This window comes from Lampetra planeri, chromosome 21, assembly GCF_965212315.1.
Source record: "Lampetra planeri chromosome 21, kcLamPlan1.2.h2, whole genome shotgun sequence".
Taxonomy (NCBI): Eukaryota; Metazoa; Chordata; class Hyperoartia; order Petromyzontiformes; family Petromyzontidae; genus Lampetra; species Lampetra planeri.
This window is the reverse complement of record NC_136127.1, coordinates 10,661,117-10,774,596: the sequence shown is the minus strand read 5'-3', so window position 1 is coordinate 10,774,596 and position 113,480 is coordinate 10,661,117. Positions and strand designations below refer to the sequence as shown.

The 113,480-nt window shown below is 52.1% G+C and overlaps 3 protein-coding genes across 3 annotated transcripts; 1 reads left to right on the top strand and 2 right to left on the bottom strand.

Moving 5' to 3' along the window:
• Window positions 1-6,400: 6,400 nt before the first annotated feature.
• Window positions 6,401-19,288, bottom strand: LOC144724665 (solute carrier family 49 member 4 homolog). Its single transcript, XM_078603963.1, has 9 exons — window positions 17,961-19,288; window positions 17,139-17,232; window positions 14,783-15,036; window positions 14,101-14,230; window positions 13,326-13,434; window positions 11,388-11,455; window positions 10,558-10,685; window positions 9,507-9,689; window positions 6,401-8,155 (listed from the first exon to the last, which is right to left on the bottom strand). The coding sequence occupies exons 1-9, from the start codon at window positions 18,490-18,492 to the stop codon at window positions 8,040-8,042; spliced, it is 1,614 nt and encodes a 537-aa protein (XP_078460089.1). The 5' UTR covers window positions 18,493-19,288; the 3' UTR covers window positions 6,401-8,039.
• Window positions 19,289-50,845: 31,557 nt separating this feature from the next.
• On the top strand, window positions 50,846-56,686 carry LOC144724768 (proto-oncogene Wnt-3). Its single transcript, XM_078604155.1, has 3 exons — window positions 50,846-51,080; window positions 53,301-53,566; window positions 56,207-56,686. The coding sequence occupies exons 1-3, from the start codon at window positions 50,954-50,956 to the stop codon at window positions 56,684-56,686; spliced, it is 873 nt and encodes a 290-aa protein (XP_078460281.1). The 5' UTR covers window positions 50,846-50,953.
• Window positions 56,687-62,595: 5,909 nt separating this feature from the next.
• Window positions 62,596-111,584, bottom strand: NSF (N-ethylmaleimide sensitive factor, vesicle fusing ATPase). Its single transcript, XM_078603962.1, has 21 exons — window positions 111,514-111,584; window positions 109,681-109,763; window positions 107,972-108,071; window positions 107,140-107,179; window positions 105,398-105,564; window positions 104,375-104,482; window positions 102,891-102,966; window positions 101,594-101,749; window positions 95,904-96,103; window positions 94,774-94,939; window positions 91,987-92,061; window positions 91,304-91,491; window positions 90,368-90,463; window positions 88,671-88,827; window positions 83,154-83,287; window positions 81,263-81,329; window positions 79,730-79,809; window positions 70,299-70,433; window positions 69,776-69,889; window positions 67,662-67,717; window positions 62,596-66,323 (listed from the first exon to the last, which is right to left on the bottom strand). Exons 1-21 carry the CDS (start codon window positions 111,523-111,525, stop codon window positions 66,308-66,310), a joined length of 2,226 nt encoding a protein of 741 aa, XP_078460088.1. The 5' UTR covers window positions 111,526-111,584; the 3' UTR covers window positions 62,596-66,307.
• Between the last annotated feature and the right edge of the window lie 1,896 nt (window positions 111,585-113,480).

Sequence of the window (113,480 nt, the reverse complement as noted above, 5' to 3'; positions counted from 1 at the left end):
ACGTTCCTACCAGCTCCCTCCGCAGGAATGTGTTTAAATCGCACCGAATCGGGAAAGCAGCGGTTATTGATCCGTGGGGGCACACCAGCGGCACGCTTAAAGCGACGCACTAATGCATAACGTGAAGGGGGGAAAAACACGTAAACCAACTTGCTCGCTCTCTCAACAAAAAATACAAACGCTATATATTTCGAGCAACTTGGGATTTTTTTTTTGCAATCAATGTTTTCGCCCCCTCAAATAAAAAGAGACGACTTGCCAAAAAAGATTTGGTCACACCAGGAGATGACACGACACAGTCGGGGAGATTCGAGCAGGGTATTAAAGACCCCCAAAAAGACAAAAGATCCCCCGTGTAGCCTTCACAGACTGTTGCGGAAAGTTCTGTTAGCGAGCACCTATTAAGGCCGGCACGGCACACGAGGTGGGTGGGTGGGTGGGTGGCCAGCACCACGCCAGACCGCCTTTGCCTTCCTACACACTGCACCAGGTACTCATTTGAGGCCGAGTCGACCTAGGGGAGGCCCACGACCGGTTCATATAATCATCACTCCTGCCTGCCGCGAGCGGGAATCGAACCTGGGTGGCCAGGTTCGTAGTGCAGCTTAGCGCTCAACGGGACATTAAAGACCCCACACCAATCAATCGGGAAGGTTTAAGATGACAAGCCCACTCGGCTCAGGAAGTCTTTCGCAAACCCGAAAAACATTCACACGACGTTCAAGGAAAACTGCAATCGGTAGGGCGCCAGGTGAACCATTGCGGTCACCCTCAATGAGGCACTGCAACCACCACCACTAAATGTCCCAGATCAAAACTAAACCACCTGGACATCGAGAGAGAATTTTTTTCAAGTGCAGTCAACACGGGCCGTAGCCAAAAAAAAGAATTTGGCCGGTAACGTGAGACACAAGCGTCGCATTAAAAAAAAGAATCGGGTGGACGAGGATGTGCGGGGAGATAAAAATCGGAAATGGCACCACGGGATTCAAAAACTGGCGGGGCGAGCAGCACCACGTGGGAAGGAGCCGCCCTCGGTACTCGTGGTGGTGCCAGATGTCTTGTGACCCACAAATTAATTGACCCTTGACATTTTTTTTAAACACACTTTGCATATTCATTTCTGTTTTTAAATAAAGCTTACAAAAAATCTTCAAGTTTTTTTAGCATTAAATGGGGGGGGGGGGGGGGGGTAGGGGGGAATCACAAGACATCTGGATCACTCATCCTGTACACAAGTGCCTGAGTAGCCGCATGCCAGTTTGGGCATCAAAGCCAGTCGCAACAAACAAATTGGAGACTGAAACACGGCAAAATTGAGTCTTCTGCTGTTGCCGATCATTGCTACAACGTTGTGGGCTCTCATGATATTGTTTTTTTCCGAGACCAAGGTGCTCTGCAAACCCTCTGGCTACCATCAAAGGTTTGTACACGAAGCCATCCAGATTTACAAACACAGACATAATTTCAACCGTGATGATGGGTACAAACTGAGTAATCATTGGAAAGATGTTATTAACCATGCAAAAAAGATGTAACTACACATTTTTGGACCATCTTATTTGACAGGCACTATTTTACTTTACCGAGTGTTAACATCCCCAACGTTTAACAGTACTCTCCTTTTCGTATTTGATTGTCAACCAACACTGGGTAAAACAACATGGGCATTTTCCTTCTCTTCTAGCATGTGCACCAACAGGTCCAACAGTTCCACATTCACTCTCTTTTAGCCCCAACCCCTCCCAATACGTTCCATTCATTGGCTACCACATTCAGATAAGCTCCTCCCTCCCTCCTCCTCCCTTAACTTGTATTCAAGAACGGTTTAGGTCGAGGTACACCGATTGTTCTCTTGCACACATTGACGACGTTGGCCAATTTCTCTTGTAGCCCCGCCCACCACCCCCACGTTCCGATCCCTGGTTACCACATTCAGATACGCCCCTCCCCCCTTAACTTGTATTTAAGGGCTTGTCTCTTGGAATTTTGCCTCACTTGATGCAGTAAATCTAGCTGTGACGGTCCCACCTGATGACGGAGACTTGTGTTGCCTCCGAAACGTCGTGATTTATTATGTTCTTTTATTTATATTATTACTTTTAGTATTTTTTAATTTAATTTTTTTACCTACGTGACTTTACCGAAAAAAACCTAAGAGTATCCATCACATGGCCCACACACACTTTAAAACCCGGACGTGTTAATTAACACAAACACGGTTTACTGACACCTTGCCATTCGGCTGGTCCAGTGTTGTTTACTGCAAGGCACCGCGGGCCACTGACCTTTAGTGCGGGCCTCTGACCTTTAGTGTGGGCCACTGACCTTTAGTGTGGGCCTCTGACCTTTAGTGTGGGCCACTGACCTTTAGTGTGGGCCACTGACCTTTAGTGCGGGCCACTGACCTTTAGTGTGGGCCACTGACCTTTAGTGTGGGCCTCTGACCTTTAGTGTGGGCCACTGACCTTTAGTGCGGGCCACTGACCTTTAGTGTGGGCCTCTGACCTTTAGTGCGGGCCCCTGACCTTTAGTGTGGGCCTCTGACCTTTAGTGCGGGCCCCTGACCTTTAGTGTGGGCCACTGACCTTTAGTGCGGGCCCCTGACCTTTAGTGCGGGCCCACCGGACAATACACAGCACGTGAACTCCCCCCCCCCCCCCTGTCAAATACGTGGTGACCCCTCTCGCACTGATGATGTCCCCACGGCGAAAGTGGGGGGCAAAACCCTCCTCTGAAGTTGAGTGAATAACAACCGAGAGAGAAAAAATTTACCCGTAAAAACAAAGTTTTTCACTATAAATCCTTTATATGCGTGGCGGCTAGAGTCCTCTCGTCCTCTGGCTTGAGATGGCTGCCACCTATGGGTCAGATGATTGCCTGCCACCATTAAGCAATTGGTAATTACTGTAAATATTAAAAAAAAAATCCTAAAAAGTGTAAAATTTTGGAAAAAATTTTTCACGAAAATAAATTGTCACGCACAACGAGTCTGTGTGCAAAATGTCAGCTCGATTGGATCACGGGAAGTGGGTTAAAAACGACCGAAAGATTTGCATGGTCGTAAGCGCGCAAGCAAGCAAGTGAACTTAATATAAAGGATTTAAAAAGGGCTCTGGGTGTGATTCGGTCGTGTTGGAGAGACAATTGCGTGGGTCAGAAGGTGGCAAGTGGTGCAAGTGGAAGGAAAGAGATCAAGAGGAAGGCAGACTAGGTGGAGGTGGTGGTGGTGGGGGGGGGATTTGGTTGCGATCGTAAATGGTGGCCCAAGGAGCGGACAGAGAGAGAGAGATGGCGCAGGGCCGGGCAGCGTGGGGAAGGTTGGCAATGGGAGCGGAACACGCCAGGCATGAGTGGGACAAACGCGTGGTGGGAGAAGATCCGAGCTTAAAAGTCACGCAGCTTCACTCGTTACTGTGGTACAGCCCGTCACGGCATCTGCTCAAGCAGCCAGCCCCATTCGTATATTTAACACGCAGAAAAACCCCCCAAGCTTAACCCTCCACACACACACATCCCCATCCAGACTCGGGTACAGTTGTCACAGCTTGCAGCACACGCACTGCCTATGGATGCAGCATTAACCATGCAAGCCCATGGGCTTGGGGGACGTCCATAAATGACGTCACGCAATTTTGAACGATTTTTGACGATTTTTGACCCCCCCCCCCCTTCGTCATACGGCGTCACAAAAAATCAGACCCCCACCCCTCAAATATGACGTCACAAAGCTCTGCCCCCCCCCCCCCCAAAAAAAAAATCAAACATGCTTCAAATCGTTGATTTAAAGCGTTCGTGACTGCAGGGATTCATATTCTTGGTTCTTTCGGTAAAGTCACGTAGAAGGGAAATAACAAAACGATACAAATATAAAAGAATACAAATTATCACGACGTTTCGACTGCAACACAAGCAATCATCATCAGGTGTGAAATCCACAGCAACATTTTTATTTTTTTTCCCTTCTACGTGGCTTTACCGAAAAAAACAAGAATATGCTTCAAATCGCTTTAAACTATTGTCATTGTAGTGCATATTTAATGTGGCGCTGCACTCTGGTGTTGTATGAGAAAACATTTATTAGAAAGTCCATTTAATAAAGTAGAACGTGTTGTCTATATTAATTTAAAGTTGCGCATTTTGATGTGACGTCACATTTCTCAAACACCCCCCCCCACCCTCGTCAAACATCGTCACCAATGTCTGACCGTCCCCCCCCCCTAGGTGCGTGACGTCATTTATGGACGACCCATTAAACAACAGTTCAGCCGGGAGGCCAGTATGGTCCTCTCGAGGGCGCAGGGCTGGCGGTCACGGCGAGAGTTGAGAGGACACGGCACGGATCCCAGCTCTTGCCCAGCTCCCTCGTATGCAAGATTAAGAGTCTGCATGGACGTTGAACTTCTTTCGCACCGCACGTAGCCAACCGTGCTACGCCACTCTTAAAGAGTGGGCCATCTCGGTCCCCCCCCCCCTGTTGCTAGCCTCGCCCAGATTACCACACACACCGGTGAGACTCAGTGCTGAATTACCCTCGGGGCACAAGTAGCTACACGTGCTACGGGCCCCCGCACTTTCAAGGGCCCCGCGCTAAATGCTTTCAAACTATCAATTCCGGTTCAGTGATTCTGCACTTGCTCTATTACTATAGTACTATACCGCCTTCAACTTTTATGAATGATCGGGTGTTTAATGTTAGCAATTTGTCTTATCTGTCCGTATAGCGAATGAAAAAATACAATTACTTTACTGTGCAAGCTAAAATTGTGTGTTTTAAGATGTATGTGTTGTTTTATTTAGGGCCCCTTTATGCTACAGGCCCCGCACTAGCTTAATCCGGCACCGGAGAGACTCTACACCCACCCTAACGCACTGAAAATCCACGCGCAGAAAACATTCACCGCACTTTTCAACACTGCATCTCAACATAGCGAGGTGAACGAACGGCAGGTAAACTCCACTTAGCTGTTGTTGGGTTGGTGTTGGGCGAGCTGGAAGAAACTCGCCGCTTCTCTTGCTTGGCCTCGGCACACGTGGAACTCACTAGCTCCAGGACGTGTGGACCACCGAGCCCTGTGGCAATTCCTCCCCCCCCTCCTCCAGACTGCTGCTGCTGAAACTCGCTCAGTCGGTCATCCAAACCGGTCGAGCAAGAATCATCTCTTTCGCTCTCTCTCTTCAGTGTCAGCCAGGGAACTAACTCCATCCATTCCCTCCCCCCACCAACGCACACAGGGAGAGCGTTTACTGCGCCCACTTCAAGTTCAAGTTCATGTATTAGGTATAGCCCTGTGAGCCATTCGGCTCTTGAATCGGGTGCAACCGCAACAAACAAAAAACACAAACATGAACAAAAAACATCTTAAAGTGAATATGTGACTAAGTGCAAACAGAAAATCCAAGAAAAGACAGCAAAATATTGCAGAAAAAAACACCGTACACCAACGCTGTGTGCAAAAATCCCAGTGGGATGCAAGTCAAACAACAACACCAACAACCATAAGACAACTTAGATTAAGGCCATCAGTCTAACTCTGTACTACAACAAACATGGCTAAACCAATACACTTTTCGAAATCACCAAAGTAAAGCCATGAAAGCAATGAAAAAGCAATCATAGGAACTGTGACGGAATTTTCACAATAAATGGCATAAACATGTACTACCAAAACCTTGCAGCCATAGCTGGCTGCATGAGCCACTCCACCACAGCAGGAGCATCAATAGGAGTATTATAATTTTTCAATGCACCTTTAAGATCAGCACACTAAATCAAACACAGGTCGTACTGCACGTGAGTTTATCACAACTCTGAGGTTGTCTACCCATACGGTTTACCCCGTATTCTTGGCCAGGGAAATTGAGTTATGGGGTCCATAGGGCGTACAGCCGTTTCAATACGGGCACAAAACATGTTTTGGTTTATTTGTGTTTCTCCCTTGTGATGGGACTTTGAAGGATGCACGTTGAGATTCATCAGGGCACGGGGTGACCAATAATGTCTGAATCGGTCTGTACTAAGGTAAGGGGTTGCCAGGTATGCACGCAAACTAGGACCACGTGACAAGACAAAAACACACACAGGAACACACACACATCCTCAGTGACACAAAACGCACAATAAAAACAAGCGTCACGTGATATCTGTCTTGTGACCAGCGGCAACCTCTTTGTGTGTTTTTTCTTTGGAGCAGCAGGGGCCTGGGGCGTGCTGTGGTGTCTCTGATTGAGGGGGCCGGATTTCCCAACTCCGCTTGCGTTTGCTAAGTCCGACCATTCACGCCACTCGCCCCCACTTGATCTGCACTTCATCCAAATCAATCGGCCTTCTCTATCCACCCCATCAGGGGCAGTCCACAAACATGAGCCCGTAGGAAAATAGGCAAGGCAACCACATCGCTCGGCAGAACAAACGTGTTTATTTGTTTTGGCCGTCACGTGAGAAATGTGTATATATATATGCACAGTATTTAAAAACGATCAGCAACAACAAGATTTTCAGTGTGGTCATTGGATCCAAAGTACACTTTTACGGCCAAAACTTTGCCATCTGGAAACATAATTCCCGGAAAAAATGATGAAACCTCTTCCGGAGGTCAGTGCAACCGGTTATGTCGGCTAAAGTGGCACGTACCGCACACGTGTGCGGTGCTTAAAAGAATAAAACAATGGGCTCTCACCCGAAATGTATCATTGTTACACATTACACGTTTAAGGCAGTGTTTGAGAAAATACTGGTCAAATATTTCCCAGTCTGTGGTAAATCACTGGCAAACAAAGTCCTTTAAAGTTGTATACACATTTAAAAATCACGACAACACGATGCGAAAGAAGTTCAACATACGTAAACGTAAACTCGTCACGAGATCGGGTGATGGTTCCGAATTCCTGCATCTCCCCCCCCACCCACAACCCGTAATGGTATCACCCGAGTGTGCACGCTGGCGTCTTGGGTGAGACCAAGTGCACGTGGCTGAGGAGGAGGTTAGTTGAATCCCCCCCATTACAGCTGCAAGGTTCGTCACCAGTAAAACAACAACCGTCACGGGGGTCAAACGCCAGGAATGAAGTGAGCACGGTGGGAACACGAATCAGCCCGCTACGGAAACGCAGAGGTCCTTTTAAAACCACCCGGATGAAAACAAAACATGCATTTTCTCAATATATATTTTGGAAAAATAAAAAGGCATCTCTTAAAATTATTGCACGTGTTTCGTTAGTCGGGGAAACGAACGCTGCGAACGTGGCAGCAGCAGCAGCGCTTCCCAGCTACAGTGGTTGACGCCGCCCCTTCAATCGGCGAGTCGCATCAGGAAGATTTCTGTGCCGTTTTTGCGCGTCGTTTTCTCCGCGACACGCGGTTATAAACTCGTTAAAAAGAGACGGGGCCACGAGATCCCGGTTCCTGCGTGGCCGTTTGCGTGAATTTGAGTGCGCGCGCGTGCCTCCTCGTGCGTTCACCCGTAGTGTCGTTCGACAACGTTGGAAGTTCCTTATCGCCGGGATAAGGGCCCGCTGAAGGTCTTGATGCACGTGGGCAACATCCGGGCAACATCCAGGCAAATCGTCGCCAAAAATCATCACCGACGTGTTTTTATCATGAGCAGCTTTGGCAACTTGATGCGGCACTGTCGTAGAGTTATGGGGGTTACGTCCGTCCAATTAAAGCAACGTTTGTTGTTGAAAACTTGTGCTTTCTAACCAACAATGCTGGGCGCACAACTTAGGGTAGTCACGTGACCTCCAACTGCGATCGGATTGGAAATTGCCATCTCAGTTGCCCACGACGGATAGCAGCAGTAATTAGATTGGTCCAGATTTTGGAAAACCGCATTATTATTTTTTTTAACCATAAGATTTCGTGCCAACTATTTCTAGCGTCGATCGCCGGCAACTATTGCTCTGAATCTGCCTGAGTGCATCGGGGTTTTAGCGGTGGTTAGCGGTGGTGAGCTGTGGTGAGCTGTGGTGAGCTGTGGTGAGCGGTGGTGGTGGTGGTGGTGGTGGTGGTGGTGCGACCGGAGCCAACTTGTCCCGGCTCACGAGCTCGCGACAGCTTCGAGCTGCAGGCGGTTGTATCCCTCGCGGTAGAGCAGCACGAGGAACACGGTGAGGACACACGAGGACACGAGCGCCCAGTTCAACCACAGCACGTCTGGAACGAGCAGAGATCACACTCAGAATTATAACACAGCACAACAGCGCGGTGGCGAGATGTTAACTGCCTCGTCTGGTATACAGGATGTTGTGGGTTCGATCCTGACCCCGACGCCTGAATATTTTGAGTTTGCCTGTTCTCCCCGTGATCGCGTGGATTTTTCTCCAGGTCTTCTGGTTTTTCCCTCCACATTTATAATCAACACGCGTTCAGAGTATTTGTCTGCTATTAATTTCCACGTGGTAAGCCACTTCGTTGAGCTATCATTTCTGGCCAGGTCACTTCTGAAAAACTGCTGTATAAGCTCAGTGGGCCTTACCTGGTCAAATAATAACACTGGTCAACACACTTTTTCTGGCATAAGGTATTTCAACGGTTATTAGGTAATTTTGCGGTGCTGATTCCAAATCTGGCATCAGTTTTTGTCTATCACATCAGGTTTTTGAGATATAAAATATTGCATTTTCAATAAAAACTGCAGAAGAAAAATATTAAATAAATGTGGATATCTACATAAAATTATATTATAAACACACTATCCTAAAAATACAGCGCCATATTTTAACACTAAAGCAGTCACTGACTCGCAACAACTTGCAATCATATGTGACAGAGTTAATTTCGGGTAAAATCAATGAAAATGGGGTATGCCGATAGCATAAAAATGAGATGTGATAGAGCAAATCTGAGATCAGATTTGGAATCAGCACCCTGACATTAGTCTAAAACAGCTGCAAAAGTCCAGGCCAGAAAAACATGTTTTTTTGTTGTTGACCAGTGTAATAGTTTAGCTTTAGTTGTGTAATAAAGCTCGTTGAGACGACTTCTGGAATCTGTCTTTTATTCAACTTATGTTACAGTTACTTCACGCTGCTGATAGGCAGCGTGAGAGGGACAGATAGAGAGAGAGACGCACTGCCATGTGGCAACTCGGAGCCCCGCTCCCGCGTGGCCCCCTTCCTCCGTTCGTTGCCGTTCTGACCCCGTGTCGTTCGTCTCCACCCCTATTTAATACCCGGGTCACGTGGTACGTTTCCGCCAATCCTCGTTAGCCTGCATGGAATCTTCCAGGCTCCCTCGTCAGCTCCCGGGACCACGCCCCTGACTCATCTCTCCATTGGCTGTGGCCAAAGCCAGCAGAACCAATCCTTATAGCTGTCACCTTTCCATCACGTCAGGGCCATGCCCCCAGGCTTCCCCCCATTGGCTCTAAACCAGGACCGGCAGAGCCAATCACCATGACGAGTTGTGATACGTCAGTGAGCCGGATATATCCTCACATCACAGTAGTAACACTGGCGACCCACACTAGGGGCGTGCGGGGCGTGCGGAGAGCGAGGGAACCTGCCTTGGGGGTAAACCATGAGGAAGACCAGCAGGAGCCCCGCAAAGAGGTTGCTGAGGAAGGTGACGATGCCGCAAGTGATGCCCTCGGGCACGGGGTAGGTGGTCTCCACGAAGAGCTCGAAGAACAGCGGGATGCTGCTGTTGGTGCTCACGCCCAGGAGCAGCGTGCACGCGTACAGGCTGCCTGCGGGCCAAAGAGAGTTTTTGGCGTCATCGTGAGGCTGCGCCACCCCTACCTGCGCTGTCACACACCTCGGATTAACACGCTTGTGGCTAGGTATGGTGCGAAAAAAGTTCAAGATACGTCCCCCCCACTCACCACGAGCTATTTATTGCCACGCGTGCTCACTCCCCTCCACCGTCCGCAACCCCCGCCACTACTCAGACCCGCCCATGGTTGTGTCCGGGGGGGGGGAAGGGGTTGGAGCCTAAAGAGAAAGAGGCGGGGCCTAGAGATGAAGGGGCGTGGCATAAAAAGGAAAGGTGCGGAGCCCAAACAGGAAAATATGGGGTCTCAAAATCAGGATGGGATAGGGCCCAACGACTAAGGGGGTGGGGAATGCAGAGGAGGGAGTGAGGAATGCAGAGGAAGAGGTGGGGCCTCCAGAGATTAAACTTTCCTGTTGATTTAAGGTGAAAGAATTTAACCAAATGCTGGAGATGCAGCCACAGGCCAACTAACCCCATTGATTACCCTTTATCAATACTAGGTGGGGCACCTGGTCACTCGCCCCTCTATCAGAGAACATCGCATGGAAGCGGATAAAAGAGGGCGCTTTAAGGCATCGTGAAATTAGTTCTGTGCTATCTGAACCACTCCGGTGCCAACCCCGAGGCTGGCTTAGCCTAAAATTAGTACCTTGTTTGGTATGTAAAACATCGGCACTGGGGAAACATAGGCAGCAGGGGAGTGGTGCTGGACTCGCCACTCCCTCGCATGTATGTACGTTGAACCTCTTTCGCACCGTACGTAGCCAGCCACGCTAATTGGAGGTGCGCCCTCAATAGGCGCTCGCAAACGGCACTCGCCCCGGCGGTCCGCGCGCTCGTACCTGTGTCAAACGGCAAGAAGGGAATGTTGCCGTAGGACATGAGCGTGAACCAGACGGCGGCGAGGGTGGCGGCCGTGTAGATCACCAGCAGCATCGCCTTCAGCTGCCCCGCAAAGTAGTCGGCGAACCTGCCGCACGGACGCACGCACGCGACGCTAACACCACGCCACCACCGCTCAAATGTGGGCCGCCACCAGACGTTGAAAAAAATAAAATCGCCAAGGGGGTTCTGGGAAATTTGCCGTTAGTACCGCAAGGATTCGGCAGATCGGCATGCGATGAACCATCCAAATGTCATCGCAGAGACAAAGAGAGTTCTACAAAGTGGCTGGAGCATGTGACATTACAGTTGGCATTATCATCATCAGCCATTGCCCATTCACTGCTTGATGACGATTTCCCCACCCCATTGCTAATATCACATAAAATACATTCTGATGTCCACAATGCACTGCTATTTGCCGAGTAGTTTCTGCACAGGGCCGTACATCAGGTGGCGGGGAGTAGGTCTGTTCAGAATCAGAACAGAATATGTATCTACCTTGGCGGAATCCGATGAGCTATAAAGCTCTCTTTCAAAGTGGGGAAGGAACAGCGAGTTACAACAACGAAGAATACAAAAAAAACTGTAAAAGTGCCAAGTATAGAAAAGGTAAGCAAGTCACTAAAAATAAAAAGTTTATAAGCACAAATTGCAGTCCATAAATTCCTGCCGATTTTGCAATCTTGGGTAAGGCAGCAACACAACAACAAGAACAATCCCAGACCACACCAAGACGACACACAGTGCCCTCGATAAAATTGCAAGTTAAAATGTAACTCTCGTTCACCTGGATATGATGATGCCGGCGAAACTTCCAACCGTGGTGCAAGAAAAACCAACCCAGCCGGCCTTCGCCTGCCGTAAGACACAACACGACAGATCACGGAAACTCAGCTTGACGTTTACAGAGTTACCGTTATCTCTGGATTGTGATGCACTTTTTTTTGTACCCTGTATTTTAAAGAAAAAGTTGGGGGAATGTCTCCTAATCATGTGTGTGCATGTGTGTGTTAGTCAGAAGGTAGTGTAGCGGTTAGCGCGCTGCGGTATGAAACTGGCGACCCGGGTTCGATTCCCGCTCACGACCAACAGCAGTGACGATTATCTGAATCGGTCCCGGGCCTCCCCTAGGTCGACTCAGCCTCAAATGAGTCCCTGGTGCGATGTGTAAACACCGCCACTAAGGAGACAAAGACGGCTGGGCGTGGTGTTGGCCACCCACCCCCTCGTGTGCCGTGCCGGCCTTCATAGGTGCTCGCTAATAGCACTTGCCCCAACAGTCTGTTAAGGCTATACGGGGGATCTTTGTCTTTTTTAGTCAGAAGCAGGTGCTCTCCAGCTACAGCGGAGGGCAGAGCGGAGCGTCGGGTGACTCGTACACAGCGAGGTGGCACAGGTGGTGCCATCTGCCAGTCATCTCAGTCAGTAAACCCATAACACCCTGGGTCTGTCCCAATGAACTCCTGCCAACAGTGAGCCTTCAAAACTTGGCATATGCACCATGGTCATGCCACCGCCACCTAGTTGCGAATGGCGGTTGGTGTCATTGTCGTGTGTTGCGTAACTTTATTGACATTGGCCACAAATTTGGGGTGCGCCTTACATTCCAGGACGTCAAATAATCCACAGAATATATGGTTTATAACTCTGGAATGTTTGTGTGCGGATTGTTATCCAGATTGTGAGAAAGACAGAGAATGTGGCATTCCACGCTCAATCGCCAATTGAACAGCTGCTCCTCAATCGAAAGTCTTCCTACTTTTCTTGAATATATAGCATATGGAGCTCTACATGGAATGGAGGAATGTACTTTTCATAGAAAGTGTATTGCTTTTATAGATATGTTCAGGTGTATATTTAAATATATTTAAGGTTAGCATGTCGGTTTTTTTATTCATACTCTTTGGTTCTTTGGGTAAAGTCACGTAGGTAGAAATAATATTTTTAATTCATGCGGAGCCCTACATGGAATGGAGGAATTGACTTTTTATCGAAAAATAAACTTCCGACAACGGTGAGCGTGTCGCTTATTTTTGGGGTGTAAACAACCGTGCAGAGATCATGCCGTGGGTGGCAAAGGGCAGCGAGGCAAAACCCTCTGTCTTGCCGCACTCACAACATCCTCGTGCCTGCTGCTGCTGCCTTCACTAACCAGCCCGCACTGACGAGCGTGCTGAAGAAGTAACGGTCAAGTAAATTTCGATTTAAAGCTTTCGTGACTGCAGGGATTCATCTTCTTGGTTCTTTCGGTAAAGTCACGTAGAAGGGAAGTAATAAAATCATAAAAATAAAACATAATAAAATAATTCTCACGACGTTTCGGCCACAACGCAAGCAGCCGTCCTCAGGTGAAGACGCTGTCTTTCCGACAGACCTGTTCTTCACCTGAGGACGGCTGCTTGCGTTGTGGCCGAAACGTCGTGAGAATTATTTTATTATGTTTTATTTTTATTATTGTATTACTTCCCTTCTACGTGATGACTTTATCGAAAGAACCAAGAAGATAACGGTCAAGTAGCCTACGACCCGCACAGGCACGGGTGGGGAGGCCCTCATCCGGCAAGGGGCTTTGAGCGAGGGCTCTACGTGTACGGGCGAAGATATATCGCAACCGTGCCGTCGCCTTCGCGTGACGGCACAAAGGCGTCCGCTCGGGGAAAACTCTCGAAAGCAGAACGGTAACGGTCCCCCACGCCCGACAACGTGTCCCGGCGTGCGCCGTCACCTGCGAGACGCCGTTGGGGCTCAGGATGACGTCGAGGACTCCGCTCCAGCCGCCCACGACGCCCGAAGCGGCGCCGTAGGCCAGGGCGATGAGCCAGAAGCGCCGGCTTCTGCAGTGGCGCGACGCACGCACATCTCTCGGTCAGCCAGCTACGAGGTCTATCAAAACCGTGCAGTGTGCGTACTGCGATGAAGTTCAACACAATAGCCCAGTCTCCACACCGCCTGCAAGGGGTGTTTCCACTCTTTGTGTATTGTCGGGGGCCACACGTCAGTGGGCGCACGGAAGGCCACCAGGGGCTGGCAGTGGCCCGCGGCCACCCAAACACAGCTGCCACTTCTCGGATTGTCCAGGTTAAACCTGTTTATTAAAAACCTGGACATGTGGCAACCCTACAGGTTGCCGTGTTAGTCAGCCCTGTCGTGTCATATGTGGGCTGCAGAGGGCTGAGACCCCCTCCCCCACCGCCCCATCCCCCACAGCTGAAAGCTCAGCCAACCCTTCGAAATTCTTAGCGTAAAGTCAAAAAAAAAATCTTGATACAACATTTAACGCCAGTGGTGGGTTTCATTCAGTGTTATCCACTTCGGCGAAGTTCGAGAGACGGAACAGAGTAAGCGCGAGAGGCAATGTCAGATTATGTTGTTAATCAGTCCGTTTAGCGGTTAACTTTTGCTTAAAGTTTGTCTCAACTGTGCCCCACACCCCATTTAAAGGTCAATTGGCAGGGTTGATGTGGAAGGGGGGGGAGGAGGGGAGCGCGTTGATTTCCGACCCGGCGAGCTTGCGCAAGGCGACGCGGTACGGCAGGCGCGTGGCAGCGGCGGAGAGGCTGGGCGGGCGCGGGGGCAGCGCCGGCAGGAAGAGCAGGACGACCACCAGCAGCAGTCCGGCGTAGGCCGCCTCTGTGTGTGTACGTGCGTGTGCGGAGGGGAGGTGCCGGGGGGTCGCGACTGTTATCGTCCAAAAGCAACAAGGCGCAACCCAAAGAAAAGACAAAGCGCTCTCGCCGTCGCGTGTGTGCCCAGTAGGCGCGAGTTGTCTAGAGCCGGAGCCGTGAGTCGCCTACAGGTGTCTGCTCTCTCGCGCATCGTTTCCGCCGTCTCATTTGTGTCGTGTCTCGCCCACGACACGTGCAGCATGTACCGTGGGCGTAACAATTGATTTTCATCGATGATCACTGCACTGTTACGTGTCCGCCACCGTCAATATCATCGCCACCACCGAGAACACTACAACAAGACACCACCACTGCCACACCACAATTACCATAAATCACTACAACTACAAACTCTATCACTACACCACCAGCACCACCGCTGTAATCACTATCACCACCATGACACTACTTTTCACTGCTGCCACCACCACTATTGTCAGCACCACCACCACTGCCATCACCACCTTCATCATCATCACCATCACCCTCATCGCCACCACCACCACCGGCCACGTACGCGCGTAGAGCATGATGTCAATGCGTTTGGAGATGAGCTGCAGTTCCGCGGGCCCCGGCGTGGGCCCTGGCGCCGGCACGACGGCGGGGCCCAGCAGGAAGGCGGAGGCGGCGCCCAGGTATCCGATGAGCGAGGCGATGGCCGTGGCCGTGGTTCGCTGCTTAGCCGGGAACCACGCGGCCGAGAGGTACGGCGGCGCCGCCATGGTCGTCGTCCCGGCCACGCCGTTCAGCAGCTGCCCCGCGTGGATAAGCCTGCGGTGGCGTTCGGAGGTTAGCCGCAAGAGGACGAGCGATGAGAGGTCAACGGCAGAGTTAGTTCATTCAATAAAATGTAAAAAAAAATATGACCGCATTCACGCGTTGTCCAGCGTTAATGTAGCCAGTATGTAATGACAAAGTGAAATTCAGACTTGAGACTGGACTAAACTTACACAGGTTGTCGGCGACGAGCCGAGGACTATAAAGACTAACGTGCTGACGAAATTAACGCCGGTCAGCGGTCGGAGATGATTGGTAGGCCATGGGTGAGAGGTCAATGGTGAGGTCAGAGGACAGAGGTCAGTGGCGAGATTTCAGGGGCGAGGTTAAGACACCAGACACACCCTCGCCAGTAAAGCTGCCAAGGATGACAGGCAAACTGGCCATCATGTAATGACGGACTATGAGATAATTATCCCACGGTGACTCATCTTTCTCACAAGACTGAGCATTGGCTGGGTTTCTGTGGCTGTTTATGGAGCCGCCGCACGAGAGTGGCTTGGTTACAGTATAAGCCAAGGATCGTTAAAAAAAGCAGAATTTCCATACTTCACAGAAATGATATCATCCCATTGACTGAGCTACAGATTTGAATTCTAAGAAATCGGATAGCGGTAGTTGGTGCCTTAAAGGATACAAATTGATGACAACACAGAATGTTATCGTCAAAGTAACGCGTGGGCAGTGATGATGCTCTGCAAAAGAGGAACTAGGGACTGGACAGGTTATGGCAGTGCAGACGTCACTGTGCATGCATTAGCGACACTCAATACCGCGTACCCATCTGTGGGCAAAGACACAGGAAAGAAAAAACAGGCATGTGCATGGGTTTTTGACGCTTTCCAGCATAAGTTTTTCCTTGGAAGTGTATATCTTTGTTAACTCATTCGCCGCGAACAGATAGCTATTAATATGCCAATTAAAAAAATTGTTCATGTGGAAAAAAAAGCTAACATTTAATGCTAATCAGGCCCCAGTCTCCAATCTATATCTCTGGCCTCTCTATTTGTATCGCTTTGAAGAAGGGCCATTATCCGAAACCTCGTCTGCGATTTATGTTATACTTTGAAGGTGTTTTTAACGAATGTGTCCGAGTTGTTTTGTTACGTGCGCTTGTGCACCACTGCCAACGCAGCAGCACCAACTAATTTGTTCATCATCTAGAAAAAAAACTCAAGTAGGGCTATTCATAGCCGCCATGGCGGCGAGATGTTAACTATCTCGCCTGGTATACAGGAGGTCATGGGCTCGAGCCCAACCCTGACGCCTGCTGTATATTTGGAGTTTACATGTTCTCCCCGGTAGTCGCGTGGAATTTTCTCCGGGTCCTGCGGTTTTTCCCTCCACATTTAGAAACATGCGTTTAAGAGTATTTGGCTGCTATCAATTTCCACATCATAAACCATTTCGTTGAGCTATCATTTGTTCTCCCCGTGGTCGCGTGGAATTTTCATTTGCAGCCAGTTCGCTTATGAAAATAGTATATAGCTCAGTGGGCCTTACCTGCTAAAATAAATAGTTTAGTTATACTCTTAGGTTTTTTCGGTAAAGTCACGTAGGTAAAAAAATAATAATAAATGAAAATTAATCAATTAAATCACGACGTTTCGGAGGCAACACAAGTCTCCGTCTTCAGGTGGGACCATCACAGCTAGATTTACTGTATCAAGTGAGGAGAAATCCAAGAGACAAGATCTCCCCTTAAATTTAGCTGTGACGGTCCCACCTGAAGACGGAGACTTGTGTTGCCTCCGAAACGTCGTGATTTAATTGATTTATTTTCATTCATTACTATTTTATTATTTTTTACCTACGTGACTTTACCGAAAAAACCTAAGAGTATGAATCCTTGCAGTCACGAAAGCTTCAAATCTAGAATAGTTTAGTTAGTAAAAAAAAAAGTTTGATTTCATGGATTACCACAATATCCCATAATGCCATCTCTTGACCACCTCACAACAACCCAGTGAGTTTGCCATTCTCAACATTGCCGGACCACTGGCCACGGTTACAACCGCCATCACGCCTGGCTCGGATTAACTTTGTTATTGCGCTTAGCGTCGGAGGAGGGATTACAGAGCCCGTTAAGTAATTACCATTTCCTGGTGGCGTTGTCGGCCGTGGGGATCGCTCGGAGCGAGCAACCCAGCACCACCACCAGCGACGTGGCCAGCAGGGAGCTGCGCAGGCCTGTAGCAGTGGTGAGGAATGGGGCAGGGGGAGACATTGGGGGGCACAAAGAGGATCAGACCACAAAGCCAGCAAGTGCCTCGTTAGCCCTGATCTTACCAGGCGAGAGAGTTCAGTGAAACAAGCGGAACAGTGAAGGAGACTTGTGGCAGTTAAAAATAATGATGCCCTCTATTAAACCAGGGACGCCTCATCGAGTCTCAACCGTTTTATCAGGATGGTCGGAATACATTAGGATGTTTGTCAAAAATTTTTACATTTTTAAATCCTTTATATTAAGTTCACTTGCTTGCTTGCGCGCTTACGACCGTGCAAATCTTTCGGTCGTTTTTTAACCCACTTCCCGTGATCCAATCGAGCTGACATTTTGCACAGACTCGTTGTGCGTGACAATTTATTTTCGTGAAATTTTTTTCCCATAACTTTACACTTTTTAGGGAATTTTTTTTATATTTAATTACCAATTGCTTAATGGTGGCAGGCAATCATCTGACCCATAGGTGGCAGCCATCTCAAGCCAGAGGACGAGAGGACTCTAGCCGCCACGCATATAAAGGATTTATAGTGAAAAACGTTGTTTTTACGGGTACATTTTTTATGGAGCGTTTTCAAAGCTAGGAGATTCACGAATTTGCGTGTGATCCAACAACTCTCGCCGCCACAGAGCTGGTTTACAGACACAAGACAGTCCACCCCACCCACGCCACGACAGTCAACCTCCTAGTCACCTCGCTTGTCCAGGAGCAGCACAGACAGCGGGCAGAGGATGAACCCCACGGGGCCCCACACCACCAGCAGGGCCACGTCGCTCGGGCCCCAGCCGAACACGAGCCGTGCCGACTCGGCCACGGGCCCCCAGCTGTTCCACACCTGTCCCTGCAGGAACGAGATGCAACAGAAGGCGGCCAACACGGCCCAGCGGCGCCGATACGCGCGTCCTGGAGTGGCCGCCTTGTCCGCCTCGCCGTTTACGCCACTGTCGGCGTCGTTGACCAACCCCACGGCCCGAAGGCCCGGAGTGACCGAGTCCCAGATGGGATCTCGATCCAGGTCACCTGGGTTCGCACCCTCACCCTGTCCTCCATGACCAGGTCTGCGTGACAAGTCTCCGTGGCTCCAATTGTGACCCTGGCAGTGGCTCCAACTGTGACCCTGCTCCCGATTCGAACCCAGAGCCCACGGCTTGCCGATTTCCACCTCCTGCTGCCAGGGCTGCGCCTTGAGTAGAGGCGTCACCTCGTCCGCTCTAGCCACGTGCATCCTTGACCGGTACCACCATCAGCTTCGGCACGGAATCGAGGGGGTGGGGTGGGTTACTGCTGGGGGGTCTATCGCTGTCCGCATGGGTCTCGCCCACCTTGAGTGGGGTGGGGGGGGGGTCTCCGTGATTCCAATTCGCCAAATTTGGCCCCGGTACTAGTTAAGGACTTAATGAGGTGGGGCACTGCTCGTTAATTGCTACCGCTGCATGTTGATGATGTTGTTGTCGTTGTTGCTGCTGCATCCAGTTGCTGTTGTTCACGTTGCTGGAGCTCTCGTGGCCATATGAACGTGGGACTTCTTTCGCGCCGTACGTGGTAGTAGCCAACCGTGCAGATGCAGTTGCTGCTGACGATGTTGTCACCGTACCCAGTTGGTTGTTGTTGTTGCTGAAGATGATGGAACTTCAAAAAATCCAGTTGCCGATGTTTAAGCGACCGCCGCTGTTGTCCGTATCGTCAGTCGGCGTCGCCGCCGCTGCCGTTGTTGTTTTGAACACAGTTGTCGCTATTGACACAAAATAGTTTGTTTATTTATCAACGTGGGGCACAGCACCGTCATCACCACACAATAAAAACATCAACATCGCCTGCGCCGATTGTTGCTGTCAGTGGTTGTCGCTGCCCCTGCCTATAGCCATCCTTATCCTTCACGGCTGTGGTGAGTATTGTGATGATGATGATGAGTGTAGTAGTATTATTAGTATTAGCACCGCTGTGGTTGATGTCACTTTGACGGCCACCACTACCACCACCACCGCCGCTGTCTCTCCGCGAGGCCGGAACCGGCGCGCGCTGCGGCGGCGAATCACGTGGGGCGCGCGGGGCGGGGCTAAGTCGCGTCGGGGGGGGGGGGATCCCCCACCCCCCGCCCCCTGAAGAGGAATCACGTGACTGCATTACCCCCCCCCCCCCGGAGGGATCACGTGACTCCATTACCCCCCCGCCCTCTGAAGAGGAATCACGTGACTCCATTACCCCTTCGGAGGGATCACGTGACTCCATTACCCCCCCGCCCCCTGAAGAGGAATCACGTGACTCCATTACCCTCTCGGAGGGATCACGTGACTCCATTACCCCCCGCCCCCTGAAGAGGAATCACGTGACTCCATTACCCTCTCGGAGGGATCACGTGACTCCATTACCCCCCCGCTCCCTGAAGAGGAATCACGTGACTCCATTACCCCCTCGGAGGGATCACGTGACTCCATTACCCCCCCCCCCTGAAGAGGAATCACGTGACTCCATTACCCCCCCCCGCCCTGAAAAATCACGTGACACCATTACCTCCCCTGAGGGATCACGTGACACCATTACCCCCCCCACCCTGAGGAATCACGTGACATCATTACCCCCCTGAGGGATCACGTGACGCCATTACCCCCCTAAGGAACCACGTGACACCATTAACCCCCGGAGGGATCACGTGACTCCATTACCCCCCTAAGGAACCACGTGACACCATTAACCCCCGGAGGGATCACGTGACTCCATTACCCCCCTAAGGAACCACGTGACACCATTAACCCCCGGAGGGATCACGTGACTCTATTACCCCCCCCCCACCCTGAAAAAACACGTGACACCATTACCCCCCCTAAGGTACCACGTGACACCATTACCCCCCTGAAGAATCACGTAACTCTATCACGTGACCCCCCCTTACCTTGTGGAGGGGTGGGGGGGAGTCACGTGATTTCCCCTGACCGGGGAGGGGTGATCGTGATCGTCTGGCCACGTGCAGAGTGATTCGACGCCACCGACTGATTTGGGTATTTCACCAAATCACGTCGCCTGTCCATGAGCGTGATTTCTCGGAATGGATGTCCTTTATTTAACCACAACAGTCCTGTATCCACAACTGTGGGGTAAGGGGCCGTCCATAAATGACGTCACGCACCTAGGGGGGGGGGTCAGACATTTGTGACGATGTCTGACGAAGGGGGAGGGGGGTTTAAGAAATGTGAACTTTAAATATAGACAACACGTTCTACTTAATTAAATAGACTTTAATAAATGTTTTCTCCTGCAACATCAGAGTGCAGCGCCACATTAAATACGCACTACAATGACAATAGTTTAAAGCGATTTGAAGCATGTTTTATTTTTTTGGGGGGGGGCAGAGCTTTGTGACGCCATATTTGAGGGGGGGTCTGACTTTTTGTGACGCCGTGTGACTAGGGGGGGGGGGGGGTCAAAAATCGTCCAAAATCGCGTGACGTCATTTATGGACGGCCCCTAAAATGTTGGTACCCCCATGTTCTTCCAAGACGTCTGGCCCAGGGTGGAAGAGTAAACCAAAATACCCTCTTCCAGATTTCTCCCTCCATATGTTGTCTTTTAAATGAGGAATTGTCATCGTAAATACTCATTTATAGCTCAGCTTTCTATCTCCAAGACAAAGATCCACCGTGTAGCCTTAACAGACTGTTGGGACAAGTGCTGTTAGCGAGCACCTATGAAGGCCGGCACGGCACACGACGAGAAGGTTGGGTGGTCAACACCACGCCCTAAGCGATGTTTACACACCGCACCGCGACACTCATTTGAGGCTGAATCGACCGAGCGAAGGCCGAGGACCGGTTCAGATCATCGTCACGGGAGAATCGAACCGGATTCAGTAGAGCAACGCGCTCACCGCTACCCGCTACACTACCGCCTTCCCCACATGCAATCACGCTTATGAACATAGAACCGCAGAGCTTGCGGTCGGTTCATCGCCGCGTGGTTGCTGCTGCTGCTGCCTTGCCACTCGTCTGTGGATTCCTCCTCTTCGCGCCTCTTGTGCGGCGTGTTTCACGGGTTTACACCATGACGTGTGCGCGAAAACTCTGCTCCCCGATTGCTTCACCGCCTTTGTCTCTCCGCCAGAGGTCGCGTTTGCTCCGTGAGAGAGGCACAAAGTATCTGAATGAGTACAACTGTCAGCCACGCCACAGGGCAGGTTAAACCAATGTCGTTCTACTCTTAGGTATTTTGTGGTAAAGTCACGTAGGTAAAAAATAATAAAATTAAATAAAAATAAATGAAAATCAATCAATTAAATCACGACGTTTCGGAGGCAACACAAGTCTCCGTCTTCAGGTGTATCACTTGATACAGTAAATTTTGCTGTGATGGTCCCACCTGAAGAAGGAGACTTGTGTTGCCTCCGAAACGTCGTGATTTAATTGATTTATTTTCATTTATTATTATTTTATTTTATTATTATTTATCTACGTGACTTTAGCGACAACACCTAAGAGTATGAATCATTGCAGTCACGAAAGCTTCAAATCTAGAATCAATGTCGTTCTTTTTCCCAGCAGGGGGAACCAAGCGAACTGGGGCTCAGTTGCAGCCGTACATATTTCGAGCTAAAACATTTTTTATTTTATTTTATCAGGTAATGCTCCCTGAGCTATGCAGCTCTTTCTCAGAAGCGACCTGGCCACAAGTTATAGCTCAACGAAGTGGCTCATCGCGTGAAAATGTATCATTTATAGCACTCTAAGCGCATGTTTCTAAATTGTGGAGGGGAAAACCGGAGGACCCGGAGAAAAATCCACGCGACCACAAAGTCCAAATATACATCAGGCGTCAGGATCGGGATCGACCCCACGACCTCCTGCATATCAGGCGAGGTAGCTAACATCTCCTAGCCACCGTAACACCCGGTCAGGGCTGAACTCCGGAAAATAGTTCATGAGAAATAAATGTAATTTTAAAACGGTACATGTACTTAATTTATTGACACCTCAGAAGCTCTGTGCCGCAAGATTATCAGAATCAGAATTGTTTTTTTACTGGAGGAATCCGATGAGCTATGAAGCTCTCCCCCCCCCCCCCACACACACACGTCCAGTAGGGCCACCTGGGGTCAGAAGGTTACAACAACAAACAAATAAAAAACACGACGGGAGTGCATAGTCGAGGAAAGGCAAAAATAAATCACTTCGAAAGGTAAACAAGATGAAGATGAGGACGGCGTGCGTGGCCATTGCCGTCGATGCCACGACGCCTTTGTCTGCACGGCTGCTACACTCGCGACTCAGGCCCCATGCCACTTGCTGTGGTGCCAATGCTGATGACGAGTTGTAACGCTGTGCGGCCGCCGCCGTCACGTGCGCATGCATGTAGAACTTCTTTAGCACCGTCCGTGGCCAACCGTGATCATCGGAGGTGCGGCAGAAGAAGGACCACAGACTAAACACAAATAAGAAGTATTCAAAAATACTCTTTAAAAAACACGCTTTAATGAAATGTACCGTACTCGTAATGGCAAAACTCCACGACTCCAGAAAGTGGCCCCGAAGCTTGCCATAACGTAAGGGACCGTGGTGATTTACAGCCAACGTCAGTTGAGCGTGGACAATTAGACCCAAGCCGAAACATAACATATAAAAAAGATGGTTTAATATATATATTTTGAATGATAGAATATAGTATTGTCATCAGTATGACATAAGTATACCAAGTGTGCAGTCGATCACACTTTGCAAGTGGGTTAAAATTGAGTTACAAGATTTGAGGATACGACAACAACAACAGACAGAGTGAGTTAAATAAAAGCATGTAACAATAAAAAGGCAGTTTTAAAGAACGGAGTTTCCAATTTAGAGTTCATTTAAAAGTGCATAGCTCCCAGGGGCTTCCTTTTATGGGAAGGAAGAGCGTTCCAGACGGCCCCAGAAGCGCATCCGAAAGGGCGCGATACGGTGGCCACTGTCTTTGTTTGATGGCTCGCAGCCAAACGCCGCTGCTGAAGCGAGGATAACCGAGTACATTCGCTCGCTCTCGTCGAGTGAGAGAGAGGAGAGAAAGGATGACTCAGAGGCGCGTGGAGGAACTGCAGACGAGTGGGAAACGGCAAGCAGCAGCCACGCGCCAAATTATCCTCCCCCAAGCTCTGCCTTCCTCTATATACTAAGATGTTATCGGCCAATTCATGGTTATGTTTTCCATGCGGGAGGAAACAGGGGAAATGCGTTATACCATGCAGATGGAACAGGTGGAGTTCACATTTCGCTGTACTGCCTTCTCCTGGCAAGCTACGGTATGAGCTCTTCCTCGACGCTCACTGGGAAGACGGGAGTTCCACAGCCCACCTGCGTGTGTGTGTGACCCACCAACCCTCGCTGCTGCCCCCGCAGTGCTGGCTTACATGGGTACACAACGGCGCTACGCATACTGCGGTACAATAATTGAGTATTTAATAGAATCGTGACTAAGTGCAGCATCCATCGATCCTCATAGTAATTGCCCGTGGCCGGAACGATTCTCTCCGCCCATCACCCGGCGAATTCGAGTAATTGTCGCGATTCATGCAAGTGCAGTGACATAGAATCGGTCACGTAGCAGCATAGCGCTCACTGCTGGCAGGGAAGGGGATCTGCAGCTTACAACAGCCCTGGCTGACAGCATGTCACATGATAGACCAGAGAGGGATCTAGGGGAGGGGTCACGGAAGGGGCACATCGAGAACCCACTAGTAGGTTCCAGAAGGGGGGCGTGGCCGGGGGCGGAGCCAGCAGGCCACGCTGACGGTATAAGAGGGGCCCCGGGAGGGGAGCTCGGGGCTGTCGTGTGCAGTGGGGGGGGGGGGGAGGGTTCCCCGTCGTGCTGCCGGAGTTGTCACCGTCTCGGCGTCGCCAGTCAGGCAGTCTACCAGCCGTCCTGACTGGGAGCCGTAGTTACCAAGTGTTAACTGTTAAGGCCGAATTCTTGGTTCTTTCGGTAAAGTCACGTAGAAGGGAAATAATAAAATAATAAAAACATTAAAATCTTATTTTATTATTTCCCTTCTACGTGACTTTACCGAAAGAACCAAGAATATGAATCCCTGCAGTCACGAAAGCTTCAAATCAAAATGTTAAGGCCGTGTTAATTAACAAAAGTGTCACCTGCTCTTCGTGTCTCTGAGTCAGTCACTACGTAAGCATCGATTGTTTGGAAACTGCGGTGACTGTAGCGGCCTCCGGTGGCTGGAGTAATCACGAGGACGCGTTACGTGTGACGCGTGCTACGTGGTGGAGAAGCGTCGATTCTTACACACGCGATGCTTGTATCGAGAGGTTAATACTCCAAGTGAATTCGACAATGAATCTATTCGCGGCCGGGACCGTACGCGTTTGTAAGGAGTGCAACGGCTAATGTCCTGCACGTTATCGGTAAAAACTCCACATTACTATGCCAGGGTCAGCCCTCCCATAACACAACCACAAGGCGGCACAGGACTTGTTTTAGTGGACCCCAGCAGGGCTGATAGAATGAGTCGAACCGTGATATCAAGCAGTGGGAGGGGCAGTGTTGTTGCAATGGTTTCAGGATATTCGTGCTGAGTTATCCAGCGGTAATGACGCTTTGAGTGTCAGGTTTGTGCCGGTAACGGCGGCGCGTGTTTAATCAATAATCAAATTTAATCGACTTGACATCCCTATGTGCTGAGGTGTCCCCTACACGGCAGGTACAGCAAGTAGGACCGGCATTCCCTCCAGTGTCCTTGCCCCTTTAATTAATTAACGGTGTCAGCTGGTATGATGCAGGGATAACACTGGTCATAAGTGACAGAGTTAATTTCGGGTAAAATCAATGAAAATGGGGTATGCAGATAGCATAAAAATCAGATGTGATAGAGCAAATCTGAGATCAGCTTTGGAATCAGCACCCTGAAATTAGTCTAAAACAGCTGCAAAAGTCCAGGCCAGAATTATTATTTTTTGTTGACCAGTGTAATGACCAACGCGTCATTGTGTCCGTAGTGAAGAAAGTTTTCAACCAGTGCGTAATCACGTGGTTCATAAACACGGATCACAGACAGAGAGAGAGAGCGAGAGACGGAGCGTGGAACCGAAGCTGAAGAGTGGCACGCAAAGCGGCGTGGCGAGGAACAACGCAGAGAGGAACAACGCAGAGAGGAGCCCGTGGATTCAGAGAACGTGCGCCAGTGGTACGTTGGTTGGAGTTAAATTCAGTCGTGAAAAAAGCAATCTTAAACCATCTTCTTGGTTCTTTCGGTAGTAAATTCACGTACAAGGGAAGTAATAAAATAACACAAATAAAACATAATAAAATAATTCTCACGACGTTTCGGCCACAACGCAAGCAGCCGTCCTCAGGTGAAGACCAGGTCTGTCGGAGAGACAGCGTCTGAATGAAACAACACCACGCTTGGAGCGTATATTTAACGTCGTGAGAATTATTTTATTATGTTTTATTTTTATTATTTTATTACTTCCCTTCTACGTGACTTTACCGAAAGAACCAAGAAGATGAATCCCTGCAGTTACGAATGCTTTAAATCGAAATCTTAAACCACCTGATGAGGATGAGCGGCAGCTTTTCCGGTCGCAGTTTAATCATCAATATATTGGCCACGTGTTAATGATGATGATAATAATAATGTCTTTATGAACGTGACAATCTTGTCGGATGGTGGAGTGGTTAATGACAATCATTTGGACGCAAGACTTAACACCGCGTGGCCTCGCCCGACAAAAAAGACACGTGGATGATTAAGAGACATCGTCTTGATCGTTGAGAGAGGTTACGTGGGCTTGGGCACAACACGTGGCGGTTATAAGGGAGCCAATGGTCGAGACGAATCACGGAATGGCAGCCAAAGAAGTGAGCGCGCCAAAGAGAGAGGGAGAGAGAGAGAGAGAGGCAGCACGTCCATCGCGGAGATGGAGCGATGCAAATCTGCTCGCGTGCAGCAGGTGAAGTGACCTTGTCCGCAACTTCGCGTGGCCGCAAAGAGACGGCGGTGGCTTTGGGGGAGGCCTTCATCCAGCGGTGGATAGACCCATGGCTGCTGCTGCTGATGATGCTGCTGATGATGAACGCAGGCAGTCTGCTCGTATAATGCAGGGAGTCAATTACCATGCAGAGTTGTCAGACGCTGTCAATCACGGTGCCATGTTATGCAAGTCATTGAATCTGATAGTATAATGGAGGGTGGTAAGTGTTATAGTGCAGGGTGTTTGGTGATATGTATGCATGTTGAACTTGCCAACCGTGCTAATCGGAGGTGCGGGAAATGCTGGGTGTCAAATGCTAATACGCAAAGCGCGTGATAGCAGAATGCACGGTGTTAAAGTTCTACAATGCAGGGAAGTCAAACGATTGCAATGCACGGTCTCATCTTTAACGACACACACACACGGCATCAGGTGGTGTAATTCCACAAATCTGGCTCTTTAGACAATCACCGTCATCACCACCACCACCACGACTGTCATCTCACTGTGGGTCTCATTGCAGGGGCTGGCAGCTGGATTAATGAAGGGCGTCAATGAGGCCGGGCGTCAGTGCACGCCCTACTCTGGCCGTGCAAATGCGCCCGGCGCCACTGAACCCGGCTCTGATGTCAAAGTGTCCTTTGTTGCCAGTAAATGCGACCACATCAGCCTCTTGTCTTTTCCATTGAGGGTGTGCACCCCCCCCTTACCCCCCCCCCACTCCCTCCCCTCCATCCATCCATCCCTCTCTCCCCCCTCCAGGGAAGTCAAATCTACCCCCCCTCAACCCCCTCCACCTCCATCCCACCTCCCCCCCCCTCCACCTCCTCCCCCTCAATCCCGCCCCCCCCCCCCGCCGCCGCCACTGACGCCTCCACGTATCCACTGCAGCCCCCACCCCTCCTCTCGCTTTGTGGCAGAGCGCCTGAGAAGTGACGCAGACTTCGTTATGGCCCTGCTTGAAGAATCCATGGAGACCGAATCAGCGGGGAGTCTATGACAATTTTATAAAAAAAGAAAGAAAGAATCTCCTCCTCCTCCTACTACTTATCCTCCTCCTCCTCCTCTTCTATCTCCTCCTCCTTTCCCTGCCCATTCAAGAATCCTGGCTGTGTGTGTTGTTTTTGGGAGTGGGGGGGGGGGTATAATTTGCTTAGGACAGCCCCACCGATCATCGGCGAGTTTACAATTGAGCTGCGCAATTGCCTCCCAGCGGTGTCTGAGTGAGAGTGCGAGAGTAAGTGAGAGTGCGCGCGTGTGTGTGTGTGCGCGCGCGTTGTGTATGCATGTGTGTGTAGTGGTCTCGCTAGCAGCACTTGCCCCAAAAAGTCCGTTAAGGCTAAACGGGGGATCTTTGTCTTTGTAGTGGTCTCAGTCGAAATCTACCCCCGTCTTCTCCCTCCGCCTCCTCGTCTCTCTCTCTCTTTCTCTCCTCGGGCAAAATCGTGCAGATTGTCAGAGTCGCGCCCCCCGTCTGCAAAGCACGAAAGAGACACGGAGAGAGACATTGGGAGAGACGGACAGACAGATAGGAAGAGATACACAGAGAGACAGAGACACACTGAGAGAGAGAGACAGGAACATACACACAGAGAGACAGAGACACAGAGAGGGAGAGGGAACAGACAGAGACAGAGAGAGATACAGGACGAGAGACACAGAGAGAAAAACAGAGACACTAGCATAGAGGACAGCCGTCTTTGACAAATCACGATCAGCGCCACTGCATCGCCACCTGTACCATCGTCTGTAGCAACACCTGCGCTATCACCTGGACTGTTATTCAGGTCACCATCGGCACCATCGATCGCTACATCGTCAGCACGCGCCGTGATCGGTGTGATAACTCGAATCGGGCCTCCGTTAATCATCAGCGTCGTGTCGTCGTCATCAGTAGCAGGGACAGCAGCAGCAGCAGGAGCGTCCTTCGAGTAAATAACTTTCGGTAACATTCTCAGCAGCGCCATCGAATCTTCATCAGCTCTATCGTATCATAATCAGCAGCAGTAGCAGCAAAAGCATCATCATCGCTTGCGCAATAACTCGCATCATAATCATCATCAGCACACGGGCATATCAGAACCAGCAAACATAAATCGAGTCGGCATCATCATCATCATCAGCAGCAGCATCATCATCATCATCAGCAGCAGCATCGTAACTTGTGTAATCACCATCGTCTTCATCACCAGCAGCATCATCATCACTCCCAACATCACCAGCACCATCATCGCCATCAGCAGCAGCAGCGGCATTAACTCTATTCATAATCATCATCATCAACACCATCAGCAGCAGCATCAGCAGCAGCAGCAGCATCACCTACCTCTCCATCCCCTTCCCATCACCCGGCTACTCACCACGTTTGAGACTCCTGGCGATTCCCATCACCTGACTCGGCTCGTTGACATCGGGCGCCAGTCAAACTCCCGGACCACGGAGATAAAGTTCATCATGGCCAGCAAGTCATCCCCATCTTCTTCCTCCTCCTCTTCGTCATCGTCGTCGTCTTCGTCTCCGCGTGGTTGTCGCCTGCCCTTGGCGCTGCTCGTGTTGATGTTGGTGCAAGTGGTGAACCGGGGCTTGTGCGCCTACCCACACTGGTGGTGAGTGAGTGAGTAGGTGAGTGTGTAGTTGGGTGCGTGGGTGGGTGAGTGAGTGCGTTGGTGAATGCGTGGGTGGGTGAGTGGATCGTTTAGTGAGTAAGTGGGTGAGTGCGTGGGTGAGTGTGTAGTTGGTTGCGTGGGTAGGTGAGTGAGTGCGTTGGTGATTGCGTGGGTGGGTGAGTGGATCGTTTAGTGGGTGAGTGCATGGGTGAATGAGTGCGTGGGTGAGTGTGTAGTTGGTTGCGTGGGTAGGTGAGTGAGTGCGTTGGTGAATGCGTGGGTGAGTGAGTGCTTGGATGAGTGAGTATGTAAGTGAGTGTGTAGGCGAGTGCGTGAGCGGGTGAGTAGGTGGGCTCGTGAGCTATTGTGGAGATGAGCGGGCACGCTGTGGTGAGCGTGGAAGTGTGGAAACGGATGATTCGATTGCTAGGTGAAAGAGTGAGCACGTGAGCGAGCGACTGAGTGAGTTGACGAGTGTAAGGTGAGTCTTAGCAACTGCAATGGGTGAGTCGTTGAGTGAGCGAGTCCAACATTTTAACGAGGGAGTGGTTTAGCGATTCAATGAGTGAATGCGGGACTGGGTGATTAAGTGCGTGAGCGAGAAGACATTTACTGAAAGATTTAGCGAGCGTGATTTGTAGGTATGTATTTACGTTGAACTTCTGTCGCGCCGTACGTAGCTAACCGTGCTGAACAGTTCTAAAGAAATTAGTTTGTCAATATCGATAGAAATAGCGTTCCAGACGGCCGCAGTGATTTAGTGAGTGTGATTTATTTGCGGAGCGATTGAGTAATTTAGCGAGTGATTTCGCGAATGGTTGAGTGATTTAACGAGTGATTTAGTGAATGCTTTAGTGATCGGGTGAGTGGCTATGTGGGCCAGTGAGTGGTTTGATAGGCGAGCGATTCACTGGGCCAGTGAGTGATTTAGTGAGTTGAGTGGGCGATTTTAGTGAGCGTTGTAGCCAATAGTTCGGTGATTGAGTGAAAAAGCGAGCGAGTAACTTAGCGAATGACTTAGTGGGTGGGTGATTTGGTGAGTGAATGAGTGAGTGAGCGAATGATCTACTGAGCAAAAAACCATGGTGAGCGGAGTGAGTGAATGAGTGAACGGTGAATGAATTGGTGATCGATTTCGTTAGTGGGGAAACAACTTGTTACGTTATGAAATTGCAGCAATCATTGTAATGTCAACGACACACAAACATACACCAAGACAAAGATCCCCCGTATAGCCTGAACAGACTGTTGGGGCAAGTGCCGTTATCGAGTAGCCGGCACGGCACACGAGGGAGTGGGTGGCCAGCACAACACCCGGCCGTCTTTGTCTTCCGAGTGGCGATGTTCACACAACGTACTAGGTACTCATTTGAGGCTGAGTCGACCTAGGAGAGGCCCAGAACCAGTTCAGATAATCGTCACCGGTGTTAGCCATGAGCGGGAATAGAACTTGGGTCGCCGGGTTCGTAGCGCAGCGTGCTAACCGCTGCACCACCGCTCTCCACATACACGTAGACACACATATACATAAAACCTACCACAAACAACACACACCACGATATATAAACACGCATAGTATACACGTACAATACACACACCGCGATACACACAGACACACGAACACACAAACTCGATATTTTATCCCGATTATCATTTACGTTGTAACCGACATCATCACAAAACAGACAAAGATCCCCCGTGTAGCCTTAACAGACTGTTGGGGCAAGTGCCGTTAGCGAGTAGCCGGCACGGCACACGAGGGGGTGGGTAGCCAGCACCCACGCCCCACCGCATTTGTCTTCCCGGTGCTGATGTCGAAAAAAAACGCACCGCACCAAGTGACTCATATTAAGGCTGAGTCGACCTAGGGGAGGCCCGGGACTGGTTCAAACAATCACGCCAGCTGTTATTGCTCGTGGACGGGAATCGAACTCGGGTGGTTCCGAGTTCGTAGCGGGGTTGGGTGCGCTAACCGCTGCACCACCGCTCCCCCGTAACAGCCCCGACAAGCAAAGCCAGCGGTGTTGTTGTTTTTGTTGTTGTTTTTGTTGTTGTTTCTGTTGTTGTGGCCGGATACACCGGCGCGTGCGGGAGATGATCAAGCGGCACGGTGAGACGAGTCCATCCGTGTGGGTCGCGACTGTTGCGTTCCGTGCGTAATTGTTGGTTCGATAATTATAAAACCACGTGGTCTTCTCGTTACTGTTTCAATTGTCGCCGAGATTGCATGCGCGCGTGCATGTTGAACCACCCGCTCTCTCAATCGGAAGGTTGACACGCGATGACGGGGACCTTTTCACGCGACATCGACGTCGCTGGCGCGTGTCTCTGAACGACTTTCGTTCGTCGTTCAGAGTTGATCGCCGCAGACCACGGCGTGAAGACGCCGCCGCCGCTGTGGTCTCGCGCCGCAACGCGATGTCGACGCTTCTTTCGCTCAACATTCGCTGCGACTCGTGGCGCGTGCGCGTTCGATCGACTCAGTCCCTCGGATGAGCAAAGCTGCTTCGCGGTGTGTAAACATCGCCGCGAGGAGAGACAAAGGCGGCCGGGCGAGGTTCTGGCCACCAATTCCCCCCCCCCCCCCGCTGGTGCTCCTCGCTAGCAGCACTTGCCCCACCAAGTGTGTTAAGGTTATACTGGGGAATGGATCTTTGTCTTGTATAATGTCTTCACCATCGATGCGTGCTGCGTAGTTTTGAGCAGCGTTGGGTGCAGCGCTGCGCTACGAACCCGGCGACCCGAGTTCGATTCCCGCTCACGGCCAACGCCCGGTGACGATTATCTGAACCGCTCCTGGGCCTCTCCTAGGTCGACTCAGCCTCGAATGGGTACCCGGCCCGGTGTGTAAATATCAGGACCGGGGAAACAAAGGCGGCCTGGCGTGGAGTTGGCTACACCACCCTCCTCGTGCATCCGTGCCGAAACTTAATAGGTGCTCGCTAACAGCACTTGCCCCAACGGTCTGTGGGAGCTACACGGGGCATGTGTGTGAGCGTGTCTTTGTATATCGGATGTCGTAGTTGCGTCTGTAAATGGTGCTCGATTCTTATGTGTGTGTGTGTACAGCCCCGTTATATATCATAGCGCACCGCCTAACAGCGAAACAAACTTAAATGAATGATCACTGTGCATGCGAACAGCTCCTGTGCGCGAGTACGTACGGTCGTTATGAATCTCCGTGCTTATAAGTGTCAACGTTGGGACATGAATTCAGCCCCGCGCAAGACGCATAGTCACAGCCCAGCAGCACCCACGGCTCACAAACCTCCTCGGTCTCACGATGCACGGACCAAAGTTCGTCCCAGGCAATGCGATACGCCGTCGCGTAATCCTTGCCGTGTAACCACAAAGTAGACCCGTGGAGACACGCAGAGACTCGTAGAGATTGCGTAGAGATCCCAAAGAGACCCATGGAGATACATTGACTCATAGAGACTCGTAGAGATGACATAGAGACCCATAGAGATACATAGATACATAGAGACACGTCGAGATTACATAGAGACCCATAGAGATACATAGAGACACGTTGAGATTACATAGAGACCCATAGAGATACATAGATACATAGAGACTCGTAGAGATTGCATAGAGACCCATAGAGATACATAGATACATAGAGACTCGTAGAAATGACATAGAGACCCATAGAGATACATAGACACATAGAGACTCGTAAAGATTACATAGAGATACATAATAGATACATAGAGACACATAGAGATACACAGAGACCAATAGAGATGCATAGAGACCAATAAGAGACATAGAGATACACAGAGACCACATAAATAAATAGAGGCCCATGCATGCTAATTAGTAACTATAGTTACTATATTTACACGATCTAACCCAACCCCCCACCCCCCCGACTCTATTATGGATAATATTGGTAGCGAAAGCCTACGTGTTAGACGTACTCAATATAATCACGGTGAAGGTTCGGGCATGGTACGATTCATATCTCAGCCCTCTGTCAATCCACTGCTGCGTGTGAATATCGCTCTGTCGGTAGTCGGCGTTTCATCTTGTTGTTGTTGTTGACCATACTTCACCACTCTGGTCAACGCGGGTTGTTGAATAAAGGGGAGTGCGGGCCTAGCGACGCAGGACCGCTTCAGTGGTCGTCACGCGCCAGGCGGCGTTTAAACCCGCGACCAGGAGTCGAACCGAGACCCTGGCCCTCCCGGGTGCGTAGCGCGGTGCGTTAACCACTGCGCCACCGCTCCCCTAACCCCCCCCCCCCTCCTCCCCCTTAAAAAGATAATGACTATCTACAATTACTAATTAAAATGTTTTTAATGAATGTTTAAATTATTAACCAATTTGTCGATTTAGTTTTTTGCATTATCAAATCCGGTGTTTAAATTGAGCAGCTTAGAATTCCTCAACCCTCACCCGTTCAATAATTTCCATCCATTGTCAATACACTGCCAGATGAAGTCCTCCCCACGCCGTGCCGGCCATGCGGCTTATGCGCCATACTTCACCACGCTGGTCAGGTCAGAAATGTTGGGCGACGCAGGGCGTAGGGGCACGAGCAGGCTCGAGTTGATTTTGTGTGAGCAGGGTGAGATACACAAGAGACCCAGGGTAGGAGTCTCGTTCGCCGTGGCCAGCAATCGATCTCGGTTATCGCGAGTACACCACCCCGCAGTGCCCTAACCGCAGTGCCACCGCTCCTGTGCCTGCGATCCATAACGGCTGTGCCCATGAGTGCGTGACTCAGCCCCCTTATCAGCCGATCATTACACAGGGAGGTCGATAAAAACAAAATTGTACTGGAGAGAAAATCAGTCGTAAAGATGAGTGGAAGTTTTATCCGTGGGTTTGCAGCACTAATGTACTGCCCTCGGCCATACGAACGTGGAATTTATAGTTCGCTTATCAGCCGAGCATCACACAGGGAGGTCGATAAAAACAAAATTGTACTAGAGAGAAAATCAGTCGTAAAGATGAGTGGAAGTTTTATCCGTGGGTTTGCAGTACTAATGTACTGCCCTCGGCCATACGAACGTGGAATTCATAGTGCTCGCGAACCACCACGCCTTTGGCCGTTTACGATTCTCCGTCAACACGCAAAATGACTGCGTTACACGCTGCACGAGTCCGATGATTGGTGAACCCGTCTCGCGTCGTGGCCAGAGTTCGCAACCGGGTACCCGATACCCGTACCCTACCCGATACCCGGCTACCCGTACCCGGCCGGGTACGGGTACCCATTTGCGACCCTGGTGCGGCCGGGTACGGGTACGGGTAAGGAATCAAAACCCGTTTGCGACCTCTGGTCGTGGCGCAGAGAGAGAGAGTGAGCGCCTAATCGGGACACGGATCTTGCACATGAAGTCGCGAGTCGTAGCCGCGTCTGCAGCCTTGGGTACCTGGTGCGGTGGTAAACATCAGCAGTGGGAGATACAAAGACGGCCGGGTGTCGTGCCTATCCACCCCCTTAGCCCCCAACCCACTCGTGCGCCGTGCCAGCTTCAATAGGTTCTCACTACCAGCACTTGCCCCGACAGTCTACGCAGGCTACACGGGGCAGCTTTGCCTTTACCTTTGAACTCACAAGAAGCAGCGCGCGTCGCCTGCGGCGGTTGAGTCTCAGTAATGAGCTACGGGTCCTGTCACGTGACGAGTGACACACACACCCGTTACACACACACACATACACACACACACATACACACACACACATACACACACACACATACACACACACCCGTTACACACACACACATACACACACACACATACACACACACACATACACACACACACATACACACACACCCGTTACACACACACACATACACACACACCCGTTACATACACACACACATACACACACACCCGTTACATACACACACACACATACACCCGTTACACACACACCCGTTACACACACACACCCGTTACACACACACACGTTACACACACACACACACCCGTTACACACACACCCGTTACACACACACACTCGTTACACACACACACATACACACACACACATACACACACACCCGTTACACACACACACATACACACACACACATACACCCGTTACATACACACCCGTTACACACACACCCGTTACACACACACACACTTACACACACACCCGTTACACACACACACACACTCGTTACACACACACACATACACACACACACATACACACACACCCGTTACACACACACACATACACACACACACATACACCCGTTACACACACACCCGTTACACACACACCCGTCACACACACACACACCCGTTACACACACACACCCGTCACACACACACGTTACACACACATACACACACACACACACCCGTTACACACACACATACACACACACCCGTTACACACACACACATACACACACACACATACACACACACCCGTTACACACACACACATACACACACACACACATACACACACACACATACACACACACCCGTTACACACACATACACCCGTTACACACACACATACACACACACCCGTTACACACACACACACACTCGTTACACACACACACATACACACACACACACACCCGTTACACACACACACCCGTCACACACACACACCCGTTACACACACACACGTTACACACACACACACACCCGTTACACACACACCCGTCACACACACACACCCGTTACACACACACACCCGTCACACACACACCCGTCACACACACACCCGTCACACACACCCGTCACACACACACCCGTCACACACACACCCGTCACACACACACCTGTTACACACACACCCGTCACACACACACCCGTCACACACACACCCGTCACACACACACCCGTCACACACACACCTGTTACACACACACCCGTCACACACACACCCGTTACACACACACCTGTTACACACACACCCGTCACACACACACCTGTTACACACACACCCGTCACACACACACCTGTTACACACACACCCGTCACACACACACCCGTCACACACACACCCGTCACACACACACCCGTCACACACACACCTGTTACACACACACCCGTCACACACACACCCGTCACACACACACCCGTCACACACACACCCGTCACACACACACCTGTTACACACACACCCGTCACACACACACCCGTTACACACACACCTGTTACACACACACCCGTCACACACACACCTGTTACACACACACCCGTCACACACACACCCGTTACACACACACCCGTCACACACACACCCGTCACACACACCCGTCACACACACACCCGTCACACACACACCCGTCACACACACACCCGTCACACACACCCGTCACACACACACCCGTCACACACACACCCGTCACACACACACCTGTTACACACACACACCCGTCACACACACACCCGTTACACACACACCCGTTACACACACACCCGTTACACACACACCCGTCACACACACCCGTCACACACACACCCGTCACACACACACCCGTCACACACACACCTGTTACACACACACACCCGTCACACACACACCTGTTACACACACACACCCGTCACACACACCCGTCACACACACACCCGTCACACACACACCCGTCACACACACACCCGTCACACACACACCTGTTACACACACACCCGTCACACACACACCCGTTACACACACACCCGTTACACACACACCCGTCACACACACACCCGTCACACACACACCCGTCACACACACACCTGTTACACACACACACCCGTCACACACACACCCGTTACACACACACCCGTCACACACACACCCGTTACACACACACCCGTCACACACACACCTGTTACACACACACACCCGTCACACACACACCCGTTACACACACACCCGTCACACACACACCCGTTACACACACACCCGTCACACACACACCCGTCACACACACACACCCGTCACACACACACCCGTTACACACACACCCGTCACACACACACCCGTTACACACACACCCGTTACACACACACCCGTCACACACACACCCGTCACACACACACCTGTTACACACACACACCCGTCACACACACACCCGTCACACACACACCCGTTACACACACACCCGTCACACACACACCTGTTACACACACACACCCGTCACACACACACCCGTTACACACACACCCGTCACACACACACCCGTTACACACACACCCGTCACACACACACCCGTCACACACACACCCGTCACACACACACCCGTCACACACACACCCGTCACACACACACCTGTTACACACACACCCGTCACACACACACCCGTTACACACACACCCGTCACACACACACCCGTTACACACACACCCGTCACACACACACCTGTTACACACACACACCCGTCACACACACACCCGTCACACACACACACCCGTCACACACACACCCGTTACACACACACCCGTCACACACACACCCGTTACACACACACCCGTCACACACACACCCGTTACACACACACCCGTTACACACACACCCGTCACACACACACCCGTTACACACACACCCGTCACACACACACCCGTCACACACACACACCCGTCACACACACACCCGTTACACACACACCCGTCACACACACACCCGTTACACACACACCCGTCACACACACACCCGTTACACACACACCCGTTACACACACACCCGTCACACACACACCCGTCACACACACACCTGTTACACACACACACCCGTCACACACACACCCGTTACACACACACCCGTCACACACACACCCGTTACACACACACCCGTCACACACACACCTGTTACACACACACACCCGTCACACACACACCCGTTACACACACACCCGTCACACACACACCCGTTACACACACACCCGTCACACACACACCCGTCACACACACACCCGTCACACACACACCCGTCACACACACACCCGTTACACACACACCCGTTACACACACACCCGTCACACACACACCCGTCACACACACACCCGTCACACACACACCTGTTACACACACACACCCGTCACACACACACCCGTTACACACACACCCGTCACACACACACCCGTTACACACACACCCGTCACACACACACCTGTTACACACACACACCCGTCACACACACACCCGTTACACACACACCCGTCACACACACACCCGTTACACACACACCTGTTACACACACACCCGTCACACACACACCCGTCACACACACACCCGTTACACACACACCCGTCACACACACACCCGTCACACACACACACCCGTCACACACACACCCGTTACACACACACCCGTCACACACACACCCGTTACACACACACCCGTCACACACACACCCGTTACACACACACCCGTTACACACACACCCGTCACACACACACCCGTCACACACACACCTGTTACACACACACACCCGTCACACACACACCCGTCACACACACACCCGTTACACACACACCCGTCACACACACACCTGTTACACACACACACCCGTCACACACACACCCGTTACACACACACCCGTCACACACACACCCGTTACACACACACCCGTTACACACACACCCGTCACACACACACCCGTCACACACACACCCGTCACACACACACCTGTTACACACACACCCGTTACACACACACCCGTCACACACACACCCGTCACACACACACCTGTTACACACACACACCCGTCACACACACACCTGTTACACACACACACCCGTCACACACACCCGTCACACACACACCCGTCACACACACACCCGTCACACACACACCTGTTACACACACACACCCGTCACACACACACCTGTTACACACACACACCCGTCACACACACACCTGTTACACACACACACACATACACACACACCCGTCACACACACACCCGTCACACACACCCGTTACACACACACCCGTTACACACACACCCGTCACACACACACCCGTTACACACACACCCGTCACACACACACCCGTTACACACACACCCGTCACACACACACCCGTCACACACACACCCGTCACACACACACCTGTTACACACACACACCCGTCACACACACACCCGTCACACACACACCCGTTACACACACACCCGTCACACACACACCCGTCACACACACACCTGTTACACACACACACCCGTCACACACACACCCGTTACACACACACCCGTTACACACACACCCGTCACACACACACCTGTTACACACACACACCCGTCACACACACACCCGTCACACACACACCCGTCACACACACACCCGTCACACACACACCCGTCACACACACACCTGTTACACACACACACCCGTCACACACACACCCGTTACACACACACCCGTTACACACACACCCGTCACACACACACCCGTCACACACACACCTGTTACACACACACACCCGTCACACACACACCCGTCACACACACACCCGTCACACACACACCCGTCACACACACACCTGTTACACACACACACCCGTCACACACACACCCGTTACACACACACCCGTCACACACACACCCGTTACACACACACCCGTTACACACACACCCGTCACACACACACCCGTCACACACACACCCGTCACACACACACCTGTTACACACACACCCGTTACACACACACCCGTCACACACACACCCGTCACACACACACCTGTTACACACACACACCCGTCACACACACACCCGTTACACACACACCCGTCACACACACACCCGTTACACACACACCCGTTACACACACACCCGTTACACACACACCCGTCACACACACACCCGTTACACACACACCCGTCACACACACACCCGTCACACACACACCCGTCACACACACACCCGTCACACACACACCCGTCACACACACACCCGTCACACACACACCTGTTACACACACACCCGTTACACACACACCCGTCACACACACACCCGTCACACACACACCTGTTACACACACACACCCGTCACACACACCCGTCACACACACACCCGTCACACACACACCCGTCACACACACACCTGTTACACACACACACCCGTCACACACACACCTGTTACACACACACACCCGTCACACACACACCTGTTACACACACACACACATACACACACACCCGTCACACACACACCCGTCACACACACCCGTTACACACACACCCGTTACACACACACCCGTCACACACACACCCGTTACACACACACCCGTCACACACACACCCGTCACACACACACCCGTTACACACACACATCCGTCACACACACACACCCGTTACACACACACCCGTCACACACACACCCGTCACACACACACCCGTCACACACACACCTGTTACACACACACACCCGTTACACACACACATCCGTCACACACACACATCCGTCACACACACACACCCGTTACACACACACCCGTCACACACACACCCGTCACACACACACCCGTCACACACACACCTGTCACACACACACCCGTCACACACACACCCGTCACACACACACCCGTCACACACACACCTGTCACACACACACCCGTCACACACACACCCGTCACACACACACCCGTCACACACACACCTGTTACACACACACATCCGTCACACACACACCCGTCACACACACACCCGTCACACACACACCTGTTACACACACACACCCGTCACACACACACACCCGTTACACACACACATCCGTCACACACACACCCGTCACACACACACCCGTCACACACACACCAGTTACACACACACCAGTTACACACACACCCGTCACACACACACCCGTCACACACACACCCGTCACACACACACACCCGTTACACACACACATCCGTCACACACACACACCCGTTACACACACACCCGTCACACACACACCCGTCACACACACACCTGTCACACACACACCCGTCACACACACACCTGTCACACACACACCCGTCACACACACACCCGTTACACACACACCCGTCACACACACACATACACACGTCACACACACACATACACACGTTACACACACACATACACACGTTACACACACACACACATACACACGTTACACACACACCCCCCCACTGGCCTGTGTATCAAATCCACTGCTGGATGAGGGCCTCCCTGAGCCAGTAGCGCGGACGTCGTGACGGTGATTTGACGGTGCCGTCCCAACGCTGGGTTCGGTGAGACGTAGGTGCAATAGTTAGAGTACCGTACAACAATGGGATGCTGCTGTACTGCAACTCTGCGGTCCACCACGTAGCCAATAGCGGTAACCCCTCCCCGCCTCCACGTAGTAAATACATGCAGACCTCGCTTAGCGCGACCCCGCGCAACGCTGATTCGACGGGCGCTCACTGTCCCCGTGAACGAGCTTCTTGCTCGCTAAGCGAGGTCTGCCTTGCCGCAAGACTCCTCACCGCATCCCATCAGCCGCAGCTGGGGCTTGTTTCTTGGAGCGAGCGATTCCCAGCGGCGTTGGTTCTGAGCGCGAGCAAAGTCAGGACCGGTTCGCTCGACCACGAGGATGTTTTTGTAAACAAACTCGAGCAACCTGCCCTTGAAGCAAGTTAGCGGTAAATGCTAATCCAGTAGCCTAACATCAGTCGTAACTCTTGACGCGTGATCTAGCCCCGAACCCGAGCTCGAACCGTGACACTAACAGGTCTGGAGTCTCCGCTACACACAGAGCCCCGCAGCGCTAAGCCCACTCAGCCGCATTCCGATGTGTCTGTGCGTAAATACATATCTGTGTATGTGTGTGTGTGTGCATTAAAGTGGGGGAGCGGTGGTGTAGCGGTTAGCGCTCGGCTGCGCTACGAACCCGGCGACCCGAGTTCGATTCCCGCTCACGGCGAACACCGGTGGCGATTATCTGAACCGGTTCGGGGGCCTCTCCTAGGTCCACTCAGCCTCAAATGAGTACCTGGCGCGGTGTGTAGACATTGCGCTAGGGAGACAAAGGCGACCGGGCGTGTGCCGTGCCGGCCTTCGTACAATAGGTGTTCGCTAACAGGACTTGCCCCAACAGTCTATTACAGACTATTACAGGCTATACGGGGGATCTTTGTCTTTGTTTTGCATACAAATGTGTCCGTGTGTGTGCATACATTCATGTGTGGGGAGGGGTAGCGCAGCGGTTAGTGCGCTCAGCTAAGAAACCGACCACCACGAGTTCGATTCCCGCTCACGGCCAACATCAGTGGCGAATATTTTAACCGGTCCCAGGCCTCTCCTAGGTCGACTCAGCCTGAAACGAGTAGCCGGTGCGATGTGTGAGCAATGGAACGGCCGGGCGTGGTGTTGGCAACCCAACCACCTCCTCGTGCGCCGTGCCGCCCTTCATAGGCGCTCGCTAACAGCACTTACCCCAAATAGCCTGTGGAGGCTATACGGGCGATGTTTTGTCTTTGTCTTACAACGTATTGCAAATCACGTGGCTCTCAGTCGTACATCGCGGACCCGAGGGAGACGGATGGTGGTGGGGGGTTGCCTTCATCCAGCAGTGGACTGCGCATGGCCGATGATACATTTATTAAAATACCGTAGAGACGCCGACCCGTTTGTTACAATGTGGGGGGGGGGAGCGGTGGCGCAGTGGTCAGCAGCGTGTGGACTAGGAATGGGACTCGGTTCGGAAGAGGGGGTTGGTTTGGTTATCGGATTGCGCTAACCGCTGCGCCCACGTTCCCCGATCCTCCGGCGCTCCCACCACCGATCCCTCCATCGCTCATCGCACAATGCACGCCGCGCTATTTTTCGGCGAATTGTCCGCGTTACGTTTGTGGCGACGACGAGAGGCTCGCGATGGCCAACTCCTGCCGAAGAGTTCACAAAGCGTCTGTTGCTGCTGCTGCCGCTGAAAGCGTGGCAGCGCCACGGAGGATGATGTCGGCCCACGAGATGACACTTAATGATAGGGTGCGCTTTGATTAGCAGGCGCCCGTGGCTAGAGCTGAACTGGTGCGGCCTTACTCGGCGGCGAGGTAGTCGGGTTGTTAAAATCTTTACCGGTAACCGCAAGAATGAAACCGGTTAAAACCGTTTTTTTCCCGTATTGTCTGTAAGAGCAAACATCACGTAACATGTTTCGCTATGGATAACTGATGTAATGGTTACCGCACTGCACTGTGTGAGCCACACACACAGACACACACACAGACACACAGGCACACACACACACACAGACACACAGACACACACGTGGGGAGGGGCCGCTCAACAACAACAAAATCCACGTGAATCGGTTACAGGTTCATGACGTACTATTGTGGAATGCGGTAACCGGTTACCTGATTAACAATCCTGGCTCTCCGTATATCCATGCAGTCCTACACGACTGGTACGTTGCCTACATACAGTATACATGTATTAATGTATACTGTATATATGTAAAATGTGATATTTTTTGCAAACGAATTATATTACATAATACACTGCTCTTCTTTATTCGTACGAGCATCATCATCATCATCAGCAGCAAGTCACGATCCGTCCACTTCTGGACGATGGCCATCCATCTCGCACGCACCGCTCTCGCGATGTAGCGATCCGTGAAATGCGTCGCTCCGTCTCCCCCGATCGGCGTTCGCCGTGTTGGGGTCTTCCTCTCTCTCTCTCTTGCTCGCTCGCTCGCTCCCTCCTTTGACTGCCATTCCGTAGTTCGACTCGTGCACATCCTGGCGACCGCGACGCCGTCCGGGCCCGAACCGCGCATCGCGAATACATCTCAACAGTTGCTGTGATGATGGTTTTTTTTGTGTTGTCGTTGCGTCCTAGAGAACCACAAATTCCTCCCTTTCCTGGCTCCCCCCCCCCCCTCTCTCCCTATCTCTCTGTAAATATGTAGATGGGAGACAATGTTCCCGTCGTTCATCATACTTCCAGCATCGTGCAATGTATAGTGGAAGGAATAAATACGTACGTACACACATATATATACAAACAAAAGCTACTCGCACAGTTTAAATAGTTGCCCATAGCAATTGTGTAATTGAACGACTTCATTCGATTCATGAAAATAGTAACGAGCAACGCGCACGCGCTTTGCACGTCACCGTCCGACCGTCGCTCCCGCCAGCCAGCCAGCCAGCAAAACTTAAAAAACCCATATAAAGTATCATTATTATTCGAGAACACACGCAGCAGGCTGACTACATCATGCAAACTCTCCGGGCGAGTCGCCTTCGGGCACGAGGGGTGTAGCGCAGAGGTCGACGAACCTGCGGCTTAGGAGTCGATCACGAAGCCGGAACGCGGCTCTTCGGCGAGGAGGAACGGCCGCATGAGGCTCACGGAGCCGCATGGGGCTCTTCGAAGGCGACCTGCTGCGCGACTTTAGTGACTATGGAACCACCACCACCACCAACCACCACCAACCAACCACCACCCACCACCACCAACCAACCACCACCACCACCAACCACCACCACCAACCAACCACCACCCACCACCACCAACCACCGTCGTCTCGTATTCACATCTCATTGCGTGCTCTTGAAATATCGATGACTTTGTTGTTGTTGTAGTTTAGCGAATTCGACGAGACGACGTCTCCTGTTCGTGCTGTCGGGTTGCGAAGTGGGATCGGTCGGCTTTCTATCGGCTTGAGCGTCGCTCTTAAATTGAGCGTGAGGAGGATGATCACCCCCCTCCCCTCCCCTCCCCCCTGCGTTATCACACTCGGCTGGGTCTTCATTTGTGGGTTCCAGGATTGGTAAATACGTAAACGTGTGAATGCTCGGCGTGTGCTGCTGAGAAGCGTCGACTTACATCGAGTGTCGCTGTGCTCAAACTCAGCCTCCGAGCCAGTTCGACAGTCTGGCGGTTACCGGTAATGCAACAAGAACGACATCAACAACGACGACGATTGTATCGACTTTACTACTTAGCCCCCGAGTAAGGCTCTCACCGGTTCAACTCTAGCCACGGGCGCCCGGTAATCAAAGCGCAACCTATCATTAAGTTAGTTTAACACGTAGGCTTTCGCGACCAATATTATTCATAATCAACGTTTTTTGGGGGTTTAGATCGCGTTATTTGAGTTAATGATGACGTCACCCTGCTGCTGCTCTATATAAGACTGGGAGCCAGAGCAGAGCCTCGCCATTCTGGCGAATTGCCCGATGATGCTGGATGCAATTACCAGCGAAACGTCGTACAACTCAAAAATTGTAAATGTTGTGGTTTCACGCTTCAACACACCGGTGGGCTAAATCAGTGAACTATTTGTCTTTTGTCAACGTGACACTTTATTTTTTTACTGATTGGCCGTGTCGGGTGGTGGAGGGTTACGACACATTTATAAATAACGCGATCTAAACCCAAAAAAACGTTGACTATCATTAAGTGTCATCTCGTGGTCCGACATCACCCTCCGTGGCGCTGCCACGCGCTCAGCAGCAGCAGCAGCAGCGGCGGCAACAGACGCTTTGTGAACTCATCGGCAGGAATTCATACTCTTGGTTCTTTGGGTAAAGTCACGTATAGATAGGAAATACAATAAAAAATAAAATATAATTCAATTAAATTGGAGTTGGCCACTGTGAGTCGTTCGTCGTCGCCACAAAAGTAACACGAACGAAAAAAAACGGGGGGTGACGATTCAGCGAAAATGACCGCCGTATGCATTGTGCACGACTCGAGATAAACGTGAGATAATCTAGTGTAATCTAAGGACAGTATATATATGTGTGTGTGTGTACACAATAAGAAGCCATGCGGGATAACATTGCAGATGGATACCCAAATTAAACAGGCATTGTTGTTGCAGTGCTGTATAATACAAAACCCGATTTAAGTGTTGCCGCTGCAGCAGAAATGTTACAGAATACGTGACGACATTCATCATAATTGACAGTCTACGTGGGTGCTGTGGGTGGCGACTGTGTGGAGGAATTCGCCCAGCAGTAGATGGAACATGGCTGTTGCTGACGATTTTGATACTTTCCTTTATTGATTGCCAGTAAGAAGAAACTGTATATTTTGACGTTTCATCCAAGGGGCCTTGATAAGGACGGTTGCTGGCTACGAGTGAATGAAAGCGTGTGAATGGATTTCACGGTGATGGTATTGCATTATACGGGATCATTATGCGGTCAAAAAATATATGTGGTCAAAACGTTTTGAGAAATGCAATTAACTCCCGATTAGCAGCAAAAAAACCCAACCTAATGCATCGTAAAGTTAGTTTTCTACTAATTTTTTTGAAGTGTAAACATTTGTAGCCATGGTCTATCCACTGCTGGAGAATATCCACGATCTATCTCACTTCTGCGTATGATGTTATCGTATTGCTCAGTCGCACGAATATAGACACAGCACAAGACAAAGCTCTCCCGTATAGCCTGAGACGGGCTGTTGGGGCAAGTGCTGTTTGGGAACACCCGTGCACACATTCCGTATGCGTACGTATACACACACACACTACACACGCGTAGTCATATATGTATATACGTTCGTTATCATCATCAATCGTCCATCGGTATCGTCAGCCATGGTCTCTTCACTGCTGGATGGACGCGTTCACTCGCCCTTACCGAAAGCCATCTCCTGCGCGATGACACTGCTCCATCTCACAAGCAAAGGCAAAGTTCCCCCGTATAGCCTTGACAAACTACGTGCTAAGGGTGGCCAGTACCACGGCCGGCCGGCTATGCATCCCAAGTGGCTGATGTTCACACATCGCACGATACAGTATACGCATTTGTGGCTGAGCCGATCTAGGGGAGGCCCAGGAACCGTTCTGATAATCGTCACTGGGTGTTGGTGGCCGTGAGCGGGAATCGAACTCGGGTCGCCGGGTTCGTAGCGCAGCGTAGCGCTAACCGCAACAATAACCGCTCCCCGCTACAAAGACAAAGATCTCCCGTGTAGCCTTAACAGACTGTTGGGGCAAGTGCTGTTAGCGAGCACCTATGAAGGCCGGCACAGCGCACGGGGGGGTAGGTGGCCAGTACCACGCCCGGCCGCCTTTGTCTCCCCAGTGGCGATGTTTTTACGCACCGCACCAGGTACTCATTCGAGGCTGAATCGACCTAGGGGAGGCCCGGGACCAGTTCAGATAATCGTTACTGGCATTGGCCGTGATCGGGAATCGAACTCGGGTCGCCGGACGCGTAGCACAGCGCGCTAACCACAACACTGACCGCTCCCCAATACAATATACACACACAGCACGCACATGTACTGCTGTCACACACGTATACACACATATATATAATAACACACCAATGCACGTATATTTTCATCCATACATATACAAGACAAAGATTCCCCGTATAGCCTTAACATTTTTGGGGGGGCAAGTGCTGTCAGCGAGGAGCACATATGGAAGCCGGCATGGCACGCATTGATGGCCAGCACCACGCCCGGCCGCCTTTGTCTCTCCTCGTGGCGATGTTTACACGCCGCGGCAGGTACGCTCGTTTGAGGCCGAGTCACGTTCTCTCCACTGCTGAATGAAGGCGCTCCCACGCGTTCGTCATCCATCGCGGCTCCCGCGATGTCGCGATCCACACCACTCCCGCACATTCGCTCATTCCATTGCTCCATCTCTGCGGTGGTCCGCACTCTATTGCGCGCTGAGTCACTCCGTCACGAGTCTCGAACACCGGCCCGTCATCATCATCACCATCATCATGATCAACATCATCATTAACGTAATCAACATCACCATCGTCATCACCATCTTCAACATCATCACCATCATCAACATTATCAATACCAGCACCATCAACAACGTCATCAACATCACCATCATCATCAACATCATCACCATCATCGTCACCATCATCATCACCATCGTCATCATCACCATCATCGTCACCATCATCATCACCATCGTCATCATCACCATCACGACCATCACCATCATTACCGCCATCGCCGTCCCTTCCAGCGCTGATGCGTCCTGCCAAGACCGCTAACTTTTCTTAACTCAACTAAACTTGTTATTTTACCAGGTCAGGCCTGCTGAGCCATACGGCTGTTTTTCAGAAGCGACCTGGCCACAAGTGATAGCTCAACGAAGTGGCTTATCACGTGGACATTTGTAGCAGCCAAATACTCTAAACGCGTGACGTTGATTCTAATTGCGGAGGGAAAAACCGGAGGACCCGGAGAAAAATCCACGCGACTACAGAGAGAGAGACACGCAAACTCCAAATATACAGCAACAGGCGTCAGGGTCGGGATCGAACCTACGACCTCCTGCATGTCAGGCGAGGTAGTTAACATATCTTAGCCACCGTGGCGTCTCTTCTTCGTATCGTTGTTCCATTTTCCCTGTCAGTGTACCACTTTCTTTTTACACCCTGAACATTATCCATATCCGCAGTCAACTCCGAACGTAGGTTGATTCGAAAGCCAATGCCACAGTGTCAACTTCTCAGCCGGGAGATGCAATCGAACCGCCGCGCCTTCTGGACTGCAATTTCGGCCAGTGGTTGACCACCATCATGCCAGGGGGGGGGGGGGGGGCAGCCACCCCACGTGGTCAACGCGTCTGACGTACGAGTCACCCTCCGCGTTCACATGCCGAGGACCGAGAAGCTGCCACATCCAGTGTCCAGATCACGGGGAGCGCGTCTCATCCCGGCAGATCTCGGAAGCTCCACAGACTCCCAGCCTGGACAGCACTTGCATGGGATACTACTTTTACCATGGAGTAACAGGTGTTATAGGCTGCTGCGGTTCTTCGTTGTCGGCAGTGGGAGGGGGGGCGTGGGGGGGTAGCACGTGTGCTGACTCGCTGCGTCACTGTTCCAAGCGATGTTAATACGCGCTCTGTGTGAAGTGCGTGATTATTGTGTGTGTGTGTCTGTGTGTGGGGAGCGGTGGTGCAGCGGTTAGCGCGCTGCGCTATGAACCTGGCGACCCGGGTTCGATTCCCGCTCACGGCTAACACCAGTGACGATTATCTGAACCGGTCCTGGGCCTCCCCTAGGTCGACTCAGCCTTAAATGAGTACCTGCTGCGGTGTGTAAACATCGCCACTGGGGAGACAAAGGCGGTCGGGCGTGGTGCTGGCCACCCACCCCCTCGTGTACCGTTCTGGCCTTCATAGGTGCTCGCTAACAGCACTTGCCCCTACAGTCTGTTAAGGCTATACGGGGGATCTTTATCTTTGTATTTGTGTCTGTGGAGAGCGGTGGTGCAGCGGTTAGCCGGCTGCACTGTGAACCCGGCGATCTGGGTTCGATTCCCGCTCACGGTCAATACCAGTGTCGATTTTCTGAACCGTTTCTGGGCCTCCCTTAGGTCGACTCAGCCTCAAATGAGTACCTGCTGCGGTGTGTAAACATCGCCACTGGGGAGACAAAGGCGGTCGGCCGTGGTGCTGGCCACCCACCCCCTCGTGTGCCGTGCCGGCCTTCATAGGTGCCCGCTAGCAGCACTTGTCCCGACAGTCTGTCAAAGCTATACGGGGGATCTTTGTTTTTTGTGTCTTTGTGCATATACATACCGTGTGTGTGTGTGGGTAGCGGTAACGCAGTGTCTAGAACGCTGCGCTACGAACCCGGCGACTCGAGTTCGATTCCCACTCACGGTCGACATCAGTGGCGATTATCTGAACGGATGATGCTCAACAGTGACGCCGATGACACGGACCTCATGATGATGATGCTGATAATGATCACTTATTCTACTGCCGACGCTGGTAATGTTACTGCTGCTGCTGATGATGCCACTGCGATTAGTTCTGCTGCTGCTGATGGCTATTGTACAACGCGAGGCACTTTTGATGATAACATTGTTAATTTTGAACTTTCGTGACTGCAGGAATTACTCTTTGGTTCTTTCGGTAAAGTCACGTATAAAGATAAAATTATAAATTAAATACTAGCATACGACGTTTCTATTGCAACACAAGCAATCATCATCAGGTATAAATGAAATAGAAACACAAATCTAGTATACTTAGAAATGTAATGTAATACAACAGAGAGTCGGATAACATAACAGTCAACACCCTACCTGGTTGATTACGTTCTTCCTGAGAATGCTAAATTTGAGAGAGAGATAAAACACAGAACCAGAGACATATACACAGTCGTATGCTAGTATTTAATTTATAATTTTATCTTTATACAGAGGGATAACATTGTTGTTACGGCTACTGCTGATTCTGATCTGACTGATGAGTCTTACCACCTCGCTGTCATTCACGTGTCTCATTCATCGTGTTCCACGTGTCTCTCTCTCTCATTCTGCTCCGATAGTTTTTTTTTCGTTCTTACGTACATCTACTCCGCGCGTATCTCGTTCATTAAATTCACGCGTTTGGTTCCATGTAGCTCTCTCTCGTTCAGTTATTCCTTCATTCTACTCCAAGTATCTCATTAATTCTGGTCCACGTTTTTCTCACTAATTAATTATGCTGCACGTTATTTCTCATTAAATAAATTACTCCATAATTCATTCTGCTCATTCAGTGTTTCATTCATTGAGTCTGCTTCATGTGCCTCTCTCATTCATTCATGAGTTCTGCTCCACGTTTTTCTCACTCAATCATTCATTCTGCTCCACGTGTCTCCACTAATCTTTCGCTCGCTTTGACCCACGTGTCTCTTATTCGTTCACTCATTCATTCTCGCACTCACTCGCTCGATCACTGAGCGTCTTATCCCTACTCCCCTCTCTGTCCGCCTGTCCGTGATTGGTGGTGATGGTGGCTATGGTGGACTATGGGGAGCGGTGGCGCAGCGGTTAGCGCTGCGCTCCGAACCCTGCGACCCGAGTTCGATTCCAGCTCGCGGCCAACACCGGTGACGATTATCCGAACCGGTCCTGGGCCTCTTCTAGGTCGACTCAGCCTCAAATGTGTACCTGGTGCGGCGTGTAAACATCGCCACTGGGGAGACAAAGGCGGTCGGGCGTGGCTGCTGGCCACCCACCCCCACCCCCTCCTTCGTGTGCCGTGCCGGCCTTAGCACAGGTGGAACTCGCTAACAGTACTTGCCCCATCAGTCCGCCAAGGCTATTACGGGGAGTGTGGAATCTTTGTCTTTGTCCTTGACCGTGACTCCACAGGTCCCTGGCCGTGGGGAACCAGTACGCGGCTCTGGGCTCCCAGCCCGTGCTGTGCGCCTCCATCCCGGGCCTCGTGCCCAAGCAGCTGCGCTTCTGCCGCAACTACCTGGAGCTGATGCCCAGCGTGGCGGAGGGCCTCAAGCTGGGCATCCAGGAGTGCCAGCACCAGTTCCGCGGGCGGCGCTGGAACTGCACCACGCTCAGCGACAGCCTCGCCATCTTCGGGCCGGTGCTCGACAAAGGTGGGCGGCGGTGCTGGGGGTGGGGGAGGGGGGAGGGAGGGGAAAAAGGGGGGAGGTGGGGGGGGAGGGAGGTGGGAGGGAGGGAGAAGGTGGGGGAGGGGGGAGGGGGGTCGGTGGGGGAGGGGGGAGAGGTGGGGAAGTCAAGGAGGGGGGGAGGTGAAGGAGGGGGGGAGGTGGGGGAGAGAGAGGGGGAAGGGGGGAGGTGAGGGAGGGGAGGTGGCGGAGGAGGGGGAGGAGGGGGGTGGTGGGGGGTGGTGGGGGAGTGAGGGGGGGAGGTGAGGGAGGGGGGAGGTGAGGGAGGGGGGGAGGTGAGGGAGGGGGGGAGGTGAGGGAGGGGGGAGGTGAGGGAGGGGGGGAGGTGAGGGAGGAAGGGGGAGGTGGGGGAGGGAGTAGGTGAGGGAGGGAGGGGTGAGGAGGTGGGGAGGTGCGGGAGGAGGGGGAGGGGACACACACACCTGGGCCAGGGACTAGTACCAGGGTTGTCCAGACTTAGAGGGGGCTCCCCACCCCCCCCCGCCAGCCTCACACAAAGAGGACCCCAAAACGGACCTGGTTGTTTTTGGTCGCGCATGAATCACAACAACGACAACAACAACGACTGATTTACCCCGTGAAGGCCGCACTGCGTCTGAAGACTCCTGTACCAGCAGGGTGCTGATAGGCCAAGGCGTTCATGGCCATCGCCAGTCAGTTTCCTTGTCTCTGCGTTGTTTTTTTAAGCTCTCCGATGAGCACGGTTGGCTAAGTATGGTGCGAAAGAAGTTCAATATACAGAGATATATACATAGCTCTGCATCTATTCACCTTTTTTGGTTTGGCCATGTTTGTTTGTTGTAGTACGGACTTAGAATGATGGCTTTAATCTAAGTTGTCTTGTGGCTGTTGTTGTTTGACCTGCATCCCACTGGGATTTTTGCACAGCGTTGGTGTACGGTGCTTTTTTTTCTGGAAGACTTTGCAGTTTTTTCCTGGATTTTTCTGTTTGCGCATCGTCACTTTAAGATGTTTTCTTGTTCATATTTTAGATTTTTTGTTTGTTGCGGTTGCACCCGATTCAAGAGCCGAATGGCTCACAGGGCTATACCAAATAAATGAAACTGAAACTGAAAACCGCGGGAAGGGGGCAGGGTACGGCAAATCTGGGCGACTGCCCCGAGCCCCGCACTTTGGGGGGGGGGGGCGGGGGGTTGTGGCCCACGATTCGACGTCACGATGTCGGATGTAAGACTTGCCCCCTATGGACGACCCTGGGAAAGAGAGGAAGGCATGGGAAATGGAAGCGAGAAGGGAGAGAATGGGAAATAATTATAATAAGATGATGAAGACGATGATTTTAAAATCAACGGAAAGGCAGGACAGATCGGGAGGGCGTGGAGAAGGAATGACCGGGTCACGATGTCGGGGATGATGAGAGGGTGATGATGATGATGAGAGGGTGATGATGATAAGAGGGTGATGGTGGTGATGATGATGATGAGAGGGTGATGATGATAAGAGGGTGATGGTGATGATGATGAGAGGGTGATGGTGGTGATGATGATGATGAGAGGGTGATGATGATGATGATGAGAGGTGAGGGATTCCGCTGTTGCCCATGGCGAGAGGGCTTCAGCAAAGATTGAGTTCCTGTCGTGTCGCTGTTCCGCATTCTATCTTTAGTCTATCTTTATGAATATCTATGTGTGTCTCTGTATGTCTCCGTGAGGCTCTATGTAGCTCTATGTATGGATGGATTGAAGGATGGACGGGTGAACGGATGGATGGACGGACGGTGGATTTTATGAATAAATGGACCGATGAATGGAATTAGGAAAGACCGATGGAATGTAAAGACGAACGGACGGACACGGAAACAGACACGCGACCACTGGACATCCCCTTGAAAGAAAGAGCTTCATAGCTCGTCGGATTCCTCCGCCATAAAATAAACACGCCGATCCCGATTGCGGCAAAACACGCGCGCACGTGCGACATCTCTGTTCAAGTTCAAGTTCATGTATTAGGTATAGCCCTGTGAGCCATTCGGCTCTTGAATCGGGTGCAACCGCAACAAACAAAAAACAAAAACACGAACAAAAAAAACATCTTAAAGTGACTATGTGACTGAGTGCAAACAGAAAATCCAAGAAAAGACAGCAAAATATTGCAGAAAAAGCACCGTACACCAACGCTGTGTTCCTTCCCCTACCCCCTCCCCCTAACAACCCCAATTCGCCGCAGCGACACGCGAGTCGGCCTTCGTGCACGCCATCGCCTCGGCCGGCGTGGGCTACGCGGTGACTCGGGCGTGCGCCGAGGGTGCCTCCGCCATCTGCGGCTGCGACACGAAGCACCGCGGGCCCCCCGGGGAGGGCTGGAAGTGGGGGGGCTGCAGCGAGGACGCCGACTTCGGGGTGATGGTGTCGCGAGAGTTCGCGGACGCGCGCGAGAACCGGCCCGACGCGCGCTCCGCCATGAACCGGCACAACAACGAGGCCGGCCGCCTGGTGCGCTACCGCCGCACTGATCGATATTGATCACGAGCACCACACGAACACCGACCACTACCGCCGCACTGATCGATATTGATCGCGAGCACCACACGAACGCCGACCACTACTGCCGCACTGATCGATATTGATCATGAGCACCACACAAACACCGACCACTACTGCCGCACTGATCGATATTGATCGCGAGCACCACACAAACGCCGACCACTACCGCCGCACTGATCGATATTGATCGCGAGCACCACACAAACGCCGACCACTTCCGCCGCACTGATCGATATTGATCGTGAGCACCACACAAACACCGACCACTACTGCCGCACTGATCGATATTGATCGTGAGCACCACACAAACACCGACCACTACTGCCGCACTGATCGATATTGATCGCGAGCACCACACAAACGCCGACCACTACCGCCGCACTGATCGATATTGATCGCGAGCACCACACAAACGCCGACCACTTCCGCCGCACTGATCGATATTGATCGTGAGCACCACACAAACACCGACCACTACTGCCGCACTGATCGATATTGATCGCGAGCACCACACGAACGCCGACCACTACTGCCGCACTGATCGATATTGATCGCGAGCACCACACGAACGCCGACCACTACTGCCGCACTGATCGATATTGATCGCGAGCACCACACGAACGCCGACCACTACCGCCGCACTGATCAATATTGATCCCGAGCACCACACGAACACCGACCACTACTGCCGCACTGATCGATATTGATCGCGAGCACCACACGAACGCCGACCACTATCGCCGCACTGATCAATATTGATCCCGAGCACCACACGAACACCGACCACTACTGCCGCACTGATCGATATTGATCCCGAGCACCACACGAACACCGACCACTACTGCCGCACTGATCGATATTGATCGCGAGCACCACACGAACGCCGACCACTACCGCCGCACTGATCGATATTGATCACGAGCACCACACGAACACCGACCACTACCGCCGCACTGATCAATGTTGATCGCGAGCACCACACGAACGCCGACCACTACCGCCGCACTGATCGATATTGATCGCGAGCACCACACCCACCACCACCGCCCTTGTTTTCCGTCGTCAATATTGATCACACGCCCCACACATCCACCCGCCACTACCCCCGCACGTGATCAATATTACACACAAGACTCACCACTACCACCGCCACTACCGCACGTGATCAAAATTGATCACAATCCCCACACATCCACTTCCGCCACCACTGTCACTCCCGCAGCACCTGATCAATATTGATCACAAGCTCCACACACACACCCCACCACTGCACCACCCCACCACCACCATTGCACTATTGAGACCCCTAGATTCATATTGATCACCTAATCATACCTACTGATCACGTATTGATATAAGTGCCCTACATCTGTCTATTGATCCCCTATTGAGTGAGCATTAATTTCCTCTCCGTAAATATTAATCACTAATTGGCTCCAAGTTTCATAGAGTTGTCGCTATTGATTCCTATTTACCAGCGTTTTATATACAAATCGATATTGATCACATATTGATCCTTAGTTTACCCCACACACCACCTCCAGTGACCACATGTTACATCTCTCCATTCCTTCCCAGTAGCGTAACGAGCGTGGCCAAATCTACGAGTTGGGGGGCCCCTCCCCTTGACAGCCAACCATGAGATTTGTTTTCAACAGCAGTGGAAATTAACAACAAACTCGCGTCACGATGCGATTAGCCAAGAAGCCCCGCGATTTAGAATCGCCTCTAGGGTGCGACCGTGCGAAACAAATCAAATATTTGTGGGGAGGCCCATCAAATATTGGGGGGGGGGCCCATGGGGAGGGGCCATGGGGGGGGGGGGGGCCACCCGGACAAATTGCCGCACCGCCGCTGAGCCGATAATGGAGTCACTACAGAGACAGAGATCCCCCGTATAGTCTTCACAGACTGCCGGGGCAAGTGCTGTTAGCGAGTAGCAACCTGTGAAGGCCGCCACCCGCACACGAGGGGGTGGTGGGTTGGCCAGCACCACGCCCGGCCGCCTTTGTCTCCCCCAGTGTTGATGTTTGCTACACACCGCTACACCCGCTACTCATTTGCGGCTGAGTCGACCTAGGCGATGCCCACGGCCGGTTCCGATAGCCGTCACTGGCGTTGGCCGCGAGCGTGAATCGAACTCGTGGTGGCTCAGCGCGGGTCGCCAGGATCATAGCAGCAGCAACAGCAGAGGTAGTGGCTCACCACAACTATTCATACTCTTAGGTTTTTTTCGGTAAAGTCACGTAGGTAAAAAATGAAATAAAAATTAATAAAAGTAAGATAGTTATTTTTTATTAATAAAAATTAAAAATTACTAAAAGTAAAATAAATATTTTTTATTAATTTTATTTTTATTTTTTACCTACGTGACTTCACCGAAAAAACCTAAGAAAATGAATCCTTGCAGTCACGAAAAGCTTCAAATCTAGAATTAACCACAACTACACCATGACTACACCACGACTACACCACGACCACACCACAACTACAACACGACTACACCACGACTACACCACGACCGCACCGCGCGCTCGCCAGGTGACTTACACGCCGCTGGTTCCCTTCCACCCCCCCCTCCACCCCCAGTCCATCCTGGAGCACATGCAGCTCAAGTGCAAGTGCCACGGCCTGTCGGGCAGCTGCGAGGTGAAGACTTGCTGGGGCGCGCAGCCCGACTTCCGCGCGCTCGGCGACCACCTCAAGGACAAGTACGACAGCGCCTCCGAGATGCTGGTGGAGCGCCACCGCGAGTCGCGCGGCTGGGTCGAGACGCTGCGGCCAAAGTACCCCCTCTTCAAGCCGCCCACCGACGGCGACCTGGTCTACTACGAGACGTCGCCCAACTTCTGCGAGCCCGACCCGGAGACGGGCTCGTTCGGCACGCGCGACCGCGCCTGCAACCTCACCTCGCACGGCATCGACGGCTGCGACCTCCTGTGCTGCGGCCGCGGGCACAACACGCGCACGGAGAGGCGCAGGGACAAGTGCCGATGCGCTTTCCACTGGTGCTGCTACGTGAGCTGCCAGGAGTGCACGCGCGTCTTCGACGTGCACACGTGCAAGTAGATGGCGGGTGGGTAGGGGGGGTGGGGTAGGGGGCCCAAAGGTAGCGGTGTTCACGGCGTGTTGCGGAGGTGCACGGTTCGGATTCAACGGGCCAACCCGGTTAATACTGCTCGGTGCATACGTGTGTGTGTGTGTGTGTGGTCGTGCGTTAACCGTACCTGGTGCGGTGTGTAAAATCAGCTGCCACTGGGGGAGACAAAGGCGGCCGCGCGCGGTGTTGGCCGCCCACCCCCTCGTGCGCCGTGCCGTGCCGGCCTTCATAGGTGCCACTCGCTAACAGCACTTGCCCCGACAGTCTGTTAAGGCTATACGGGGGGTGGGGGGATTTGTGTCTTTGTGTTAACCGCGTGAGTGCAACGGCGCCCACTGCGTCGCAGTTGGAGGTGAAGAGACGCCGCGGAGTCGTCGTTCTAAAACGAGGAGGGAGCGTGAGGAGGCCACCGCGTGCCGGGCCGAGTGCGCGGTCCACACATTTGGGCAGAGAGAAGGGAGGAAAGGAAAAATGAATATTGATAAAAAAAAGAAAATGTACAAAATTAAACTTTTCGATGTTTGGGAATTCCCCCCCCCGCCCCCCCCTAATAAATACGGAGCGACGTCGCTGTCTCGGTGGGCACACTCGGGACTACGTCCGTCTCGTCTGCAACGCAGCAGCACCCCCCCCCCCCGCGTCTTGCAGCCTTCCCTCTACCCCCTTGCCGCCCCACGAGAATAGCGCGGAGACCAACCTGTGCCCCGAGCGGTCTTTCCTCATTGCAGCTCCCCCCCCGCCCGCGCGGGCCCGCCGGAGACCCCTTGGGTGGCCTTTAATGCGGCCCCTTCGTCAATACACAAATGGTGAAATCAGCCCTCCACCACCACCACCATCATCATCGTCATCGTGCTGCTGTCAAACCCTCAGCGGTTTCAAATGTGCGGTGCGGCCCCTTCGCCCCCTCCCCAACCCCTCCTGAGAATGAGTGAAGATCTCTGCGCTAAAGTAATTCTTGGCGACGGTGACCCACGATGGCAGCGGCGTTGGTGGAGCGGCGCTTGAGGTTTGGAGGCGGCGAGGTGAGCGCCAAGGAGGTTTCGTCACGCGAAGGGTTGCCCGCTGTTGCTGGTTGGGACGGCCGATCGTGGCGTGATGGATACCGAAGCTGTCGTCACCATTATCACCACCGCCGCCGCCTCCGCCATCGTCATCATCGTCGTCGTCGCCGCAATTGTGACTGAAACGATGTATGTTGAACTTCTTTCACGCCGTACGTAGCCGACCGCGATGTGTGACGATCATCGGTATTATCATTACCGCTGTCATTAACACCAATACAGATGTCACAATCTCTACCGCCATTCATTCCACCGTTGTCATCAGCATCATCGTCATCACCACTGCCATTATCATCACCACCACTGCCATCGTCATCATTACCACTGCCATCATCATCATTACTACTGCCACCATCATCATTACTACTGCCACCATCATCATCACAACCACCATCACCGTCTTCATCACCACTGCCATCATCATTAGAACCATCATCACCATCTTCATCATCACTGCCATCATCATCATCACCACCACCATCATCACTACCACTGCCACCATCATCATTACAACCACCATCACCGTCTTCAGCACCACTGCCATCATCACCATCATTACCGCTGCCACCATAAGTACTCTCACCTTCATTCTAACAATCATGAGAATCATCATCCTCATCATCCTCATCATCATCGTTGTCGTCATCAACGGCCACTGCCACTGTTGTGCCAGGCGCTGGTTCTCCAGAGACCTCCAGTTCCTTCATAGAGATCTGTCCAATAAAGTTCCTGGATCGATTTTTACAGAAATCCCTTCAGCAAACCGTGGATTTACTTTCATCGAAGATCGCTTCGCCTTTGCAGAGATGTTCTCGTGGCTGTCCATCCTTCGTGGAGACCTACATCTTTTATTTCGCGATACTTTGTCCAGAATTCTGAGGACGTCAACTTCCCATTCGCTGCCTTAATAAGACACCGGTTCATTCGAGCGCCTGCAGTTAACACATTCATCGTTCTCTATATATATACATAGCTTGCAGTGAGCGTCGTTTATTTTCAAATGTCTCTTATTTAAAGTAACCTCCTGTCCACTTGCATAGAGATCTATGAAGTGACCCCCATTGGACTCTTATTGAGATTTGTTAAAGTGAACCCAATTGATATCTCTTAAGCGATCTCCTATTCACTGGCATTGGAATCGACCTCCTGTTCACTTCCACTGAGATGTCATTCGACCTCCTGTTCACTCTCATAGACATCTGGTGACTCCCGTTCACCGTCACATTGAGAATGCCCCGGAGTTTCACTCGAAGAGACCTCGACGAACGACGCTTTATTCCCAACTTCCTCCCGAAACTCTTCATGCCGGGTTTGGCCGGCGGCTCCATTTGACGGTCGAACCAGCGGAGGACATTCCACGTTAGTGTGGCGTGAAGGGAAAGGGGGTGGGTGGGTGGGTGGGAGGTCGAACTCGCCCGTGAGACATCTTCTAAAGCGCTGCCACGGAGGGTTGTGATCGATCCGCACCCTGCCGCCCGCCCTCCTCGGTCAGGATGTGAACTCGTGACCTTTCACCCTCGCGGGGCCTCGCACTCTGACCCCCCCCCCCTCACCTTCCACCCCCCCCCCCCAACCGGCCTGAGAGAGAGAACAGCAAAACTCCACTGCTAAATGTGTCTAGTTGGTAGCGTTTACTTAATTGTTAATGTGTTATGTCCTAAAACCTCTATAATAAAAGCACGTATTTATTGAACATAATGTATATATGCGTTTAAAAAAAGGGGTGGGGGGAGAGGGGGGGCCACGCAAAACAAGAAAGGGCCAAGGGCTCTGTCGAGACGAGATGCGCGCGTGTGGGGTCGCGAGGTGGTCAACGTCGCCGTCTCCGCGAGCTGGCGGAACATCGACGCAGAGAGAGAGAGGGGAGAGAGAGCCGCTTTCTATTAACACGAGTGCAGAAATAAATAATTGCACGGTTTTTTTTTTTATAAAAAAATAAAAGGTTAGACGATAACGACGTTAACGATAAAAGTGAACGTGTTGTACCCACCGTTTGAATTGTGTTTTTGTCGTCGGACGTCGGACGTTGGCGGCACGTTCGTTCGCGATGTGCAGATGACCATAAACACTGCGGGTCGTCGCGTTCTGAGAAGGCGCCACGGCAATTAAACAGCGTGGTGGAGTTTGGTCAAATAACACCACCACCACCACCACCCACCCACCCACACCAAATAACACCACCACCACCACCCACCCACACCAAATAACACCACCACCACCACCCACCCACACCAAATAACACCACCACCACCACCACCACCCACCCACACCAAATAACACCACCACCACCACCACCACCCACCCACACCAAATAACACCACCACCACTACCACCACCGACCCACACCACCACCACCACAACCCACCCACACCAAATAACACCACCACCACCACTACCACCACTCACCCACACCACCACCACCCACCCACACCAAATAACACCACCACCACCCACACCACAACGCAGGCAGCACGGCGTGGATGGGCATGTGCCCCTCATCCGAGAGCGGAATTACAAAAAAGGGCAACTCTGTGATAGCACTGTGGAAGAAAAAAAAGTGAATTTTGTCCCTGGGTGGTCAGTGTTATTTCCTAATTTCTTATGCCTCAACAGTACAGAACATGGATATTATTATTCCCCACAAACTTTGCTTTTGTGACCAGGAAAGTGATATTTTGAAATGTAGCTATTTTCAATGAGAAAACTTGTGCATTTGTGTTATTCCTTCACGTAAAGTCGTGGTCACAAAAGCAAAGTTTGTGGGGGAATAATAGCCATGTTCTATACTTTTGAGGCATAAGCAATAAAAAAAATAACAATTACTACCCAGGGACAAAAATCGTGTTACACCGTGTAATGCACTCAGTACCGCATACATTGAACATACAGTATCACATTTGCAGACCTCTGGTCAATCCACTGCTGGATGAAGAGCCTCCTGCCACATACCAAGAGATGGGCTCGGGACGCTCCATCTCCGAGGGGGTGACCCCACCGATTCTCTCTCTCTCTCTCTCTCCAAGACGAATCCCAATTTCGACTTCCATCCCCATCACCAACATCGCCACCCACCCCAGGGCATCAACCCCCGCCGAACGACGCGTCCAACCCAAGCCCGTGCCATTTTCTGAAAACCAAACATTCTTTGGCGATGCTGCAGCTTGCATTTGACACGGTTAATAATGGAAAAAAATAACAAACACAAAGCGAGTGGCACCTATGAAAGCCGGCACATTGGCACACGATGGGTGTGGGTGGCCAGCACCACGTGGCGATGTTTACACACCGCACCAGGTACTCATGTGAGGCTGAGTCGACGTAGGGGAGGCACAGGACCGGTTCAGACAATCGTCACCACTGGTGTTGGCCCTGAGCGGGAATCGAACTCGGGCCGCCAGGTTCGTAGCGCAGCGGCACTAACCGCAACACTACCGCTCCCCAAATAAGATAAACCCAACTCTCCTACACACACACATTCTTTAAAAACACTGCGGGGCTTGAACGAAAAAATATATACAATATGCAACGTTTCAGGCAACGGGCCTTCTTCACAGCGCATACATTATCTCACTTTTCCCAACGGTCAACGTGATGTCTCCAGTTTCGCAACTGCATCGTGACCCTTCTATCGAAGTTATTCCAAGGACGCATCTCTCCATTACGTTGCTCTGCTGGTGCCTAAGCTATTGTTCAATACCCTGCGTGCACTGCGAGGTGTGACACCTGGCACCGCGACGACGCGCGATCTCCGATCAATCAATGCAAGGTTTGTAGCCGTCTTCAGCAACAAGCTGAGAAGCAAGCGCGGAGGGCCCACAGGAACTGTTCGTGGCTTCGTTTCTCAGTCCGCTGGTCCCTGGTGAGGGTCGCGGCAGCAGCGTGTTGAGTAGGGGCGGTCCACACCTCCCTTTCCCTGGTGACATACTCGAGCACTACTACAATACACTATACACTACTGTGCACTACAGGAAACACGGCTATACACTATACACTACTATACGCAGACTCTAGCTCTCCCTGGGGAATTCCCAGGCGTTCCCAGGCCAGATGAGCGACATAGCCACCCCCCCCCCCCCCCCAGCGTGTACTGAGCCGGAAGATACATCTCTTTTTTATTTTGGTGCAATTGAGTACATCTAATCGTCATAACCATTGCTCTACTGCAGCTCAGCGACTCGGTAGTCCTACAAGGCGCGTGGTGACGCTAGGAGATGTCCATGTTGCGAGCTCGGTATTTGAAGGCCTGAAGACTCAAAATCGGTGATTTCGCCTTCAATTTGTAATCAAGGGAGGCAGATCCGTATCCGGACAGCAGAGTGACGGACGGCGCTTCTGTTCATTGATCATGTTCTGACAATTGGTGGGGGGCGGGGGGTGATTTAGTCCGGTTTTAAATTCACCGATTGTCACGGGCTGAGTGGACTTCAGTCGGCAGAGACCGTTCCAGACCACCGCGAGGACTTAAGATGAGAAGCTTCGTTCCGCTGTCCGAAGCCGCGTGGATTTCACACAGCAGCAGCAGCTCCATACCAGATGAGCGTATGTTTGGTGATGGGACCTATGGGTGGATGGCATCACCCAGGTATGGTAGTTGACCGTCCGTACCAGATGTAAGGTGTCGTGATGGGACCTATGGGTGGATGGCATCACCCAGGTATGGTAGTTGACCATCCGTACCAGATGAAAGGTGTCGTGATAGGACCTATGGGTGTATGGCATCACCCAGGTATGGTAGTTGACCGTCCATACCAGATGAGTGGAGGTGAAGTGATGGTTCCTTATGGGTGGATGGCATTGCTCATCTTTGCACTGCAAGATACTTTTTTTTACTTTTATTTCTGCATCACAAAATCAATAGCACGTCACAGAAGACAACGCCGAACGACAGCAGTGCTACAATCGACAACTCGGAGCCATATTTTTGTTTCTACACGTAATATATATCCGTAAAGCAAATCGCCTTGTTCAACAAATCGGATCACAGCCAAGACGGGACCGTAAGGAGCAGCGCACGATTCGTCACCCGATAAAAGCAACTGGAAGCGACGATCATAGCACATGCCGGACTCACAAAACAGAAGCGCCACCACCACCACAACACTCACACCACTGTCTGTACACGTGGGGGACACATGGGTATTAAATTAAGCCTAAAAACTTACTCGGTGCCACCTGCAGCGGTGCGCACACACGCGCGCGTACGGGTGGGATGTACACTCAGGAATGACACTGTGGGGGTGGGGTTGAAAAAATGAAATAAAAATACATCACAAGCCAAACAAGGCCTAAACTCGACAATCTATCACACCGTCAACAGCGCCGATTGTCGCTGGTCGCTTGGCTCCATGGGCTGTTGGGCGCCGTCACTCGGCACGGCACGTGGCCTGGGAGCGAGGGGAGCCAGTTGGCCACGTGACCCGGGAGAGAGTGGGGAGAGTTGGACACGTGACCCGGGAGCGAGGGGGGAGAGTTGGACACGTGACCCGGGAGCGAGGGGGGAGAGTTGGACACGTGACCCGGGAGCGAGGGGGGAGAGTTGGACACGTGACCCGGGAGAGAGTGGGGAGAGTTGGACACGTGACCCGGGAGCGAGGGGGGAGAGTTGGACACGTGACTCTGGAGCGAGGGGGGAGAGTTGGACACGTGACTCGGGAGCGAGGGGGACGAGTTGGTCACGTGACCCGGGAGCGAGTTGGCCACGTGACTTGGGAGCGAGTTTGTCACGTGACCCGGGAGCGAGGGGGGAGAGTTGGGCACGTGACCCGGCAAAACCCGTGGAGGTTGGGGGGGTTAAAGTCTCGAGAAATGTAGAGGGATGGACTAAGCAGCAAGCAATTTGTTCACCAACTGATTTAATGGCCAAAATGACATGCTTCATCTCTCTATATATATGTATTTATATATACTTATTTATTATAATCGAGTCTATTAAAGCCGCTCGTTTTGGTAGAATATTCGTCGGTATAGGTCAACAACAAAAAAATCAACACCTAATCGGAGATGGTGATTTGTGAGAGTTGGAGTTTATGGTCTGCTGTTGAATAACCACCCACACAGCTTGTCGCCTCGAGCTGCCCTGTCCTATACAGAACGCTCGTCACATCCAGCACACAGACTCTTCCATTTCATACAAATAAAGAACCCTGGTCACATTCAATACAGAAGCCACAACCAAATCCGATAAGATAACTTTAACCCCACCCCCCTATCCAATACAGAACCCTCTACGCTTTGTGAAGACTTGAACGGTTATGCGTGTTTGTGTAATGTTAATTTTGGCTGATATTGTTGCCGACCAATCTGAAACGGGAGCCCTCAAATCTCACCAACCCTCGTCAAATCCCATGCAGAAGAACCCTCACCTCGTCACTTGGGCCTAACACAAGAGATCTGCGCTGACTTGTGGCGACGGCTTCTCGGACGTCACGTCTGGTTAAAAGACCGTGAGATATGTACACACTGTTGTGCTGCCTTGCCATCGACAACCAACGCAGTCAACTAAACAACCGAGCTTTGGCCAATTGAGTCATCAGTCGCAGCGGATGTACGCTTGCCATGGAGGTACACGCTACCGCCTTGTGGGGCAGTCCGGCGAACGTATACAACTCACCGAAATGCTTCAAGGTGACCAGGTGAGATGCTACATATTGCACATATATATAAGCGCACGCACACACACACACGTAGTTTTAAAAGTGGCTGGGAGTTGACATCGGCCCGTTGCTGCCGGGATCCCCCGAAAACCGCAAAGACCAATTGCACGTCGCTCCCGTCAGGTTTGGAGCAGAGTCTGTAACCGGGCCCCGGCGTTTCGCGCCCACTTTAAAAGGGCGCGAGAGGGCGAGCGGCATCGGACCCGCGAGGAAAAGGAATGTTAAGAACATTCGCCGGCCGGTTTGCGAGAGCCCGACGGTACAGCGAATAGGGCCGAGCGATCAGCCGGGGGGGGGGGGGGGGGTTTCGAAACGACGACCCACGGGGGCTGCGCGGGTGCCCGGCTGAAGACGCGAGTGGCGCTAGGGGGTACTCCCAGGGGGGAGGGCCGCCTCAATACCGGAAGGAAAACAAATCGGGGCGAGCGATCTGGAGCCCGTGTTGTTGTTTCGAGCGATCCCGGGGGATGCGGCGTGCGTCCAGGGGCCCAGGGGGGGTGCGAGCGGCAAGATCACGGAGAAACGAGGACGTCGCCGAAGCCGGGCGGCGAAACGGGACAGCGGGCGACCCGGGTGGCGAACTTGGGTCCCGCGGGACGCGGCGGAGCGACTTCGTTGCACGCGGACGAGAGCTGTGAAAAACTCAAACGACGGCCCGCACTTTCAGAGACGAATCGCCCACGCGCAGCGACGCGCGGGGGTGAGACGACGCCACCTCCCATCCGGCCAATGGGGTCGCGCGCGCGTGTTTGTGTTGCAAACACGCAAGAGTGGACACTCAAAAACTATTCAGAACGGAGCGACGCGGACAACCGCATTGCGTCGAGCGACGACACCGCCGCGCAAACCTCGCGCCGTTTACTCGCAGCCGTAACGGTCGTACACGCGCACGCGCCTTGCTGTGGCGAGGATACGAGCCGTACACGTTTGTGCGCGTGTGCGTTTGAGGAGAGCGTGCATGATGACGTGAGCTGTGACTGGGGCGCAGGCCGAGGTACCAATGCACATCCGATTAGCGCGGCTGGCTATGTACGGTGCGAAAGAAGTTCAACACACACACACATACGATGCGGTGTTGGCGTGCGGGAGTGTCGGAGAGATGCGCACCCAGTAAACTAATTACGCGCGTGGGTTCTGTTGCTGCCAAGGATGTACGTGGGCACGCGACAGCCACTGCACCACCCAGTGTGTCGGCAGCTACGCTACCGCTCCCCACGCATGACAGAAAGATCCCCCCCCCCTCCCACCTATAGCCTTTAAAGTGCTGCTAGCGAGCACCCGATAATGCCCGGCATGGCACACCAAGGTGAGTGGACCAGCAGCATGCCCGACAGCCTTCGTCTTCCTACGGGCAATGTTTATACACCACAGCTGCTCCTCATTTGAGTCTGAAACGACCTGGGGAAGGCCCAGGGCCGGTTCAGATAAATGTCACCGATGTTGGCTCTCAGCGGGAATCTAACCTGGGTGGCCGCGTTCGTAGCGCAACAACCACTGTGCCACCGCTCCCCATAAATTAAAAACACAAGTAGATACATACGCACAGTCACGCAACTACCCCTATTACCCCACCCCTGGGTGTGCCTATGGCTGGGACAGCGTATGGGGGGGGGGAGTGGTGAATGGGTGATTGGGATGGGTGAGTGGGGTGGGTGAGTGGGGTAGGGAGTGAGTGGGGTGGGTGAGTGAGTCTGGTGGGAGTGAGAGGAGTGGCTGAGAGTGGTGGGTGAGTGGGGTGCGGGTGAGTGGGGTGGGAATGAGTGGGGTGGGTGAGTGGGGTGGGTGAGTGGGGTGGGTGAGTGGGGTGGGTGAGTGGGGTGGGTGAGTGGGGTGGGTGGGCGATCGTCACGCTCGTTCCCGCGCCGTGCCTCCCATCTCACGATTCCTGCAACCTGTGGCAACAACAACAGTAGAAATGACGAGAGTGATTATTATTACTATGGTAATAGTAATAATTGTGATCACGAGTCACAATCGATGTTTCTGTGTTGGGCCACGTGACGCACGGGGGCTCTGCCACGTTACGGCGCTACGGAATTTGCCGTTATTATTATTGTTGTCCTAAATACATTCCTGCGGAGGGAGCTGGTAGGAACGTTGGGTTGCTCGGTCAATGGCCAGGGTCAACGGCGGCGTGGTGTATTCCGCAAATATGCCCGACTGTGAGGGCGGGCACAAGCCGGCGTGAGTTGGTTAAACGTTGAGTTTTATAAGGGCACCACGGGGTGACCAGCCCCTCCCCACCCAGCCCCACCCCTCCCAACCCAGCCCCTCCCCACCCAGCCCCTCCCTGCACGACAGACACAATAATCCCATGTGGGCTGGTGTAACCAGGAGGTTCCTACCAGTATAATGATTAATGAGCTGACCAATTGTGCATGTGTTTAGTCCCTCCACCACCCGAAACAGTCAAATAAATTTAACTTTGGCGTGTAGAAGCATTCATAGCGCTAATTATTACTGTTGCGGCTTGCTCCGCTGGGCAAGTCGCTCGACAATTCTGACAACCAGATTCATCGATCAATTCCACCACCAATTCCACCACCCCCCGCCTCCAGCACCTCACGCCGTGGTGTTTCGTGGGAGTCGTTTGACCATACTTCACCACACCACTAATTTTCATTTCACAAGGTAAGGTCCACTGAGCTACGTAGCTCTTTTTCAGAAACGACCTGGCCACAAATGATAGCCTCAGCTAAGTCGCTTAACATGTGGGCATTCATAGCAGCAGCCAAACGCTCTGAACGCACGTTGTTTCTAAATGTGGAGGGGGAAAACCGGAGGTTGCAGAGAAAAAAATCCATGCAACCACAGGGAGAACAAACTCCAAACAAACAGGCGTCAGGGTCAGGATCAAACTCCACGACCTCCCGCATACCAGGCGAGGGAATTAACATCCCTCCACCGGCAGAGCTGGGAGGCTACCCAGGATCGGTTCAGACGCCACTCTCCGCTGCCAACATTGGCCGCAGCTGAGAGTCGCATCGCTCGGGTGGCTGCGTTCGTAGCACAGCCCATGAACATGCCACCGCTCCACTGATATGTATCGTTGTATCTCACTTCTATGCTTCCGCATCTGTGCTCCCCTCCTGACTGCAACAACCCAAGCGGACCGGGCATGGGCAAGGGCTCCTCATCCAGCAGTGGATTGACAACAAAAGGGCCCCTCTGTACAAAGCGCATTGAGAGTTGAAGCAACACTCATTGTTGTTAGGTGTTAACATACGCACCCTCCGTCCTCCTCCATTAGGCACAGGAACTTGCTGACGCGGAGGTGTGGCTCAGTCTGCAAGGGTACACAGAGGGAGACACAGAGAGAGACACAGAGAGACAAAGACACAGAGGGAGACACAGAGAGACAAAGACACGAGGCCGGAGCAATGTCAATATCAATGGGGCGGTGACGCGGCACGGCGGAAGTGCGTTCGCCGATTGTTGATTCGCGTTTAGAATGTGCCAGGCCGCCCTGGTTAACACCGGAGTGTGTTATATTAACCAAACATCTCTTGGTAAGTTTTTCAAGAGAGCAGAGAGGAGACATGAGCCCCAAAGGGAATTAGCATCTACAACTGCAGAACATGAAGAACCGGTGGCATCTACATCTGCAGAACGTGAAGAACCGGTGGCATCTACATCTGCAGAACATGAAGAACCGGTGGCATCTACATCTGCAGAACATGAAGAAGTCGTGGCATCTACATCTGCAGAACATGAAGAACCGGTGGCATCTACATCTGCAGAACGTGAAGAACCGGTGGCATCTACATCTGCAGAACATGAAGAACTCGTGGCATCTACATCTGCAGAACATGAAGAACCGGTGGCATCTACATCTGCAGAACGTGAAGAACCGGTGGCATCTACATCTGCAGAACGTGAAGAACTAGTGGCATCTACATCTGCAGAACATGAAGAACCGGTGGCATCTACATCTGCAGAACGTGAAGAACTAGTGGCATCTACATCTGCAGAACATGAAGAACCGGTGGCATCTACATCTGCAGAACGTGAAGAACTAGTGGCATCTACATCTGCAGAACATGAAGAACTAGTGGCATCTATATCTGCAGAACATGAAGAACTAGTGGCATCTACATCTGCAGAACGTGAAGAACTGGTGGCATCTACATCTGCAGAACGTGAAGAACCGGTGGCATCTACATCTGCAGAACGTGAAGAACTAGTGGCATCTACATCTGCAGAACATGAAGAACCGGTGGCATCTACATCTGCAGAACGTGAAGAACTAGTGGCATCTACATCTGCAGAACATGAAGAACCGGTGGCATCTACATCTGCAGAACATGAAGAACTCGTGGCATCTACATCTGCAGAACATGAAGAACCAGTGGCATCTACATCTGCAGAACATGAAGAACTAGCGACATCTACATCTGCAGAACATGAAGAACTAGCGGCATCTACATCTGCAGAACATAAAGACCAAGCGGCATCTACATCTGCAGAACATGAAGATCCGGTGGCATCTACATCTGCAGAACATGAAGAACTCGTGGCATCTACATCTGCAGAACATGAAGATCCGGTGGCATCTAGATCTGCAGAACGTGAAGAACCAGTGGCATCTACATCTGCAGAACGTGAAGAACTAGTGGCATCTACATCTGCAGAACATGAAGAACTAGTGGCATCTATATCTGCAGAACATGAAGAACTAGTGGCATCTACATCTGCAGAACGTGAAGAACCGGTGGCATCTACATCTGCAGAACGTGAAGAACCGGTGGCATCTACATCTGCAGAACGTGAAGAACCGGTGGCATCTACATCTGCAGAACATGAAGAACCGGTGGCATCTACATCTGCAGAACATGAAGAACCGGTGGCATCTACATCTGCAGAACATGAAGAACTCGTGGCATCTACATCTGCAGAACATGAAGAACCAGTGCCATCTACATCTGCAGAACATGAAGATCCGGTGGCATCTAGATCTGCAGAACGTGAAGAACCAGTGGCATCTACATGTACAGCAGATTATACATCTTTTAAATCCGTTGTGTTTAGTGCACACGCCGTACCACAGGTTTGGATTCGACGGGAGTCAAGTTGGACTTATGAACAAATCGACTTGTGAACAGACCTCTGGAACGTAACTCGTTTGTAAGTAGAGGAGTCCCTGTACTACGCGCCGTCTGCTTCACAGTGGACGTTAATTGAAAAGAGCAGGTGATTGCGTGCCACCGTAACTACTCAATTGGGTGCCTACGACAAAGCTGACCATGACGCAAACACGGAAATGACAATGGCAATGCGGCGGAAATGCTGCCAGAGTAGAGGTGATGATGATAACAAGGGGGGGGGGGTCGGGGGTCACACGAACCTGCATGGCCATCTCGATGAGCGTGAGAAGCTTCTTGATACCGATCCACACCTTCTTGCCCTTCACGTACTGAGAGATCTTGGCCCTCTCCTTGTCCTCAAAGCTGCTCAGTTGCTGCAGAAATTTGGTGGTGGCGGGGTGGGGGTGGTGGGGGCAGGGTGGTGCAGTGGTGACATTTGTGCCTCAAAGCAAGAAAAGCATGTGTTTAATTCCCGACTTGGGCAACCTCTGTTTGTGGAGCTTGCACGTCTCTCTCTTTCTCCCCCCGTGGTCGCGTGGATTTTTCTCTGGGTCCTCCGGTTTCTCCCCTCCACATTTAGAATCGACGTGCGTTGTACATTATTCGGCTGCTATAAATTTCCATGCGTTAAGCCACCTCGTTGAGCTATCACTTGTGATAGCCAGGTCGCTTCTGAAAAAGGACTACAAAGCCCAGTGGGGGCCTCACCTGGTAAAACAAAAAAATTGTTTCAAGTTATAGTCCCATAGTCTGCAGGGCTATGCAATCCTGTGGTGTCCTTACTTCGAGCGCGTCCATCAGCTGCTCGCCCTTGGAGATGTTGGAGACGTGGATGGTGGTGCTGAAGGCGTCCAGCATCTCCATCTCCTGCAGCACCTCCCTGCGGCTCGACGTGCCGATGATGAGAAGCTTCCGGCCCTGCAGCAATGCACAGACACCGACGAAGATAAAGATCCCCCCCCCAACGTAATAGCCTTCACGGACTGTTGGGGCAAGTGCTGCTCGCGGAGTAGACTTTTGAAAGCCGGGACTGTGGCACACGAGCGTGGTGGTGGGATGGGGTCAGGACCAGACCCAGCTCCCTTCGTCTCCCCAGTGGCGATGTTTACATGTTTACACGTCACACCAGGTACACATTTGAGGCCGAGTCGACCTAGGGGAGGCCCAGGACCGATCTCGATATTCGACACTGTTAGCCATGAGCGAGAATCGAACAACTACGCCTCTACTCCACTCAATACCTGCAGACAACGAGACACTCATGCAAGACACTCACACAAAGACAAAGGTTACCTGTGTAGCCTTAAACAGTGTTGTCAGCGAGTACTTATGAGGACAGGCACGGCACACACGGGGGTGATGAGGCCGGCACCACGTCTCGCCGAATTTGCACCCCCTCCCGCCAACGCTGATGCTTAAGCCACCGCACCACACCAGGTACCCAATTGAAGCTGGGATCGGTTCAGCCATTCACCGCTGACGTTGGCTGGGAATCGAACCTGGGTTTTGCCACCTTCGTAGCAAAGTGCGCTCGCCCCACTTTAGACACCGCTCCGCAGACGCTCGTCAGCGCGCGTGCACACACGTGGGACTGTGGGTGCGAATACAAAACCAAAGTCTTCGTGGCTACGTTTTTACACACGGACACGCGCCCAATATTCCACACGCACACAAGGTGCGAGGAACACCCGCTCGCGGCTGCACCTCGCACCTGACATCGGCAAGGGCGATCGACGGATCATCCCTGCCCGAAGCTCGGACACTTTCTCGACGAATCTCTGCAGCAAACGCCAGAGTTGGGGCGCGTCTCAAGATCCGGATGTGCGTCCGGGCGGTCGATTCGCTGCTCTCATCCTGCCCAGCAAGCAGCGCGATGCCGCTGGGAGGTCCGGCAGGAGACGCAGGGTTAATTTTAACCAAGCTTTCAATTCGGGGTTATTTATTTATTTCCCCCCAGCTATTCGCTTTAATTTTTTTTTACTCCTTTTCCCAATGTCCCCCCCCCCGTCCTGCTCCCCCCCCCCCCTCCCCCGAGCGTTCGGTCCGCGGCGCCACGAGCACAATGCCGAGCGCGGCCGAGAAATGTCCCTCGTATTTTCCAACCCCGGAGTTTAATTGATACGAAGTTTGACCCCGTCCCTAATCTGATTAAAAATAAGAGTCTTATGCGCCGCCTTTGTCTCCGGGAAGTGACCCCACCTCCCACGCAGACGCGCCCGAGCGGTCACGCTCACGCTCTTCCCAACGTCCGCACGGGGGCCGCAGCGACGACGGACAGCCAGACATCGCCGGCGCAGCGCCGCCGTTACGGGGACCAATGGAGGAGGCTCCCAGACCCGCGGTGCCCAGCACACGGAGCCCCCCGCGGCACACGGCATCCGGAGAACCCCGCGTCGTGCGAGCTATGGTAGCGCCACCGAGTAGCCCCCCCCCCCCCCCCCATCGTTGTGCAAGAGCGCAGAAGGGTGGTCAACACATCTACGCCACTTTATAAGGAACGAAACAGGTGGACTTCTCCACAAATCTGGCTGTCGCCTGATGAAGCTGGTTGTAATTACTGGCGAAACGTCGGACTCTCCAACACACCGGTGTGCTGTACTAGTGACGAATTAACCACGTTATGTTTACGTGACAACCCTTACTAGTTGGCTGTGTTGGGTGGTGGCGGGTTTAACGACACATTTATATATTTACGCGATCTAACCCAAAAACCTCTATTATGGATAGCCCAATGGGGTAGCTCCACGGAGTAGCCCCACTGAGTGACCCTACTGGGTGACCCTTCCAGGTAGCCCAACGCGGTAGCCCCACCAGGTAGCTGTGAAGCTGAGCGAGCCAAGCGAGAGTGACGTCGTTCTGTGGGAACGCAAAGCAAATGTTGTGGGGTGGGGGGGGGGAGACCCGGAGAACGGTCGGGACACGATGGGTTCACCGAAGATTTAGTTAAAACGCTCCGGCTACTGCCGCTGTGCATTGCAGTTAGCCGCTGTGCGTTACGCGCCGCTTTATTTTAAACGAAACGCAGCGCTGATGTTTGGGGGATTTTCTAGCGAAGTAGCCGTGAAGTTTTTGAGCACCGCTGCAGTTAAAAAAAGTTACATGCCGCTGCCGTTTAAAATTAACGGTGGCTTTGGGGAAGAAAAAAAAAACCTTGCTTCGTCACATTTAACACCACTGAAACGTTGTAAACAATACAAAAACACAAATGGTTTCCGTTTTGCAAACGCAGACGCGATTAAAGAATAAACGTTTGGCGGTTCCAGCAGCGACATATTTTGGTGCGCGACAAAAACACAAACCTAACCACGCCGCCGCCGAATAACGCTGAGCTACGCGTCCTTGTTTTCCGACAGGCTGCGGGAAAAACAAGCTTCTAAGCAGTGGACAAAACCCAAGCGCTGTGTTTGGAGTGTGCGTGCGCGAGCGCATGGATGGCGTCTAACTGAGCAGCGGGTCTGAGCAGCTGTGGGATACCCGCAGTGGTGGCTGAAAGGGCCCACAGAGAGGCCTGGCCCAGGCCACCGCTGGGTTCTCGCACTTCCACAGCTCCGGCACACACCGCCACCACCGCCACCAACGCCACCACACCGCACGCACCGCACGCTCCGCACACCCCGTCTGTGTCCTGATCCATCGCGCGCACCGTGCCCGCAGGACGTTTGCTACGACCGCCCGCCCGCCCGCCCTCTCGGGCGAGAGGGGGGCTCTCTCCCCGCACCAGCCTGGGACCGGCGAAATATTTTCGCAGGAAAAATTTCATATTTGCTGCCAAGAAAAGAGAAGGAGTTACGGGGGCACTTGGCAGTGTCTAGAGTTTTCCCATTGTGCCAAAATCACAACAGGAGCATTGAAGAGTGAAAACTAATTCCGGCTTTGCATAAATCCCCCAGCGCTGGTAAAATGGTGCTTAGCACAGCAGGTACTGCGGCTCATTCAGCCGCTATTTAAAGAAATTTATTGGATATGGTGTCAATCACCAACCACACCGGCTGAAAGCAGCGGCCATCTATTCCCCCCCCACCCCCCCCCCCCACTTTTTTGGCGTTTATGCACCCGTCGGATTACGTTGGGAAATTTTTCAAAAAAAATAAAACGTCACTCTTACAACGATGACAACAGAGAGAAGAAGCAGCGGCGTGGAATGCCCAGACCGATACGCCGTCATTGCAGTGTTGGGCTTAACCGCGTTTTCGGTCTGGGCGGTGGAATTCCCACAGCGGCAAGACTTGCGCCAATTCTTTATGAACGTTATTGCGACCGTCAACCAGCGCACGACGCCCGCAGCAGCAACGGCCCACCGCGTGACTGCATTTTAACTCGCAGGTAAAAAAACGATAACGATGATAATGGGACGTTGTCGTTCGTCAGTTCACTGCTGGATGAACACCTCCCGATGCCGTGTTGGTCGTGGGAGTTATGTTGACCATACTTCCCCCTCTACCAAGCCCGACACTGGTTCAGTGATTGGGCTGGTAGAGGGGGGGGGGCACAGTGGGGGGGGCCAGGAGCGGTTCAGATATCAAGGGCGACTGACGTTAGTCGTGGTCGGGTATCGAACTCAGGTCACTGGGTTCATGGCGTAGGAGTACAGTCACCAACGATTCCCCCACTGCTTCTCCCGATTAGAAAGCGACTTGGAATGAAATTATTCGAAGCTGGACTCCCCAAGCCACAGTAATGCAAGATGCGGGTAAAGAAAGTAAAGGATAAGCGGAAGCAAAGTCTGCGGTCGTGAATGTCAGGTGCCCACTTACAACAGGAAAAATAACTCTCGACACAGATTAGGGCGCTGAAACGTCACATTTGGTCAACTTTGAACACGGGACGGTTAGCTCAGGGGTGGAATAGAAGCTGGATTGTTCAGAGAAATATCGATTCTAAGGAGACAGCTGTAACTCCTCTGGGTTGAATGTATGTTGAACGTCTTTTGAAACCTATTTACCCAACCGTGCTAATCGGAGGTGTGGGGAAAGGACAATCCAAAAAACATGAATGGCAAACGGGGAAGAATTACACGAAGCAAATTGAACTTGGCATCAGGTGATATTATTTTTATTTTTGTATTGTTTGCTGTTGTAACTTGCTGACCCGCCCCATACCGGACAACTGTGAAAAAGAACTTCACAGCTCATAGGATTCCTCCTCCAGTCTAAATAAAGATTCTAATTCCGATTCTGAAATTTGATGATACGGCGACAGAGAGAGGGAGGCTGACGTTACCGGGACAAAGCGACGAGATGGGTGTCGTGCACGTTGACTGGCGGCGGGAGATGGGGCCACGTCCAGAAGGGGGGAGACGGAGCAATCGAGTAGATGGCAGAGGTCGCAAACGGGGTTTGATTCCTTACCCGTACCCGGCCGCACCAGGGTCGCAAATGGGTACCCGTACCCGGCCGGGTACGGGTATCCGTTCCCTACCCGTACCCTACCCGAAATGAGTGACAAACGGCTACTCACCAGTGACTCACGGCCTACCCGTACCCGACCGCACCAGGGTCGCAAACGGCTACCCGTACCCGTACCCGGCCGGGTACGGGTAGCCGGGTATCGGGTAGTGTACGGGTATCGGGTACCCGGTTGCGACCTCTGGTAGATGGACAACACGGGAGCTAGACGGATTGCTGCGTGACGCGACCACGGGGATGGGCAGTGGGCTTGGAGAGGCCCTCGTCCAGGGGTGCAGCGGCCATGGCTGATGACGATGATGTCGCCCGCCCCGCCAGCTAGGAGCAGGCCTACCAAAACCCCTCCTTCCTTAACACGCGCGCCTGGTCTTTTGTCACTAGAATTATGCCACCATTTTTAATAATCGCATTCACCATCTGAAAACAACGATCGTCTTATGTACAATTTTATAATCGCTGTCAAGCGCCTCTAAGATACCATGCTCTGCTGGTGGGACTCACAGAAGACAACGTTCAAGGTTGTTGCTGCTTAAACCAAAGTGGTGGCTGTAATCATTGTTCCAGTGGGCAAATGAGGCTGATGGACTCAACTTATATTTTATTTGTAAGTGGTGAAAGGGACTCCTTCCCGTCTGCGTTCATTATATTGGTCATAAATGCATTTCAAGACAAGTTCAAGGATGATGATCTTGAAACTAAAAACTGTCAGCATACATTTTACGCGACAACAAATGGTGCCACAAATGTTTTTTTTCTTCCTGTAATTGTGATGGAAATATTAAATCATCATCATCATCATCATCCGCCATGGTTAATATAATGTTGGATAAGCCACTGCCACCTCTCACGATGAGAAATATTTAAAACATTTGATTGAATTGACAATCAAAATCATCAGCCAACCAACCGGTCGCCAAAACACCACCACCACAACAACGACACTCAAAGAGTTCCGAGACGACCGACAACTACCGGGCAGCCGAGGCCGCAAGGCCAGGTGTCACCGCCCGATAGCGAGCGCCGCACCGGCGGGCGCACGGTTCCCGGGCGGTGCGCCGCCGCCGCCGCCGCCGCCCTCGGTCGCGCCGGGGGCCCCGCCAATGGAAACGGAGCAATAAAACCCCACGACAAGCGGAGCAGAAAAGCCGCCGGCCTCTTTGTTGCGCACAATGAGCCGTGCGCTCGCGGGAATTATTGGGCAATCAATAACAGCGTTTTGTCCGGAGACGGCAGGAAAGGAAGGGCCGAGAGGACGCCGCGTACGCGCCGGCGGTGCCGAGGAGGAGCGGATGCTCGGCTCGCTCTAATTGGCTGTCGCCGTGCGGACGGCCGGTGCAATTAGGGGTGGCCACACACACACGCGAGCGCGCGCGCACGAGCGCGCCGCACAGAGATGAAGTGTGAGCGTCGCACGGGTCGTCCCTGCTCCTGCTGTAGCCCCCCACCCGCCCCCCCCACTTCTCCCTGAACCCTCACGATGGCCCCCCCCCCCAACCCATCCCCCCACAAACCTCCATCTCTGACTCCCCCTTCTCGGCTTTCACCCAATCCGGGAAGGTTCCCTCGCAGATCCGAAATGGCCCCCGCGCGTCGAAACGTGGCACCATTTGCTCCAAGAAACAACGCAACGTAACGTCCCGATGCTGAAAGATTACGCGGCAAATTACTCAATTGCGTTCGCGCGCAGCAGAAGCATCAACATCGGCCCCCGTACGGTGGAACGACAGCAGGCTGCATCCGTGAGACACAGCGGTGGCGGTGCCCTCCTTCGCGATCGCCAGCGCTGCGATGACAGATCTGGTTATTTTGCTCCGACTCGCTCCCCCATCCCCTGAAAAATCACCTGCGGAATTCCTCAACTGGGATCAGACTACAGCAGCAGCAGTAGCAGCAGCAACATCGCCCACAAAATGAGAAATTTGGCACGACCCTCTTGAAGAAGAGACTCGGCGAGGCTTTGCTGGGTAAACAAGCGTGGCAGCAATAACGAACGTGGGTTTGATGTGTTTTGCGGTGTGAGCATAGATGCCTTGTCGGCGTGTGTGTGAGGACATCAGATGTCAGGCTACGTTGTAATTCCGTATTCCCCGCATTATAAGACGCTCCGTAAACAAACTCCAAATCTTTGCCTGGTGTCTAATACAACTATTCTACAAAATCTGGTCACACACACCTAGCGGATTATAAGCCCCACCTAAAACTTTTGCGATATAATACGGCAAATCTTCTATAAGCTTTTGCAATGGATGGCACATGTGCGTTATAATATCGTGACTGACAGCATGTGTGTTATCGTAGACCGTGTGTCTGACACCACGTGCGTTATAAGCGCTACAGGCTGTGATTGACAGTGTGTGCGGCAATTATAAGAATTACATTTATAAGAATTACAGATTTTGTCACTGATAGCACGCGCATCACAGGTTGTGCATAATCCCGAGAATAAGCCATCGCTGAAGAACTGTGAAGTGTACCCAACTTCACAGAGCATGTCAAAGTGTCCATCTGGCCGTATGTAATCTACTGGGATTAGAGTCAACGGTGTCGTAGAACTGGGCCTATGGGTTGTTAAATTAGAGAGGACAATTACTTTTTGCCGAAAGCACTTACCAAGTGTCCCAGTGCTTCTCAGCAACACTGTGGTTTTAAGAACACAGGGAAACGCTGCAATTTATCCATGCCGACGCTTTGCACTCGTCCCTCCGTTTGATGTTTTACCAAACGTGTTGACAACAGGTGTAAAGTTGCTACTTCTGTAAACGTACGCATACAAGGTCGGGTGAATAAACAACAAAAAACGATGACAAATCAACAATGCTTTCCGTTACCGTCACTCGAAGCGCTTTTGGAAAACTGACCTTGACAATGGAAAGCCACATCCCAGTGGGGCTAATGAAGAAAGTAATCAATCAGCGACTATCGGCTGTTGCGGCAAGCGGATGAGGAACGCGGACGTGATTGGAGAATACATGCAGGTTTGAGACATCGTCTTGACCGTTGAAAACTTCTGTTGCGCCGTACGTAGCCAACCGTGCTAATCGGAGGTGCCGAGTGACGACATCAGCTCCGGTGTGCCGGATGAATCTCGAGTCGACCGCGAGAGATGGCAATGGGTTGAGGAGGCCTTCGCTAAAGCGTGCTAAACCAGCATCGCATCTATTTTTATGAAAGCCCAGCATTCCGTTTGTCCGTCAAATAAATTATGAGAGCCTTTCAGAAGGCCTGAATCGAAAAGTTACAGAAAGTGGACCCTTCCCCTCAGATTTGGGGGTAAAATGTTGATCCCACAGGTTTCCAAAAATTGTCCCCAAACCCCCCAAAAAACCCATTATCTTGTCGGCACACCCTACATACAAGTCAGATTTATCTGCACACATTTGGGGGGGGGGGGGGAAGAAGAGGACATCGGTGGGGGTGACGAGCGAGGCGCAAAGCGCTGAGAAGCCCTCCGCAGAAGCCAAGATAAGATGGCCGCAGGCCGCCGAAATTCTAGCAACTAAAAGTATGAACCAGACTCAACCTTGCTCGGGAGGGTGCGTCGGAGCGGGGATTAATTCCAGTTCGGCAACCTGAAAACTATCTCCGCACCCGGCTCACTTCACAAGGTATCCAAGTACAACCTCTGGCGATGGCTGTGGCTGCTGCTGCTAGTCACGCGCCACCTACTCCAGGCCACTGGCCACCCGGACGAGATTTTTTGAGAAATTAAGCCCTACGGTGGTCGTAGAGAATAGCGGAGAGTAGAGTGCAGCGAAGAGCAAGGGGAAGGGTAGGGGGGCACAGGAGGAGGGAGGGGGGTGGCTGGTGTCGGTCACAGAGGATCGCAGAGTGGGCAACAGCAGGGGGGCAGCGGGGGGGGGGGGACAGGGGCAGCGAGCGTGAGCGCGAGCGAGCGAGCGAGCCACCAGCTCGGGCGGCACCACGGTACGTCGTCACGACCGCCACGTCGCCGCCACCTTTTTCATTTTTCCCAGCGCTGCGGGCGTGGGGGGATCGGGGGGGGGGGGGCCAGGCCGAGGCAGCCAGCTGAACATTTACATAATCCGGCCGCCGCCGCCACACAAACGGCACACAAGCAAGCAGGGAAGTGACGCCCGGCAGGAGATGGGATCGCCGGCGCGCCGGAATGCCGCGCACAACAAAAAACCCCTCACAGCCCCCCGGCGCATTCACTCGCACGGTGCCTTTATTTTACCGCACAGGGGTGGCGCGCGGAGACACCTAAATGAGGCCTGCCCCTTTCACTCCGCAGCGGCGAGCTGAGAACCGACCGTGCGTGCGTGCCCGCCGAGCTGTCAAGGCCGAGAACGTTTTCAGTCGTCCGCCCCCACCCCCCCTGCCCCCGGAGGACTATGCGCGCAAAAAAACATTGGGCGCCACGGCGATTTGTTTTGCTTTAGTACGCGACACGCGGAACGGCCGGGCAGAGTGCAAGCGGCGGCCAGAGTTAGCGGTCAGCACGAGGCTTGAGCGCTCCGCGCAGTCGAGGAAGTCTGGCGAGCCAGGCGCGCGGACGTGGTCGGGGAGACCCTTCGAGCAAGAAGACCTCCCCGACGCCCCCCCCCCAACGAATGGCTAAATGACGGCGATGGTTTTTTTTTACTTTACACGGACGGGCGGTGGGGGGGGGGTGTGGAAGAAAAATTAGCGCGGCAAAAGCGTGCCAAGCGAAGCTGGCGCAACGTCTCTGCCGCGGTGCTCTGCCAACTTCAACCCCCGCGCTCCACCACCTCTCTCTCCGCCAAACAGCATCCCAATGTCGACAAAGAGATTTCTCACCCCGCGCGATCCCCACAACGCTGTACTCACGTTGGGCGGAGTTTTCTTGAGAAGGACGAGCAGCGCCTGCAGCACCAGGTTGGAGAAGCGAGGGCCGATGGGAACGTAGTCTGCCAACGACAGCGAGCCCCGCCCCCCCCCACACTCGGTGTAAGCTACGCTGTTAGCGAGCGCCTATTAAGGTCGGCCAGACCCACGAGCGGGTGGTGTGGCGAGAACCACGCCCGGCCGCCTGTGCCTCTCCAAAAGGGCCTCAGGACTGGTTCAGATATTCACTACCGACGTTAGCCGTGACCGGGAATTGAACTCCGGTTTCCGGGCTAGTAGGGCAGCGCATGCGTGTGAACACACGCGCACCTCCGCGTGTGTACAAACACAAGCACGCACGCACGCACAAAGTTATCGCCTCCCCAGATACGCAGGGCGAACCTGGGCGCCGTGAAAACAGAATTCCACCATGGGTTTGAAGGCAGCTATGGGGAAGAGCGGCAGGCAGGGCACAATTCTTTATCTGCGGAGTTTGCGAGGTCGAGCCTTCCTGATGATACTCTTAGTTTTTTCGGTAAAGTCACCATGTAGGTAAAAAATGAAATTAAAATTAATAAAAATAAAATAATAATAAATCACGACGTTTCGGAGGCAACACAAGTCTCCGTCAACAGGTGGGACCGTCACAGCCAGATTTGCAGCAAATCTGGCTGTGACGGTCCCACATGATGTATTTAGCTGTGACGGTCCCACCTGATGACGGAGACTTGTGTTGCCTCCGAAACGTCGTGATTTTTTATTATTCATTATTATTATTTTATTTTTATTAATTTTATTTCATTTTTTACCTACATGACTTTACCGAAAAAACTAAGAGTATGAATCCTTGCAGTCACGAAAGCTTAAAATCTAGAACTTCCTAATGATACCAATTCAAGGTGAAACAACTGCAAAAGCTCCTGCCCACATAGCAATAAGGCTGCACCTTGCCGCTGAAGCCACTGAAGCTGAAATCAGTCGAATTATTTAAATGTTTAATAAACAAGTGGAAACATGAATCTTGTACAGGGCTCATTGGCCAATGAATTTGAAGATAATTTCAGTTGTAGTTTTAATGCCACATACGCTGCCGATGCAACATGTACTGGCGACAGGTGGCATTGTTACAGAGAAGAAGGTGGTGCTGCTACTGGTGGTTGGTGCTGGTGATAGTGGTAGCGGTACAAGTTATTTTGGCGGTGCTGCTGCTGCTGCTGGTGATTGTGATTCCGTGGCTCGTGGTGCTGGTGATAGTGGTGTGGCTGCTAGTGGTGCTGGTTAAAGTGGTAACAATGGTGCTGCTGCTGATGGTGGTGATAAGTGGTGGTGCTGGTGATAGTGGTGCTGGTGACAGTGGTAACAATGGTGCCGTTGATAATGTTGGTGGTGCCTGCTGCGATGGTGATGCTGCTGCTGATCGTGGCAGTGGTGCTGGTGGCAAAGTTGATGCTGCTGCTGCTGCTGGTGGTGGTGGGTGCTGCTGCCACTGCCGCTGGTGCGGACGGTGGCGGTGAAGGTGGCGGCTGCAGCCCTTACCCAGAAGCCTCTCGATGTCGTCCACCACTACGCAGCTCAGCTGCGACTTGTACGCGTCGTCAAAAGTCTGCCGACCGCGCAAGACAATGGCAGTTTTATTTACAGTGACAATCACGCTTTAAAATGGGCACGAGAGAGAGAGAGAGAAAAAAAACCCAAAACAAAACACAAAGGAGAAGATGGGGGAAAAAACGGAAAGACACGAAGCAGGTAATCTCTTGAGAAAATGACTACGAGCCACTAATAACTCGTTTCAGCGGAATAATCTGTCTCAAAATGAGTGGCGTAATGAGTCTTGGCTCAGACCCGGCGCTTTGTGGCCAAACGCACGACCCTGGGTGCTCGCGCTCTACAAAATTACCGATGCTATCTCGCGCTGCCTCACCATTATTAATAGTTATCTCTAACCTGGGCCAGCAAAACAAGCGTCCCGTCGCACGACGCGTAGCCCGCTGGGTGGGTGACGTGGGGGGGCCGGGGGTGGGGGGCGAGGGGGGGGCCCTGGGTGAGTGGCGACGCAATTTAATTTTGAAAAGCGGCCACCTCATGCGAGCGTTTCCCTGCCCTCGCGTAGTTTATGGGAGAGTGGCAGTGATTGATAAACGCTTTGCAGTGGCAAGGCGAGCGATCGGGTGGGCGAGTGAGCGAGTCGGTGGGTGGGTGTATAATCGGGAGCCTGGGTGAGTGCATGAGTGGGTGAGTATATAGACACATGATTGGATGACTGCATGAATGACTGAATTTTATGAACAGTAGGTCCACAACTAAAAGGAGTTGGTGGATGTGTGAATGGATAACTGATCGAGTACATGCATGTGGACGGGTGGGTGAGCAGGTGAGCGGGTAGGTTGATAACTGAGAAAGTCTGGTGGATGCATGAGTGAGCGGGTGGATAGGCGAGCGTGTGGTTGATTGCAGGAGTGGGTGAGCGTCTACGCACTCCTGTATATACGAGCGAGTTGCACGAGTGATGGCACCGGTGAAGAGGTAAGCGCATGCACAGTTGTGTTGCACGGCGGAGTGTGTAGACAAGAGGGCGAGCGAGTGAGCGAGTTGGTGGGCCAGATAGCGGGTGGGTGAGTGCATACATGAGCGAAGAATTGGTCAAAAGCTGAGCAAGCGAGCAGGTGAGACTGAAACACGTTTGACAGTGGGTGAGTGAGTGGGTGATGGAGTGAATATGTAAGTGCATAAATGGGTGAGTAGGTTACTTAGCAATTGAGTGGGTGGGTAAGTGCACGGCCCAGTGCGTGAGTTAGTAAATATTTATGTAAGTGGGTGGATGAGTGAGTGAGTGATAAGGTGAGTGTGTTGATGAGAGAGATGGTGAGCCGGTGCATTAGCGAGTGAATTGGTGATCAGTGAGCGAGCAAAGTGGGCAAGTAGGCATAATAACGAGTGGGTGAACAAGCGTGTGAGTGACGAGGCAGGCATGTGATTCAGCAAGAGGAATAGTGAGCCCGTGAGTGGGTGCGGGCATAAAAGGGGCAAGTGAGCGGTTACATAAAACATTAAGTGGTTGTGTATGTGGGAGGGTGGTGTGTGTGGGCGACTGAGTAGACATGTACACAAATGGGTGTGCTGGCGAGTGAGCGGGTGGATAAGTGGCTGAGTGGGTGGGTGAGTGGGTGAGCAGTTTGGCAAGTGAAATGGCGAGTGGTGTACGATTAAGCGGGTGACCTGAGTGGCTGACAAGTAGGTGAATGGGTAGGCGTCTGTACGAACGGGTGTCATTGCGAGTGGGCGGCTAAGTGGGCGAGCGAGTGGGGGTTGACAAGTCAAAGGGTGAGCAGACGCGCGAGTGGTCGACAAGGTCAGCGAACGGGCGGGTGGACGAGCGACCGAGGGATCGAGCAGCGTGTGATGAATCGAGATCGTGCGATCGATCCACCTTCTTGATGGCCTGGCACTTGGCGGTCTCCGAGAAGCCGATCATCTTGTCCGGGGAGCACAGCTTGATGAAGGGGAAGTTGGACTTCTCGGCAATTCGCGCCGCCAGCGCCGTCTTGCCGCTGTTGGGCGGGCCTGCCAGACGCACGCACACACGGGAATACCACCACGTCCGTTAATGACCGCCGACACCACAGCTGTCGCGACGGGCTGGGCCGCGCGACGCGCACGATCGACCGACCGACCGACCGATCGAGGGGACGCACCGCAGTGAGCAACCGCGACAACGGATGTCGAGCGCGCGATGCGTGCTCAACACCGCCGTGACCGGGTCACCCGGAATGCGGCCAATCACGTCGGATCTCAAGACGCCAAGAGGCGGCGAGAGGCTGGACGGCGCCGGAACGGGCGACCGCCGGGCATGATTGAGGCTGCCATAGGCTGCTGCGGGGCTGCGGCGTGGGCGGCAGATGGCAGCGCAGCAAAAAAAATAAAAATCTATCATTGTTGCGCCGAACTTCCACGCCTCCGGGTATACGCTCCGTAACCTACGGCAACCGGCACTGACCGGCGTAGGGAAATACGGTCAAATAACGCGCTGGACCCACAAGGCGTGGGGGGGGACCCTCATCCAGCAGTGGAGTGAAGCAGGGCTGCACGTTTAAAGACGTAAATTACGGACACGCGGAGGCACGTGTTATGCAGACACGCACACGTTTGCACATACAGTGCACACATATCCGCCTTTAATAAATTATCTCGTAAGCCTCCAAAAGTCGGTATGTCTGCCTCGCTGAGAAACCACAAATCTTCCTTACGGCCAAGTTGGTCGAAACATAATGAGATAGAATAACCAAAAAAACCCGAGCAATGCAGGGAACACAATCAACCACCTTCAGTCAACTTCCGCAGAACGGGTGGTCCCCCCTCCCTCCTCCTTGTCATGTCGGTGACCCAAGTCACGCTTGCAAACGACACTCCTCTTTGCTAGCCTCTTGAGCCCTCACCTGGGTTGAACGTAACGAACTTGAACTTCAACCAACTGCTGTCCATTCCCCTCCTCGCGTCCCTTGCACGGCAGCCTTTTCGATCCCTCCCACGAAAAAAAAAAAACCCCCACAATGCAACCCTGGTCGCGTTGTTGAATCAGACGGGGATAACTCAAGGGATCACGGTTAACCCTCTTCGCAGGAGTGACCTAGGGCATCAGTCTGCCAGTCCCAATCGAGTAACTCGTTCCCTCCACCAATTTTAAACAATTTGGACCACAACGCAGGAGCACAACGGCCGACTCTTTTGCGAACGACATCAAGGGGGCAGGGATCTGAAACGGCCGCTGCGCGAAGCAGACATCGTGTATTATACGGCGAGTACACACCTGCAGAAATTCACCAAAGTGGCCTGCCGGATTCGAACTGTGCCGAACGCACTACCCGCTGGGCCACGTCACCACTCAAGTCCAAACGTGACATGTACCAGTATGTTAATACATGCACTGGTATGTAATACGTGCGCCGGTACGCAACACGTCCACCGACCGGGCTTAGAGAGGACACGCGCATACCCCGTGTGTACGCAGAAACGCCGACACTGTACAACGGATACTCGATACCTGAATCGCTACGAAGATACCGGCAGTGACATGCACGATAAAGATCGCTTCATTAAATTATTTGTTTACGATCAATGGGCGGCTTTGTCTATATCGCCACGTTTCAAAACCGTTCTTCGCGTTTTCTGCCGGAGGTGGTGGTGGCGGCGGTAGAGGCCAGCACGAACCCACACGCCCCACGCGCCACCTTTGTCTCCGCCAACTGGCGATGTTCGCGACCACATCGTGGCCATACCAGGTATGTATTTCATACCGAGGCGAGCTATAGCTGAAGCCCAGGAGAGGATCGTAGCGAATTCGGATCGCCGGACGTCGCAGGAGCAGCGAGTGGCTACGCCATCGCTTCTCGTGCACACGTTTTCGCCACGCGTTGCGGTACATTTTGAAAGCTCACGTTTATTTGTGCAACGGGTAAATGTTGGACGTTGAGATGCTGACGTGCATATATGTATGGGGAGCGGTAGTGTAGCCGTTTAGCGTGCTGCGCTATTAATCTGGCCACCCGGGCTCGATTTCCGTTCACGGTCAAGACCGGTGACGATTATCTGAACTGGTCCTCGGCATCCCCGAGATCGACTCAGCCTCAAATGAATATCTGGTGCGGTGTGTAAGCATCGCCACTGGGGGGACAAAGGCGGTCGGGCGTGGTGCTGGTCAACCACCCCCCCTTGTGTGCCGTGCCGGCCTTCATAGGTGCTCACTAATAGCACTTGCCCCAACAGTCTGTTAAGGCGATACGGGGGATCTTTGTGTGTTTGTCTTTTATGTGTATGTACAAGCCAGTAACCAGATGCTTATCGCTGCGTTTACAGTGATACATTATATAGGTATAAGTGTGTGCGTCCGTCTGCCAACTTGTCCCTTGTCCGTTTATATGTCCATCAGTCTATCCGTCCATTTGTTTGCCTGCCCACCCATCCATCCGTCCGTCCATCCGTCTATCTGCCCACCCATGTGTCTGTCCGTCTGTCGGCGTGCAAACCCATCGGCAGACGCGCACACATGCGCACAGACGCACACACGCACGCACGTGCATGCACACGCTGAGAGTTTCAGTCGTCAGTCGGCAGCGAGACGTGAAACCGCGTGTCATCTCGCGACGGCGCGCGTCATCACCGCGCCACCCGTCCTGCCTGCCGCCCGCCCGACCGCCCGCCCGCCCACGCACCTACCCACCCACCCACCTGTCCCGCTCCGGATCGCCGGCAGTGTGGCCGCCGCGTCAGCAGGGGGGCGCGCGTTTGCGCCAGGCTCGGCGCAGGGCGGATTTTCGCGTGGGAAACGCAAAAGGGCAAAGCGTCCAGAATACAACGACATCGCAAGATGCTTTATGGGAGAGGGAACCACAAGTTGTGTGGAATTGTGAATGAAAAGGGGGTCAGGGAGCCGATGACAAAAGATGAGGATATGTTACGGGGCAGAACGAACGTCTCGCCAAGCAACTAGATGTCGAACTCATGCGCGTTCCCTCTTTTGGCCGCCTTCTTCGTCGTTAAGTCTAGACCACCGGCCATCATCGCTTCTAGCGACGCGTCCTGCCCAAGCAAACTTTAATTATCCCACAAACTTGCGTGCGCCCGTTACGTCGCGTTAACCCAGCGCGACGACTTCATACGAACGATCTATAAAAAGCGAGCGCAATTCGCGTAAATCACCGTTGCCAGTTTGCTCGCTCCATCGCTAACCGACCCCCGGGGTGGTTTTTGGGTGGGGGTTTTCGGAGGCGGGAGGAGGTGGGGGAGGGTGTCGTGTCGTGGGCGGCGAGGGGTGGAGGAAGCAGGTTGATGCCCAGGTGCATCGTTTTACACGCACGGCCCGTGTTTCGCAAGTTCCCAGTCTGTCCGTCCCGTCCGTCCGTCCGTGCAATCGTTCATCCGCAGGCGACGCAGGTCGGATAATTAGCGCTTCGTTCAAGAGCGCGCGCGCGAGGGAACGCACACGCGAGCGAGCGAACGCCAGTCGCCGTGCGACCGCGCACCAAGCGGAGGGGCCTGGGAGCGCAGGCAAGGGCCATCAAGAGCTTCATTGTGGCCACTATCTTCACCATCAATCTACAATCTGTCAGGGCCAGCGTGCTTTGTCAGCCCTGTCACAGCAAGTAACAATTAGTTTTAATTAAATTCTATCCCGTGCTGCGGCAATAAGCGATGCGACGTATTGATAGCATCGCCGCTGTGTTGGACTTATTACGGGACGGCCGCCGCACGTGTATATATATTTTTCTTAAACAAACTGGGATTGTGACAGCCGAACGGTTGACGTCACTGCAGTCACATTTTTTCCGACGCTCTAAGTGCACTTAAGCGGTCATAAAATGAAACGCTACTGTACAGCACGACAAAGTGTGGATGTGTATACACGCAGCGTGCAAATGCACACGTATCTCAACACGCTGCACAGGAATGGTGGGCATAGTTATTCTGTAGAGGCTGTCTGGCATAGGTCTCTACGCAAAACTATGGGTCTCTACGTGAGACTATGGGTCTCTACGAGAGTGTGTGGGCCTCTATGCGAGACTATGGGTCTCTACCTGAGACTGTGGGCCTCTATGCGAGACTATGGGTCTCTACCTGAGTCTATGGGTCTCTACGTGAGTCTATGGGTCTCTGTGGTGTGTGACCTGCGACGCAGTAGTCGAGTGGCGAAACCGGGGATCGCAGCGACTCGGGTGCGGCGAGCAGCCCCTGGCGCCAGTGAGCACGCTCGACATACCCACGAACAGCCCTCTTAGCTAGCGGTGTAAGGTGAGCAATGAGTGTCTAACGCCAGCATGCTTGAAAGCCGTACCCACGAACAGCCCTCTTAGCTAGTGGTGCAAGGTGAGCAATGAGTGTCTAACGCCAGCACGCGTGAAAGCCGTACCCACAAACAGCCCTCTTAGCTAGTGGTGTAAGGTGAGCGATGAGTGTCTGGGGCCAGCACGTGTGAAAGCCGTACCCACGAACAGCCCTCTTAGCTAGCGGTGTAATGTGAGCGATGAGTGTCTAACGCCAGCACGTGTGAAAGCCATACCCACGAACAGCCCTCTTAGCTAGCGGTGTAATGTGAGCGATGAGTGTCTAACGCCAGCACGTGTGAAAGCCGTACCCACGAACAGCCCTCTTAGCTAGTAGTGTAAGGTAAGCGATGAGTGTCTAACGCCAGCAGGCGTGAAAGCCGTACCCACGAACAGCCCTCTTAGCTAGCGGTGTAAGGTAAGCGATGAGTGTCTAACGCCAGCACGCGTGAAAGCCGTACCCACGAACAGCCCTCTTAGCTAGCGGTGTAAGGTGAGCGATGAGTGTCTAACGCCAGCACGCGTGAAAGCCGTACCCACGAACAGCCCTCTTAGCTAGCGGTGTAAGGTGAGCGATGAGTGTCTAATGCCAGCACGCGTGAAAGCCGTACCCACGAACAGCCCTCTTAGCTAGCGGTGTAATGTGAGCGATGAGTGTCTAACGCCAGCACGCGTGAAAGCCGTACCCACGAACAGCCCTCTTAGCTAGCGGTATAATGTGAGCGATGAGTGTCTAACGCCAGCACGCGTGAAAGCCGTACCCACGAACAGCCCTCTTAGCTAGCGGTGTAATGTGAGCGATGAGTGTCTAACGCCAGCACGCGTGAAAGCCGTACCCACGAACAGCCCTCCTAGCTAGCGGTGTAATGTGAGCGATGAGTGTCTAACGCCAGCACGCGTGAAAGCCGTACCCACGAACAGCCCTCTTAGCTAGCGGTGTAATGTGAGCGATGAGTGTCTGGGGCCAGCACGCGTGAAAGCCGTACCCATGAACAGCCCTCTTAGCTAGCGGTGTAAGGTGAGCGATGAGTGTCTAACGCCAGCACGCGTGAAAGCCGTACCCACGAACAGCCCTCCTAGCTAGCGGTGTAATGTGAGCGATGAGTGTCTGGCGCGAGCGGGAGCCGTACCTGCGAGCAGCACGCTGACGAGCGGTGTGCGCTCGCTCATCTTGGCCTGCTGCACGAGCAGGTCCCCGTCCTCGAGCACGCGGTGCACCGGCTCGCCCCAGTTCACGATTCCATTCATGATGTAGCCCTGGTAGTCCTCCGTGTTGGTGCCGAACGCCTGTGACGGGCACGCGAGCAGGTGTGAGTTGCGCCCGGTGAGTAAACGATAAAAACAGCTCTGATCTTGGAACAGAATGATGGAATGAACAGGTTTTACATTCGTGTATTCATTGAGCCAACTGGTTTTCCAGACTTGTATTTAGCCAGCAGGTCGAAACTGCTCCACAGTCCGTTTGTTTGACATGTACTTCGCCACGCTGGTCAGGGCGGGTCGGTGGAGAGTAGGGACGGCTGGTTCAGATATCGCTCGCCACTGATGTTTTGCCACGGCCAGAAATCGAACCCGGGTCACCCGGTTTCATAGCATAATGTGCGAACCACCGTGTCACCCTTCTGTTGTATTAAAACATATATATTATTGTTCTGTATTTTTTATTATTTGTTGTTCTGTACGCTAACAATGTGAAATCTCTGATAAGGTATTCCATGGGTCTCTCTTGCACAGGAGCCTGTGGCTGAATGTTACCGACTCGCGTCACCAAATACAACTGAAACTTACAGGATGGACCAGCATTGCACCCCGATACGATACACCGAGAATAACGTGGAAATATATTCCACCTTGCAGCGAAATGCTATCATTAAGGCCCACCAGATTTAACGTACGTTTCGCATTATCTTATTTTGTAAAAAATAAATACTCCGTGGCAGACGTATTCCAAATATATATTTTTTTAAAAATGACTTCCTATGTCAGGCAGATATACTTCTGTGCATTTCAACTCAAAGCTGTCATCTTGACATTCCTGTAGTGACGTTGACTTTCCCCACTACAACGGATATCACACCTTGGTTACCGGTCAGGGCCCGTTGTGGGTCTGTAACCTCAAAGCTCGCTGTGGACCAATTTATTTCGCAGCGTGTGTCGGTTGAGGCACAAGATGAACTAAATATTACCCATCTCCGTACTCAGATGGGGTTTAGGAGTTTGACGCCGATGACAACCACCGTGCCGACGGGCCACATGGAAAGTTTTCTGTCATCTCATCTTGTTGTCAGGTTTCGTTGCGAGTTTTATTCTCATTTCAGATTCAAGTATCGTGATTATAAGTGCGGAAACAACAGAGAAAAATATCCCCCATATAGCCTGTTGGGGCAAATGCTGTTAATGAGCACCTATGAAGGCCACAAATTGCACACGAGGGGTATGGGTGGCCAACACCACGCCCGACCGCCTTTGTCTCCGCCAGTGGCGATGTTTACACACCGCACCAGGTACTTTTATTTGAGGCCGAGTCGACCTAGGGGAGGCCCAGGACCGGTTCAGATAATTGTCACTGGTGCTGACCGTGAGGGGATATCAAACTCAGATCGTCGGGTTTGGAGTGCTATCCACTACACTGCCACACGCAAGTTCTGTTAGCGAGCACCGATGAAAGCTGGCACGGCACACAACGGGGTTGGTGGCCAGCACCACTCCCATCCGTCTTTGTCTCCCCAACGGCGATGTTGACACACCGCACCAGACACCACACACGCACGCGCGCATGCCGTGACAAGGTTAAGCTGCGAACCCCGCAGTGGCCGTGTGCACTTACGGGTTTAATGTCGCTGTCCAGGGCTCCCAGAAAGTCCTCCCGCGTCACCTGGAGCCGCTCCGCCTTCTCCATGTCCACCTCCACTTTGGTGGTCGCCTGTTGGGCACCGTGCGCACACGTCGCTCACACGTCATTACTAAAACTAAACTATTTTTTTTTATTTTACCAGGTAAAACCCACTTAACTGTATGGCTCCTTTTTAGAAGCGACCTGGCCACAAATTGATATCTCAACGAAGATGCTCATCGTGTGGAAATTTACAGCAGCAGAATACTCTAAAAGCGTGTTTCTAAATGTGGAGGGAAAAACTGGAGGGCCCGGAGAAAAACCCAGGCGACCGTGGGGAGAGAGACACGCAAACTCCAAATATACAGCAGCAGCAGGCGTCACGGTCGGGATCGAACCCAAAACCTCCTGTATACCAGGCGAGGTAGTTAACATCTCGCCACCTTGGCGCCCTTATGCCGATGTCCACTGCCGAACCGCGCCAGGTGTTGCCGATTGTGCCTTTTTTCGGAAGCCAAGCCAGTGAGCCTCATGAGTACATTGGATGACTTACCACTTCTCTCCAATCTTTTGGGCGAGCCCTAATTTTTTTTAATCAATTTGGCCAATTTTCAAGAAGGCACACTCCCGAGTAGCAACACAGCTTTATAATGAAGTTTGCTCGTACCGGATCATCAGTAAGAGAGATATCGTGGCCCCCACTCCCCCAACATGACACCCCTGCCCCGTTACGGACAGCCAGACGGAGCTGATGACGGAACGTTTTCAACCTCGGTTGGGTCAGGAGCTAATGCAAACACTTTCGACCTCGTGGTAACGCAATCAATTCCCGACGTACAAATCCTACCTACTTCCTGCGGGGGGCCGTGGCACGCATCGGCAGCCAGCACTCGCAGTTCATGGTGGTGATCGGCACTGGCGGTTGGTTACCTTGATGTGGCGGTTCATGGCGGTGGACTGCGCGGCCCTCACGAGCCCCTCCAGCTCGGCGCCGCTGAAGTTCTTCGTCTCCACCGCCAGCTCGTTGACGTCCACGTCGGACGCCAGCAGCCCGTTTTCACGCATGCGCGCCGTGTGGATGTTCAAGATCTGGATGCGACCCTTATTGTCCGGGAGACCTGGGGGAAACGAGAGCGGGTCGGCGCGGGAGGGCGTGGGTGGGTGGGGGGGAAAGGAGGTGAATGCAAGGGACCGTGCGTGTAAGAAGACCCAACAACGGCAACAACGTTAGGTGACTATGACAATGTGAAGTACGGCTATCGTAACGAAGGACAAATCACAAAATCCTTATTCGGTCCTCGGCTAGGAACAGGTTCTCCACCCCAGTCGTCGATTATCTCTCTCCTTGTGCGTTAGCCAAACAAACAGAGGACCACGGAGCTTGGGCGATAGTTGGCGCCGGTTCGGGCTGCCTTCCCGCTTAGTCTGCGGTTTCCCGCGCCACCGTACGATAAAATCCCCGTTGCGTGACACAACTTCTACGGTGCGCTGAACGACACGACCGTTAAAACAAAGCATTTGTCGTTGCTAATAATCGCTACGTGCAGCACAAACACGCACGAGCGGTGGGTAAAAGTCAACGGCAAAACGCACGACACGCGCGACGTCCCCACCGATTTCCATCTTGACCTCCAGACGCCCCGGTCGCAGCAGAGCATCGTCGATGAGGTCGGGGCGGTTGGTCATTCCTGGAGGGGTGACACGCGGCACAGGAGCGGGAGGGGGGGGGGAAAGGTGAAGCCCACAGGTGAGGCCAAGGTGGAGTCGTCGGACCGGGTTTCTCAACGTTTAGTGCGATGGAAGGCCTCTCCCTGCTGTTCAGTCATGGTGGGGTTGGGAGGACCATACACAAGTGCGCTAATCACTGCACCACCGCTCCACCACAGGCACATCCGGATAGCCAGACACACAAACATACACAGCACCATGCCCGGCTCACATTTGTCTCCGCAGTGCTGATGTTGATGAATCGCACCATGTGCTCATTTAAGGCCGAGTCGGCCCAAGGTGCGTGCCCCAGGACCAGTTCAGACATCGGTCACCGATGTTGGCCGTGAGCGGGAATCCAACTCGGGTGGCAGGGCTTCGCAGCGCATTGCGCCAACCGGTACACTGCCGTTCCCCAAACACGGGGGCACATACGCACGCACGCACGCGGGGATAAACTCTAGATTGGTTTGGGTCGCTCGCTGCCAGGGTGCCGGGTAAATCTGGAGTGGCGGATGGAGCAGCGGGGGGGGGGGGGTGCCCCATCAATCTCGCGACAAAGCGGCAAATTCCAGGTAACAGCGACATAATGGGGAGTTAAATTAAATATTTCCCGCGCTGGCCGCCGGCTCCTAGACCCGATATCGGGCGCGGGGATTTTTTTTCCAAGGCGCTGCTCGGCCGAGTGTGAGGGGGATGCCTTGTGCGCGCCCGATCAGCCAGTCACAATCTCTCACCACCCGGGGATCGCCGACACAAAGGCGCTGGGCGTGGAGGACAGGGGTAACGGTGGCGCTGACAAAGGGGGATAAACGCGATTTCGTACGCCCATTTCTGGAGTTGGGAGCAATTTTGAAAGGGGGTGGAAAGACGCCCGTACCCCCGTAACCCCCCCACCACTCCCAGTCTCCTGGCTACAGAGTCATTAAGGGAGGGAATGATGCGGTTTATGACCGGCAAAAAAGAAAAAAACCCCGCCGATCGCATTGGCCTGCAGCAGAAATTCAATTACGCTTTAGGCGGTTGCGGGCTGGGGTTGGGCGAGCGATGGAGAGGTTGCTCATTCATTCATTCCAGCCGCATTGTCCACGGACACAGTGCGCTGGGCTCCACCGACAGATTTGGTCACGTGGATTAGCAACGAGGAAGGGTGCACACAAGCGCACGCGCACATATGTATAGGAGTTTAGAAATGGCAGCGAAAAAGGAAAATTTTGATTCCAACTTAATTAACAACGGTAGGAAAAAAGAAAGTTAAAAATGTTGCCGACGGCGAACAGTCAGGCTGCGGTGATGAGACGGGGAAGAAAAAGTGGGCCGGAATATTTTGTCGTCCTATCTGGGTGCTCGTCATCCAAGAGCGTCGGTGAACTGGGATAAGTTGGACGAGGTTTAAAAATAAATTAACATATGTTAATACCCTCTATCACGATCACAACTTGCTCATGTTCATGTGCGCGTACGTACGAATACACATATGTGCGCACACACAACCACTAATCCAGTCACATCTACGCACACACTCGCACGCATGCGCTCACATGTGCGACACGCTGCGCTAAACCATGAAGACCCCGGAAATCCCATCTCTTGGCAAATCTTCCCCTATCTCCACTACCACCGGATGGACTTCCCACCAACACTAACACCACCACCGCCACCGCAACAAAACAAAAAAACACATACATGAGACGAAATAATCGCGACGCGTTTCTACATCTCAGTAGTTTACTGGAAACACGACCTTGGGGCTACGAGGGTGGGGGAAGGAAGCAGAGCGGTGCTCATCGCGCGCCGCCAAAACTCATAACCGGGGAGGGCGCAGAGGCCACGACGGCATCGGGGCCCCCGTCGCCAGCTCCGCCGAGGCGAGCGCGCGTGCGCGAGCCGGGGTTCGCGGGACTGCTAATGCGATTGAGTGGGCCCGCTGAAGGGTAAGACAAATTATTGTGACGGATGAGCCAAGAGCTGGACGGCAGCCACCTCGCCCTCTAGGCACCGCGCGCGGCACGCAGGGAACTTGGCTGGGAGGGGAGCTGCGGCTGACGCAGAGCTGCGGTGTTACCCCAAGCCCAGCCACCGCCACCGCGCACACTGCTGGGATTTCGCCAAATTCTGAGAAGTGGTGGGACGACGGGCGAGTATGCGGGCGGGCGGGAGAGCGAGCGAGCAGGCGTGCGAGCAGGTGGGTTTGAGCCAGCGTCTCAAAATGCCAGAGCGGGTATCGTGGGACGTGCAGATGGGTGAAGCGTGCGTGCGCGCGTGAACCTGTCCCATCCGATGGGAACTCGCAGTCCCAGGCACGCGTGAGAGTGTGTGTGCACGTGCGATGCGGCACGAGCACAGGAAGGGAAGATGAGCGTCTGCCGCTTGTTGCAGATGATCGTGGTTCGAATCCAGGAGGCCACCATGATTGTTATAGTGGGCGCATTAAGCGGAATGTACACCTCCGTCCGGTGACATAGCTTCAATCGCTGGCGTCAGTGTCCAAAATTTTGCCAAATTCGAAAAATTGCATGGCCAATTACTCAACTGGGATCACACACGGCAACATCGCCCACACACCTCGTGCTGTCAAACTACGGCATCTTCAAAACATAGCAACGCTTTCCTTCCGCGACAGTCATACAAACGATCGGGCCAATGCCGAGCGTGCCGAACTATTACGAATACTTGTGACTCTCTGCGCTCACCGATGACGAGGATGTTGTTGAGCTGCTCCACTCCGTCAATCTTGGAGAGGAGCTGGTTGACGACCGTGTCGTGCACGCCCGTGCTGCCGGCCATGCTACCGCGCTGCTTGCAGATGGCGTCGATCTCGTCGAAGATTATGATGTGCAGGCCGCTGTTGACGCCGCACTGATCGCACGGGCGGTGGAGTGAAGGTGGGGTGGGGGGGGTGGCGGAAAAGACGATATAAATACGACGAAATAACTTAGAAAAACAAGAGACCTCGCCAGGCTGATTAAAGTGCGGGTTGGAGCAAAGGGATACCCTAGACCGAGCGTGGGAAGATCATGACCATAGGATCGGTCCTTCCATTGCGCCTCTCATGTCACATGACATCGCAAAACTCTTTTGCCGTTGCTCGCTGGTTTAACACCTGTGAGACAAGGCTGCAAAGACGGCTGTCCCTGGTGTAGGCCAATCCGTTTCAAAGCCAATGCATATACTATCATCAAAGCATGTTTGTTTGCATGTTTTACCACAAGCATGATGTGTGGTTAATGCACACTTGATGCCTTGCGATAGGTGTCTATTGGGTGTTTGGACATCTTCACACCTCCTGTATTATTACCGGAAAAAGTAAAGCCTATTATTTTTTCATCACTCTTGTGTATACTGCGCACAGTTACGGTTTAAGACCATCAACTCAAAAGTCAAAGTTGTGGCAACATTTCATCCACCAGCAGGACGATGGGATATCTCCATACCTGTTTCATCGTTGTCGTCTGGAATGATCTTCCTTCCGATATTAGAAAGCCACTGGAGCTATGCACTTTTAAATGTTCTTCTTTCGCAGCGTACGTAGCCTACCCTGCTAATCGGAGATGCAGGGGAAGGACAACAAACTAAACATAAAAAGCAGTTCAAAAGAAATGAGCTTTCAACCTAGATTATTTGAAAGTGCAGTGCTCCAGTGATTTCCTTATATCAGACGGAAGAGCGTTCCAGACGGCTGCACTGTCATTGGCCACGTCAGAAAATGGGAACACCGAAAGCTACGCCGCCACCCCTGGTGAGGCTTTTCCCAAAGAGAGAGAGCGATATCCGGTCTGGCCTACTCGTGACCGATTCTCCGAAGGTGCGGGGTCGCACAAACCCGCTTCTGTTCGTCCTCCGCGTCGGCGAACAGCTTGCGGATGTTGGCCTCCGACTCGCCCACGTATTTGTTGAGAACCTCGGGCCCGTTGACGATCTTGGGCTCGCGCGCGTTGAGCATCTTGCCGATCTGCCGCGCCATCAGCGTCTTGCCGCAGCCCGGCGGCCCGAACAGCAGGATGCCCTTCACGTGTTTGCACCCTGCGCACGCGTGGTAAGAGGCGGCGGGGGGAAGGGTGGGATACCGGTTAGCGTGCGCGAGGGTACACACACACCGTGCGAGGACCTCGTACGGGAGAACTGTACACGAGGTTACAGCAGATAATGAGTTTCATCCAAGTAACCCCCCTCCCCTCCCCCTATAATCCAGAACATCCTTCCCCCAGCAGTCCGTGCTGTCCACTCCCTGCCCTTGTTCAGGTCCAGGCTCAATAACATCTCGCTTTCCCTTGACCTATCCCTGACCGCTTCTCTCGCTCTGTCCACACTGCAAAATGAGAGCTTGTCAAGATATAAATGCAAACCAAAACAACTCATCGCACCCCGTATCGGCAATAGGGAGGTGGGAGTCCCCACACTTTCCAAATATGTCGAACTGCCATGCAACCCATCTAGACTGCTGGTTGGACGGTGGTGGGGAGATCTAAAAACACTCGATTGACCTCCCAGCCGCGTTGGGAGGTCAAACTAACCAGCGACCTCTGGATTGCAAGTTCAGCGTACCACCATATTCTCCAGATTATAAGACGCATGTTTTCCCCCCACCCCCGCCCGTGTGTTTTTACACGCTTTTATTTAACTAACTCTGTCTGTTGTTGTTGTCGTATCCTCAAATCTTGTAACTCAATTTGAACCCACTTCCCAATGTGGTATCGACTGCATACTTGGTATACTTATGTCATACTGATGACAATACTATATTCTATCATTGAAAATTATTTTTTAACCATATATTTTTTATATGTTATGTTTCGGCTTGGGTCTAATTGTCCATGCTCAACTGACGTTGGCTGTAAATCACCACGGTCCCTTACATTATGGCAAGCTTCGGGGCCACTTTCTGGAGTGGTGGAGTTTTGCCATTACGAGTATGGTACATTTCATTAAAGCGTGTTTAAAAAAAAAAGTATTTTTAAGTATTACTTATTAAAGCAAATGTTGGGGGTTGCGTCATATAATCCAGTTGGTATGCGAGTGGTGTGTGGTGTGGACCAATCAGTTTCAAAGACAATGCATAAATTATCAAAGAATGTTTTTTGTTTGCATGTTCACCACAAGTACGTGTGGTGAATGCATTGACAGGATTCCTTGAATAAAAATTCTGTTTGGTGTTTGAACATCGACACCTGTTTTATTGCCAGAAAGGGTAAAATCTATCGTTACATTTTAATACTGGCAAGAAAGATCCCATATTGGCGTGTGGTGTCTATGTGTAAACAACTTAATTGGCACCGGGCGTAAGTTTGGGGTGAGTCTGACTGTCTTACGGAGTGTCTTACTAAATAATCTGGAGAATACGGCAGCAACCCCACCAGAACGGCGGAGTGGCTGACTCGGCGGGGTTGAATCGGCCAATCATCAAACTGGGGTCGATAAAATGAATTACCGCTTTGTGGGGAAGGTCATTCATTGGTCGTCATCCTACTGACGAGAATCGCCACCGTCATAGGAATGTGGCATTTCGACCACTGGCTCTGCAGGGCTATAAACAGGGAGATGAGCAACGCAGCAATGCTCATTTGATGCTCATTTGATGCTCATTTGAGCAGGGAATCACTTAAGGCTTGTTTCTATAAGCGGCGGTGGTGGCGGCTGCAGGAACGGGGAGAAATTGGCACACAGCAGGCCAGCTGTTAAGCCGTTAGCCGAACGGCATGGCGTGCACCGATCGGCCAAGACCACCGCGCTCGCCTTGACAAACAACAACCGGCAAACACGCGGCAGACAGCGGCAGGTCCGGGCAGAGCGCCGCTCCTCAAGCTTTTTTGGCAAAATGTTTTTCTCTTTTTGCGCCGAGATAATTTATTAAATCTCGACTTAATTATCGTTTGGCCCCGAGCTACAATGAGACACGGCGGTGTCTGTCATTGAAAAATGCCAGAAATCTGGACGAGCTGGCTGACTCCTATCGAAGCTTGTCGGGACAATGTAAGAGAGCGATCTTTTGGCTTTGCGGAGCAGAGATATCCAGCCAGATAATGTGGTTAATAAATAAATTACCACCGATTGAATCGATCAATTTCGTGATTTCCTTTGTTACTAACGCAAAACCGATCAACTCATTCTCGATTCAGTGTGCGAACGGTCGCCACTGTGGACAGGGCAGACGTACAAAAAAGTGTTATGATCGGTCGTCCGAAATGCGAGCGATGCCGCCGGATCTCGGAAGCTAAGCAGAGTTTGGGCCTGCATACACTCGGGTGGCAGGCTTCCTGGAAGTACCACGTGTTTTCGGCATGGGCTGTTAGGTAACCAGGAGATGGCAGTAGAAAAATTGATTCTTTGAATCTATCTGTGCAGAGCTTCCTCCCATGTACCAAACAATCACGAATGCAGTTTAGATAAACATCTCAATGCACAGGGATCTTCCCGATAAAAATAACAAAAACGCTCTTGAGATTCGGGGGAGGCCCTTCTTTTGTAAATAAAGTGTTATCAATTGTTATTACTACAATATTAGTTTATCTAAGCAATGACAGAAAAATTGTTTCTGCAACTTAGATTTGAATTGCATGGTTGAGCCCAACACATTCAACATCACACCTTTAAATGTTGGGCGCTTCCCTTCAACTGGAACACATTTCACATGAGGCAGATTGGATAGATTTAATGACTTTACTTATTTAAGCAGGAAGGACCCAATGAATTTATGAATTCAATCGGTCACAAAAGACACTCATCACGGCAAAACAGATTCATTTGCCGTTGTCACGGAACAAGTTATTGGCGTATGAGCGTCTTGCAACGTCAACATACGCAAGTAAAAGTATCCGCAAAAAAAATTATGCCCGCTTATTTGTGCCAACTGTGAGCATATTACATTAAAAACAACTAATCGCAAGTTTAATTAGGCAATTAACAAATTAGCCACGACGAAAATCAAAGAGTGCAGACGGCTCCACGCCAACGCGGAGAACACTGCACTGTGAGTTCATGCTTCGCCCAATGGGCCGCGCAAACAACCGGGTTTTTTTTTTATAAGTTGTAATTTCCACGGCACGTCTCCACTGGACATTTTAATCGATAGCCCTGAGCCTCTGTGGCCGTAGACAACCCACCTAGCCCCTCTGACACACACACGCATACACAGACGTACGCACACGGACAGACAAGAGTCAGACGGTGCACACACACGCATACCTATGCCAAACAAGCGTTGCCAGGTGACTGCACAAATCTGAAGGATGCGTGACAAAACGGGCTCCAAATAAAAACAAAAGGTAAAGGTGCAGCCCTGAAGTTTCTTGCTCAGGCCACTGCTGGCAGAAGGCCCTCCACGTGAAGCGGCTAGGTGAGTAGTTGGTTTAGTGGGTGGGTTAGTGGGGTGGGTGGGGTGGCTTGTTTGGATGGGTGGCTGCATGTTTGGATGGGTGGCTGTGTGGTTGAGCGAGTGATTGAGTGGGTGTGCGACTGGTTGGGTATTTGAATTAGTGGGTGGTTGAATAGGTGGTTGTGTGGATGACTGAGTGGGTGGGTGGCTGGTTTGGTATTTGGATGAGTGGGTGGGTGGTTGAGTAGGTGCTTGTGTAGGTGCTTGAGTAGGGGGGTGGGTGGCTGGTCGGGGATTTGAATTAAAGTTTGGGTGGGTGGATGGTTAAACGAGTCGGTGGGTGGTTGTGTGGTTGAGTGGGTGAGTAGGACTGGTGGCTGCCTGATCATCCAGGTGCACAGAGGAGACTTTATCCCCCGTGGCCTCTCCCCTGCCTTAATCTGCGCGCAGCGAGGATGCTAATCATGACAGCGATATCAATTATGGGGCAGTTGAATTTGGGGCTTCTGTCATCCCCTGCTCATCTGGTGCAACTGGTGTGGTGGCCAGGGTGATGGGAGGGAAGGGAGCGGGTGATGGGGGATGGTAGGAGGGGTGGGGAGGGGTAAGCGCAGTGGTGGGGGTCATCCCGGGTGCACAGGTGCAGTTTCCTGTTCCAAAGGTCTGGCGGCTCCTGGTAGACATGTGGGTGTGTGCATGTCTGTCAGAGTGTATGTCAGTGTGTGGGGAGCGGTGGTGCAGTAGTTAGCGCGCTGCGCTACGAACACGGGAGACCCGAGTTCGATTCCCGCTCATGACCAACACCGGTGACGATTATCTGAACTGGTTCTGAGTCTCCCCTAGGTCGATTCAGTACTTGGTGTGATGTGTAAATATCACCACTTGGGAGACAAAGGCAGCCAGGCATGGTGCTGGCCACCCACCCTCTCGAGTGCTGTGCTGGACTTCAAAGGCGCCCGCTAACAAGCACTTGCCCCAACAGCCTGTTAAGACTATACAGGGGATCTTTGTCTTTATTCCTTTACCAATGAGATAACAAGTACACATTGAAATAAATCTATCTACGGGCAAGCCTCAATTTGTCCGTAAAATATATTATGACGGGATGTGTTGTTGCGCTCAGCAGGAAACAACAGTTTCTCGAGGACAACGCACGCGCAGGTGCGCGACCTCTTTACAGACGGGTCAGCGACCTGGCAACATGTGACGTCTCCTACAACAAGCGCCGCCATCGTCGGCCCGGAGGAGGGTGTCCACCAACACCCACCTTCGAGCCTTCCGATCGCAGGTGTGCCCTTGTCGCCACAGTCGCGGCGTATCGTCGTACGCTGCTGCCGCCCGTCGTCACAAGCGATGCGCTGGATTGAAAACTCATTTCTTCAAAGCTGCTTTTTTGTGTTTAGCACGAGTGGCTACGTACGGTGCGTAAGAAAGACGTTCACCATGATTATACATACATGCCGACGGGCGATGGCTAGAGATGCGGTCCAGGACGAAGGACGGCGAATTACCGAGAAAGACGCATTGAAGCGGCGCCCCATAGGTCAACAGTCGACAAAGGAGAAGAAGATCTAAGTCAGATGGCGGGGTTGAAACTGTATACCACTGGTGCTTGCAGGACGTACCGACAGGCAACAAGGGAAAGATCTACAGGCAGATGTAGGTGTTGAGACTGTAGTAGCGGTCATTGTAGGGCGCATGAGCTGCAAGACCGAGAACCATACGGTGGTGGCAGAGACGAGGCTGTAAGAGCAGACCTACAAGGCCGGTCGTTGAACGTTCAACAAACTCTGGAATCTATCAGAAGGAAGCAAGGGCGAGGTGTGGTGACACTGACGGCATTGACTGGGATTACCGCTGCACACTCTATAAAAATATATCAATAATTTACAGGCCTTTGCAGGCTGCCGATGAAGGCCGGAACATATCGGGTCACGGGAGTTGTTTGAGCAAACCTCGCACGTGCTGTTCAGCATGGGGTGGTGACCGGTTCTCGTGTCGCGCTTGAAAGATATCGGCCATGGCTGGGAATCGAACTCGGGTTGACATCTTCACCACCGGTAACCACCGCTGCGGCCTCCCGCAGCCACGCAGTCACGACGTGCAACCCAAATCCCCGCAGCCAAGACGAGCAACCCAAATCCCTGCGGCCACGACGTACGAGCGCACACGCTCCACTCGCAACTCATCCCGGTACTCACCCATCTGCTCGACGATGTCGGGAGGGAAGACGCGAGATGCGAAGGCCCGCCGGAAGATGTCGGAGAACTCCCGGTCGAGACCACCGATTCCCATCTTCTCAAAGTTCCAGTCCGGGTTGATGATCGACTGCCGACCCTGCTTGGTTTTGGATTTTCCTGCAAAAAAAACGTAAAAACGGCGAGCGAGGATCTCAAATCACAGCCAGGGAAATGCGCAAGCACACGCCACAATGACGGCGAATATTATAATTGCCAATTTGTAAAGTTAATTTGAGTAAAAAAAAAAGGACAGTGGCGACAGGTTTGCTGACAAGTGAAAAATAAGCACAGAATAATAATAGTTGATTTCTCGGCCACTGCGGCGGTGGGAAAACGCGTGACTTGACGAACCCGCAGCTCCTGCCTCTGGTGGCTGCTGACACCTGCTGGCTGTCGGTTTGTATGGAGCTCGCCGACCGCTTATTTGCTATGCTCGGGAAATGTTACCCCCGTCCACTTGCCCGTCGCTATGAAACTTACCGCACAGCTTAGTCATACTAATGCTCGACTAACGGCTGAACAACAAATGCTTGACGACAAAAAGCATTTCAAGACGATGCTGTGTATCCGCACAATAGGTGTGCTAGTGTTAGAATGCTTGAGCGTGGAGTCCAACAGAATAGAGGCTCCCCCCTTAATGGCCAGGCTTGTCAGAGCTCGTTTGGGCTAATCACATGTATGTACATGTAAACGAGGGTCTCCCACGTGCCGTGCGGGTCAGGGGTTCGTTTGACCATACTTCACCACGCTGGTCAGTCGGTTGGTCAAGGCACACAGCATAGATGTGGGAGCTACACGTCTGAATTCATCACATATCTGAAGCTACTCCAGGGTAGCTTCCGAGTTCTTTGCTTGGACGGATGGGCAACCACGCACAAAACAGGCTGTTATAGTCTGCGGGGTGACTTCACACAGCACGTGGCGATTGACCTCAATCAATCCTTACAGGTAATTCAATGCAAGTATCCTGAGCGTTAAGAATCGGTTATAACTGACGAATCGATGCATCGCTACACGCCTGTTATTTACATTCTGGATAAGGCCATTTCATTCTTTGCCGTCATCTTCCAACTCGTCATTTAAGAGCTTTTATCTCGGACGCGTGTACATATGCATCTGCCCAAGGCTGGGAACGAAAGTGCGAAATTAAATTGCGCAAGACGTGGCTGGGAATGAACGAGCAAACCGCTCTTTGAATGATCTGCGAACGGATCCTGAATGATTTGTGCGAGACAAGAGGACGCAGCGGCATCGTCACCCGTCAAGTTGAGATTCGAGTTCTCCGCCTTCTCAAAGATCACTTGCGTGTTCTGGTAGCTGACGCCCGTCAGGATCTGAGCACAGAGCGGACATCACAAGCACTTTGTCAAGGGCCATGGACGCGCCCCGTGGCAATTTCAGCGCAATCGATCATTGCTGGCGGTCATCACCGGCAACAGCTGCCGGTCCCGTCCGCTGCCGTAAGAAAATCTAAGTTGGCAAAATGTTCCCCGAGTTCAACAACTGCGATGGCGACCTTCCGCAGAGACATTAACGAGGCATGAGGCGGCCCAGTCGGTGGAAGCCGCGCGCTACGCACACACAATTGAGTCCTTTTAGCCCTTTAAAATTACGATTTGCATTTTTATTTTTATTGGTGGAAATATTTTACGGTTCAGGAGTCAGCGGTCAGGTGCTGGGGGTCAGGGTTCACGCTTGGGACGCCTGTCGTCGAAATGTTTTATATTCAGTGGGGCGATAGTTTGGTGGGTCAGAGTTCACGGTTTACAGTCGTAGGGTAATTGTTTCGTGAGTTCTCATTTTGAGAGGGGGTCACGGGGGAAGGGAGGTATTTTTTGGTCATTATCGAGGTTGCCCAGGCCAGGATGAGGTGTCAATGTGGGTTCAGGCGCACGGTGTAGAGCAGCGGGAAGGACGAGGTTCCTTACCGAGGGCCGCGTAGGACCTTTAGCGGGCTAACTACACGTCAAAAACTGTTGGGGCAAGTGCTGTTAGCAAGCACCTATAAAGGCCAGCTTGGAACACGAGGGGGTGGATGGCCAGCACGACGCCCGGACACCTTTGTCTCCTCAGTGGCGATGTTTACACACTGCACCAGGTACTCATTTAAGGCTGAGTCGTCCTAGGGGAGGCCGAGGACCGGTTCAGATAATTGTCACTGGTGTTGGCCGTGAGCGGGAATCGAACTCGGGTCGCTGGGTTTGTTGCGCAGCGCGCTAACCGCTACACTTCCGCTCCCCAACCACAAGTCAACACACACACACACAGACTTGTCACTTCTGTAATCGCAACACGTCCGTTGCAACGATAGACGTGACTTAAGCATGCAATAAATTATCAAGACAGTGTTGCCAGGTTCGGAAATATTCACCTATAGCGCACGATTAACGCAGCTAAATTATTTGCAGGTAGTCACAGATTAATATCACGACGACGTTTTTTGATTTGTGCGGCATTGTTTGGCACGATGTCCGACGTTTTGCTCCATGTGCTGGCAGCTTCTTCAGGAACTGAATACTGAACAAAGGAGCTGAATTTGCAAGGCCCCAGGACGTGGAACGGATCGTCGGCCGTCACCCTGAACAACGCACGGTACGACCGGGCAACTCTGGGATTTCAATAGCTGTTTCAAAGCAGAAGGCCTCACGTGACCAAGGACTGCATGAAATGAAGTCACTGGCCACATCGGGCCCCAACTGTTACAGATTTCGCTCCCCTGCTTAACAGAGACAAGAACCTCACCTTGTTTTGTTTGCTGCTGGTTGCATCGCCCTTGAGGATATTTGGGTCCACGGCCTCAATTCCCTTCACTATCAGCCCAAACAGCTTTCCGGCAAAGCTGAACACAAGCTGCGGACGCACGGTGGGTTTAAGGTGGTCGTTAATTACGCGCGTGCAGAGCAAACAAAAGGCAGAGCAGCACCGCGCGTTCGTGGCCGAGCAGCACGCATCAATCAGCGCGCCGCCGCTCGTAAACGCCGCCGCCCAGCGACGGTCGGTAGCGACGGTGGCGGCAGTGTGATCACGCACAGACGGGAACGGTCAGAGCCAAATTATCCCCGAGACGAGACCAAGCAGCAAGCGCACGCCTCACGTTCATCATCGCCGCCACCGTCAGCCACGCTCAATACACTGGTGGATGAAGGCCTCCTCCCAGGCTGCCACCACCTCTCACGACGCTGTGATGTAATCATCCGCCAAGCACCTCTTGACGTGAGCAGAGTTCGTCGGTCACTTTTAGTGCTCAGGTTTTTTTTTTAAACGAGCCAAAATAGCAACAACGCTTATTTCAAAACATGGTTGGTGTTTAAACGCTATGACCGCAACCACAGCTTAATCCGCTACAACCCCAACACACACAGAAACAAAGATCCCCCATGGAGCCTTAACAGACTGTTGGGGCAAGTGCTGTTAGCGAGCATCTATGAAAGCCAGAATGGCACACGAGGAGTTGGGTAGCCAGCATCACACCCAGCCGTCTTTGTCTCCCCAGTGGCGATGTTTACACACTGCGCCAGGAACTCATTTTAGGCCGAGTCAACCTAGGGGAGGCGCAGGTCCAGTTTAGATAATAGTCACCGGTGTCGGCCGTGAGCGGTAATCGAATCCAGGTCGCCGGGTTTTTTAGGTCAGTGTGCTGACCGCTACACTACCGCTGCCCACAACACACACACACAAAGATAAAGATCCCCCGTATAGCCTTAACAGACTGTAGGGGCAAGTGCTGTCGCTAACACACACACACACACACGCGCACTCACACACCTGTTGGCCCACGCTGAACGACTGGCTGATGAACTGGCCAACAAAGTCCGTGGCCATTTTGTCCGAGTCGTAGGGATTCGAGTCGGCCGTCTTCTTCTGCAGGAAGTCGACCTCAATGGTCATGGTGCCGATGCTGTTCTTGGTTTTGTCAAACTCAAACGGCTCCACTGGGGAGAGGAGAGCGAGGGAGGTGAGGGAGGAGAGGGGGAGGGAGGGAAATTACACTCGCGGCGCGTAGGATCAGGGTGGCTCATAAACTGGAGTAAGAGGCATGTGACTAGAAGCCACAGCCATAGCGAGCTGCATACTGGAGGTATACTGGATGCGGTGTGCCGGGTGTGGAAATATATTCCAAGTGGGCAGTCCGAGCCGTTTGTGCGTGATGCACTGCTGGTTGCAACAATCGCTTCTTCAATAATTTACCGACTGGGCGGTAATGTGGTGATGGTGAATGATTACTGATCAGAAATGTCGGCATACATATTTATACTTTTTTTTTACTTTTAGTCCGAATTGCATTATCAACATCATGAGATGAAGTACCCATTCAGATTTCTCGCTGAGCAATGCAACTCTCTGTTGTAGACAACGGCTCACAGAAGTAGACATCACAGGGCTACTTCTGAGATCCCTTCAAGTGACCTCTAGTCCGCACAGTAGTTGAGCAGCAGCACTTTCCCACTCACTATGAAGAATATCACAACACGTAAAATAAATAACATTTTTATTTATAAGAACTGGAATTTAGCCACGTTCAATTCAATCCAATTTTAGTGCGATTTTATTTATTTGGCAATCGGGTCGAGACCATCATCACCTCACTCCACTTGAGAGAACCTGGGTTTAATTGCAGGCAGCTGTGGAGACATACCAAGGACCTACTCAGTCACGCTGTCACCTTCTGGAAGGTCGGGAATCCAAATTCCAGTTGATTTTTCACAAACAATTCCACGCATGTGTCGCGAACTCAATAATCGATTTTATTCCACACCAAGTTTCTCTGGGGGTGGGAACGCCCCCCAACAAGACCACGCTAAGCTCCTGTAAGCACTGGCGTATAATCCGGATCACGATACCACTTTTGACCATCGTGCCACCACAAATCCCGATTCTTCCGGGTCCCGACTGTGATGTGAAATACGCCGGCTATTATTGCTGTTATTATTACAAGGCTTGTATATACAAGAAGAAACTCAAAGATTCTCAAGACTCTTTTTCCGGAGGATCCTGCTAGGTTTTCGCGGACGGTGAGCGTCGATTTCTACGTGTTTTCCAATAAAGTAATTTCCCAGTAGTTTTTTTCTCATCTTCCAAAATTTGCACCATGACGCAGGCACGCAATGGCCTAGGCTTTTTCGAATGATGTTATGGAGCTCTTTCATGTCCACTGTGATGCAGATGGTGCATGTTATTTTACAGTTGATATACAGCCACAGCATTAACCGGGGTGGTCCGTGAGGGTTCGAATCACGAACCTCTGCCACAATTGCTGAACGCACTACAGCTGGGCCAGGTCCAACACTCCACGTGACCAGTCACCCCTCTTGCTGTCACGGTTCGGGACTGTGATTTGACTCAAGATTTTTCTCGTCTCATTTTGCACCTCCTGATGTAGACTAGTTCTGAAAGCCACTCGTGTCAGTCAGCCGCGACAGGGAATCGAAACTGAGGTCGGCGGGTTCACAGCGTAGCGCTTGAACCGCTCGGTGTTTTTACAGAGGACAAAAAAAAATTGAGAATACCTTGCACATCTTGTCCCAGTGACAACCCCGCCCATTTCCTCTGTAAAACCACAAGAAACAAATGACAATAAATATTATTACAATTTTGCATGTGGCTCGATACAAATTATAGCAGTCTGGATCATTGTTTTGGACGTGAAGTTAAGTCCAAAAATTACTGAGTAGAAAAACTTACACATCTTGTCAATGGCGCGCAGTGTCCTAAATAAAAGCTCACTTGCTCACAACACAAGCAATATGGATCCATTTATCGCAAAATGAACGCACAGAGTGAGCGAGCTTCCTGCTTTGGCGGACAGCCACTTAAGACCGGTGGAATCAGTGTTCAAATAAGCTGCGTACTGAGCATTTCACACGTTATAAACATACGAATTATGTGCTACGTTTAAATTTAATGCGTACTAAGCCACATGGTTATTTTGCCGTGCAGCTTTAGTCTTAGTTTTAGAAAATGTTTAATTCACAGATCTTGTCCTGATGACTTCCTGGATCTTGTCCCGATGACGTTTGACGTACTATCAAATGAGACGTCGTATCCCAATTGACTAAATTTGGTTGCGAGAATTGTTCTTCAACTTACCCGCGAGCCGATTTAATAACAATGAGCGCGAAAAACGCTTGCACGCGCAACGGTTTAATCTGTTTGGCTGCTTCGGGTGCTGGCGGGGCCTTAATGACACAACATTTGGTCAGATCATTCACAGTGGCCGAACCCTCCAAAAATAAATGATTGTGAATCAGCTTTGAGTTCGCGTGACAGAGAAAAACTTGAGCGCCCTCCTGCCCGTGGGCTGGAGAGGGAGGGGTCGCCAGTGCCTGTGCTGGCGCTTACTTGGGGTAGGCTGAAAGCGATGGTCCCTGGCACTACAGAGTGATGGCTCTTCAGCGTGAACACGTAGCGCTGCCCTGGGCCAGTGATCACCGCCACGTGACTGAGAAGAGAAACAGGAAGCGTGAACAAACGTTCAAGTGATATCCTGCTCAAATGAGCATCGAGGCGATGATCGTTTTCTGTAAACAGCCCTGCGCCAGTCGTGGAAATTCCACATTCATATGGTGGGGGCGAGTCTATCCGTAGGACAACCAATGTTGACTTCTCCGTAAAGTGATACTGATGTGATTGAGATGATGGGCTGAGTAACCCGCCAGCTAGGATCTGAATTTTCCGATTGTGAGCTGCTCTCTGACCAGGTGATATAGTATAAAAAAAACAGCAAAAATATTCAGAAATTGTCTGAGCTAAGAGCTCTGACTTCCACTTTTATTTTGCCAGATACGTTTTGCTTCCACTGCAGGCATTGTTGTGTTTTTACTACAATTTTGTGTTTAAAAAGGCCTGAATACTGCGGATGGAATTACATCCGTCGGCATGGAATCAATCGGTACAAGTTGGAATCATAAAGCACCTAAATGGGACCACATCTGAAGCTGCTATGCAAATAAAGAAATGAGTGGATCGAGAATGTGTGAAGATTTCTTGTCCAGGCCAGGGAGGGAACCGAGATCAGATTGTGGTAGACATGCGAATGACACTTCAAAGAGACACTTCATGGGCAGGTCACATAGTGGACGTTAAAGACCCTGTAGCATCATTCACACGTGTGCTGGAGTCACGGTCCAACATAGGCAAAATTCGAAAATATTAAAAGCAGATTTCCTAACCAGGTAATACCGCATAGCAACATCGTCCCGTACCGGCAGATTTTACTGGATTTAACAGGCTTTCGCGACCAATATTAGTCATAATAAGGTTTTTTTGGGTTAGATCGCGTAAATATGTGTCTATTGCGTGTATTGCAGTCGAAACGTCGTGAGAATTTTTATTGTTTTATATTTATATAACCAAGAATATAAATACGTGTCGTTAGCCCACTACCACCTGACACAGCCAATTAGTAAGGTTTGTCACGTTAACAAAACGTGTAATTTAGTAACTACTTCAGCAAACCGGTGTGTTGGAGAGTAAACCCACAACATTTACAATTCGAGTACTGTGACGTTTCGCTGGTGATTACAACCAGCTTCATCAGGCGTTTTGCCAGAATGTGAAGAAGTCTTCCTGTTTCCGGTCTGAAATAAGAGTAAGGTGATCGCATCACTGTGAGCCTATCAGGTGCAAATATCAGAAAGGGGTTAATGTGATCATATTAATAACAATGGGTTATGTTAATCTGAGAATGTTCAATTGTTCTTCTTGGTTCTTTCGGTAAAGTCACGTAGAAGGGAAGTAATAAAATAATAAAAAATAAAACATAATAAAATAATTCTCACCTGAGGACGGCTGCTTGTGTTGTGGCCGAAACGTCGTGAGAATTATTTTATTATGTTTCATTTTTATTATTTTATTACTTCCCTTCTGCGTGACTTTACCGAAAGAACCAAGAAAATGAATCCCTGTAGTCACGAAAGCTTTAAATCGAAATGTTCAATTGGTCTGTGAACCACAGCAATTCCGAGATACGTCTCGCACCGAAAGTATGATGCGGGCGCTGCATGCCCTCGCTTTTGCTGATGTGGAAGCGTTGCGTTTGATTCACTCACATGGACTTGAGGTCAGACTCGTGGACGACCGCACAGTTCGTGATGGAGAGCTCGTCCGTCGGGCATCTCGCCGCTTTCATCGCCTGTGGCAAAGCGAACAACAACAGCAGCAGCAACAAACATCATCAGCATCATACATCTGCCATGCTCAATCGACTGCTGGTTAAAAATGTGCACAACATTCACATCGTCAGACTGCATTCGATATACAGAGCACGACATTCAGAATAATAATCAACAGCCATGGTCTATTCACTACTGGATGAAGACTCACTTCCAACAGCACCGGTCTCTCCACTGCTGTTTGATGGCCTCATCGTCACCACCCTCACTCTCATCATGTTATCCATGTTCTATCCACTGATCGTTGAAAGTATTCCCATGCTGTAGTTATCCTCAATGGTCCCGCGATGGCAAAATCTGAACTGACATCATTGCTCCATTTCCATGAGGCTCACCTTAATTAGCGGTGTAGACAACACCTAATAGCTAACAACGTAATTCATGGGGCATATCTATTGTGTATCCTTCTACTTATTTCGTATAACAGACGTAGACGCACAGAAATAACTACAATTCGACATTCAGGCTGGTCAAGCCAGACAACCGCGTCAGGAGCAGCGGAGTGTTTCACTGTCGATGTCTCATATTCTTGGATCTCGTAATCTTGGGTCTTTCGGTATTTGTGGATCGGGGGGCGTTGCGTCGTGATACGTTGCACGGTCTGCTCTGGATGACCACAGTCGCACTGAAAATGCAGGAATAACAATGCCTATGACCCAAACCACCTGTAATACGCTCGATCTTGGACCCTAACTTGGGGATGGGCACGGCCACCACAGTGCATACAACACGGTGCTGTAGGCTGATGCGTGATTCTACTACCAGCAGAGGTCACTGCAGGAAAAATCGATACGTGCACTGCACTGTGCTTCCATTTCCCCCCCACCAACCCACCTTTACCACCACCAAGAGTGGTGAAGTATGGTCAAACACCACCCCCTCGCACCCAAATCCGCTCCCACGACCGACAGCAGTGGAATTAAAAAAGGGCTGGACATTGCTAATCCTTGTTACATTGTCACGCCACGTCAACATCGGCGGCGAGTGATATCCGAACGGGCCTTGGACCACCCCTCTCCTTCACAAGCCGACACGAGAGCAATGCCCGGTGTGGTGAAGTATGGCCGTACACATCGCCGCGGCCGGCACGTCACATTATGCGATATAGAACGTGGCACCGTCCCCCACTCTTCTATTCTCTTCTGTTTATATTATTTATATCCATATAGCGCGCCTTGTAGGTCGTTTGTCATTCAAAACACGTCAGCGGGCGGACACACTCGCCGTTGAGTTACTCTTGTTACAATCTAGATTCGAAGCTTTAGCGGCTGCAGGAATCCATACTCATTGGTTCTTTCGGTAAAGCCACGTAGAGTAGGAAATGAAATAAATCAACGACGTTTCGGGCGCAGCAGAAACGTCCGTCATCAGGTGGGAAAGCGTGGTCTGCTGCTTGCCGGGGCAGACTGTTGTTACAATATGTTGTAGTATCGGTGTTTTTGATTGTTTAATTACAGCAACGCGCCGATTTAAAATTTCGCACATCGCGATCGATTAATGAGGTGGGGGGGGGGGGTCCATTCATAAGCACGTCAGCAAACGCGAGCAAACCGATCAGATCCGGCCAGCGGATCTCTCCGCGACAAATACATTTTTTTCACGTGTGTATATTTCAGTCGAAATGGCATTATTATTATGGTTATGTGATCGTTCTGACAGGTGACAAAGTCTTAAATTGTGGAACGAGAGGAGCGCTGAGCAAACACTCACCCGGGGCGCCATGTTTTTCCGCAGTGCGGTAGTGGAAGGAGCGCCACGTGACCGCGTGACGTCGGCCCCGGCAAGCCTCTCCCCCTCCCTTGCCCCGCCCCTTTCCCGGGGTCCACGAGTTCGATTCCCGCCCCGGGGGTGCATGGCAGCAATATATTTTAAAATTATTTCAGTTTTTAATAATTACATTTTAATTAACTCATATAACATACTAATTTGTTTAGTGTATAGGGGGTATATAATATTTTATATTAACTGGTGTAAAATAATAAGTACGTCTAATGTGTTCGGTACGATATCATATGTACAATGCATCAGAATCAGAATCTTTATTTAAGCTGGAGAAATCCGATGAGCTATGAAGCCCTTTTCCACAGGCGTCCAATAGCAGCACAAAGACAAAGATCCCCCGTATAACCTTAACAGACTGTTGGGGCAAGTGCTGTTAGCGAGCACCTATGAAGGCCGGCACGGCACACGAGGGGTGTGGGTGGTTAACACCACGCCCGGCCGCCTTTGTCTCCCCAGTGGCAATGTTTACACATCGTACCAGGTACTCATTTGAGGCTGAGTCGATCTAGAGGGAGGCCTAGGACCGGTTCAGACGATCATCACTGGTGTTGGCTGTGAGCGGTAATCGAACTCGGGTCGCCGAGTTCGTAACGCAGCGCGCTAATCGCTGCTCCACCACTCTCCAGATACAACAACAACCGCCATTCGCCACTAAGTGACGGTGACGTCACCACGGTGCTTGTGCCAGGCTATGTGCACGTTAAGGCCACGGGTGGAATGTCCACTGGAAGGAGGTCACACGGGACAGACCCAGGTGCCACGGGTCGATTGACTGAGATGACTGGCCGATGCACCACCTGTGCCCCCTACTGTGCCAACTTGCTGTGTTTTAGCCACCCGGCGTTTCGCTCATTGTTGTGAATTTCGCTCCTCCCCCCTCCGTTGTTGCTGGATGGCGACTGCCTCCAACTGCCCAGTAGCGTCCTTCACGAGCCTCCTCCACAGAGGCCGATCTTGACACCGCTGGTACCAGTCGTCGGCAAGTCCACTCAGCTCCACGTCCTCCTGTACCACATCACTCCATCTCTTCTCTAGCCCGTGCCGCGCCCGTTTAGCCCCTTCTATCCTGCTGAACAAAAGCTGTTTAGGCATGCGGTGGTTGGGCGTGCGGGCTCCATGATCCAGCCAATGCAGCCTTGCCTGCTGGAGGAGCTCACCGATGGGACTTTGTCCAGATCTTTCAAGTATTGGTGAGCTCCTCACACAATCCAGCCTGCAGGTTAAACCCAGGGTTCGTAGGCAGGCCAGCCTAGATGTTTCTAACCGGCGAAGATGTTCCATTAGGGGGGTCCACGTTTCGCAAGCGTAGAGAAGGGAGGGGATGACCGTGGCTGAGAAGACCCAAAGCTTCGTATGGAGCGACAGACCAGGTAGCTTCCACACAGCGTTACACAGCCAATGATTTGGAGTGAGACCTCTGCTGTCAAACTGGTGACGGCCTGAGAGAGGGAATGTCAGGACATGGTAGTGTGGGTGAACTCGGGAGGGCACGTGACCGGGACAGAGGAGTGAGAGGGGCCCGAGGGGGGCTTGAGGGACACGTGACGCTCGGTCGAGATCCTTCGGGAAAGATCTCGAAGGGGGCGTGGTCGAGGGCGGAGCGAGGCCACGCCCAGGAGCATGAAGGGGCAGTCCCCAGAGTGTTCTTGGCTGTTCTCTAGAATCAACACTCGGCGTCACGTTTCTCCGATCTTCGGTCTCCGCTCGGCATCGTGGGTCAGTCAGGACGTTACTGACTGACCCGGTTATGTAGTTACCCTGTTGGGGTCTAGAGTGTGTACGTTTATGTAGTTAGCCCTGTTGGGGCTGTGTAATAAACGTGTTGCCTCGAAGTCAAGTGTGTGCCTCCGTTTTCAATACCACACTAGTAACGAATTGGCACGTTCTCGTCAAGT

Excerpts from the sequence above, each read along its gene's own strand:
- NSF (XM_078603962.1), bottom strand. Across the intron at positions 92,062-94,773 it reads CAACAACATCCTCGTCATCG|GAATGACCAACCGCCCCGAC; the intron begins GTGAGCGCAGAG and ends TCACCCCTCCAG. Across the intron at positions 69,890-70,298 it reads AGCTGATGGACGCGCTCGAA|CAACTGAGCAGCTTTGAGGA; the intron begins GTAAGGACACCA and ends AAATTTCTGCAG.
- LOC144724665 (XM_078603963.1), bottom strand. The coding sequence starts at position 18,492 with ATGCACGTGGCTAGAGCGGACGAGGTGACGCCTCTACTCAAGGCGCAG. Across the intron at positions 15,037-17,138 it reads GACAACGCCACCAGGAAATG|GCTTATCCACGCGGGGCAGC; the intron begins GTAATTACTTAA and ends ACGCCACCGCAG. Across the intron at positions 14,231-14,782 it reads TGACATCATGCTCTACGCGC|AGGCGGCCTACGCCGGACTG; the intron begins GTACGTGGCCGG and ends GTACACACACAG.
- LOC144724768 (XM_078604155.1), top strand. The coding sequence starts at position 50,954 with ATGCCCAGCGTGGCGGAGGGCCTCAAGCTGGGCATCCAGGAGTGCCAG. Across the intron at positions 51,081-53,300 it reads CGGGCCGGTGCTCGACAAAG|CGACACGCGAGTCGGCCTTC; the intron begins GTGGGCGGCGGT and ends AATTCGCCGCAG. Across the intron at positions 53,567-56,206 it reads ACAACGAGGCCGGCCGCCTG|TCCATCCTGGAGCACATGCA; the intron begins GTGCGCTACCGC and ends CTCCACCCCCAG.